This window comes from Agelaius phoeniceus, chromosome 5, assembly GCF_051311805.1.
Source record: "Agelaius phoeniceus isolate bAgePho1 chromosome 5, bAgePho1.hap1, whole genome shotgun sequence".
Classification (NCBI taxonomy): Eukaryota; Metazoa; Chordata; class Aves; order Passeriformes; family Icteridae; genus Agelaius; species Agelaius phoeniceus.
In genome coordinates, this window is record NC_135269.1 from 34631017 (window position 1) to 34752912 (window position 121896).

Here is a 121896-nt window from a genome sequence, read left to right on the forward strand (position 1 = left end):
AGCCTGGGTTCCACATTTCTGGCACCATGCCTTCATCTTTCTGAGAGCTTTCCCAATACTTTCATTTATGTCTGTACTTCCTCCCAAACCATACACTAAATCATTTTGTAACAGCAGATGTCACATTAAGAACTTTCATGTCCCAAATACAAGGAACAGGAAGTATTTTACAAGAATCACCTTACTCTATCTATCCTGGACAGACCTCACTAAGCTCAACACTCAACATTTCAGACCTGCATCAAAACTGAGAAAACCAACCCCAGACTTCGATATCCGTAGTGACAAGTGCGTAGACTGAGGTCTGAAATCTGGTAATGCAGCACCACCTGCAGGCAAAATAATATCCCAGGGAAACACACACACACACACAATTAAAAAAAGTAGTTACAGGTTAAGTGTACACTATGGGGTTTTTCCTCCCCAGCTATGGCCTTCTAAATATTTTCAGTATTTCTAAATTGTAAGAAACAATGATTCTTCATCTAATTGCTAATAACTATATGAGAAAATAACCAATGTACTGTTTAGCAATTTTTATTCCAAAGGATTGACTCCTCTATCTCAAAATTCTCCTGCTGCCATACCTGTAATAACAAAGATAATAAAATATACTGACCTTTAAGTCATTAAGGCCTGTCCATAACATGATTATTCGACTAATTTTCTGGAGATATGACAACACAAACCCATGTTCTTCTTCACTCCCTATGTCAAGAAGATGTGCCCCTTGTGAGGAGGTTTCACAGGTTTGTTGTGCCACCTTCCATGGCTTGCTCTCCTTACCCATTTGGTAGCAGCTGCTCTGGAATGCCACCCACCCTTGGGAACAGGTGCCTACAGGTGAACAAGGACAGGATTTTAAAGATATGCTGTATTACTCATGGAAGCGGGGCTGAGTTCTTGTAATTACACCAACAATTTGAGAACAATAGCCTTTAATTAAGTCATTATTTCATTATTTCAACCCCCAAAACATTCAGTGATTATAGTCCAACACTCCTTCAAAATCCTGAGCATTTTAAAAAATCTGATCAACTGAATTAAACGCTACAACTGCAACCCAATGAAGAAAAAAAAATAGAAGATTCATTAATAATCGTCATACTCTAGAAAATTAATTTTTAAGTTTATTTTCTGATTACTCAATTTTGTTAATTATACAAATGAATTTAAAAAATAATTTGCTTTTAATATCTTCTTGTATCTAGGAAAATAATTATTTCCTTGAATTTGATTGTATATAATTCCTTCTTTTGTGTATCTAATTGTAAAGATTCTAAGTTGCATTATGAGAGTAGCACATTTAAAGGAATGAGGATACACAACCAAGATATAACATCCTCAGAATCTTGTCTCCCTCATAGCACTTCTAACACAACTGCACAGCTAAACTTGCCAGTCAATAATAAAAATCCCATCATTTTGAATGCTTCAGAAAGTGTTCCAAATTCTTACCAAACTCAGGATTTTCTTTGCCTTTTCATTGAAACTAACCAAATTCAACCCATACACTCCAATAATTACAAGGCTTAACTTCAACATTGACTTCACCCTATTTGAGACTGCAAAGATATAGTTAAAATATTTGCACATGCAAATTTGAATTATTGCTGTTAAAATACTAAGTATTGACTAGAAATAACCTTGCTATGTCATTAACATTCAATTTATTTCTTCTTTCTAGAAATTACATGCATATCTACTAAAATACCTTACATTCAATACAGGATTTTACAATTTACTCTTAACCCTTCTAGAAAATATGCAGTACTAACTTGCATTCACTGTGACTACAGGAAACTCTAATATATACCTGTTTCAGCTTGAATATCCAGTGATTGAGACACCTTTACAAATTCAGGATTTAATTGCTCAAATATAAACTTAAATGTATAAATGGTAGCAGGTGTCAAATTTCTCCATACAAAGAATCCACTGGGTCTTCTTATAATCTGAGAAGTACCATTCAGGAAAAGAGAAACTGAAAATTCTTTGATCATCCTACTCCAATTAAAAGACACTGTAGTAGTTGTCACAAATATTTTGATGTCGTTTTCTGAAATTCCACCTGGTAGACAATGAAAAAATAAATACTGTGTTTGCCACAAAGAAAAAATTAACTCAAAGTTTTATTTCATCATTATTACTTTTTTCTTTTGAGAAGGGATGAGGGATAGCCTCAATAGATAAGGAATGTAGCATCATTTAAGAAAGTCTCTTGTTTTCCTTTATTTTCATGGTACGTTAACTTATGTCTGAAGCACACAGAGATAAAAGTGCACACTTTCAGGAGTGTATTAACTGTAAAACTACATATTTAGATAGACTATCAGTTAAGTAATAGATGCTAAGTGCAGTAACACATTAGCAGCATAACCACGTCTTGTAGCTTGCTGAATGTTCTTTCATCCATTGATGGCTCCTGCAGTGCTTTTACTATTTTTTTTCCCAACTATGTTGTTTGAATTCAGATACAAGTCTGTATTCCAAAGATATGCAATAGTACAAGCTTGCAATGTGTACAAAGGTAATGTTATAAACGATTCTCACTGACCAAGTTAAGATTGGAAAGCCCCTTCATTCTAGAAAGCAGTGGGACTTGTGGTCCTGAACAGACTTACAGCTATAAATGATATTTTTACAAATTCAGTGGCTAAACTCATACAATCTAGTACTGAAAGTCTGCTCCCAGTTAGTCACAATGCTAAGATCTTGAAGATACTTATTAACCCTTTTTAAGGAGGGACTCTTATAAAGTTGAAACAAAATTTGTTTTTTTTTAAATTTATATGAGACAATGGCCCTATGTTATTATGAAATTGCCAGGCTTTAAGTAACTTTTTCCATGGCCCTCTTTTATAGATTTCTTCTTCTAGAATTACTGTAGTATAGCAAAACCTGTAATATTTAAAAATCTCACAAACTTTTATGTGAGTCTCATAATTTAGAATTGTTACATGAACCAAACATATTATATAAAATTATGCCTTCAACAATTCATGGCTAAAAAAATACATCAATGAACAGTTTCTGAATACATTCATTACCTTGGGATCTGAACCCCTATTTTTAATCTTCAGTGTTAGACTAACTATAAAGATACCAAAAATTTTTGGTGCTATTTGACTTACGTGTTTTAAATGATTTGACACTTAAGATTTGGCCATTCTTCAGGGATTCTATTGTAATATCATACTTCCTATTCTCCTCAAGCAGAACTGCAGTACTGACAGGTTTCCGTTCAACTTTGGAAATGTTTCTTACATTCTGCAAGTTAAAAGAATTTCTGAATATAGTGAGAGTAATAAAAATACAGTTTATAAGTGACCTAAGAAGCTTTTTGAAGGAGAGCTTATATTGTTGCATGTCAAACTTGAGGCTGCAGTTACACTGCAAAATATTCAAGGTACTTGAAACAAAGCCTTTTAGAAATCACAGTAATAACAAACACCTTCATATTAAAATCCCCATATTTTCCTTAAATTCCAGGACATCCTGCACTGAAAATAAGAATAATGCCTTCCTGCTGAGATCTAGGGATAGCATCTGTGCATCTCCTGGAGAAGTTAAACTCCTCCTTCAAACCACAGTACCTTGAAGAATTTGCATATCCTTAACTTTGAGCATATAACTATCCAACAGGATACTCAAGGGTCATTTGAGTCCCACTGGCTCCAGCAGGACTCTCTAAGAGTACACATAAATGACATGAATTAAATCATCCAATACATTTTTTCCAAACTTTTGCTCTATTTGCTATTTTACTTTTTTTTTTTTAATTAGAAAAAACCAATAAACCAAACAAACCCACTATTAATTACTGCTACCTCCAACTTAAATAACATGGAACAACTTATTGCTTAGATTGATAAAATGTACTTTTTGACTGAAAGCATCTGCTCGCTGGTATGTCAGAATATAATAGTCTGGATCCTCTCCTTCGGGCAGTTCAGTCCACTCCATCAAAACTGTTCTAGGAGGCTTTTTCGCTAGGTCACAGTCCACGCACTGTGCACCCTGGAACACAAACATACATGAATGCAACTTAGTAGAAACTGCAGCAAACATACCTCCAACTAAATAATTCAACTCTGTCAATTTTAATTAATTTTACATAGAACTTGTCAGCTAGCAACAGTTTTACATGGATCAGTATCACCAGCTCTACTCTGTGACACACAGAGATTTCCTAATATTTTACATGTTCTGCAGATACAGGTTCTAGTTTTCTTTCTCTCTCCAGAGGTGGAAAAATCATGTCAGCTGACCCAAATATGACAGAAACCTGTCATCATTTTATATTAGAAACAATGTCAGAGATTTCACTTGCAATGTTCATACTGCAACCACAGTTACAGGCAGATAGGAGTCAGAGATCTCAGACCTAATCTTACATAACATGTAAAAAAAACTTTAGTGGCATCACTTTCAAAATTTTCAACTATTTCAGAATAATAAACAACTGCTTTCAAGAGGTAAAGAAAGAATTTATTAAACACCTCCCTAGCAATCTAATTTAGCCATAGCAATGCAAATTTCATTCAGTGCTTCAGCTGACTTCTGCTTTTTTTACACTATTTTTTCACAATTTTGCCTGCCTTTGAAGGACTTTGGCTCAACACTTCAGAGAAGCAGCTTCCTTCTCTAAATTTCATTTTGAACCAGAAACTTACGGGCTACCTTGATCTAATTTAAGATAAACCTGAATCACATGTAACATTCAAAGGAATCGGTGTGTGTGATGTCCATCCCTATCAGAAAATATTTATAAAATGCTGCAGTTCTATCTTTTGTGGTCCATTTTTGATTTCTTAATGAATTGAGATGACAAACAAATGCCATCTTGGTAATGAACCTAAAGTCTAGTTTAAAAAAGTAAACCAAAATAAAAAATCAAATACAAACCCCTAGGACACTAAAATAAAAGTTAGGAGTTTTATTTTATTATTATATTACTTTGTGTTGTCCTGTAAAGCAATCTATCATGCAAAACAAAAATCAACAAAAAACGAAAACAAAAACAAAAACAAAAACAAACAAACAAAAAAAACAAAAACCACACAAAAAACCCCAAATGCAAACCATAAAAACCAAAAAACTCCATTGTTTATATTTTTAAAGTATAACTTACTCTGGAATTCAGTTTGCCTTAACATAACTTCCTTTAACTAATGAATAACTAACATAACTATATCAATATCTCAGTGTTCAGAGTTTAGATTATACATTGTGAAGTATAAACTTTGAAAAGCTTATAAAGCCATTAAAGGCTATAAATCCTTTACAAGAGAGTATATACCCCACGTCTGGAATAAACTGACACAATGGACTTATAATACGGATGGCATACACAAAAGTGTTTAAGGAATTTTTTTCCAGGGAAATTTAAGATTTTTAATTCAGTGTCTTGGGTGTATAGCTGATTGCATTCTCTGAAAACACAATCTGTCTAGCCCAGACAATTCAAAGGGTAGGAAAATCTGATTTTGAAGATAAAAAAATATATATTTGGCAATAATTGAATTGACCATTTTTGATAATTTTCCACCAGCAGCAATTGTATGTCATTCTACTATACATAAATACATCCTACTTAGACCTAAAAACCAAGAAATTCATTTTCAATTGTGCACAAAAATTGTTCCATACTTATACCTAATAAGAGGGATTTAGAATGTTCCTTTTGGTTGCCAGCACCTTGTCATCACATTTTAGGCCCTTATCTAAAGACTGAAACAATTTTAATAAAAACAAAATTATTAGATTGTCCAAAAATACCTAAGGTTCAAATCTATCCTCAGGCTAGCTACACAGGAACCAGGAGACCTAAACAGCAAACAACAACTTATTGACTTCTGCTATCAACTGTGTCTCAACATAAGACTCAAGGAGGCTTCTCAGTCTGAAAAAGAGGCATGTGAGGGGAAATACAGCAGAGATCAATAAAATCTTAAGTAGCCAAAAGTGTGCAGAAATTGATTTTCATTTTCTCTTCAAGTACAAGCACTGTGATAGATGAAACACGGCTGGTATGCTCCAGATTTAAAGAAAAGGGGAAAAAAAGACAGTTATTAACAAAATAAGTAGTTTATCTGACAGGAGTACTAAAATGAGTACTAAAAGTTTTAAGGGGTGTCAGAGGAGGCCCATTCATGTTGGTAGAAGTTCAAGTTCATAGAAAAAACCACAGTGAAGCTCACAAATGGCACTACAAATACACCCATCTCAAGAAGCCCTTAAGCTGCAAATGGTGGAAAACTGACACAGTATAGGTAATTTTCTTATGCTATTCTTACAGTCCTCCCCAAGGGTCTACTTTTTACACTGTCAGAGGTATGATAATTAACTCATTAAAACTTTTAATTCACACCATACCTGTCTAAGAGGTGACTTAAAGATGCTGGGATCTCTTAACTTCTTCTGAGGAACAACATTAAACCCAAAGCAGCAGGGAACAAAGCAGATTAAAGATCTCAAAAGAGCTTCCAACTACTTAAGTAGAAACAAGACTGGGAATGTTCAGTGGCACTAAATGAGAGTTCCCTGTGAACAGAGAGCTAGAACACTAGGGAAAAGAACAGTTCAAATCACAAACCATCAACTGTGACTAGTTATCCACCCCCAAAAAACAGAGTATTTTCCTTACCTTAAATAAATATATTAATAAAAGCAGAAGAAGAATTGGTTGATCCATACAGAAAGAAATGTTATAGTCCCAGTATCTCTTAAGTGCTTGTATCTCCACAGCTTCAAAGCAAAGTCATGTCAGAATATCCTAAGAAGGGAAAAACTAATACATACATTTATACTTCACATAGATACAGAGGCAGCCAATGGTGCAGCTGAGATGTGTGTCTTTGCTTTGGCCCTGCCTCTTCCCAAGGCTCATCCCAAGTTTCCTGAGATCCTTGCATTTCAGTGACCTGTGGATGTTGTTCACTCATCATTTAAAAATCCCTCAGTATAAAAAATTATTTTTAGTTTCTATGCAATTACCAGATCAAAGTTTATTGCAATCAGTGCTACCCCTCACTTATTTCCCTTTAGACTCTGGTTGTTTTCTACACTACACCTTTCTATCCAGATGTCCTGTGCTAAGTGTACAAAATAAGCCTGAAAACACTTTTCTGCAGGAATACTAAGCACAGCTGCAGAACCATTAGTATGTCTTATGACCTTAGAGAGGTCCCACACAAAGTCACCAGTATAAGCAACTATAAATACAGAATAGACAAGAATTCATAGCAGTAAGACCACTGAACTATTTCCCAAAGGCTGCTGAACAAGAACTTGGCTCAGAAAAAATGTACTGGGTGACATTCATCTTTGGCCAGATCTCAAGCAACAATTTCAGAGCTGAACTTACCTCAATATAATTCCCCATGCCTTAATCTTCCCTTAAATAACATTTTAATAAAAAATTTATTTTCCACTGTGATCTTTGAAATTAAATCAGTTTACTAAGCTGATAAAAATTGTTTACTGATTATAAAATAAATTTTATTTTATAAAAAATAAAATATATATTTTAATATATATTTAATATATAAAAATAAAAATTGTTACTGATTATAAAATAAATTTTTTACTGATTATAAAATAAATTAAAAATCAATGTCATGGTATACATGTACCATAAAAACGTATACCATGGTATACGTGTACCATAAAAAAGAGCAACAATCATATTATATACTTTATATTTTCTTAGGTGCTCTCATCACATCATACTTCTTTCTTGAGATACTATCTTGTTTTTCAGTGGGCTGTTCCTAATTTTTAAGTAAAAATTGTGAATTGTGAAATAAGGAATAAAATTTTCAACTAAAGCTTTCTTTAGAAATTGTAGTAAACAAGGCAGGCTTACTCTCACCAAAAAATACAATTTTGGAGCTTTTGTGTTATCCAGACTCAAAGACACACATAGTAAAACAAAAGCTGCTGCAATGAAACCCCTGATCTCAAAACACTGAGTCAATCCCTGTCAGAGCAGCAGAGCACATGGGTCTAATCAACTGAATGCTATTTTAGCTATCAATGACAAAAGTCAGCTACTGCCTATTCAGCTGTTTTGCAAAGCAGACATGCTCATTTTTTTTTTTCCAGAGCAATTTGTAATCATCAGGCACACAGGGAGACTTTATTAACAAAGTGATTTTCAAAACACCAGCAGGAGCCCTCTCTGTGTTAACCCCGATAAATTAAGTGTGCATGGCACATTCCACCTTAATCAAAATAACACTCCCCAAAACATAGATACATTCCTTTTATTCAGCATTTCTAGTGATAAGTCATGACACCATTCACTACTGGTCTTCTCCAGAGCGTGAGTACATCAGTACAGAAGCAGCTCTTCAAGCTCCCCCACAAAAAAAGTACTCTTAAAATTAGAAACTACACATAGAAAACGTTTTTTTCAGACTATCTCCTTGAAGCAGGACTCTCAAACCTCTGAACTTAGGGAATAATTTACCACTGATTCCAGCTAATATAGGACCACCTAATTGGTCTGTATGTAGAATTTTTTTTTCCAAATAGACAAAAATGGCAGTTCCTAAATGATCAGTACATTGCTGCCAAGATCTAGTCAATGTATCTTATTTGCTACAGTCCATTGTCCTTCAGCTCTGAATATGTCTTTCCTTCCTAAAATCTGGTGACCTGTTAATGGAGAGATAATTTTTAAAGTTTTCTTATTCTATAGACAGGTTGCACCTTCCACTTGGCATTTAAAGAAAGTTTGACAAAATTTAGTACACACTGTTTTGCAGAAACCATCTCCACCATAACCTTTTCTAAATAAAACCCTTTTCTTCTCTTGCATTAATGTGCTGAAGTCCACCCTTCAAAAGATTTTTAACTACATTTTGTGAATTTTTTTTGAAAATATATTCCAGACAATAGTTGGGAGTGTGTAACTGTACAAATTTTCTGCTAATGTTCTGGCCTTCATGCTTTGTCCTCCATGATGACTGCATTTCTATGGTCACATGTGACAACTCATTTATGTTTTGTCCCGTACAACACATTTCTGTGGGATTTTTCCTTTGGACATACACCCATACATGATTACAGCAGCAGCAGCATCTCAAGGTAACATCTGAAAAAGGTTTTGAAGAGACAGAACTTGAAAAAATTGGTTCAAGCCACTGTTTTCCATTGCCACAGTGTTCCTGAGTGGCATCTATGTGTTTATTTGGCAGTAAGTTTTTACACAAAGGTGAATCTCTGTAGTTTATGGAAATTGCATTTGTCCTTTAAATTCTTGTAAAAGGCAAGATGGAAGAAAAAGAGATGGGAAGAATTATACAGAACTAATGAATAATAATAAAATAATTATCAAAAAAATAATTACAGCTGCTATAAGCTAAGTTTCTGTAAGCTAAGTTTATCAGCAGGGTAGAAGTTCAAGAGAAAAAAAATAGTGTCAGGAAAAATGGATTGTGAAAGAAGGGGGAAAGGAGCCACATCTGAAACAGAATTTTGTCACTGCTGAAGCACTGTGAACAACACAGTGGCCATTTGTAATCCCAGAGGGGGTTGCTGTAAATGCCTCTGCCTCTCAGTAAATTGTGTGGCTTGTTACTGTGCTTGTAACTGTGTTCAAACACCAAACCTCAGGCCTGATCCTGCCCTAAAATTTCACCAATACCAGGTGCAATATACTTGGGAAGAGCTCTGTCTGCAATGTGGAAATAAATCATGCAAATGAATCATGTTTTACTGTTTATTTTTAGTATACAGATTTGGCTAGCTAAAAATGGGAATATTAGCTGCCTGTATAGCTGTACTCTCAGATTTTATTAATGAAACCACACAGTAAGTGCCTTATACCTACTATTAAAATCTGTGCTTCAAATTCTAATTGTATATTGGGGCTACAGTTGGTCTTAAAAAATTACCTGGTAAAAAAGGCAATGGAATTATAAAAGTCTCAAATAAATAACATGGCAGAGACTTACCATTTTATAGAAGAACATTCAGTTACAATCTGATTCTAAGTGTAGAGATCCTTTTATGTTAATCCCTAAAATATCTGTATAGTTTTATGGCTAAGCCTTTATACTGTATGATTTCTTTTCAAGCACAGATAGAACTGAACTGTAGGAACAAAGGGCCCCTGGAAGCAGTTACAAATGGGACAAATGACAAGACATGGTGGGACTGCAGCACAAGGCCTCCACTGCATGGTGCACAGCTCCTTGCATTTTTCAATGGTAGTGTGGGAGTTTCAGGAGCATGCCTTCCCAGCCTTCCTTTTAGGGCAATAGAAATTATGCTAGTCTTAGTTTCAGTGCAGGTACAAGGGAGGGAACTCTGTGGCTGTTAAAGCCCTTTTGGTCAATAATAAACAACTAATTAATTTTGGTATTTGACTAAATAAGATTTGAGTTGGATCCAACTCAAAAAAAAAAAGCTACTTTCCAAAGCAGCTCACAAGACAACTGTGCAAACAGAGTTACACAAAATTTGAGGGTAGGGCTTGAGGCAGGAATGCAGAGTCGAAGAGACATGAGAAAGCCAAGACAGAACCAAACTGCATATGTGGTTACATGTAGGTTTCAGACAGAGGAAATGTGGAGCAGAGCAGTCCTGCCACACTCATCCCACAGGCTCATTCAAGCCTTGTCTCTGGTGCAAGGCCTGCAAGGGCTCATTCACATTACACAAAACACATCACATTCTGCCAGTGCCACCTTCCTGGAGGCAAAAGGGCTGGGTGGCCCTCCAGGAAATGGTTCCTGGGTTTTAACAGATGTTCATTTTCTGACAAAGCCAAAGGAGCCCAAGTTTGAAATTTAACTGTAAAATGAAAGACAATCTTAGAGCCCCCCTATCCAGCTCCACTGAAGATGTAAGATTTTGCTGTAGGCTCCAGGGACAATCCTGACACAGTCCCTACTCATTGTTTTATCTAAAAAAACAAATTATCTTAGTGGGAACAAAAAAAGTTCAATAGCATTTATCTTATTTCAGGTTTTCATGAAGTTAATTTTAAACATAACTTCTTTTATAATTTCCAGGCTTTCCTAAGGTTTTGCATTAGCATTCATCTTAGTGGCAAAGCTTAATTAATTGCATCAACACTGATTTATTATTACTCTGCATAATAATGTTTATTAAATTATTTTCAATCACAAACACAGTTTCTTAATCTTAGAAAAGCAAATGGCCTTCATGGCTTATAAAATGCCAGAGCTGTTCAATGAAAATGTTTGATGATGACATTGAAAAACTATATTTTGAGAACTTTCTTTTTATTAAATACTAAATTCGTTAAGTAGATTTGGGCCAAAATCTTTTAATGCAAGTATAGGATACTTTCTTTTATCCCAAAAAAATCACAAGTATGTTTTCTTTTTAAGTTGTCCTTTAATTTGCTGTACAAGTACACCACCATTACAGCTATGACTATGATTTAACTTTTATTTCTTGCCTGCATGAAAAGTTTCTATGCACAAATTCTGACAGCAGTATCAGAGAATATTTTGGTTCTAGGCCCTGGTACATAATACAACTTGAAATATCTGCCTTACAAATATAAACCATGCAGAGGAAGCATAGGCTTCCTCAAAGTGTCAATTTGAGATTACTAGTTGGTCATTATTTGATCATTATTTCTTTGTAATGGTTAATTGTTTTGCCAATACTTTACAATGGATTGCTATTTAATTTTTAAACCAAGTCAATATTTTTAATGATAGGGATGAGTAGACAGATCTTGTTAATAACAACAGATTTCTCTGTACAAGCTATTTGTCTTTATTAGCCATCAGACCGAATGTAGCAAAATTAAAATCTGTCACACAAAGTAGAAAAATAGCCTTGGACTTTAAGGCAGTTTTAATTGCTTATATTTCACTGTAATAACCCATGTGATAATCCAACCTTTTCATCATTAAATTATGACAACTTGAAATCAAAACTGTCAGAAGATTTTCAAACTTATAGACAAGAATTTCAATTCTGACACAGTTAAAAGGAAAATTTATAAGGAAAATACTGTCATAATTAATATAATTTTCATTCTGTGAGTTTATAAAGCAAAGTAATCTTCTAAAAACAAGTTTAAACTTGTATCCTTTATTTTTAAAAGCAGGTTATGTAGTATGTTGAGTAAAAGGAAGATGATATTCACCTTTAGGTGCTGAATCATCGATATTTGTAGCTTGATTGAGCATGAATAACTCACCTAAGTCCTTTAAAACATTTATTTTATCTGAATTTTTTTCCTGGACTCAAAAATTATGAATCCTGAATTCAGGCAATAATCTAAATATCTGTATTGAAAAAAAAATTAAAAATACATTGAACACAAATCTTCAGACTGGAAAACAAAGACAAAATGCATTATGAATATTTAAAATGTGCAGTATTATGGGTTTTTTAAATAAATATATATACATATAATCTTCTATACTAGCAAACAACCAATTTCTTTTCTGTGAAAAGTGAAAAAATGGATATAAAATGGAAACCTTCACAGCAGAAATGGCTTTCAGATATTTTTAAAGCACAAAAGCTATCACTCTTCAGCCTTTGCCTAGTCATAATTAATATTTATAATATACATAAAAATTAAACACATCTAAGTTTCAAGACATTATGATTCTGCTATATACTCTGGAGGTTTCCTACAAGTACTTACAGATCACAGTCGTGTTGTATCTCAGTGGCTTACAGTGTAAGCAGAATCCAATCATTGACAATAGCTTACTGGACAAAGGATAGATTTTTGAGCAAGGTAAAAATGTTACAGTTGAACCCACTATTTTTAAAATAAATTAATTCAGTCATTTTCAAATCCTAATATGCTTCTTTCCAATTTAAACATAGGACTGGTAATGGTTTTCAGCTGGAGGCCTCCAAGTAAATGAACTACTGAGAAATTGTTTGAGAAGTTCTCTACTTTGGTAGGTATCCATGATCCAAAATTTTAAAATACTGGAAATACTAACCAGTTTTTTTCACCACCTCATCAGAAAGCCACTGAGTAGAAATAAATGATGGATAAACTACACCTTGTTCAACAGGATTTATGTTTTTCTTTCTATTCTTGCCAATATTTTCAAGGACAATTTGAAAAACAAACATCTTTCCTAAATTTGGGAAAAGTAACATTATAAAGCATAACTGATGCCTTTTCTATTTCTCTGCAGAGTACTATACCCATCCATGACCAAAAAACTGTGTCTGCTGAAAGCCAAATCATGTCCACAGCAAGGTTCAGTTCCACTGGCACGAGCAGTCTATGGGCTCTTGAATGACGTACATAATTTCGGTGCCGTTTCCTGAGCAGCGCAAGGGCACAGTCACGACTCGTGTTCCAATTTCTCGACAACATTTACAGAATCTTAGATGGCTATCAATATTGACATTGAAAATTGTTGCAGATGGGCATTTTCCATCACATGAAGCCACATTTACCTATGAGTAAAATAGAAGAAAATAAGAATGAGAATTAAAACTAGAAGTCTGAAATTTTATTATAAAAATATTACATTTCAAACTTCATTGTGATTAAAACCCATTTTTACATTTGAAAAGGACTCTGGTCTTAAAAATTATTTTATCTTCTAAAATTCATTCATTCTAAGTTTAGCCACATTTAAAATATTTTTAATTAAACTTTTCTTTATTGTTTAATCATGTGTTTTGTTTCAGTCTTGTGCTATGGATACCAAAATTGAATCATCATTGATAACTTTGGAACAGCACAGCTGAATCCATGTCCTTTTCATGTTCATAGATAAAAAGTTAAATTATTCTAAGTAAAATGAAGGGAAGTTTATCTTTTTCCTTGAAAGAGAAAAAGCATATCAGCGCAAAAGCTTTTCCCTTTCTTATTTGTACTGTTTGTGACTGAGGGCTGTGTTATCACTCAAAGAAAAATATCCAAAAAGTACATGCAGTAACAAACCAGCTCAGGCTATCTAGAAAATTATTCGTGCTCTAGACTTCAGCAGAGCAAAGCTTTCTCTCACTGTTACATTATGTGAGGAATTTTCTTAGCTGATATGTTGACAGGAAAAAAATACTTTTTAATTAAACTTAAGCAGAGTTCAAATGCTGGGAAATCAAGGATGGCTATACAAGGTCTAGTTCTCTTTGTGACAGACTTAAATCTGATTTCTTCTGTGGGCGGGGCATATGAAAGATGCTTTGATCTACTCCTAAGCCTGTGATGAAACCTCCCATACAAATTAGACTAAAAGATTACTCTTATAACTGTGAAATTTCCTGAGATTTGGCAGGAGTAAAAAAAGACTTTTTCCTAAGCACTAGCAATCCCAGTTATTAATTATAAAACATAATCATGCTCAGCCCTATCCAAAGTTTGACAGCAGTAGCCTGGCCAAGAACATGTATGCAGCTTCCAGCCAGTCACATCAGATACCACCATTTGATAGGGCAAAATCACATGATGGAAAAAGAGTGCCAGTGGGGGAGCTAGAGAGGAGAGGAAGGGGAGTTTAGGGTCTGAGGACATCTGGAGGTACTTCTGTGGGAAGGGTAAGGGAACCTGGACTGTATGAAGGATATTCAGCCACCAAGGAAATTGGGAACAAGGAGATACTGGGAAAAGGGGGCTCTAATAAAGGTGGGATGGTGGCAGCTGTTTTTGGAAGGTAGAGAGGGAGGAAAAGATAAAGAGTTTACAACAGAAAGATGAAAAGGAAGGCTTCACTTGATGTACCATTCAAGACATGACCTGGCCAACATTCTTGTTGCTCCTCTCTGAACATTTTAGTTCTGCAGCAAGGTAGAGGGACCACAGCTGAACAGAGCCCTCTCTCATACTGCGGAACTTATTCATAAAAGACACTAGAATGAGCTTGTTTCCACTGCCTATCCATTTGCCTAAATGCCATAGCTTTTAGCCTTTTTGTCTGCAGGACAGCAGAGCTTGTCATAGAACTGGATAAAAGGGCAAGGATCTTTTCACCTAGCTTAAAAAACCTATGAGGCTTGACTAAATCTTCCATTTTAATATTCTCTATTTAGTCAATACCATGTCTTTATTTTGTTGTATTACTGTCTTTTACCCTAGGTTGTTGAAGTAACACTGAAACTCCCCAGACTCATCTCTTAACTATGGCAAATTACTCTAATTTCATCTATTTATACTTCCTCAATATCAATCCTTCTAAAACTAAATAAATACACCTACAATGCATCCCTACAAGTCAAATCTGACCATGTCACCACTGACCTTCTATCAGGATGGCTTTTAACATGTGATGACATTTTGCCTCTTCCCTAATGACTACTTAGATTCTCCAACAGAATCTTGCCAGAAGACTTTTGGAAGTCTTGAGATACTTTGTCAATTGCTTCCCTTCCAAGTGCTACATGAGAAGCACATTTGCTGCTCAGAAATTTCCTGGGGTCTGTAGATGGGGCGACACCAAAGCTGAGAAATAAGGTGTCTTAAGCAGACTCATAAATAAATGGCATTATGAATTTATGATATGGAAACCTATGCAATGTGAGGTAAGACAGGGAGCATAAAGGTCTTCAAAGAGGAATGCAGCAGTTTCATCCCATTTTAAGTTGGAACATTTCTGCTCCTCTTTTAGAGCAGGATATTATTTCACACTAAACAGCTCAGTGCCTCCATTAGTTAAAGTAATTATAGTCGGTATGTTTAATATGAAGCCAGGTGTTCCTCCAGGTGGGAGGGCTCAGTAATAGAAATAGCTAGTTTTACTCCATTTATGGTAGGATAACATTCCTAGAATCAAGGCTTTGCTTTTGATGAGAAAGCTGCACATTTTGTTGCTTGTTGTTAGTTATAACCAACTTTCTAATGCTTGGCTTGTCATGCCATAGGCCCAGCATTGAAATTTTATGCTTACCGGGCTTTGACTTATACAGTCATTTTTTCTTATGGTTGTCCTGATTGTCATTTTCTGGCAAATCCTTTCTTCCTTTTTGCCTGATAAAATACAAAAAATGCATACTGAATCAATATATCTTCTGTAATGTATTTGATTCTTAAAAAAATTAAAGATATTAACACAATTTAAATAGTTACACTTTGTTTTCAATAATGAACACACAGAAATTATTACTTCCATAATTTTCTTTTTAAATATAATATAATAATACATAGGTGCTGTGCAGTATAACCTATTTTTCAGTGGTGCATGTGAGCATCAAATGCCCCAAATAAGCTATACAAATTTTTTAAACATTAAACTATGAATATGCCTCATAGTTTATAAAACTATAAGCTATAAACTATTAAATTATGAATATGTTTTTAGATTGAACATATGGCAAGAGAAATATACGCAATTAGAAAAAATGTATTGAGTCATTTTTAATAGTATTAGAATTAATTCTGTTTTATTGGGAATGTTGAATGCAAAGAGGATTTTGGTCATGCCTTTTAAAAAATTATCAAAACAACATCTAAGAAGGCAAAAGTGTGAACATGCTTACAATCTTCATGCTATTTTTCATGACTAAAAATTAAATGTAATTATATTATTTTGATATATTTTGAGAAATATGTCCTTTTATGAAGCTTTGAAAGAAAAGCATGCATTTATTTGCTAAATATGGTGCACTTTTTATCACCAGAGCTGAAGCATGTAGCATATTAGGTCAGCATACAGGTCTAGGATGAGGGAAATACTGAATTTTTATATTCAGTCTTGGAGATATTGATAGGAGGGTTTTAGGGTTTTTTTATTTTGAAAAATAAAATTGTACAGTGAAAAGCCATTTTTTAACATATTCAAAGTCATAATACAATACCGAAACAATTAAACATATAATTTTTCATGCTTCACTCTCTATCAGACCATTATTACTATCTGTATAACAGCAGTTATTTAGATCTCCTTATCCACTCCCCATCAAAATGATCTGCTAGTTTTGCTGTGTAACCATTCTGGACATACAGCATATAAAATAACAAGCACTATTCAGCAGTTTCTTGACCTTCCTTCAAGGTTGGGTGTACAGAAAAACAACTCTTCTGTTCCCCAGAAGCTTGAGAGCACTTTTATAAGATACATGATCTCTGAGCAACCAAAATATTCTGCAACCACTAGTATTGAAAATTAAGTTGGCTGCAGAGTACAGCTAGATTTTAACAGGTGCCTTAAAGAATCAAACTAAATTCTCTTACTGAACTAGCAGATCACTGTAGGAGAGAAGTTGTTAGACTATAACATCTCACTTTTCCTTTCTCAGAAACACTTCAAAAATTTTCTGTGATGTTTCAATCTGAAAGTGTTTGCCAGCTTATGTGTAGACAGTGCAATCCTTGTACTGCTACAAGTCATATAGAGATGTGTATCTAACATTTCAGCATACAAAGTACTGATGTCTTACAAAAGCTCTGCTGCTATACTTTCCTCTCTCCAGCCTTGATCTGTAAAGATCTGCATTTCAGTATCAGATGTGCTTTGTTTACCCACTCCTTATTTGAGGAAGGAGGTTTTGTGACTCATCTATCCTAAAAAGCACAGAATTATGAGTGTACTGCAACAGTTCTGTAACATTCTGTAATATCTGGTATAAAAAGTATGTATTGCCATGGGGTTGTAATTGTATGTGTTGTGTCCCCCTCCCCACCCCTGCCCTCAGTATTTTTGTAACTCTGTAAAATATATTATTTGTGACAAAGAAGAAATACAGCATGAATCCATATCTGCAAAGTGACACCAGACAATAACACACATTCTTGCTCTTTTAAGGCAAAAAGATTTCCATCATTAAATTTAGAGACCTGAGATCAGATTTAGAATCTCTTGGTAAGAGAATTCAGAATTATGATTTTTTTTAAGGTAACATTTCTTATTAAAACTATCCTGTACAGTAAGTTCATGTGATAAAACCAGTTTCAACAATGAGCAGCAGGAATAACCATCAACAGCATATAGCAGAAATGGATGAACCTAATTCTGACAGGCGCTGAGCAGTGAATCTTAACCAGGTTTTAGAAAATCACTGATTTGGGAAGGCAGCAGAGGATCAGCATCTCTCAGAATCAGGCCCAGAACCATTAACTGCATGGTAATATCCAGTAATGATGACAGCTATGACACATATATCAAGCAGTTCTTATATTATTAAAAAAAAAAAAAAAAGGAAAGAAAATACATTATTAAAAATAATACCTGGTTCACAATTAATACTATCAGTAGGCACTACTGGACTAATGGCAAAGGGTAATAGACCCAATCCAGAACCTGGCAGAATCATTAGGAATAGAAGATTCTCATGAAATAAAAACATTTCTGTATAAATGATACTTCATTAATTCTTACACTGCCAACTGCAATTTTTCTTTTAGCAAAAGATGATGAGCTTTCCTGTTAGTCTTCTACAATTTTTAAACTCTGCAGCTGCTTCAAGTTTCACTAAAGATGGCCTGTACTTTATTATTATCCTGGTTAACACAAAACTGGAATGCTTACTTTTAAACCAAACTTTTGGAATTAGTCTGTCTATGGCAAGGTAAGAATTAAATATATGCACTCACTTTGCATGCATTAAATCAAGCTCTTTCAGAAAAGTTATTTGCTCCCATTAAAATCCCAATGTGTTGCAAGCTCTATTCATAAGTACTCTTAACTGCTTCCCCACAGGGCACATGCTTTTAGTTAAAAATAAAAATAAATAAAAATAAAATAGCATATAATTGTATGGATGATATCTGGCAGTTTTAGCAGCCACCTCAGCAAGTATTTCTGAAGTATAACAATGCCTTTGTTATAGGCCACAGAATATGGCCAAAATTATAAATCTTCTTGGTCAGCAGAGAACCAGCAGTCAATAATTTTAATAATTTTTAAGACTAATTTTCTAAATAATGACAACCAATTTTTTGGGGGGCAAGGGGGGCAGATTTTTTTTTTCCACACAGTTTATCTGATGAAAGATTATTGATTAGTAAGATTTTAGTAAAATTCTGCTATGTTACTTCTCTATGGTGATTCTCGATAATAAAACATATTCTGTTGCATTAAAATAGCTTTAATTTTCCATGTTTTGGTTACAATGGAACAACAATGTTTGCAGTTTCCTTTCTAAGAATCACATAGCTTGGAAGTTTGGCATTGTTCTGTGTTCTATAAATATCACTACTTCCCCTTATTTCTCCAAATTATATTAAATATATTGCACTTCAGCTTTACATAATAACAGTGCAATATATGGTTATAAGTCTGCAACTTGCTATTCAATAATATTAAGTAAAAGTTTGTATACAAAAATTCCAAAGACTAATTTGCTTTTACTCTACTGTTGAACATAAAAAAGGCCAAAACAGAGGGTTAAGATTTTCTGTAATGCTGAACATGTCCTTGCTCTACAGAATTAGTTTTAAAAAACATAAACATATATATACACACACACATGAATAATTATATAAGTAGATAATAAAAATTAATTCTAGTCAAAACTGCAGAGAAAACCAGTTTGTTCTCAATCTATTTTTAAAATTGCATAAATTGTGAAAGCTTTGTCATTTTGAGTCACATTTAATCATATTTTAAAGTTACACACAGAAAATGTGAATGTATTACCAGATATTAAAAGGTTGATTTTATATAAGCATTGCTATCATCAATATTTCTCTAATTTTTCCTCATTTTGGATTTAAGAAAAACATTCCAGTATTTTGGACCTAGAAAATATGTATTAGGCATACAGAATAAATTGCTAAGTTTGAAGATGCATCGCAAAATATCATTGAATCAAGAATCACTTTTAAGAGGAAAATTCTTGTCTTTTAAGGTGAAGATCATATAGGAACTATTTGAGAGCCAACTTAAGAGAATGTTTTAATTGTTTTAATTGAGACAATTTTAATCTTCCATGAGTTATATTTGGAGAGATTTGATTATACTCCAGAACAATAATGTTAAAAATCACCAAGTCAGCAGCCAAATTAAGCAAGATCTCTTAAGAGTTGTTAGGTAACTACAACAATTTTATGAGATTTGCAGGGGGAACTGCATGCTTTTTCCCTCTTCATGTCCCAGCAACAGAGGTTAAAAAATAAGCCCTCCAAAACCAAAGCTAAACTAGCACATATTGCAGCCTTCATCACTTACAGGTCTTGCAGCAGCCGTCATTATACGTCTGCACAATTCCTCCATTCTAGGAAAATAAAAGAAGAATATAGCAAAAACGTCTGGACCTAATACAAAGGGAAATTTTATCTCAAGATATTCCACGTTTTAAAGACATCAAACTAATACAAAGTAGTGACACTGAAATCAACAGAATTACACAGATATGTGTCACCTGAAGGGTTGTTTCATTAATTATTTAGAGCCTTTGACACTGAAAATGAGCTCATTATGATGACAATTTCAATTGTGTTCAGTTGACATCTGATTTAGTTTCCTTTGAAGAAATCATTTCGTTTCTATAAGCATGTTTTTATATAATCTACTATCATCCATTTCCCCACCATGGAGATTTATAAGGACAGTTTCAAAAATACATGTGAGTAGCCCAGATCTGCACATCAAGCAGACTACAGAAGATGAATAGATGCTATCTATTGCTGATGTTATCTTAGGATAACAACAGACAAAAGACAGGCATTTTTCAGCTTCTATCTTTTCATGCAAGCATATATTTTTTACCTCCTTACATTAAATAAGTTGTTCAAGAACTTCTTAAAAGAGCACTTAAACTCAGATATTCCTGAATTATCCTGAACTGCCTGTGAGAAAAACTTTCTTCTCAGCTAATGGCTCAAGCCTATGCTCAGCATCTCAAAAACAGGTCAGACTGATTCAGAAAGTTAATTTTAGGACTCTGTTCTTTACAATCTTAACCTAATAGATCTGAATGGTGTCAGAATGGTTCCAAGGAAGAAATTCAAGCATTAACTCGTAGTACAGGCATTATTTTTAAATAGAATACTTTCCTCAAGACTGGAAGAAATGAATGGAAGGGATAAGTAGGACTAGTACTAAATGCATAATCTGTAGCCAAGACAACAATGGTACTTACCCTTTCTACATATATATTTACTATTATTTGTAGCTCATATTAAATATAAAATGTACTGCAAGTGAAAAATTTGACAGGTATTATAAATTTAGAGAATTATTAAATTAGAAATTAAACCGTAAACAAATATGCAACCTTTGTGAAGAATACATGTCCTTCAAAGCAGTTTATATGGATATGCCACCTTTATATTTTTAAATATATGATGTAGGTAGATACCCTGGATATTTTTTCTTAGGTTACACAAATTTTAGTTTAAGAGCTACTAAAGTTTATATATACTCAGTCATTTCCCTAATTATTACAACTTAAGGGCTTTTAAATATAGCTGACATTTATATGGACCATTTTTTTGATTTATAGATCTGATTTATTTATTGTGTGTGTTCTCTGAACTTGGCAAAGTATTATTCCAAAATAAGGCAAGACATAGCGATTACCACTCTTTATAGTGGTATGTCAAGCATGATTCCAGTTCTAAAAGCAGTCATCAACAATACCCAAGCCGAACTTTTACACTCCTCACAGATAATTTGTCAGTTGGAAAGAAAACAGGAGTACAGGAAATGACTGCAAATTGCTCATTTACATGTTTTTACTTACCACTTTTTTAATTTAAAGAAAGTGCATGAAGTTTGCCTGCATTTTGGAGTGTAAGCCAAACTCCAGAGCAATTATTGTCACTTACCTTACTCAAAGTACAAACCTTTGTACACTCAGTGTCATTAAATGGGGGGCAGACAACACTTGATCCCAGTACAATAGCCCCTGCAGCAGTCTTAACACATTTGTAGTTGGTGCAGTTGGAGGTCCACGTGCTTCCTTCCTGAATATATAAAACAAAGCTGTTGTTAGGAAAGCCAAAACACTTCAGCTTTATTTCCAACCCAAAATATCTATAAAAGCAGTGCCCTCATGCTGTAGCATCTACTGGAGTGGAAAGTCTGCTGCAGACCACGAGTAGGTGGCAAAAAGGAAAGACCATCCTCTAATTACCAGAGGCTACTCCTCCCTGCAGCCATGGCTCTACTCTCCATGCTGAGCATGCTGCTAAGCATGGGTGCCCTACTGCAGAATGAAAGGACTTTGTGCCAGTTCAGTCATTTCTTTTGCTCTGAAAACAATTGGAATTATGAACCAAGTCATGGCCACATCTAAATTTCTGTGCATGTGGACGCTGGAGCACACCATCAAGACTCTGAACCCCAGAGCCTCAATTTGCACTTATCCTTTCTGTAGTAACCAGCAGGAAGAGAAAAGTGGCCCTCAGAAGAGAGGGACATAGAAGTCCTGATGTAGACTTAGAAGCTCTCAACACCTGTAAATCACAGTACCTAATATAGAGTCACAATTCTGCAGTTAGAGCATATCCAGCCTTAAGTAAATGATCTGCAGATCGTTGCAGGAAATATTACAAGCTATGAGATATTTACATGTGTGAAATGGCAGGTTCCAATCATACATCATAAATAGTCTCTTAGCATGTAACCAGCAGTAAGGAGAAGATGAAGCAAGAATGACTGCATCAGTTAACTTAGAAATGCCTGTCAGACTCCTGTCTATTATCATTACAGTTACTTCTTATCTCTGTTCAAAGGCACTTACCTCATACAAAATCAGTGTTCCATTCTCTGTATGAAAAGAGCAGGACACATTTTGACACGTACCACAACAAGTATGGTGACTGAAGGAAGGAATATATACTTGATGCTGGAAAGAAAGGAAAGGAAATAGACAAGCTAGTACTTTTTAAACATACATTATATGAAAATTCTTTGATTTCTGAAATTAAAAACACCGAGGAAAACAATGGATGGATGGATGGATGGATGGATGGATGGATGGATGGATGGATGGACGGACAGTTAGACAGATTTGTTTACATAGGCTGCTAGAAACTGCCTCTCAAAATAATTGTGCAGACACATGATACACATCATCACTGCTAAATTCTCAAGTTCTTGCTGAGTAAACAGGACTAGCAAAAGTCTTCACTAAAACTTTTATCCTAGCTGCGCAGTTGTGTTCACAAATTGCATAATCCTGTATTTTAAGAATACTCACAGCTTCACATTGCTGGGAACAGTTCATCATTGTGAAATGCATGGCATTGTAGCCTGTGTTCTGATCTTTTTCTTGTAAACACTGTACAGTGTAACAAAGGTCTCCATCCAAGTACTGAATCACTGACTGTCCAGGATTCAGTACTGTGACCTCTTGGAAGATGCACACATCATCCTTCTCTAAAACCAAAAGAAATAGATGTTACCAGAGGGGAAAAAAGAATCATTAAACAAATTAACAGAAGCACTGGTAAGACAGAAGTAGGGCAAATTCCTACTCACTGCAAAAGTATTCTATCTTTTAGACTTGATTGGTTTGTGGTTTTAGTTACCAAACAAGATGGGGAGGAATGATAATTCAGTTTTAGAAAATGCTGCAAAATGCAAAACTGCCTAAAACTGATAGTGTTCCTACTACGGAAGTAAAAAAAGTCTGTTGTTCTTATTTTAAAAGTATTCTAATATTTAACATTCATCTAGTCTGCACATCACAAAATGTGGCCTTTCTGCCAATTAAACTACTCTGCAAATACCTGTGGTCCAGTAATCTGTTCAAGCTGTACTGTAAATATGTGCTTGGAGGCTGTTCAGCCTGGGCTGCTGCCAGGACTGCAGCTTGCCCCTGCACCCCCATGCACAGTGCAGCTGAAATCTACATGGGTAGCTCAGTGAGGGAAGGGAGCAGATCTCTGATCTTGATCTGGCCACCTCCTCTTGTGCTGGCTGAGCAAGTCTGTTGCTCTGGGCAAGATTTTGTCTCATTTGTGTTGAAAGACTAGGAGCAGCTGCCCTGCTCACACTCAGCTACTGTTCACAGCCTGTTTCCTACTTGTCTCTCACCAGAGAGGCTGTACCTGACTCTGAAAGCATGGGCAGTTCTACAACACTCCCACACTCTGCCAGAGCAGACACAAAATGGATGGCACAGCAGGCAAAGCAACATATTCAGAAAATAAACTATCATTGCATAGTTACATAGACACACATCAAATTAAGATAAAAGAGCTTTTACATTTGAAAAGGTGACAATGACCTTAGTTCTGCTTTCTTTGCACACCCTTTTAGCTAAAAAATAAAGCACAACAATGAGGAATATAAAAAGTTACCACAAATGTAGTGAGTGCATCCACAAGCACTGGAAATACTGCTATCTATTTTTTTAACTTCTCCCTGAGTACAGAAAGATAAAAGTTTGCAAAGTCATGCACAATTAAATGTAGTGCTACACAGACAATTTTTCTCTAAAAATGTAAAATATTACTTTCATCACTTCCACCCCTGGTTTCATAAAAGAGGAAAATTGCCATGTATTCAAGGCAGAGTAGCATATTCAGAGTTATTCAGTGTATTTATCTCTTAAAGTAGAAAACAACACTTCATTTTCTGTAGGAGTGCATAGAATAGCAGAGTGAATAAACAGCATTTTTTTCCTGAGACACAAAGTTATTTCTATAATAAATATATTAGCAAAAGATTGACTCCTAAGGATTTTCTTTCAAAAGATAGGTGAAAGCTATTTAAATCTAAAATTCCTTAATAGACTTTACATTAGGCTGTCTTCACGTAAGGAAAAAAATTTCAGGCATTGGATAAGGAAAATATGGTCACTATAGCATTAATGGGAGTTTGAACATACAGTCATATTTTTTTTCCAGATCACATCCCTATTATGAAAAACTACATGAGGAGCAAAATATTCATGACTGCTCATATCAGCAAAATTCAACAATGTTAAATCATTTAAATCAAAAGCATATATTATTAACAAAATGACACATTTCTTCAGATTATACATATAATCATATAGCTCATACCTCATTAATTATTTTTAAATGTGAATTATTTATGTAGAAAGCCTTACTAGCATATTGTTTCATGTCAACACTGAACAGGATAAAATTACAGTTGCTTTTTTTCTTTTTCCACCTTACAACACACAAAGTGAAATTTCTCCAAGGAATTGGTTGACAACACTGTGCAGACACTTGGAATTACATGCTTGAGCTGGGACTGCAGGGCAATCCCACCCTGTCCCTGTTACTCTTTACAACTGAAACAAGGAGTGTAAAAGAGAGGAGTAAGACAGCTCAACACCATTACTAACAGTATTTAAAAGACATCACTTACCAATTTACAGCTCAGCATGGTAGCATTTTCACAACTACATTCTAAGGAGATAAAGATATCTGTGTTAATCAATTAGCTAACTGTTAGTTTTGGTTAAGAGTTGTGACTAAAGAATAAAGCAATAATTACCACAGTGCCATTCCGGACAACATTGCCCAAGTATTTTTTCCTTCACAGGTGTCATGTCATCTGTGCAAATCATAGGAGGCTCAGAACAAAGATTTTCATCGCAAACTAAACGAGGGGGAAAGACATATAAGAACTTATTCAACTTTCCTTCATATTTGCCAGCTTACATTACTTTTGATAAACTATTTTAAAAATAATTTTATTTTATATAAATGTTATTGTGTTTCTTAAGTATCTGAACTATACTTGGAATGAAAAACAAAACAAAAATTTTCAAAAGTGATTTTAGTTGTCTTAGAACATGTTTAAATTTTCAGAGAACATCAAACAGGAATCATTTAATATTCTTCCTACTTCAGACTTACTCAAGAAAATAACCACTACCAAAGACATCTAAAACCATAATCTTTGGGAAACATAAACTTGATATGTACTGTAAAGTGCACTTCTGTAAGATAACAGGGAGCAACTGCCCTCCAGGTATGAAGCTATTAAGAAAATATTGCCTCCCTTATCAGAAGCAGCTTACTAGGGCTATGAAAGAAGATCAAGCACTAAGATCTAACTTTCTCCCTGCCAGAAGTGGGAAAAAAATGCCAAAAGGTCTTTGAAGAAAATTTCACCTGGGTAAAACTGCTAGGAAAAGGAAAGGACCAAAATACAAAAACAACCAAAGTAAAAATTGCTAAACTCCAAACTTAGTGGAAGTCAATTTTATTATGTGAAATTAGCCTGAAAACTGCAATAGGATGAAAGTTAATCTAAATTAAGCAGTTGTACTTTTAGATGTTACTTAAAAATGTATAGCACAATTTATGTGTTTTATGAGACTAGGAAAAGGACTAAGTTACGTTGCAAATATTTTTCTTGTGCCCGCTCATTGTTTGAAGAGTAGTCAACCCAGCAGTATTTGAAATCCTTGGTCTACTCCTTCCCCTAGGAGCTAAAAGTGCAAAGAAACTGCCTAAACATCAGTGACTTGTACAACAGAGGAAAACCAGCATGGAAGCTGTTTTATTAAATAGGTTATAATATATGAAAAAGTGTATATTTGTACTCCAAGGATGGGATTCAGGGCCACATTAATATATAGGTATTTAAATCACTGTGAAGATAACCATATTTCTGTCTAGTGAACAGAATAACCTCTCCAGAATCCACTGATGAGGTTTGTTAGACCACCACTGGGCATACCAAGAACTTTGAATCTGTGTGAAATTTGGTACCTCTACACTCTCATTTCGACCTCTCAGTCTATACCTGAAGCCCACTTTAATTGCCAAACCTAAACAAGTTCCTGCACAGCCAGGCACTGTCATTTTTACTGAATTTGGTGACGTATCAAACTCTCAGCAGTTACACTCACCACAGTAGTAATGAGGACAGCAGTAGTGTATGGTATTAAGGTCTACAGTAAGAATTTCCCCTTCACTACACAAGGGAACAGGTTCAATACAGGATTCACAAACTAAATAAAAGAAACAAAAAACAGACATGAACAAAGTTTAAAAACGTAAGTTAGCACATGTGAATTCCATCTAATTGACTATATAAAAAGTAATACTGCATTTGTTACTCTGATAATAGAAATTTTAAGGATTTTATGGATATTAAAGCTAAACAAAGTTCAAATATGATGTTCAAAATTGTGTTGGAAAAAAAAGATCCCCAAACCCAAGAATAATAATCCTCCCGTCCACCAGATCTGTGTGAAGTCTCACTCCAAGGATTCCTGCCTTGGGTTATTTTAGAATTATAGTCTGGTTTTGTAAATATTTGACTATTCCTTAGCTCTCCATAAAAATATTAGAGGCATCTTACCACAGAGGTGAGAGAAACAACAGGGATCTTCCTGTTTTGCCTCAACAATAAACTGATCTTCTCTGCAGTCAGGCTGGGAGGCATTGAAACAAACTGAAGGATCACATTCTGTAGGACATGAAACAAACATTGTTTTAAAAGGAGTCACTGAAACAATATGAAAAAGATTTAAAAAAATATTCTTCATATGCTAAGTAAAATAAAATACCCCAAATTTACTGTAAATCAGAAGTAACACAAAACACAAAGACAAAAAAAATACTAGAGAATGTTTAAAAAAACATACATCATTGCCCGGTGCTATTTACAGTGTCCCATTCTGTTAACAATCAAGACAACTTGTAATGCAAATTTTCTTCCAACATATAATACAAGTATGGAAAACTTTCCACTAACTGTGGTTTTGTATTTCCCTTACCACATCGGTACTGTGGGCAGCAGGACAGGGGGTGGTAGCCTACCACTAATTTTTCATTGGGTTTGCATGTTGGAATTATGGCATCACACAATGACATGTTACATTCTGTGGGATAAAAAACAATTTTGATGTCTTTAAAGAAATACTAGTGCAAGTCCTATAGTTCAGGCTATTTATACCATCTAATACAGAGATCCACAAAACAAGAGCAGCCCAAGTCAGCTTAAAGTTCACTCCATACCATCATGTAGACTTTTATGTTCAACCCAAGCAAGCAGTAATATCCTTCTTCAAACTGGTATTTACTTGCTCTGCTCCCTGTGCATGAAGCCAGCTATAATGTCCCACTGATATTCCTTGAGCAAATTGACAATACAGCATTGGTTACAGGTATCTAATAAGCAAAAGCACCACATCAGATGGACCATATGTTCTCATTTCCCTTGAATATGTTGTGGAGAAATTAGTATATTTTGCTTAGTGTTTTAGGAGCAATAAGCTTATTCTTTTTCTAAACAAACATGGCTAGGCAGAATATTAGTATTCAGTCATCAGCTCCCAGAAAAAAGCTTCTGGGAAACAGCAATAGATCAGAGGACACTTCTCATCACACCAAAGTACTAGAAAGAAAAGCAAGCAATCTCTGACCACGTCCCCAAATACCAAGATACTTCTATCACTGAATATAAATCAATTTATTATTAAATTCTATGCAAGAGCTTTAAAAATATTTTTAACAGAAGTTTTGTTGAACTGGTGGACTTCTAAGAAAAAAGTTATTTCAGTGAATAATTCTTATAATGAATAGAAGCCTCAGTTTCTGGCCCAACCAGCCACAAGTACTTGAAAATTAATTCTAAAAAATGTTACCTTGAATCTAAAGTTTGTCATCTGCCTGTGAATGTGAAGCAGTTATTTTATACTTCTGTTACAGAAAACAAGTTTGGTACATACCACAAACTTTCTTGGGACAGCAAGCTCTCTCTTCAATGACATGGAGTAGAACTTCCCCTTCTCTTTCACAGACTGGTGGTGGATCCTCACTGCACTCAGGTTCTACAGCAATAATGCTCCCATTTTCTAAACAGCTGTACATGCAGCACCCTCTCATGGACCCATTCCAGATCTCCCCAGCAGAGTGGGGTTGTCCTTTATTATCTGTACATGCTGGAAGAGAAAAAGAACCCTTTCTTTCCCTTCAACAAGCAGACAGCTCCCATTTCCTGCAAGCAGCTGTGACTTGCATAAAATTATTGCATAAAAAACTATGGCTGTGGAGCATTATGATAAAAGAATCCAAGAAAGGATGATGACCTTAAAAGCCCCAAAGGAACAAATGCTTTTCTATGGGTGAAAATGGGTGAGGGCAAGGGACAGAACCTGCCCATGTTATTCCTTCCTAAGTTCCCAAGGGAGGAAAGCCTGGGAGCTATAGAAGAATGGCCATCACTTTTCCCCCAGCAGAGGTACATCAGCACTGGCCCTTAAAGCCAAGTTAACTGAAAGCACAAACTGCTCTAGCTTGAGAAATGTTAGGCTCTGTTGAAGAGTTCTTTACCAGATTCACATTTACTGAGGATTGACACAGAACTTAAGCTTCTCTCTTACCATGAACTGTTAATATAACTATGGTTAATATGATCATAAGTGCAAAACTACTCTGTCCTACTGTACTTACTACATTTTTCTTCTGGTATACAGAGGTCTGAGTCTGTTCTATGCAGAATGGTGCCGTTTTTACACACACAGTCTTCCCTTAAATAGGAACAGGGGGAATCTTCATAGAACCATTTATTCAAGCATGTCTTGGCTTCACAGGGTTGCACACAAGGCTGGTATTCCTTGCCCTCAGGGCAGCTCAGTGCTGCAAGGAATTAAAAAAGGATATTGAGTGTTTCTGTATCCTTTCAGCATTTCATTGGTTAAACAGGTAGTAATAACAAGTGAGCACAGAAAGCACACATTTGTACTTTAAACAGTACTTTAGGTAAGCAATGAATTCAATAGAGATTAAAATTCATTCATGACTAAATGATGTATTCTCATCTTAAGAACTTGTACCCTGATTTACCAGCATTGTGATAAAATGAGATGTTACTTACAAGAATAATAGAAAGAAATATAATTTTAACTTATCACTAGAAGACGTCATCACTAAAGCCACATAAGGGTACAGAACATTGCTATCTGCTTACAACAGTAATTAGGTGTCCTCCATTTAATGCAGATGTTGTGCTTGTTGCATAAAGCCACATATGCAGAAAGTGCATCACACTCATAGTTCAAAAAATTAGTACTGTTTATCCACATCTTCTCACAAAATTCCTGCGGTGACACCTAGGAACATATTGAAATTGGGAATTAACAAGTATAGGGACTTCCTGTAACTAAAATAAATCAGCAATTAAAATAAGTAATACAGCCCCAAGGGGAAAAAATCACTAACAGTGTCTAAATTTAAAAATATCTTTTTTGTCAGAATACTCATTCTGCAAAACTTAAACTGTCAGATGTAGTGAGATTTTCATGTGACAATCTCATTAGGACTGCATTCTCTGTCTACTGATCAGCATAAAAAAGTACTGATCAGTACTTTGAAGAACTTTTCAGCATAGCCTGTCAACTAAAATTGAACAATCTCAGCTAAACATTGCTGCTATACCTTCAATACAATCCAGCTGTGAATGAATTACCTCTTACTCTGTTTCTGTGCCTGTAGGACCTGATAACCTATTTTACACATCTATCTCTCAGAAAGAAAGGACCCCTTGAGAAATTAATCATTTTTACTTTAATTAATTTGGAAAAGTCAGTTATACCTCAGAGATTTGGGGCTTCCTCATTTGCTGTTCTGGAAAGCAGCCGTGCTGCACTACTCACCTCTAGTGACCTATAGAGGTCTACCCACCTCTAGAGCTGCATGTTACAGCTAGATCCCCATTAGAAAATACAATTTATAGAAGGAAATTACAATGATTTATGTAAGAAATGCTACAAACTTTTCAACATAATATTGGCTATGTCAAAATATTTTAACTGGAAATTTCTTTAGTCCAATAAGTCTGCAACTGCATGAATTGCTGTTGTGCAGAGCAGAAGCATGAGGCTTTCTGTTTTAGTGATCCTCATCAAGCATTTAATAAAAATAACATCTCTGGAACATGTTTATCTTGACATGATAATCCAGTGTGTTCCCTTTGAGAAATGCCCATTAAATTATTTCAAAAAACAGCATAATAGCACAGGGATCAATATAGATGTGTGTTTTCAATGGACAACGTGGCAGGTGTGTTAAAGACACCCATTCCACTGTCAAATCATAAAAATAAGCAAAACATTAAAAATGTGCATGTATCAGTCACTCTTTTCTTAATTATACAGCTATTACATGAGTTGGTCCTGCAATTTTTCTGATCCTCATACTCACTTTCTTATGACAAGGGATGAAAATACTTCTGTTTAACAGTTCCATACAGTATGTGCAGTTATCTTCGGTACAGTTTCTTACTGGCCTCCTGGTTGTTACATCAAGTGATTTCTCAATTTCCCAGCTCTTAATGAACATTTCAATTTCCTCCATATTTGTAATTATGGTCATGTTTTGCATTTTCAGGTCATCACTAGGATCTCCATTACACACCCCTGGGGACAGAGCATCGTATTCAAAAACACACAAACATTCCTTCATTTAGGAAAGAAAAACTACCTGATCAATTATGATCAACACTGCATCAGGTGACCTGTGAAACTCACCTGAGTAAATAAATTAAAGCATTTTTACGTCCCACTGTAGTTCCAACCTCCTGCTTGTGATTTTAGTTCTCAGCTCAATGGCTTGCTAAAACACGTAGAACTCATTTTACCTTTCATAACAATTAACTTTTGAGAAAAACTGCTACCAAAATGTGCTCTTGAGTGTATCAAATTCACTGACATGGTGCTAGATTCCGATCTCATTCTACAGAATGGCAGTCAGCTCCTTGGGAATAATAGTAGATGGTTTTGAGATTAATTGCTCATCACCAATGATTTCACACTGTATTGAGATTTAATTGAACATTCTAAGTGCAAGAAGTTATTAAAAGAATCTTTTGATGAACAATTTGCTTTATCTAGAGAAAATATTGTTCTTACTGAAGTTATTAATACAAAGCCACTGTAAAAAACTACCTTTCCAGACCCCTGGCATTCATTGTCTACCTGAATTCATTATTCTATTGATACATAAATTAAAATACATGATCTCTTTAAGCATATTACAAGTGAGTAATGCCAAAACTTTAATCTTCATACTAGTTTTACATCTCAGGAACTGATCAGGCAAAGTTCCTGTCTTGTTTCCACTTTCCTTCTGCACTGTTAAACATACCCTAAGACCTTGCCCTCCTGTTTTCAGCCCTGCAGTCTGATGCTCTCCAGGGTTCTCTGTTAGAACTGGACTAGCTTGGTGTGGCAGGCTCTTATTCTTTCAGACAGCATGGAGAAATACAGAAGATGGCATTTAAATAACAAGTGCTTTACAGTAGTACCACCTTCCTGTATTCTTAGCTCTTCTGCTTCTTGCTGCAAATCACAAACTGCTGGCAGTAGAATTTGTAAAGCCATGCTGCAGAACTGCAGAATCAATATAGCTTTAAAAATAAAGCTAATTTACCACTCCGTCCCACAACTTTTTCTGGTATGAGAGGAAGAGGATTGCAGAATCCCAGACAGGAACAAAGAGTAGAGGACAGGAAAGAAGCACTAAAGAAAACTTCCAACTTTACTGCAAAATATCAGGTAGTACAATATTTTAAGCGAAGTTTGGATTTGTCTGCATAGCCTTCCTCTTTTGTCTTCTCATGACACAAAGAGGAACTATTCTATAATTCTTTCTACGTTTGCCCTCATCTTGTCCCATTCGTTTAGCATGCATAGAGAAGATGGCATGATACTGGAAAAAGATGCAGGGCCAGCCTTCACCTTCTCTCAGTAGATTTAGGAGAAGTTTCCTTTTGTTCAAGCAGAAGACAGCAATTGATTTCAAGGTTTTGATTTGTTTATGCTTACACTTAAAGCATATCTGAATTGCTTTGCTTGCTTTTAAAACTAAAAGCAGTTTAAAAGATTATAAGAAGTTGATTTTCCTTTACAATATGGAGTATATTATGTAAAATTACAAACCACTAGAAAACGAAAATTTATTGTAAAATTAATTTTTAATCACCTGCTTATACTTTTCCATATTATTCCTTCTGTCAAAGTTATAAAAAAGGCTTCAGGGAAGCTTGAAACATGCTACATTTGCTATGATTGTAATTCAAGACTGAGACACCCCAGCACAGTTTTGGACCTTAGACTCAGCCTCAAGAGGTCCAAAATAAGATTCTTAATTTACTGTCCTCACAAGACTTGTACCCTTCCCAAGATACAACTTTTGTCAGTATTTTCATAGCAATAAGCTGCAACTGCTAACATCAGACTTGTCTCCATATTCACTGAAATATACTATCACTACCTGAATTTCTTTAGCATCCACTTCACTAAAAGTTGTCTTTTTATTTATTCGGCTTCAGCAAAACTCTTGAAACAGGCAAAAATAAGTAAAAGAAACCAGTAATTTTTTTTAAGTTATTTGGATACAATGTGCTGATCACTTCTTGTTCTGGAAAGTACTTTATTAGCACACAGTTCTTTCAAGCAGAAGATTAATTTATTATTAATTAATTAATAGTATTTCACAGGCTCTCACATAGGATTGTCAGCAGAGTTAATGAGGGTCACAATGAGAGCTATAGGGACACCTGGTCACAGACACAAAAGGGAGTTGCAAATTTCAATTGGGAAGTTATTGAATAAGAAAAAATTGCCACCATGGCCTCACCACAAAGTCCTTCTGTCTTCCTCGTTGTGTTAGAGTGTAATCCATACTGTATATCCATGATGCCTGTAATGTGAGCCCACTTGATGCTAATCCCACCTGGGGTATTAACCACATACATTGCACCAGTATCCTGAACACTCAGTCCTTCTCTTGAAAATGGTAATGGTTGAATTTCAGAATCTACAACTACCTTAAAGAAACCAAACATATTTTAGAGATAAAGCCAGACTGCAATGATGTATTTTATATGTATTTCCATTTTATAACAAAATACTATTTTCAAAGCCTCTGCCACATATAACAGTCACAGTGCTTAGAGAGCTTACCACTCGTGCCACTTCCAAAAACTGCAAATGAAGTAGGCATGAGGAAAAAAAAATCTTTTGTAATTAGGGAAAGAATAAAGCTTATTTATCACAATCATATGATGAAAGAAAACCTCATTCCAATTATTGAAAGTCATCTGTTGTGACTTGTTACTGACTAGCAAGGAAAGTAGCTTAAGTCTTTATCACTTCTAGAGTTCTAGGGTTTCTGGAAATATAGTCTCAGGCATAACCGCTTTTGTAGCTTCATTAAAATCTCTAAAGAACTTTAAAGTGACATGGAAAAATGACATTTAAGTAAAGCATAGTACCAGAAATGTAAATTGTTTGTTTTGCCTCTAGTACACCATGAATTATCGGGAACCTCATCTACAAAAGTAATCCTAATCCTGTAGTGTTTTATTTTAAATCTGATTTATCACATTCTACAAAAGAACAGTTTTCCAGCTATTTTTTAAGTGTACACACGCTGTTGATAGATACTTACTTTTCTTGCTAAACGATTGATAAGTATTTGACAAGTGTGTGTTGTGACATTTAATTTCTTAAAACAGAGCCCTGAAGTGTTTGCAGGTGGCACCTTGAAAGAAAAGTGACAAGGAAATTTAGTTACTATTATTTTTCAAATTCTGTACCAGTGCTATTGGAATTTTCAATATTAATTAAATATATTTTTATATTAATGCATTTTAAAATCTGCTAAATAAGCAAGTACTTACTAGTTTTCTTATTGAATTTGCACTCTGGAAAACATTAAAAATAAATTAGAAGTTCAATAATAATCAGCAGCATTTTTATTTAGCAAAAATAAATTACTTTTTTCTTTGTCTTCAATGTTCTTCTAAATCAGATAATAATTAAACTAATATATTTTATTATAAATAAGAAAAAATACACACTTTTCAGCTAATTTAGTGCATATGCTGAAAAGTCCTTTCAAATTACATTTCTTATAAAACTAAAGTTAGAACTAAAACTGCAGACTTCTAAAGCTCATCTGCATATGTGTTCTGCATTCCCACCTCTAGACTGCAACCAGGAAATGAGAGGAATTTAATAGAAAACATCTAAAACAATCAAAGACTGTTGCTTTTAACAGTTTCCTCCTGAAAGGAGACATGCATTGAGAAGTTATGTCACCTCTGATAATTTAAAAGAAATCTACATTTAAATTTCCTTACACAAAAATTACTATTTAACTCAAGATAAAATTCTTTTATCTAGACAGAATTATTAAGCATGTTTCTCAAAAATTAAATAACCTGGTATTTAACTGAGTGTGGCTTTTATTTATAAGTTTTAATTGACATATTTTTGCATAATTTCAAACCTCTAACACAAAAAAATTCAAGGAACAATTATAATTATTGCATGAATGCAAGATCCTTACCTGATTAGCAGGACATTTTTCAATATGAGCAACAATAATTTCTCCTGGTAACTTGACTAAAACATAGGAAGCCATATTACAGAGGGCTATGTTGTTTCCATCAAATGTAATAACACTCAGTTCAGACAGTACAGAACACTGACCTAAAAGAGAACTGTCATTTAATGAGGTTACCATAAAACTGAATAAAGAGTATTTCTAAAAACTTTCAGTTCTAGCATTATTTGCTTTTGTACATATATTCATAGATAGATAGATAGATGACCTTGTTCTGCAAACAACACACTGAGCCATAAGCCTAATTAAGTGTTTAGGTTACTCAGTGGAAATACCTTAACCTGCTTCTGTGTGCCCAGGGTAGGGAAAAATTTTTAAATTGGTGACAATTTTTACTTAAATCAATGTTTTACAGGCAAGGTTAATGAATCTGCACAATGTGAGATAAAATGTATGCATAAATATATATATTTTTTTGAGATACTGACAAGGAACTTATCTATCTTATCTTGAAAAAATTATAAAGGGCAATATTGGTTTCATTGATGCTGCAAGGTTTTAAATATGACTTCTCTTGAGACTTTTTGTTCCCTTGGCACACTCATCCCCAGTTTCTGCAGTGTCTAAGCATGAATAAAAACTGCAATTAGAGCTAAATGAAATATGGGGTTCTGTCTTTCAGAAAAGCTTGTATTTAATTTATTTTTCTTCATAAAATGTTGAAATCTTAATATTTCTACTGATAAAAATTCTGAAAAGTCTCAGCTGAAAAATACTAGTGTTCATGCTGGAGATGTCATTTCACTGTTTTCATTAAAAAAGAAAAATATTTTCATTCTCCAGGACACCAATTCAAAGGTACCAAAATGTTCAGCGTATTTCATTCTGCCTTGCTGATGAATAGCTCTTTTTAATTAATTCCAATATTTAACCTCATATTCCCATTGTAATAACCCTTTAACTTATTACTTGACATTTACAGATCAAGGCTCCATATTTTATTTAAACGTAAAAGAGAGACTTACAGGGACATTGCCATTCTGGACAACAGCTGTCAGTGTTAACTTGAACAGGCATTCCTCGAAAACCACAATCTGGCTTCTGCACATCCTTAGGGCAGTTCCTTGAAAGATTGTATAACATCCAAGCCGTATTCACACATACATACTGGCTACATTTGTCAACAGGTTCAAGGTATCTTGGCTGTCATATAAGGAAAAAACAACCAGAGTCAACTTTAACTTCATTGGCCTTATGAAGTCCAAGCCATGACTTGTCCACCCCCCAGCTCTGAGAGAGAATCAGCATGTCCACCTGCCCCTCATCAGTTATTTTGGAATGACTTGCATTTGTGTGGTTGTAAGCAGTGACAATGGTGCATGTCCATTCACCCACACCCACACTGTTCCATCCCGCTTTGGTGGAATACCCTATGTAAAGCATTATGCATTGAGGGTACATGTTATAATCAGTTATAATCTGAAGTATTTTAAGAAACATAAAATCATGCATTCCCATCATTTTAAACCCTATGACAAAGAAACGAGTGGAAGAAGGAAAAACAGGGTAAGCTTACTCAGAAACATCCAAATTCCAAGGATTGTGGCTTTTTCAGCACCTCAGAAATATATTTAGCTATCTAGAAAACTCATATATCTTCAAAGAATTTTTTTCAGAGCAATATATCCAACATACAGAATGTACCAAGGCAGTGTAAGAGCAGCAACAAAACTATCCTCTAAGAATAACTGAGAATTTTAAAACAAGTAAATTAAATAGAAAATATGAATTGATTTAAATCTTGGGTATTACATATGTAGAATAACAGAATGGACTGAAAAGAAATATATATGTTAACATACAGGGCAAAGTAAGAGTGATCATACCACACACTCAGAAGATGTAGATATCAGTGTGTGCATCATCGTGCCAAAGTAAGCCTTGTCATCTACAGCCATTGTTTCTGATGAGGAAGGCAGAGCCATTCCACCACTAGAAAGAGACAAATCTAGTATAGCTCTGGTTTGCTGCTCTGTGGCCTCTGTTACACTAAAATAAGGCGTAATGGGCTTCTGCGTTGGGATTTTGGACCTATCTGATGTCATTACATCCAGGACTCCAGAAATAGAGATATTTTTGACTGAGGTTGTATTTCTTGAAAAAAGCAGACTCTGAAGTGCAGTTACTGGCAAATAAGGTGGGGAAGATTTGTCAGTTGTGGTTGTCTTTGTCTTGGTAGCATTTTTTTGCTCATGTGACGTCTGACCATCTTCTGAAATACCCACAGTGTTTTCAAATGAAGTTGTGTATTTAATTTCTGATGCTATGTATGAGGTACTCTTCATCTGTGATAATGGATTTGTAGTACCAGTTGTTTTCATTATATTAATCTTTGGAGTTTCTCTAGTGCTCTGTGAAGCTTGAGTTACTGCAGTTGTAAATAAAGATTTGTGTGTTTCTATGGTGGTAGGAACTGAAGCTGAAGCCATATAAAAATCCAAATTGACAACAAAAGAATCAGCAGTTTTTGTAGTAATCCTTGAGGCTAGGGTGGTGGTGGCTGAAGTAACTAATAAACTGGCTGAAGAACTAGGTAGCATTTTTGCATAAATATAAGGTGATTTTGAGGATGTAGCATTCGCTGTTGTGTTCCTGATCATTGGCGTAGTGGACTGAGTGATGATTCCAGCTGGTATGGCTGATATTGTTCCTTCTTCTCCTGAAGAACTTACTGAAGAACTCTGTTTTCCTAGAGAAACATTAGACATATGAGTGGTCTTAGGAGGAGGCGAAGGCATAGAGGGCTGGCTTTCTAAACTTATTTCAGAGGTGTTAGGTGTTAGTAAAGAGGGCATTACAATGGATGTTTTTAGTGCTACTGAAAAGTTGCTAGAGAGACTTATTTTTAAAGTGAATTTAGAAAAATCCACAGAAGTTGCAACGTCTATATTTGGAATTTTTGACGTTCCCTGTGTATCTAGAGATGAAACTGATGCTTGGGTAGCACTTATATTTTTTGTTAGTGGGGATGTGCTACTGACTATGGGAATCAATGAAGAACTTGTAATCTGAGATGTCACATAAGATGGTTCTGATGTTGATAACAAGGCTGTAAGTAAAGATAATGACCTTGTAAAAGAAGGATTTTTGGAAATGGAAGTACCTGAACTTTGAGCCACAGGGTCAGTTTTCAATTCTGTATCTGAACTTTTTGGGTACTCTGTAAGTTCTGAAGTGACTGTAGAATTTAGAGGTAATACCAATGTCCTGAGAGGGAAGGCTGAAGACGTAACAGATTTCTTTGGCTTTTTAGAAATGAATGATAATGAAAAGAAATCAGTGTACATTATTTGCTTATTTTCTGTTGAAGCTTTACTTACTGCAGACCTATCAAAGATTGTTGAATTGATTAGAGGAGTGGAGGCACTAGAAGGTACTTTATAAAAACTTTTGGAGGCAACAGTGGCACCTGCCATAGCTTTGGGCTTCAGGGAGGTATACATAGAATGGACTGGTGTAGATACTGTGCATGTTGCAGCACTTGAAGTGTTTTTAGGGATTTGAGAAACAACTTGAGGTGAAGATACAGTCATTATTGGCAGAGCAGCAGAAATACTGCCCTTTTTTAATGGAGATGTCTGCTCGAGAACAGTTGTTGAAGTTTGCGCTAAAGATGAAAGTGGCTTTGGAAGAAAACTGGTTGAAGAGCTAACATTTAATGATATCAGAGAAGTTTTAGACAAAGGTTTTGCTGTTTTGAAGTATGAAACTGTGATTAATTGAGGAACACTTGTCTCAGAGCTAGAAAATCTAGTAGTCATAGGAATTTGAGGAGCAGCTGAAGTCAGTGCAGAACTGGGTGTTGGGTACACTGCAGTTTGACTAATGCCAGACCTAGTTCTAACAGGCAAAGTAGCTATAGGAGAAGTAGATGTTCTTAGTGTCAATCGTGGATGTAGAAGAAATACAGGTCTTGTGAAAGTTTCTCTGTCAGCCCCCAAGGCAGACAAAGACACTTCAGAGTGTGTTTCTGCTCCCTTAGAATGACTTACTGAAGGACTCCTACTCTTCCCAATCCCTGCAGGCAGCTCAGAAGTGACCAAAGATATCTTGGAGGCTAGAGTTGTTAGTGCTGAGGAAGGTCGAACTGTTCCTAGCTGAGTGGTTGAAGTTTCGAGTGAAAATGGAACTACCACTAGGGAAGTGGGTGTTAATAATGCAGAATGTGCTGGAATAGAACTTGCACTGAGCAGGGTTGTTGGAGTTGTTATTGTAATGGGTAAAGTTATAGATACATTAGAGCAGGCAGTACATGATGTGACTGCTGAGGCTTGAAAAAGAATTGGAAAATCTGTTGAAGGGATGGGTTTGGAAAGGACAGTAGGGCTGGCTGTGCTGTGAAGTACATCAGAAGGCTCCACTGTACTTGGTAATGAAAATGTTGAATAGGTGGCTGCATTAGAAGCTTCCAATGAATAAAAGTCTGTAATGGACTGTGCCGACATATTCATTCCCCTTGAAGCTGTATTTGCATTTATGGTTATTTTGTCTGTCACACCGATGAGAGTTGATTTATTCCTTGAAGTAACAAATACAGGGAGTGTCTGAGGAAATCTCTCTGTGGTAGAACCCATGTGAGAGATTATCAGTGAAGGCTTCAGTCCAATGTCTGATTCTGTAGGTGTCATAGGTATGCCTAAAAGGAAAAATGTGTGTTTAAATGTCCTTTATGGATTATTAGTAAAGAAAAATAGCAAATCTATCTCTACTCAAGTTCCATTTAAATATTAGCAAATCAGATCTTGCCAATGGTTCCAGGTCATCTGATGACTTTGAGGAACTCAGCTGATGTTTTCTAAATGTTTTCTAATTTTCTCTGCAAATGAAGTAGTTAATTTTTTATATTGGTGAAAATCTTTATTTTGCAGAGCAATTTTGAAGCAACAAGGCAATTCCAGAGAAAATCAGTAAATCCAAAATAGTAAAATATTTGAAATAAGTACGTTACATCCTTAGAAGGTATACAAGACAACTTTGTACCAACGAATATCAAGCATAACATATTTAATTCAAAATTTGTACAATCAGATACAGTATTAAAACTAAATTTTAATGTTAAAATAATACTTTATCCCACGGAATAAGGAAATAATATGGTATCTTTACACACCAAAAATTACGAAATAGGTGAGCTGAATTTGTTAGTGGTGTGTCACCCTCTGAAAAGACTGAACTTTTGCTACAGCCGTATGTCTTTCATTTGCAATCTCTCCCTTATACATGTGTAATATACTAGCACTATATAGCCAAATATAGTTGCTCTAAGTATAACATAATCACAAAAGATTATATATAACCCACTATTTGAGAAATATGAGAATTCAATGTAAAATATATCTTTTTGAATGCAGAAGTTGTAATTTGGATGACTGGGAATGGAGTCTATGTCCAAGAGAAACAATCTTCAACAGAAATATGTTCTGAGAAAGCATTTAACTTTAAAAAAATTACATTTGATTAATCCTTTCCTAGGATCTTGGAGTAATTTATAACAGTAGATCAACATAATAAAGTATACTCACAGTCTTCTGGATAAACACATCTAAGCGTGATCTCATCAAGGATCATGTTTTTGGGACAGTATGGCATGCATCCTTCAACCCTTCAAAATATTGTATAGTCAATTCTAGAGCCACAGTAGAAGTATAAGTTAATTTTAAATTGTTTTACTTTGTCTAAACAAACCATTAGAATGTCTTATCAGAGTTCTGAGGACTTTCCAATGAAATTATGAACATAGAATTTTAAGGCATTTCAAGTTCACAAAGTTATTTGGCAGCATAATTCTATTTCTAAACTGTTAATAATTATTTGCATAGGCTGATGAATATGATAACTTTGGACCATTTTTCTTCCCCAACCAGGTGTAAGTTTAGATCCTTAAACAGAAAGGTTTTTCACAGAATTATGAACTTGTCTACAAGACTTTTGTTTTATCCAAATATGTTCATTTGAGATATTAAAATATTTAGATTGACTCCATAAAGTCTTTCTCTTGTGTCTTTTCAACATAGGAGAATGCAGACAAATCACTATACTTCCATGTCTTTTTCATTCTGGGGGACTTTGCAATAAGAAAATCATGACATTAACAACCGGTGTTCCCATAAGGAAAAAGCTAAGAATACCAACAGAGAAAATTAGTCATGTTAGTAGTATTACTAATCATAAATTGCATATACCTAGGGAGTCTGGAATCTAAAATATCCTTTCTTTTCCACCACATTGTGCCTTGAGCTTTTAGGCATTTTTCCTTTTAGTTTGCTGTGGTTTCATAGAGGCCAGGGGAGAACCACTGAGACAGGAAATCTGTTTACTAAATCCCAAGCTACCATCACCCCTCTGAAATCCCTCCCTTCATGCCAGTGGGCAGCTCCCCGAATAAAAGTTCCCTCTTTCTACAGGAGAGGGCGTATTCCTCCCTTACTATTCCTACAATTTTCGATCTGCGTCGTATAAACACCAGAAAGATCTAGTCGTTTTAACATCATGGTGTGCTGGTTTAGGATGCAGCTATAAATCCACAGAAGGAAATAGCCTTCATTTAATTTAACAGCTTTCTACTTGACTACTACCAAAAGCTAATCCTCTGGGCTAAATACAAACCCTCTTTTGTGTTGGAAGGTGCATCTAAATGGGAATACACACTGTGGGAAATGAGAGGCTTGGTACAAATGATTTCATATGACTTGTGAGAGTTTCTCATAAGAATCACATTGAAATCTGGATAGTAAAACTAGATGGATATTGCAGCAGCAGTGATTTTCAGAAAGCATATGGTATGCTTATTACAAAAAACAATACAGTAGTAATATGAGAATAATTTTACTTACAGAGGAAGAAATTTACATGCTGTTCCTTCAGGATCACTGCATGTCTTAAAACAAGGATTAGCACAAGATTCATATCGCCATTCACACATCCTTCTGTAAGGCACAGAAGCACTGAGTTCTGAGAAGGAAAGAAAGGTGTTTTTTAGTGACTCAATAGTCAATAAACAATTTAAAATTACACCCTTTTCTATAACACACACTGGGATCTTCAGATAAATGAAAAAAATGAAAACCAAATAGACAAAATTTTCAGAACTTTCCAATAGGTGAGATTTTGTTTCGTTTCGAGCATTCTAAATTTGTTCAAGCCAAAAGACATTTCAAGTTTTGACAATAAAAGCAGCTATTAATTTTTACAATATACTCTGTTTCAAAACCTAAAAGATCAGTTAAACATATTGAAAAAACTGTTGGTTGCAGATGCAACACAATTACCGAATTCATTTAAAATAATAGAGATCTATAGATTACTAATGAGATATTAACATACATTGTTTTGTGATATGCCACTTTCATTTTGAGAGAGCAAGCCAATGAAAACATAGTTCAACGATAAAGTGACGATCATATCTGCAGAAGTTAGAAAATAATAGTATTTTGAGATGGAATGGAAGACAGAGAAAAATTAAAAATAGGATAAAATATTTGTTACTTTTGCTGATAGTAACAAATAGAAATACAAGAAAGAAAATGCTCTGAAGGGAAGCAGAAAAAGAATGTTTATCCCTGCAGATTTTGCAAAATTTACCTTCAATACTAAAGCTACTGAAATGTTTGAATTCTTCTGAACCATCATACTTTTCCACTTTAACACTGGATGAGGTGAGAATGATGAAAAAGCCTTTTTTACTGTGCAGCTCGAAGGCACTGAGCCCTGGACTCCAGAGACCCTGGTGGTGGAAGAAGGTGGCTCGTCTCTGAAAGGAGGCATTTGCCTGCCACTGCTCCAACCCGATGGTTTCATTGTCATGTACATACAGAAAGTAGTTTGGTCTTTCAGCAGATTCAAGGGAAACAAGAGACAGAGCTTCCACAGAAGAAAAAAAAAAATAATAAAAATGGTAAGATTTTCACAGAAAACAACTTGTAATTGAGATTAAATCCTATATATTGGCTGCTAAGTGGTTTCTTTTTAAAACTGTCTTTTCACAAAAAAAAAAAAAAAATCAGCTTTGTGTTGCACAAAAGAGAGTTAGAAACACAATGCAGGGTCTAAAAGAGACTCCAAAGGATCATATAATCCAGAACCACCAGGGAACTTATCAGTTAGACCAAAATTGCATTCAGCCAACTGCTACTAACCTTCAAAACTGATTCCTAAGCAGTCTCAGAGTGGAACTTGCATATCTTGGGAGTTTTTCTCAAGTTTGGACAAAAGTCTGACAGTTTAGCAGGAGCAAAATTTCATTAGTAAATAATATCACACTGTAAGAACATTAAGGTCAGGCTTTTTTTTATATGCAGTCATATCCAGAAATACTGTAAGAAAATCTATGGCCAAATAAGAGACCTGACCTCTATTTGCTCTACCCATGCCACAAATCAAAAAAATTCTCTGAAAATTTCTCTGAAAAAATTCTCTGAAAATTTCAAGCTTTATAAGAAGACTGACTTCATACTTGATTTTCAACCTGCATACAGTCTTGAAGTTCTTTAATCTAGAGGAATATTATCTCATCCCTCATTTCCATATGAAAGTCATCTGCGTACTGCACAGATATAATGAATTATTTACTTCCACTTTACATAGAGATTTGATAAGAATGAATTAATTCTTCTGTTTTATGTATTTTTCATTTCAAAGTCACATCTAAAAACCTAATTTTCCCACAGCAATAAGCATTCAAATGTCTGTAAACTTAGTTTGAAATTTTTCTGTGGAGAGAGCCCTTCTTTATGTTGATTTTTGAGGGTTTGTGATTTTTTCAACACATTAAATTATTTGAGAAAGCAATGACAAAATCTTTATTCATTTAATTGGCACAATCTTCACATATGTGAAGAAAGAAAAATATATAGAGAAGGAAAAATATTTAAACAGGTTTATTTTTGTTGTATAATTTGGGTAAGTCTCTAATAAGTAAAACATAGAGTTTAAGACTAACTGTTCACCTAAGAAACTACCTTCTATGTTGCACAGAGATGCTGCTTGTTAACAATGCAGAAATAGGTCGATCATTCCGAGTTGCACATTTTCTAGGTCAGGAAAAGTAACAAATAAGGTGGAAATACAAGGTAGAACCAATTTTACTGGAGACAAAAATATCCTGCATTGACCTTCAGTGTTGATATTTGCTATACACTTGTGAAAAATTCACCAGTTTCCAGTTATACAAACTAACTGGATTTTTTCACAAAGTTACTCTATTTACTTGTATTTTGCAATACTTCTAAAATAATTTTTGAAAATTCAACTTTAAAACTGGAAGTGAGGTTTTCTAATATTAAAAAAATTATAATTTAAATCCCTCCTTCATTTTGAAATTGGCCACTTATTCCAAAAACTAAAAATATCTCGACTACTTTAGGACATTTAGAAGATGCAGCAAAAATCATTCATATAGTTTGACATATATATCTCACCATTAGCAAAACTGCTGAGAACACTTACATAAATCTTTATCTTTGAAAAGACCTGGAGTTATCATGAAACTGAAAATTATATTTCCATGTGCTCCAGTTCTAGGCAAGGGAAATATCCTTCTGCTGGATACATTAGCCCCTATAATTGTGTCATTCACTCCAAAACTTGCCAAAATATAGGGTCCTTCACCAAGACCTATGGGAAAAAAATTTTCATCACATAATATACAAAACTTAAGTCTTAATTTTCCACTTGGTTCCACTTGGTAGTGGAAACATGCATAACTCTGTGCTTTACTTTAACCCTGACAGGCAGCTAAGCAGCACACACCTGGTCACTCACCACACACGTCACAAAAGAATCAGAGGGGAAGAACTGAAAAAAAATAATGGGTGAAGATAAAGACATTTGAATCATGGTTTGGTTTGAGTTTTATTTACAGAGAAACAAGGAAAAAGAAAAGGAAACCAAAGAAAACAATTGCAAAAAGAAAACAAAGAATACAAAGCAAAGTGATGAAAAAGCCAAAATTCTTCACCATCAGCTGACCAATAGATGAACCATAAGCAATGCCAGTCCCAGAAAACTTCCCCTCCAATTTCTATTGCTGAACTCAACATCATGTGTTCTGAAACATCTCTCTTGTCAGCTGGGGTCAGTTGTCCCAACTCTGCCCCCTCTAACCTCCTGTGCAGCCCCAGCTTGCCTACTGGTGAGAACAGGGAAAACCTTAATCTATGTAAGCAGTAGCTACAACACCACTGTCATCACAAATACAAAATATATTATTAACTTCATGTTAACTATATGAAGAAAATTAGCCAAAACCAGTACTCCTTTCTACTTTTTTCATAGAGTCATAGAATAATTAAGGCCAGAAAGGACCTTTAAGACCACTGCCATGATGTTCGCCATTAAAGCCATGTCCTCAAACCTTTCTGAGTAAGATAAAATTCCCTATTAAAAAGTAATTGGGAAGTCAGCTATACCTAGCAAGAAGTTCATGCTACTACTGTAGTAGGCCAGACTGGAGGAGGAAAATATAATCTGTATAATGATCCTCATTATGAGATGCAAGTCATCCTAGTCATCAAAAAGACACATTAAAATTCAGGTTCATTCATTCATTGCAATTAGTCAACTTTCCCTTTTCAATACCTATTGCTCCCTATAAAGTATGTGCACAGTATTCAAATACTAGAGGGAATGACACAGGAATTAATTCTATGACATGAATACCACTCTCATTCTAAGGCACTGTTCTTTTTACAGTACAGTATTGTGAGACATGTGCACAAAATCCCATAGCCCATCTATGTCCAAATATTGTAGGTCCCAGCTCTGAAATGTACAGTACAAACACAAGGAAATGTCCTTCTAGAGCTTCTTCCTGACTGCTACCATATGTTGTAGGATGATGGATCAATCCACCCCCCCAGCTGAACATTATGAACTTATTAATGGAGGCATTAGGGATTGCTAGGATCATTCAACACAGCTGGGCCACTAACCTTCACTCATTAAAAATAAAAATAATGTTAAAACTGCATACGCCAAGTCAAAGAAAAAGCCCATAAATTAATTGAGTTTTTTAAACAAGAATATCAAATAGTACATACCTTGGTTGTAATATTCACAGTCATAAGCTAAAAGAAAAAGAAAACAAGCATGTTATTGTTATTATTATTACTGTCACAATTATTATTGTTAGTAACAAGAGAATCCATGTATTTCTGCATCCAAAAAATGTAAAGCTCACTTTCAGGAGAGGAAGTTTCATGTCCCATAAGATATTTCAGTCAGTGATTTTATTTTCTTAGACCTTCATCCAGTGACATCAGACCTGAAGCAGGAATTATTTTACAGCTAAGAACCCTTCTTGCTGTTGAAGAAAAGAGCAGACTGGGTCTCTTTGGAGCCCTACACAGGAAAATGGACATCCAGCCTTTCCCACAGTCTCTGCACTAACACATCCTAAGCACAGCCAGCCCTTTTCAGCAAGACAGTGAATTTGGGTGTGTAAGGATGACACAGCTAACACAGAGACAGTTTGAGAGATGTGAACTATGTTTATTATCCACATATGCTGTCATATTTGTATAACTGGGCAGGAAAAAGTCAGGGATGCCTGTGAGATGAGCTCTGGAGCATGGCCAGCCCAGGTACATACCACAGAGCAGAGGAGATCGCCAGTGAATCGCTGCTCCTTGCTGGCAGCACTTGTGGGCATAAGCTGCAATACTGGTACACAGACACTCACAGTCCCCACCAAGATTGCAGTTGCATGTGTCTGTGTGACAATTTTTGATAAAAGAGGTCACATCAATCTGGGAGGGGAAAAAAGAAAAACAGCTGACTTAATTGCATGAGCTGTACATATTCCAGTTGCAGCAGGAGTTTTACTTCTGGACTGACTGAAAGCATTAAACACAACAATAAGGTATTTTCCAAAGTTTGGGCATATTCCTACACAAAATGCACACTTCAAATGATCAGCTTATACCTAAGTTAAAGGTTGAAAGAAAAATTGAAACAGCGATTACTAACAAACATGCTTGTCCACACATTTGCTGTTCATCAATTTTAAAGAACTATTGAAGCTGGCAGTTCTGCTTTTATAAGGCAAATACTGCCATCTGTAGCCATCCTGTCAGTTTTGCATGAACAACAACAAGATCGGAGCTGTGACTCTGATTACCAAGTTATTAAAGTAATAATTTATAGAGGGGAGATTTCCCAGGGGAAGACAGCTTGGGACCACTGGTGACATTGCGCAGAAAAAAAATAATATTTCTGCACTTATCAAGATTTTAATATAATTTGCCCACAAAACTTCATTAGATCAGAAATCCACGTTCTCTAAAATCCTATCACAATATTTAATGATTTTACATGATACACTATTTCTTGAATTTAAATCATCTTTTTTGTAATGTTCAGCAACATTTCCAAAACAGTGTTCTTACTCAACACATGGACTGTTTAAAGCAATGCTTTTCTTCAGCTTAGTGTCTGGTCTAGCTCAGCTGTCAAGCACTCAAATGGCACACGTCAGATTACAGAAATACCACCACAGTAACAAAGCACTACTTATCTAACATGAAGACAGCTTCTCAGCTGGCAGTAGCTAGAAGCTGGCAGGGACTGGATCAAGGGCAGAGAGATGTTATTGTGCTTTCATTCTTTTTCTTGTTTTGAAAACAGGGATACCACTGGGGATGTGGGGGACACACATGAGAACTAGCTCCATTCAAAGTTGACAGTAGTAGCTTTGTAGAAATCACCTAACAGCAAACTGGCTCCAAATATCTCAATCTGTCTCTCATGCCTGCAGAACAGCATTTCTCCGTGGGTCAGCAATTTCCTGCTGTTGTGACAAACTGGGAGCCTTGGGCCAAAGATCCTGCTGTTTCAGGAATTAGGAGGAAGACCCTTTTTTCTCCATGGTCAGGTTCTTCAGACCATGCTGAATTCAGTGCTTATTTGGGCAACTGCAATCCATCAGTTGCTGCCAGGCAGAGATGCAAGATTTTGTCTCCCTGCAAACTGGTGTTGCAGCCTGAGTTGAGCTGTAAGGCCCCTGTCACACAGACAGGAGCTTGCCTGCATGCACTGCAGGATCTTCCACCCACAGATCAGGAGCAACAACAAGCACGTTGGAAACCCCCATCTTTGTTTTCTGTTCTTTTCCTGCCCCCAGTGTCAGTCTCTGCTTGGGCTTTTTTCTTGGCACCCTGTTCCCCACCCAGCAGTCAGTTGCACATGCCCTTGATAGGAGGTCACTCTACATTACATTTGCAGGAGCTGTACTTTCACATGCTGATTAATGGGTTCTAAAAACACATGAAAGATGTTTGTTTTATAGACTCTCCCATACAAGATAGATGCACTTGACTACTAATTAAATCACATGTTTTGCACCTGGCATAGATTTTTTTTACATAATTATGCTAAATTTCTGGCATAATATTTGCTAATTCTAATCACAACATGGATAAGATATAGAAAATGAACGTTCAAGAGAAAAGAACTTTCTAAGTTGTTATAATAATACAGTTTCTTAAAGACTCTCAAAAGTTCCATTTTTATTTATTATTTGCCACTTTGAAAATACGCTCATCACTATGTTCTCAGGCACATGCTCAAAAAATTCTTTACATAGTAACTTAAGTCAACATTAATAAATCTCTTGGGTTAAGCTACTGCAACCTCCTTCACAGGCAAATTCCTAACCATGTTGATATTCAGCTTCAGTCCTGAAAGTCAGGAGGTTCAGCTGAGACAGCTAATGATCTCACTTAGTATTAATAGTCATGAAGAAATTAAAGACTGAGATGAAATGTCATAGTGGTTCTTGCTTGTTCAGGTGCAAAGAAGCACCTAAATACCATTGGGAGGCTAAAATTAGAAATAGGGAAAAATGTATAAAGCATGTCTTGCATTGATAATGGGTGGATTAAGATGGAATAAAAGATTACGACACAAAATAGTGTTGTCCCCATCTTGTCTAGACTGAACTGAAGGACATTGTTGTAACTCTTTTAACTTGTACTTAGCCAGGTATTGGGAAAACAAGGATACCAAACCTCAGAGTTTTGATAAAACCAGATGATAAGCTGCCAAACAATTAAAAAGCTCGAAAGCAGAAATTTTGTTCTCTCATATTTCTTTCTATATAAAGCAGGAAACAACAAAATAAAACCATTTGAAGTAAGCTGTAGGTACATGACACATATACTTACTTTAGAATCCCTCAATTTATACAAATTTACAATTTGTAAAACTTGGCTACCTTTATAGATAAAAGGTGTAAATCAACCTAAAGAGGCTAGAACCTTGATTATTCAGTAGACTAACTCACAACTCTGTTACCACTTTTATGTTTAGATTACAGTCTTGAAAGGAACAAGGAGCTCTGCACAAATATAGCCCACCCACACAGAGATACTTGCAGGACTTTACTCTGTATCCTCACATTCAGACTGAGGGTACTGGCAAGAAAAAATTCATTACTGGAATTTTATTATTTTCATGAGAGCAATCTTGGATATTTAATAGACTTACCACATTGCGACAAGGTGCAAAAAGATCACTGTATAAAATTGAGCATTCCTTTTTTGCATAAGGGAACTTGCTCTGATGTACTTCACATGGTCTCAGTGTTTCATTTGGGCTCTTACACTTAAAAACAAGCACAAAACCCACAAATATTTTATAGGTAGCTGTGTTTATCACAGACTCAGGTACATCATAGTAGCATTTAATTCAATACTTTCATAATCAGAAAATAAAAAAATTCAATTCTATCTTCTTCATCTTCTTTCCTTGATTTGTTTTTATAATTGAAAACATTTGCTCCAAAAAAAATCTTTTTGTTTTTTTCTAAAGCACTAAAATGTTCCTGCTGTCTGCTCAGTGCATAAAGACAAAATGTTTTCTTTGTGACACATTATAATCATTACCAGAGCAACCAACTGTAACATCACAAACAAATACGTGGTCCAAATCCATCCTGGGTGGTTTTCACTGACTTTAAATGGAGTCATACTACAGATGGCTTTAGCTCTGTAAGTTCAAATAAAGAAGCAGTGGTAGGAAGGGAACAACTCATTAAAATATAGTGTCAAAGAGCATCATGATTACTCAAAAAATGGGTGAGATACAACTGCATCACTTCTAGGATCTCTTAAAAAAAAAAAAAAAGAACAGAAAAAATATAGGAAAGGGACACTCAGCTTGGAGAACATGAGTTCATCTGAAACCGTGCTGTGTTGGTGCAGCAGGCAAGGTGGGTGTAATGCACCAGGAGGGTGTGACAATGAATGCACAGGAATCACTGGGGTGTCCCACAGCAGCCTCAGCTGCAGTGCAGTCACCCACATATGCTGCCCTCCTGTGCAGGTGCTCAGACACTGCTGTGAGGATATGTGCTGCCACTCCCAGGAAGGAGGAGCCCTGGAAGCATCTCCTGCTTCACAGTGCTAATACAAGCACATTTCCCAGTAGCAGAGCTGGATTCTAGGCCTCCAGCTATCAAATATCCCTTTAAAGTATATTGATTTTTCAGAAATGGTGACCAGGATACATCTTTACAATAGGCCAAAGGTCCTTTTTGAAAAAATCCTGAAGGCCTACTGCAGGGGCAGATGAAGTGCCAAGTCGTGTGAGCACAGCCAACCAGCAAGACCAAAGCTGAACTTAGATCCTGATCACTCTGGCAGACATAGAGATCAGGAGATTACATGAGATTTTACAGATATGTATCTCCACCAAAAAGTAAGGTGCAAGTCTTAACATCCTACAAGTTAATATGCTATGCTAACACTATACACCTTTTTAAGGAAGCCGCTAAATTGATACATTGAAAAAGCAAAATTCATGAACTTAATATCAAATATTCACACATTTGTTTATGTAGGACCTTCTAGATGAGCAGTATAACTCTACACATTTGCCTTGCTTGCTTATGAAATTTAAACATTTAATGTAGAATAAAATATATCCAAAGGGAGATATTGAGGCAGAGAAGCCTCAAAATCTTTATTCCAAAGCATTCTTCCATGAGGTGAGAGATATTTGGTCAATTTCCTGTTGTGTCAAGGAGAGAACAGATTAAAAACTGGTCCTGACAGTCACACAAAGGGAATGCGTTACAAATAAAGATTTTTCAGGAGGCCCACAAGGCTATAAAGCTTTACATCTTCTCAGCACAAATTAATGAAATACCTATTCTCCTGTGTTATAAACCAGAGTTGGACCATAAATGTGTGTTACCATTCATTCTCTACAGCATCCTCCTACCTTCTCCTCAGAAACCAAGTTTCTATACTGGGTTGTGCCTGTTGCTGTTCTGAGCCTTTTCTGCCCATCCTTTCACCACCTCTGCTTTGTCAATTTACTCTGTTTACAAAGTGCCACTAAAATAAATCTTCATTTTATTGTCAGTGTTTAGAAAGAAACTCTTCCAGGCCTCTTTTTTTCCAGCATTCAGATTCTGTTTACTTTCAGTATCCTGATGCCTTCCAACCCAGAGAAATTACAATTGTTTTTAAAATTGGGATGAACCAAAAATACCAGAAGCAGTGTACCCCACTTTGTAGAACACTGAAATGCAGACAGCTATAATTGTCTTTCACAGGGGAAAACATATCCTTCCCTAAAGAGATTGTTTAGTATCATTTAAATTCTGCATCTGTTTGCTATGACATACGATATTATTAACACATTTCATATCTACATACACAAAAATTAAAATATCCTCTTATACAATGACCATAATTTTAGAAAATATCTTTACATCATGTGCTTATAATGTGCTCTTTTACAAATTAAAATGATTTTTTTTTCTCTATATTCTTGTTGGACATGGGACTTACCTGTCCTAATACCCAGCTGTCTCCAAACACCTGTGCATTTCTCACCTCCATGTTGTTTGATGTAGTCAGATCATTTGAAGTATATTTGTCAAAATTTCCACACAAGCCTGCCAGTTTTCCCTGAAAGAGAAAAGAATTTTTTTCATAAACTTACAGTCAATAATTGGCACAAATTACACACATGGAATATATAATTTTTTACATAAAAAGGGTGAATGTAAATCTGACTTATCCTTTGAAAATATCTGACACTCTGCTATGCCTGTAGTTCCATATTGCAAATACCTTTTAACAGAAATCAGTGTTTTCCTTCCTTTTTTCCAGAACTTCTCCTAACTGCCTGCCTGTGAAAACAGACTGGAATCTAGTAATATTTTTTTCTGAAAGCTCAGTAGTGATTCCAGTCCAAAAGTCAAAAGTTTAAGTGAATTACATCATGATTGTGAAGCCTGACTAGTTGTTGTCATTAAAACTTGCCGTCTCTAATTTTAGTTCACAATAGCTAGAACATTTGTAATAGCAATTATAAAAGAGACAGCTGCAACTTTCTTTTCTTGGGCATATGCTGCTGATGGAAAAACTATGTATACATACATACATATATAAACATATAGGAAAATAGACATTCCTGCACAACAATAAAAAGTAGAGCTGGACTTTTAGGGTGTTGTGGATCACACTAATGAGTTTTTTTCTTAAGGTCTGCTGCAGAGATCTTACTGAAGAGAAGCCTCTGGAAGAAACAGTCATTGGAAACAGAAAGAACTGGAAGTATTTGTGCTCCTAAATGCAACCTGTAGAACTCAGCTCCCAGCTAGCTTACTCAAAAACTGAAGACCTTTTTTTTTTTCTCTATGTGTATTGATGGCTAATAAATCAACTTGTTGGTGAATTAAGTATTTAATGGCTATTTGGACAGAAGCCTATAATAATTTTACTCTAAAACCACATTAGATGGTCATTATAGCTTTGACTTACACTTCAAAAAATCTGATACTGTATTCTAGCCCAGCATGCTTTTTTTTCTTTTGCTGAATAAGCTCCATCTTCATACACGTGTTCATGTTTGAAACAAAGAGTAATGTAATTCTGAATTGCACTGATAGAGTTACTCTGCCTGCACCCAATAACTGAGTTGCAGAGACACAAAGTTAGATGATATAGCAATAGAAAAGAGAAAAGCAACTGGGAAAAAAAGGAGCCTTGAATCCCTCCTCGCATCGTGACTGAATCCTGTCACGATATATCCATTAGGTTTAAATGTAAGGTTTTTTCTAAATCTTTTCTGTATTTTTTCTTTTTTGATTAAAGCCAACATGTGACTCCATCTGTTCATCTCAGAAGCCTCTACTACATCCCAGGTTGCTGTTCCAACATCAGTCTAATGCAATCTGTGCTACAAACTTGCCATCCTCCATGTCACTGGCCACAGAAGCTTTTTTTACATTGGCTCTAGCCAATGAAAACATGCAGTAAACTGGGTAACTCAAAAACTACCCCTCACTTCCAGAACCCAAAGTTATCTTTGAGTCAGAGCTGAATCACTGCATATCTCCAAAGCTACAGTGAATCAAACAGAGTGAGTGTAGCTGTAGAAACCACTCCTTCTCTTCAGAAGTTGCTTTCTCCATCTCTTCTTACCTGGGAAATACTAGCAGCTGAACAAGCTATATCACTGGGAAAGCTAGTCTTGAAGAAAAGACTGTCACAGTTATTCAATAAAAGATGACATTAGGAATATAGAGAATCTACACAAAATCTCAGGTTTATATTTTGGCTCACCTTCCATCGAGGTCCAACTTTTACATGCATCATTGTCTTCTTATCCCACAGAATTGTAATGTCCTGTTCTGGAAAGTGTATCACAGTATAATATCCAGCCTTCCAGAGCTGATAGTTAGATTTGTTTTCTTGTGCCCCTAGGGTCTTCTGACACAAATGAATATTAATTAAGATCTACTAAAGTAAAGCGACCAGATAACAGTAGAGTATATATTGAAGAATATTTTAGCATATAGCTGAATCAATAATATTAGTAGAACTGTTGTTTAATACTTTGATATTTTATCTTTTCAGTCATTCAATTTGCTTCATACTTTGGTTTCTCTTTCTAAACCAACTGGAAAGAAACTCATAAATCCCAGTATGTTTCAACTCCTTGAGACTTTTGGGCAATCTTCTTTGCATGACAAATAGAACTTGAAAAAAAACAATGGGAAAAAAAAAGTGTGTCCTGGGACCTGCTGCTTTATCCAGGCCTAAACACTTGTACTACATTAACTTAGACTGAGAGATGCTTTCCAAAAACATGCTCCTTTAGAGCTGTAAATTTGCAGTGCTTATCTTAAAGGGCAAACAAAAAAGGAAAGAAAATAACTAACCTGCTTCTCAGAAGGTTCACTAAAATAAATCTCAGTGTCTCCAACAGTGATGAAAACATTCTTTGAGCAAACAATATCATTGTCAAAGCACTTTTTGTTCTGAGCAATTATAGATATATTTGAGTTATCTGTGCTCTGCAACATTAAGAAGAAATTATTTTACTGATATATTCAATTGCATTTCACTCCTGCAGATTTATTCTATGCTTATCATCATAAAAAAAATATATATATATATACTTAAGAATTTACACACATTTGAAATTAAATTTAAGCAAGTTACCAAATCAGGAAATGCCTTTTTAAATTCAAAACTGAACCCACAAACTTTGGAGTTAAGCACAAGGAGCTATTATATTCAGCTGTGACTCCTCTTGCTGAAGACTTCACAAACTCAGAGGATCAGGCTACCCCTAAACTAAGAGTCTGGTTTAGGCTTTTAAAATATGCTTTTACTTGGAAGTGAATATTTACGGCACAGTGTGGTTGTCGAAATTGAGACATGCTATAAAAAGAGCTTTATTTTTAAACCAAGGTACATGAGATCAAGCTGTTTTCATGTTTTTAAAACCAATAAACCTTCCATCTGTCAGTAATAGAGAGGACAGTTTCTGTGTCACCACACATCAAAATTCACAAAACCATGAGTCATACTTAATGTTATTGGAGGGGGTAAATGTTTCTGCCAATATTTTTGTTTATAGGGTGGGATTATTTTAACTTTTAGAAGATTTGAATATTTTGTTGTCCTGATTTACTGGTGTTTTAGCACTTCAAATTCAAATGTACTGCCTCCCCAGTGCCACACCTTTTGGCTCTACAGCCCATTCATTACTTTTGCGTACTAGGCACAAAAAAATCACCTTTGCACCTTGGCTCGACACATCAGTTTATTCACCTACAGCTTCTGTGGTTCTGTATCCTGAGGGAAACACACATGCACCTTGTAATTCCACATGCTAAGATTTTACCTGAACAAAGGAGATGAACTGTCTTTTCAGTTGCTAACACTACCACCAAAAAAAATGAAGCTGAGCTATTCCTATTTCCTATTTTAATTTACTTCCCTATTCTTTTCTGTACCAATCCTTTCAAATCAACAATAACTATAGAAATTACTTGAGAAAGTTAACTTCATAACATTAATATGAGCCACTGTTAATATTGAGACACTGTTTCTGAATCTAGTCCAATTTTTGAGTAAATTCAGTCCTACAGTCATCAGACACCTGAGACAGACATGAAATAAAAATCTTGGAAGTGGCAAGTAGCACCCACTGACTAATCCAGTCTTATATGGGACACTTGGGTAGTGCTGGGAACAAAAAGATTCTCTTGTTAAAACTCTTCTGGCTCCCACCCTCTTTTGAACATACTCTCTGAGACTGTGATTAGATGAAATTAATTGGAGGTGCTAATGGGCATGGTGTACAAGATGGAATGGTGGCTCTCAGCATCTCCTCAGTCCTGGGAATACTCTTGGCTCCCAGCAATGCTCTTGAAGAGCTCTACTTGGCCTCAACAGGAGGCACCCCACACCTTGGTGTCTGCCCACAGCATCTCCCCCAGAGCTTTGCTCCCTCCTGTGGTCAATGTACCACTGCTTTGCCCAGTGTACCCCCAGGAGTTGCTGGCTACTTACTCCTAACTATTTCTTGCCTGTCTCACATTTGTACCCTTATTTATTCTGTGCTCATCAGAATTCAAGAATTAAAAAAAAAAAGTCAGTAATTTTTCCTCATCAGTGAGAAATATTGCATGCGCTTGTAGGAAGAAGTTTGTGTATTTTTTCTTAATAAAAGTCATAGTGACCAAACTCTTTAAAAAACTCTTTCAATCTAAATTCAAAACCAAACCCAAAACCCCAGATGATGGAAAGCATAGAGGTATTTTTTTGCCACACAGAGGAGGTACTACTGTTTTGCTACCCTTAATCTAGCATGGCCCACAAGCCAGAGGATGCTGCTACCTGGCATAGAAAACATTCTACAGCAAGTGAGTGCTTGTGAATGTGATGAGCACGAGTTGTGGGAGACTGCCTGCAAGCTCTATGTTACCCTAATGCCAGGGCTTAGGAAACAGATGGCACTTGCCAGCAGTTAGCTTGGAAGGCAACAGCTACAGTGGGTAAAGTTATTCACTAACTGCTTAGTGGTAAGGGGGTGTGGGAAATCAAATCTCCGTGATTTAGCAAGGGAACTCAGTTTAAAAGTATCAAAAGCTTCAAGGTAAAGTAAAGTTCATCTGTTCCATTCTGTTGTAAAGTTGTGTTAGTTTGCTCTCAAAATAAAATTGGTCACTACCTTACTGGGAAATACACTATGTTTTAATTAAACCAGGCCTGCTGCTGGAGTGAGTACCAATTATTCCCCTCCAAATCAGATAACAGCCCAGAGCATTTTTTGATTTATTGGATGCGATGTGGTAAATTAAAAAGGAGACAATCTCATTAGTTTGATAGATAGGATGCAAGCTGATACATTCTGTGCTGGGCAACTGAAAAGTGAGAAAAGGAGTTACTCCCCACCGTGGCTCAGTGCAAAGAAGGACTTTGCTTGCAGTCTATTTGATGCCTAGGACATTGTGGGCTCTTTTCATTGCACAGGTCACTCCTCTTCAGTTACCTTAGTCTCAGCAAAAAGGGACACTCTGAGTTAATAGGGAAGCAATGTCTTCCCTGTAAGAAAAGAAATTAGGAGCTTGATTTTAAATTAGGATAGTCAAATCAGGCTAATTACCCCACAGTAAAAATACACCTTTTTTGGCAATGAAGACAAGTCCTTGAGGCAGCAGCGGGTAGCTATATTAGCTATGCTAACTGAAACTGCTGCCTGTGCCTTCTGACAGTCCAGACCAATCCCTTCAGCTGAACAGCATCAACACACTCAAGTCAGAAGTTTTTGTATATGGTTGGGATTTGAGCCAAGAGCACAAACTGAGTTATATTTCAAGTTAACTCTGCAGTACAGAGAAGCCTGGAGCCAGGAAGTGTTTTGCTGACCAAAGCCAGAACAGGGAGTCCTGAAGACATGTGAAGTACTGCCTTACTTGTAGGACTGCATGATGGTATTAAATTACTAGGAATTATGCAGGACAGATATGCAGAGAGACTGTGCTAGTAGTTCAATAGAGTTATGAGTAAATCAGACATTTCACAAAAAAGGGCTTTGTATTAAATCCTGAATCTTCTGTGCTTTCTCTTTTTCTAATTAAATCTTAGACCTAAACCCATACATAAAAATATCATTATGGATTACATGTCTCTTATGGCTCTAAACTTTCACAAAATTATTTGCTTTATATATATTTACAAAATTATTTGCTTGCTGTTCTCTCCATATAACTCAATAGACACCTTTCCAAGCCATACAATATTAGACAAATTCAAATTTGAATGACAGTTTCTATCACAGTCTTCAAATTATTCTGTAGCTGCTGCACATGCAGTGTCTTCTTTCAACAAGGAAGAAATAAAGCGCAGTTGAAACTTAGCACCTAACTATTACCAGTGCAAAAGAAAAGACTATTCAGCTAAAGTGAGGGTCATCTTCTAATGTTTATATAAGACAGGGAGGTCTTAAGCAAATCTCAAGAGTTCTTAGGGAATGTGATGGTATAAATGATAATGAGTTCCATCTCTCTAATCTGCACTAAATCCACACAAATATGAAAACAAGCTTTTGTCACTAGCACTAGAAGAAATGTCTGAGTAGACACTAGGAGCAGGTCTAATGAATAACAAGGTGGGGGATTTTTTGGTTTTGTTTTTTTCTGCACAGCCTCTTTCCAAGGCAGAGTCACTCTTTACCTTTTTAGGTAAAATGCACCCAGCAGGGGATGTACTCCAGTTCATCATGTGAAACCTACTTATGCTGACAGAAACTAGAAATAAAATGGTTTTCCCACTGCAAGAGTATCTTCCCACGTAAATTACCATATCCAGCCTGTTCCAACTTAATATCAGTTTCTTTGTGATAACATGGAGTTGCCAAGCAACAGAAAAGACAGAGTCACAGCTCTGGGCAGTCAGTCAAAAGCTCATTGTCAGTCCCACTTCTCAGGACATTCTTTTTCTAGACTTCACTGCACTTTTTTTCCATATTTCTTCCTAGTCAAAAAAGCAAAGCACTGCTTTCCTTTTTCTGGTTTGGTGTTGTTTTTGGGGTTTTTTTTTAGCAGTGCTTGGGAATGCTAGAGTTTATTTTTGTTAGAGACTTTCTATTTCAATATCCTGTTAGAAATTTTCTGTCTCTTTTAACCAATAAGAATTCTGTGTAGTGTGCTTACATCGTCAAAATGCAGCCTGGGAAAAGACAATTTAATTGGCTGTATTCATTTCTTTGAAAATTTCATTAAAATCTCTCTAACTGTTCCATGTAAGACTCATTTTTTTTCTCAATACCCATTTACCTGATTTACCCATTACTTTTGACTTATTCCCTACAAAACTGCAAACTAGGGTGGCCATAAAGGCATATAAGGACATCCTGGGAGTGGGATAGAGACAGATTAGGCCTATCTTCCTTTTGCTTTAATGATATTTTAGGTGTTTTCATATAGAGCCACAAAAGAGAACAGTAAAAAGCTCTAAAAATATTGAAAAAATATAAAGTAGTTTAAAAAGTAGAAATTGCTTTCTCCTTCCTACATATGTTCAGAGAGATTCCATAGCTGTGTTCAGATTTAATATTTCAGGAGATTTTATGGAAAGTCAGAATTAGCTTGGTCATGGTTTATTGGCTCCTTTCTTATGAAGGAGCTTAATATTTGAAACTATTACTTCTAGGGAGCTTGATCTGGGAGAAGTAAAACATCTTAGCCCAGATTTAGTGAGCATTTGGGCATAAATATAGAAGCTATTTTGGGGAGCAGACAAATGCCTTGGCGTCTAACTTGTTCTTGCTCTATTAGCTTCCTGTGCCATTTTTCTATGGACTTGAGCTCCAGATAATCAGTGAAAATGCATTAATTATGCAAAACTCATTTTAATTTACACTAAGAAGCATCTCTTATTGAAAAGCTTCCTTTGTTTTGCTGCTGCACCTAATTTCTTCTGCACCTTGCCAGAATTAAATATACAGTCCACGTAACTTTATTTGATCCGTGGTTTTGTATCCTGTACTAATTTGTATCAGCAAATGTTCTTCCCCACAGCTATTAAAACAATGGAGCAATGTTGCTTGGAGTCAACAGATGGCACTGAAACACACTGTCTCACTTTGGGAAGAAATCCACATGAAAGTTGGGAAAAAAATATTATGGGAAAGATAGTGGATGATCCTCTTACACAAGAGAGAACAGAGAGGAAAGGAATTGTAATAGCACTTTTTTTCCAACCCATGTTATGTAGTTTTATACAGCTATTCAAAATAAAAACAAAAATTAAAAAAAAACAACATTTAGGAACCAACAACCTGAAAGCCAAATTGCTTATGCAAATGCACATTAATTTTTCCTTTACATCTTTTACATGGCTGCAGAGTATTTTCACTCAAAATATGGCAAAGAAGCCTGCAGTACACATGTAAGATATGAGATATTTCTAGCTTTGAAGCACAGTTGAGTAGAAAAGGAGAGAAACATGACTGAGTAGATTCACTCATGAAAATTCAAGAGGAGTGAGATTATTCCAGCTACTGACTTATCCTCAAACAATTTCCAGATGTTTGCTAGTCCATCCATGATAACTCTTGCCTATTTCTTTAAAAGTGACTTCTGAAAAGGATACATCTCAGGTAGAACAAACTCTCAAAAACTCCAAAAAGATCTATGACAAGTATGTATTTATGTATGTATGTATATATACAAGCAACAGGAAAAACATCATTATATAATATTTTCTTATACATTGAGTTTTCTTCTAGTAGATTTTACTGCAATATAGAGCTGTTGGGTGTTCTGAAGGTTTGTCAACAATAAAATCCTTTTTTTTTTAATCTAATAATAATGAAAATACATTACAGTAAATACTTTATCTACTTAAAATAGAACCTTGTTCTAACTCCATGTTTCTTAATTTTGAAAACACTACAGAAAGATCACTGAAAAAGTTTTGATTTTCTTTTTTGTATTTTAAGAGAACTATATTAAAAGGTTTGAGAAAAAAGAATTTAAAGCAGATTTCCTTTTGTTTCATTTACTTAACTTTGCCTGCTTGTGTACCAGATTTAGCTTTTGCACAGGTCATATTACTCCAATCCCTTTCTAATTAAAAATGAGAGCTTCTGAAGACTGAAGATTTTGAAACATTTGAGTATTTGTTTCCAAGTGACAGAGTCTGTAATCTGAACTATTCTGAATTACAAATCAGCAGCACAGTTCATGGTATTAGTTCTAATATCTAAGCATGTATTTACATGAGACCTGTTAGTGTTGTTTTATTAATAAGTGCATGATAAATGTTAATATTTTGTTGTTGGTTGTAATGATAAAGTGCAAAAGGAAAATAAAGGACAAGAGCTCCAGCAAATGATTGCAGAAGCTAGAAAGCTGAAACTTTCACAAAGATTTTATGGTTTTCAGTATAAAAAAAAGTTAAGTGTGTTCATTTACACTACTGAAGTTTAGTTTTTATATATTCAGAAAAAACAAACCTCATAGCCTAATCTTAATCAGAATAAATTGAATTCACAGTTCTCATATTTCACCAACACCCAGAGTCAGAGGCCATGAACTAAGCAGCACCTGCAGGTGACTGACCCAAGCATCCCACCCCTCCAAACACAGAGAAGGGCTGGGTGCTACGGCTGCACACACAGCTCTGAAACAGCAGCACATCATTCCTGCCTTTGCTCATCTTTTACTGTGCTGCATCATCAACGGTTCACAAAGCTGAACCCACCAGAGGCCCTCAAACTCAGGCAGCCATGCTGTGAACTGCCTTTTCAGGCAACCATAAGCATCAAATATTCTGGAGTCAGTATAGCCAAAGGGCTTTTGGATGATGAAGATTAACCCAAAATCAGAAATTCAAGGCAAAAGGTCACTAAACAGCAAAGTCCTTAGTAAGGGAATCCAGCTTCTGAATCACACTATGCACACACCACCTCCAAATTGCCATTCTCATGGTAAGAAAATTTTCCCCAAGCCTTTCCTGGAAGCCCTCCATGCTAATCTGCACAAACTGAAAGAAATCTTTCCTTTGTTGGAAAATAAAAGTGATTCATTCATTGCATAATTTAATGGTCTGGAGAATCAGGTGGTGGAGGCAGAAAGGCATGTAGAGGTAATTGAGTCTGAAATCATTGATCTGAAGAAAATGGAACAGAGCACAAATCCATTGCTAACTGTAATCAGATCTTTTGCTCACAGAAGGAATGGAACAAATAGAAAAACAGGTACAGCTGAAGACAGGATAGAAATGGATGTCTCCCAGAGGGAGCTTGCTATTGACCCTTACAGGACTTCCAGAGACCCAGAAAAAGAGTGCATCCAGAAAGGTTTCCTCTGAAATCATGGGACTAATGAAAAGCAAACTGTTGGTATTATTTGTGACAAGAGCAGGGCAAAGTATTCACAGTAAACAGTTTTTTTCACTGAAATGTAGTCTCTTTCTTTCTTGGGCACAAATTTTCACACAACACATCATTATTTCTACGCAGTTAGTACTGCTATAAATTATTTGACAAGTGTTTTAGGTCGAAATATTTTGGTACATCATTTACTCATAAAACTACAAATGGGAATATGACTTGCGGATTAGATATGTTAATTAAAGAATTAAAGGCACTCTGATTGAAACAGCATGTACAGTTTTATTTCCTGAAAAGATGAAAATTACTTTTAGAGTCTGATGTCCAATTTTAAACATTTGTAATTTCAAATTCAACATTATTTACTTTCCCATTAAAATCTCCATAATCTATTAAAAGAAACTATTTGTCTTAACTGAATAGTCAGCTTGGCAATGTTGATTAACCATGACCCTGCAGCTTTAATTCTCTATAAGGTGACTGAAAGCAAGAAGAATGTATTTATTTTGCAAATAGGCTATGAGAGAGACCATGCCAAATATTTAATTCTACAGCTTTGCCAATTTCATGGATCTAGAGTCTGGCTACCTCGTATAAATGATGTTGAAAAAGAGCTGCACAAAAAATTACAGATATTCAATAAGGGATCATAGGATAAATCCTAGTTCTGACTCCTCAGATGTCAAATGAGTAATTGAAAAATTGTTGCTTTTTGTGTGATTGCTCCAGCTTATGCCCAGTCATCATCTGAAAAATTTACCATTCAAGATAAATATATCAGCAAATAATGGATAAAAGATTATCAGTACATCAAACAACCTCTGTATTAAGCACTCTAATAAAAGTATAATTTAGTAAGAGCTTTGAACTTGCTTCAAGTTACAAAAGAAGGGGAATGCAAGAGAAGAGTTCCCTGGCTGTATTCCCCAGAGCAGTCCAGGTATCTAGTTCTGGGGTGTGCTCAGCATGGGAGAATCACTTGGGAAGTGATAGTGGTGATTCATGAGCTGATGTATGTGTTGTTAAATGAACTTAACAAATGACCTCTTATTTAATGTCTGCTGACCCAGAAGAGTTACATCCGCACTTCTAATTGGCATAGTGGTTTGATTATTTGATCAAATGGCTCAAAAATGATTGTTGTTTTCATAATCCTCCAACTTTGGCTTCAAAAGAGTTTTCATGATTGCATCAAAAAAGCTTAAGAAGGTGACTTTAAAATGCTCAAAGCCCCAGTGGCAGCTGAAAAGTGAAAATATTTTTACCGCATACTTTGAATTTAAGACTCATCTATTAAATAGGAATACTTGAGGATGAGGCCTTAGTTACACTGACCTTCATCTTTCAGGATATAGGAACAAAACAGTCCATCCCTTTCTGTGCTTTAGGATCTTCCTGACAATGTAAGGTTAGTGGAAACCAAAGGTTAGTGCATATATTTCAGTGGGGAATTTTGGGGTGTTTTTTAAAAGACAGATGAGCATTGCAACAGAGCACCCTCTCGTTTGAGAATATTCTGATGGGTGGCTTACCCTTTGAACTACTGCTTGAAATCTGCCCCAGAGCAGAGAAAATATTTTTTTCTGAGAAATGCTAATAATTTTGGGGGGAATATTTTTTCTGAGAAAAAATTTTCTTCTGTTTCACAGAAGAGAACATGTCTGAGGGGCTCCAAGCGCACTGAACCTCCAAGCCTTAATAAAAATGCTGAGCTGCAGGACTGAAAACGACCACAGAAATAAAAAAGGCCAACATTTGTCATAGAAAGACACTAATTTTATCATAAGAGCAGAAGTCTATGAAACAAGTAAATGGAAGAAACAGACAGTAACTAGTAAAAAGTTTGCCAGAAAAATAATCCCATTTTTTGGAGGAAATAATGTAGCACCATGAAAGACAGTAAAGACAATAAGCAAGAAAATGGAAGAAAAAAGATATTTAAATATTTTCAAGTAAGAAACTGTTTGACTTTAATTTTATCATTCATATTTAGATTAGCAAAATGAAGTGTTTACATGACCAACTGATAAACAAGTTTGTCTTCTAAGATTTTTTTTTTAACCTTCGAAACAACCGAGATTTTAAAACATTTTAAAAAATATTGATATCTTCTCTGTGAATGTCATTCATCTATACAGGGACTTTACATCTCAGTGTATAATGTAACTCTTAATTCCTTTATAAAAGTGAATTTATCTTTTCATGAGACCTAACTGCCCCAATATTCTTAATTGCTGATCTAAATATTTTCTGTCATTTTCTGCCCAATGGACAAATCTGTTGAACTCGTTATAAAGGGGTTTTTCATACACTTGCAGTCACCTTAAACAAAAAGGCCTGACAGGAGACAATGATGTTGAAAACAAGTAAGTTTCATAATTGGCTGAAAGTTTATACTTGATTTTTCTCCCACAGGAGCACAAGGGGTCCTTATTAAAAACATAATAAAGGTAAGGATGAGTTCTTTGTTTGGTACAGTGGAATATGATGACAAATTAAAGAGTTGTTCAAACAGATCAGATTTAGGAAGGCCAACAGCCAAATCAAACATTGAGGGCTGGTAACATGGATGGGAACTGCACATTATCATGCCTCTGGGGATGATGGATTCAGATTATAATTCTTGCACTCAGTTCTGTATCTGGGAAGACCTTCTATGCCAACAAACTGATTGTAGCTATAACTTTCCTTATTGCCCCGCTACAACACCTTTAGGTATTACTTCTGTTAGTAGAAACAAAGCAGTCCACTGCTTACAGGAAAAATATTAAAGGATAAAGATAAAAGGAAAAGGACAAACTTATTACAATTTTGTATATACAACACTACAGCTACTTTAGCTGCTTCAGTTTCAGGAGACTGGTGAGAATTTCATGTTATCCATAAAAATCAGCCTCCCAACAGCTCTGCAAATTAGCATTAAATCAATGGGATGTGTATTAGCAGCAGTGATATCTATGATCTGCAATACCTTACAGGCAGGAAATGAAGTGCACAGCACACACCCTGACGGCAGGGGGTTTGGACTAGAAGACCTTTAAACTCCCCTTCCAACCCAAATCATTCTGTGATTCTGTAATTGTGTTAAAAAAAAAATTAGTTTGTAGAACAGGTAGCACAGTTAGGCGCTAATGCCTTGCATAGCTGTGCCTCCCACGGTGTTAGGCAAGGAATTTAAATTCTGCAGTTGTATATATATTTTTCCACCTTTCATCTGGCTTCTCTATTTGGATAACAGGCTAAAAGAGACAAGGCTCTCTTATGTACCTTCTCAATACATAGTTGTTCAAGGTAGATTCATCTTACTTGGATACTACTATTTAAAATGTCACAATATATGGGAAGAGGATTATACAGAGAGACATGGAAACTCTTGCTCTAGGAACAAAAAAGAGTACTTCAAACAAGAGCAGCCTCATCATGCTATCATGCCTGCATATATCTAAACCTCATCAGGATGTGGTACAAGTGTAGTGTAACTGTGTATATACAAATAAAAGCAAATGTGATTATCACTCAGGCTTCAGACTTCATCATATGAAGATGTCCATTACATGTGTTTCATTTCTTTTCTTCACATAAAATTCCATTCCTACATAATAGTAGCTAATTTAGGGCCTAACTTCACGGTAATGTAGTTACAGGGGTTTTTTCTGTTCATTGGTTTGCATTTGCTTGTTGTTGAATTTCCTCTTTTATTTTATTATGCAGTATTTTCTGCCTTAAGATCTCCTGAAGCTTTTGTTTCAGCTTTTCAGACTGAATTTTTATTATAAGAATACTCTACCTCAATCCTCACATCACCTTTTCAAAATTGTTTCTGCTGCTGAGTGCAGGTGTCAGCATGGATCCCTATGGGATTTCACCAGGATTTCTCCCATTAAAAATAAAAAAAAAATTTTAAAAGGCCTATTATTCTTGATTCTTGTGTTTTAACCTCTGACTTGTAATTTGTTCAGCAGAGGGAAAGAAAGATGATGAAGGGACTGGAGCATATATCTTACAAGGAAAGGATGAGGAAGCTGGGCCTGTTCAGCTTCCAGAAGAGATGACTGAGAAGGGATGTCATCAAAGCTTACAAAAGTCTAAGGGAAGGTGCCCAGGAGGATGGAACCAGGCTCTTCTCAGCCAAGGAGCAGGACAAGAGGCAATGGGCAGAGAGAGATGCACAGCAAGTTCTGCTTAATATAAGGAAGAACTTCTTTACTGTGCAGGTGACTGAGCACTGGAACAGATTGCCCAGGGAGGGTGTGGAGATAATGAAGAACTGTCTGAACACAATCCTGTTCCATGTGGTCTAGGATGACCCTGCCTGAGCAGAGAGGTGGGACCAGATGACCCATTGCGGTCCCTTGCAACCTGACCCATTCTGTGATTTTGTGAATTTGTGTCTCAAAGAATATTCGTTCTCATCTTATCTGAGAGTAGCTCCAAAAACTATTTCTTGAAATCTTTGTCCAAAAGGTCTTTGAGCTAAAATACACACATATTAACTTGATTATCCTTATCCATATATTACTTAGACAGAATAATTCAGAAGTCTCATCATGCATGAATTTCTTCTATTAAAACAAACAAACAAAAAAAAGGGGTGGTTCAACACTTCCCCCATTGCAATTTCTCTTTATTAAATTTTCTATTAAGTTCCTTCATATATAGATCAGACATATTGCTCTGTTCCTGTCAAATTCAGCCATTAATTTCTTTTAAAATATTTAGTTATCCTGCCATCTTCCATTCCTCTGATTCCAAGGTTGGATATCACATAGTTCATCAGTTGTGTGTTTTAGTTCCCTCAAAACTCTGGAGCATCTGCCATAAAATCCCATCCTTTATTTCTTTTTCTTTTTTTTTCCCCTTAAAAATTCTCTAAACATTTCCCAGTCAAAAATCAGCCCACAGATACATCTCCTGTTCCAGGCACAATTATGCAGTGCCTAATATGTACTAAAGAATCCTTCAATATAGGTCATGAAAGCTTTCCATATACTAAAGAAAGAAAAATTGTGGACAAATTAGACTATTTTCTCACATTAGCTGAGTTTGGGGAAAAAATTAAGCTTGAAAAGCTGAAAAAGTCTGAGAAGTCTGAAAAGCAGATCTGTGTAGGCAGCATTTTCATCATTTATGTCATGTTCACCTGAAGAATGGCCCACTGGCAGTGTGCCACATGCCTTAATGATCTGGCTGCCAACTTTATTCTTGGATACCAAATGCTCTCCATGGTTTGTTTCCAGATAGGTTCTTTCTTACACAGTAGAATGACAGGTGATATTTGATTGTAAAAGCCAAACATTCCAGTATCATACTAAAATTTGAAAAAGGAGCACATATTTGTCTTACAAACCTCTTTGAATGAATGGCACAAGAATTAAGAAATTATAACCTACCTTTCCACCTCATCATACAGGCAAGATGATTTTACAGGTAAGGTAACCCCTATTTTTTGCATCTTAAAGGAGGAAGGCTTGTACAAAGGTTCATATATCTCTAAGAGTAAGAGCTCTTTGATCATATATGATACATGATAAGAATTTGCTGTGAGATATTATTCTTTTTCAAATCTCTCCTTTTTCTTTTTAAGCAAACACAAAAAATCTGGAACCAATATATTTAGTTTCACAGCTGTGAATACTCTACTAAAACATACTTGAAATAAACTATTTGCAGTAGTCTTTGTTGAGAAATTATGCTTTATTCTTAAGCTTAGACAATCAGGAAAATGAGTATTCTTCTAAACATATTACTGTAACTGAGAACACAGACAATCTTAAAATAGCAACAATATAATAAACAATAGTGGTTTTAGTAATAGACTATATTTTTAAATGTCAGTAATGGTATTTTTAAATAAAAAGCTAGCAATGTACTCTAAATGTGTGCTATGAGGAACATAAGCATATAGCTGCCAGACAATCTCAATGACTGATTTCACTGTTGAGTTATGAAATCATTGTGTTTGATATTATTATACACATGCAATCCAGATCTGATACAGATCATGTTCAAGAAGAATTCCAAGCAACCTGAGCTCATCACGAACCCTAGGCAAAGCAGGGCTTATAGATAATTATTAAATAAATCTATGGATTATACCTAGTTTTTACAGTTTCTATAGTGTTATTCTTTGGTCATTGTGACAAAAGTGTGGTTAAGGTAGAACAGAAAACATTGGTTTTTTTCTTTTTCTCTAAACCATAGAGATATGCAAGAACGCACCCACATACCATTTTCAAACGGATGAGAACAAAATGTCATGTACAGGTTCTTCTTTCACATCTGTTCTACAATTGTTTTCTTAATGTTTGTTTCTATAGATCAACTCCTGATGTTCAAAATACTTGTTTTCTCGAGGACACAAGAAAACATATGACCAATCCTCCTACCTTTAGCAGGTAAGTTTGGCAGTCACTGACATAATCATACTCCAGCCCATCGAAGGTGTAATAGTGTCGGTCTCCATAAATGGTGCACACAGCAGGGCAGGGGTAACTGGTGCAGTTGAAGACACCTCTCCGACAAACACTGCAAGAAAAACCAACAGTCAGTATCTCCTCATAATGGCAGTCTTCTGCTGGATATTTTAAAGAAAATACTTTCTTGTGTTCTTTATTTCAAATCATACAGAAATTCAGGAATGGAATAAAATTCTCAGACCTTGACACAGAGAGCTATACTGTGAATTGCTTCAGAAGATACTGGTGATGCCATGGCAAGTACTGAACATTTTGCCATTAGCCCATCTGTACAATAAAAATGCATTAAAAATAAATGCAAAATCTCAAAGTTTGCAGGGTTTATGCAAATATTTCCATCACTGCCTCCGGTGTAGATAAGGCACAATGCCACAACATGCTCATTCATAAGACATCAGTAGTTTATTTTTTCTAAATTTTGATAAAGGTCTGCAAAATTTCAAAGAAAAATACCTCCAGTTGCTACCTGTAAGATTTCAGGATATCAGACAAATATGGAATGAGTTTGAGAAATTAATGCTGATATTTTGCAAGATTACTTTTCCTGTCAGCTACATTCAGTGGCTTACACAAATTTATATGAAAGTACTACTGGCATTCTCTATTTTTGCTTGTGTAAGTGTAAATCCTCAGTTGATTTGCAGTGTGGTATTAAACTGATTAAAAGTTGCCATGCCAATTTTTTCCCATTATTAAATATACACTTAACTGATTATAGATATTTTGGCTAGAAAATAAGCATCTCTCTCTCTTTTTCTCCTTGGTTGTCTTTCATTATATTCTATTCTGCAAAATGCCATGTCTTCATTTCAGAGACTAACAAATATGTGTGGAATTAAGCATTTGTTCTTGACTGTTTTTTAATTTGGATATCTTCAGCTTCCTTTTCAGATCTGAAAAGACATTCAGCCAAAGCCTTCCTACTTATCCAAGCCTATCAGTAAGCCTAATAAAAGATATATCCTCTAACTATCTATAAACAAGAATATATATTTTTGATTTTCAGAGTATACAACACATTTTCTGTATCAGTTTCACTTTGGGTCTAGATCCATTTGATTTTAAAGTATGCAGAATGAACTCACCAGGTGTAACAAGGAGTAGCTATCACTTCTCCTGACAGAAATTCTCTGTCTTTCCAGGTGCATGGACAACTGTCAGGAATATAACATTTCCCTCTGTGCTCAGCCATCCTTCAAAATAAAAAAAATTATTAAGATGAAAGAGTAAATCCAAAAGATCAATGTAACTGAATGTGTAGTGTATCGTTGAAACTCCACCAAGAGCAACAAGTTTTCCACCCAGCTAAGGAAAATTGTTTCATCAGCAAAAGCTGTCCAAATCAAATGATTTCCACTGTGCACAGCTGGGGACCTGGCCAAGCCCACAGCTGCAGCTCTCTCTCTATCTAGAAAGGGGTATGTTGGTGTGGGCTGCAGCTCCCATGCAGGAGTGTCAGTAGTACAGGTATTCCTCTCTGAAAACTGCGGAGCATCTGGGTATCATGTGAGCTGCTGAGGCTGCCGCCAGACTGCCCTTCCCTCTCTGCTGCTCTCTTGTCCTGCTGTGCCGGGAAAGCAACTGGACTGGAGTGCCTGCTCCTCTGCACAGACAGCACCTGTCCTGCTCTGAGTGCACAACAGGGAGCTGGCTGATGGCACCTGCCACACAGTTTATGAAGAGCAGTGGTGGAGGCTGCCTGCCTACACAAAGGAAGCTGAAACAACTAACTAGGTTGAGGCAAAACAGGCATTTAATGCAAAAAGTGTCAAATCTAATTAGATCAATAAGCGACCCAGATATATGGTTATGACACATTTGCTATCTCAATTCCACCTATTTAGCAATTTTAACTTTTGTAACAAAAACGTTACTGATATTCCTAGCGCTGTTCTTTAGGAGAGCAGTTCCTGGAGATGTCATGCAACACATGGCTCAAAGTACAACCTAGAGATTTTTTCACTGGAAGTTGAAAGGAATACACAGTTTTGTTTTCTTCATACCATTACTAGTTCATTAAACAGTAATCAGCTCTAAGAGTCAAGTGTTCAGAAAATTTCTCAAGGATAGGAAAATACCAGAACAGATGGCTTGGGAAGGCACTTAGTCTCTGTCAATAGAAGCTAAATGTCTCCCAAGAATAACATCGGTATTGCTGGTGCTGCCCAAAGGCAGGAGATTAATGTAGCCCCATGAAGTCCCTTTCCACACTACTCTTTGCATCTGCAACTCAGTTTAGACCCATATCTCCAACTCAGTGTGAGGTTGACTTTCAGTCTATCTTTGGTATCTTTGAATTTACTGTCATCCTCACCTCATTTCCTCATGAAAATTTGGGCTGTTATATTATTCAGCTTCTAAAGTATATCAGAGACTTCCAGTGTTTCTAATTCTTGGTCACCTCTTCAACTACTGACTAAAATAACAACAAACTGTTGTGCAAGAGCTTTAACAATATAAAATGTAAACCGTTTTTTACTTTAGGGAGACCATTCTTTTGCATACTAGAGCCCATCATATCATGGTTTCCCAAAGGAAAGGGTTTCAATACCACACACAAGCACTTTACTTTACAAGCACCATAAATGCCTAGAGTGCTAGAACAAGGTGTCAGTCTCCAGGGGAATTCAGGATTCCACTCCAAAAGCTTAGGTCATTCAGTCAAACAGTGGGTAGTAGTAGAAATAAGGTGGGAAAGGAGAACCAAGGAGAAGAAATGCAACTTAAGAAAATTAAAGAAACTACACTACAGTACAATGTCTCACATCAAGTTTTTAATGACTTATCCACTTAGATTTAATAGCAGGAGATAGATATATGTTCAACATTTTCCTGCATAAAAAAGAGACCTTTTGAAACTAATTTTTAAGATAATACAGCTGTCCCCTTCCAAGTTAAAAGCCATACTCACTTTTTGGAACCATGAGGCTGAAAGTCATAATTAAGTGCAATTTAACAATGAGGACATTATTAAATGGACTCTGTTATACACTTACTTTTCAACCTCATGGCAAAAAGACTGCTTATTCTCTTATGTAATAAAAATAATTCATGTGTTTTACTCTATTATTTGATAGAAAATTAGGATTTTGCTTGTCTGTACTCCTGTTATATCTCAGAAAATAATCAAGTAATACTCAATTTGAAACGGTATGACTGTGAAAACAAGGCTATAGCTGTTTTTTAAACTTCTATTTTAGAAAATTTCTTCAAATTTTCAAATGAACTTTCAAGTCAATACTGTTAGTTTAATTTCATGTAAATATCACAGTGATGTTTCAGTTTGTTACCAGTTTACTACTTTTACAGATTCATGCACTTTTTGTGCTAAAATAAAAACACTAATGGTCCTGGAAGCTAAGTTCTCAGTTGAGGCAGAGGTTTTAGAGGACTACAGAACACCACATAAGAGCTAGTGAAATCTTAAATAGCTCTGCCTGATATCTCTACCTTCACCAGTGCTCAGCCATTTGTGAACATCACAAGGTGCTGGAAGGGGAATCATGACAGTCTCATTTATACTCTGATCTGTGCACAACTGATACACTGTCAGGAGACCACCTGGCTACACACACAGTGAAACAAAATGGAAAGTTGAGAGAGAAAAAAGGGAGCACTCCACCTGAGATGAGAAGCAATTACAGCAATTTGCACAGTATATTTGACTCCTCCATCTGAAAATGAACACAGGAGGAGGAAATGGAAATGAATGGAACAAGTGGTGATTGATCCTGACACAAATAGAAGTTTTTAGAATTTATACTTGGATTTGACCCCGGCCAAGCTCAGCTGACTCTTTCTGGGCACCAAATCCAAACACACAAGCTGAGAAAACAAGAAAAAGACAGAGGGAATGAATGGAAATTGGGCAGAAACCAGTCCATACACCTGCCCTCCCTGCGTCTGACTGGGCATCAGCAATGTAAGCCTGAGTAGAAATTTAGGTGAGACAAAGACTTAGGCAGCAATAAGCAGGAGCACAAATGGTTTCCATCAAAATATTTTGTCATGTTTGCTTTTACATTCAAATAAACTAATTGTGCAAATGGTGGAAGTCATCTCCTGTCCCAAATATCAGCCAATTGGAATAGTAGCAAGCTGGATATCTGATGGCCTTTTAGCTGTTACTGTGTGTCTGTGACAATTTATAGAACAATAGTTTCAAAATTAGAAGTGTGATACCACTGGAATTTAACAAGAAAAAGAGTTGAATTGTGGAAAATATGCATTTGGCTTGTGCTTCAGGTTGGTCCATTAAAGCTTACCCAGGGGGGCAAATGCAGCCACTTGCACAGGGTGGTGAGGGGACACAGGAGAAGTTCATGGCAAGGTTCGCACAAGAGATCCCACAGTTCACACCCGCTGCTGGTAACCCAGGCACAGGAGATCTGCAGTCATAGTAGATTTTTCCTTCAGGGCATATGTGCACTTCAAATGCAAAATGAAGGTTAAATAAGATCAACTGCTCTTTTACACTGAAGGTTTTCTGTTTGGTTTTGTTCAAAATCTATTTATTGGGATACAAAAGGAGGTTACATTGTAGTTCATATAAGAATGCAATAGGAATAACAGTCGATGACGTAATCTATATTACAGACACATAAAATTAATATGGGTACTAATGTAAAAAAACCAATAATATTAAGCATCTGGATGTATGTGTCCAGGATCTCACACATAGTCCATTCTTAATGACAGAATCATTACACCTTAGGCATAAAAAACCCTTAGAAGTGCAACAATTTTCAAGGTACTTCTAAATACATTAGAAAAGCATTAAAAATTTGCTTTCTAGAAATCGAGATCTTAAAGCTTCCTAAACATAGACAGTGAGCCTAATTATAGGTATTCCCATGAGAACGCATTGACCTAGATGGCACATGCAATTATTTATTTCTTTTTAATTTTCAAAGTGACTGAGTAGCAGAATTTGCTACAGAAAAAGAGGGAAAGCCCCCCATGACTATTTGTGCTCCTAACCTCCTATTTTAAATATTTTGTGATATAAAGCATCTCATCATTTAAACACATATGAAGAGAAAACCAAATTAATACTCAATATCAAATTCTCTATTTGTGCAACTTTTATATGGAATAAAAGTGTAAATTACCTATGTTTTCTGTAGTGGCTTCAATACATTTCACTGTTCCATTCAAACATTGACTAGAAAAAAAAAGGAAACCCATGTTTATTCAAGGAAAAATGCTTTGTACTCACCCTGTTAAAAAATATTATACAATTCAACCTTATTTAAACAAAGAAATTAGGAAGAGAAAGAGGATTAAAATCCAAAAGCTTGAGTTCTGCCCAGTATTGTCTTGGTAGTTTCTAATTCCTGATCTGTAAAGAGGGCCTAAATTCATTGTTTATGTACTGTGTAATTTCCTAACTTCCACTGAAAGAAAAAAAAAGCTGAGTATGTCAACCCCTGTGAGAATGGAAGTCCAGGTGATTTAAGATACAGGCAGTATAACACAAAACCTTATCCACCATAGCTTAAAGAATTTTCCAGGTATTTTGTTAAAATAATCAGGTACATAATCCAATTTATTCTAGGCTCTCTTATTACTAAGTATGCAAAAAAAAAAAAAATCTTGATACAATAAACTTTCAATCTACATGAGAAAAATTCTCAAACCACTTCAAGATGTGTCCAAACTGTGATACAACAAAGATAAAACTCTTTCAGTCAAACCTACCAGGAGCCTGTTGGTGTAGGAAGGATTTCTCCAGGCTGCAGTGCTTTGCCTTTGTAATGACAATGACAGCCAGATCTGTTAAAAGAATATTCATGCATTTAGGTAAAAAAGCAAGATGAAATGGGATTTAAGGGCTCTCTATCAAGCTGTTATGATATGCAGGTCTCATCATAACATTAACTTAAATCATTAGCTCAATCCTTATATGTACAATATTCTTTGAAAGACAAAAAATTTAAAGATGATACTCAGACTGCATTGAAGTCAGTGGCAAAACTCATGTCATCTTCAGCAAAGCCAGGATTTTCCTCTATCTCTGTACTCTTTTTTTTTTTTTTCTTTTTTGCCGTTTATGTGCATTATTCTAATAGAAAGGACTTTTCCTTTTCAGTCATGGGAGTAGAATGAAAACATTCATTTCCCATTGAAAGTATTCTTAATATCATGAGGTAGATCATATTATCATAGCATGTTGTAGTGCGTTTTTATATTTTGTAATACTTTGAAGTAGTTTTGTTTTGTATTCCCATATTTTTCCAAAATGGTTTATCCCAAACCCCCCTCTCTTTACCTGTGTTATCCCTCTCCCAGGATGAGATCATCCCCAATCCCCCACCCTGGCTCTCTGTCAATCACTCAGCATCCCATCCCCTCCATCCAGAAGTTTTGGTCCAGGTCGTCGAGTGATCAGCCAGAGGCCAGGGGTCAGCCCCCCAAGCCTTGCCCCATATGCTGTCCTAGATGTCTGTCCCCCAGCACCCATCCCTTAGAGTTACTTATTGGTTGGTAAAATGTTATCTACTATCGGTTTCCACCTCCCTTTAAATGTGACCTTGGCACATCTCCCGGGGCTCTCTCGGCAGGAGGCCCCTGAGGTGCAGGAGCTCTTTTGGGACTCCTAAAAAAACCTTGGATTAACCCTTGCTAAGAGTCGGCCCTTTCTCTTCTACCGATGTCTCTGGTGTCTCTTGTGCTGCAAAGGCGCCCAGCCCAGGTGCCCTCAGCACCCTCGGGGCACACACAGACAGTGTCTCCCTGCTGTCAGCCCAGGTGCCCTCAGCACCCTCGGGGCACACACAGACAGTGTCTCCCTGCCAGCCCAGGTGCCCTCAGCACCCTCGGGGCACACACAGACAGTGTCTGCCTGCCAGCCCAGGTGCCCTCAGCACCCTCGGGGCACAGTGAGTGTCTCCCTGCTGTCAGCCCAGGTGCCCTCAGCACCCTCGGGGCACACACAGACAGTGTCTCCCTGCCAGCCCAGGTGCCCTCAGCACCCTCGGGGCACACACAGACAGTGTCTCCCTGCTGTCAGCCCAGGTGCCCTCAGCATCCTCGGGGCACACACAGACAGTGTCTCCCTGCTGTCAGCCCAGGTGCCCTCAGCATCCTCGGGGCACACACAGAGAGTGTCTCCCTGCCAGCCCAGTGCCCTCAGTACCCTCGGGGCACACACAGAGAGTGTCTCCCTGCCAGCCCAGGTGCCCTCAGTACCCTCGGGGCACACACAGACAGTGTCTCCCTGCCAGCCCAGGTGCCCTCAGTACCCTCGGGGCACACACAGACAGTGTCTCCCTGCTGCCAGCCCAGGTGCCCTCAGCACCCTCGGGGCACACACAGACAGTGTCTCCCTGCTGTCAGCCCAGGTGCCCTCAGTACCCTCGGGGCACACACAGACAGTGTCTCCCTGCCAGCCCAGGTGCCCTCAGTACCCTCGGGGCACACACAGAGAGTGTCTCCCTGCTGTCAGCCCAGGTGCCCTCAGCACCCTCGGGGCACACACAGACAGTGTCTCCCTGCCAGCCCAGGTGCCCTCAGTACCCTCGGGGCACACACAGACAGTGTCTCCCTGCTGTCAGCCCAGGTGCCCTCAGCACCCTCGGGGCACACACAGACAGTGTCTCCCCGCTGTCGGCCGTGTCGGGGCTGCCCTCCCCAGTGTCTGCCGACTCGAGACTGGCCCAGGGTACTTGAGAGGCTCGCAGAGGGACCGAGACAATAGCAAAATCCATTAACTCCATGATAAGAGCCAGACAGGTTAGAAGTAGCAATAAAATTATCTAGAAATCATGAAACTTTTTCCTCTCACTGACTATTTCCTCCCATTTAACTGAAGAGCTTTGCATTGTGACACAGAAAAAAAACACTTCTAGCCACTCTTCCCATACCATTCCTTTCTTTATGGATTGTTGCTCTATAGATTCCTTCTCACTTTTTTTTTTAGTGCTAAAAACAAGGTTTTGATATGAAAATGCTATCCCATGAATTAAAAAGTTTCACTACCCTTCTCTAAACATTTTAAACAGATTAAATCTTTAATTAAACATAATTAAATATAATTAACATAATTAAATTTAATATTCTAAACAGAATATTAAATCTTTACATATTGTTTGTTACACAATTGTCAATATTTTTTGTTCTTTTCTAGGCAGTCTGCATCTTGAGGGAAACAGCAGAAAAGCTACTTTAAATCTTGCTGGAAAGAGGAAATTGTGTCCATACATATATTCTATTTTTTTACTACTTACATTGATACACAAAAGTTGACTGACTCTTCAAAATACTTCCCATCAGGACAATTACATCCTTCTGCACAGTCATCAGCACAGATACTTGCCATAGAAAGTGAAGCACAGGAATGTTTACAAAAAGAAGAACACTGATGATAAAGCATACCACTGTGACACATCACAGCTGGAGGAAAGAGAGGGAGAAATAAGGGAGAACAGCATACTGTTAAAATGTGAAAAATGGAAAACAAAGTATTGTATCATGGAAGTTCAAGAAAATCAAAGCAAAGTGGTCTCTTGTGGCACTGGGTTTAGTTGAAAAGCATGAGAAAAATATGCCATGTTACCAATTTCTGTAGTTAGATATATTAAGATTAAGGTGGGTTTTTGTTAAAACAATTTTTGACTGGAATCATCTGTTTTGTAAACAGTAGCTTTCTGTCCTTTCTATGTATCAAATTGGGCATCTATCTAGTAATTCAGGCTTCCAAACGGTCTAGCTAAAGCTGAGGCATTGCTATATGGCTTAGAAACAGAAATACAGCAGCTGGACTTCAATAACCCTTGTGGGTCCCTTCCAACTCACGATACTTTAAGATTCTGCGAAATGCTTTGTTTTAAATCATTACTGTATCAAACACCCTGTCCTGCCCAGGCTAGGGAGACCCTGCCAACCCCCCTTAGGGAATGGCTCCACTCCGGCCACTCCCTGACTCCTTTATCCTAATAGGGGCTTCCATATGACTTAGGGCTTCAAAGAAAGAATTCCATTTCTCTCTGTGAGCAATAGAAAGGGCAGACATTCCTATGAGGCAGCTCAGAGGCACCGACTCAGATACCTAATGTAAAGGCTGTTACCATTCTCCCCTAGTACATCATTACACCATGGCACAACTCTAGTTTCCAGGAAAAAGAAGCCAACCCTTATATTTTGTGGAGTGATTGAAATTTGCAGAGTTTTACACATTTCTAAAAGATATTCCATTATGGAAATGTTACTCACCACAGTAAGACACATGAGATCTGAAGTCAATGATGACACCATGCTTGCCACAGACATAAGCATAGTGTGCCAAAGCATTGCACAGGCAGCTGCTCCCACATTTGCACGCGTCGAAGCGGCAGAGCTGGTAGTACAGCCCTGGACTGATGTAGGCATGGCAGGGAGCAAACACCTCTTGGTTGATGATATCACAGTGAGATGCATACCCAGCTAAGAGAAGGTGACATTGTTTTAGCCAGGTCCATTTTAATATAACAGTCAGTCAAATCCATAGCGCGGAATATTAAAATCAAACATAGCCAGGTGTGCAATATAAACACTTGCATACAATCCTACAGTTTAAAATTGATATTGCAAGCAGCTCCCTCAATAGAGAACTCTATTTAAGATAAAAATAACTGTACTAAAACTCAATACTAAGTTATGCCTTCCTCTTATAACACAGGAAATTTAAATGGCAAAATAATATATTTCAAAAGAATACTTAGAGTCCCCCAAAGCTTGGAGTATGGTTTTCCTACTTGACATTCATTTAGCTTTAACATCAACAATGGCCATGTACTTCCTGGCATGTGGTCTCAGGAAGTATTACAAAGCAGAGCTTGAGGGCATGCAAATCCCAAACTGACCATACACCTTCTAGCAGCAACAAACTCTCCTCCTGCCCCCTGGCCACTGAAGCAGACTACCACCACAAGTGGTGGAATAGCTAAGGAACTCTGTGATGTGGATTATATTTAAGCCACTTTTGCTGCTAAAAGAATGCACCTCTCCTTCAAACTCCATGTCCATTTCCAAATACACATATTGACAGAATTTCAGATTTTTTGGACTCTCTTAGTAAACTAGATTCAAGGACTGAACTTAACAACTTAACTCAGTTGAAAATTAACCTGACAAAATAAGTAACCAAACAAACAATCTTTTTTTTTTTTCCTTTGTTGATCAGGTCACTATTATCTTAGACCTGGAAAAGATGCCTGTGCTTGTTGTATGGTGTGGATCACTTCACTCTCCACTGCTTTTTCACATTGAGTCTTAGAGGATCATAGTGAAATTCAGGCTGGAAAGGACCCTCAGAAAGTCATGCAGTCCACCCTCCTGCTCTAAGCAGCACACATTTATGTCAAACTCCACCTTCACTGAGCTAGCACAGAACTGAGGGTAAGGCATGAAGGCTCTGAGCTGATCTGGCTGAGAGATCTGGCTGTCTTGAGAAGACAGACACCAAGGAGGGTATAAAAACTCCTAGGATTCCCCACATTGTTTGAGATTTACTGTTATTCTAGCCTTGCTTCAACAGGCTTTAAATATAGATAAATCCCACATCCCTAGTGAGATCTGATGTCTGAAATGTTAAAAATATTAGACTACATTCTGTCAGAATTGGCAACTACAGTCTACCCATTGTCTTCATTAATTGAAAAGAACAGCAATGCAAAAAGGAGACAGTGAAAGTTCAACATAAACCATAGGCATGCCAACCAGCCAAAACTAAATCTTTCCCCAGGAATTTGAACAAATTCAAGGCTCTCAGATTGTCTGCAACAGTTTTTGTCAGAGAACATAGATGGAGGATAAAGAAATTTTTAGTGCAATAATCATGCAGAAGCCAGAGACAGGACGTTTGATCTCAACACTGTCTCCTGTACTTCCTTTAACAATCATGCATCAATCTTTCCTCTCAACTGGCATAATTTACAGGATCATAAATAGCTAAAAAACTGCATGTATAGTAATCAGCAGAATTTAGTGCCTATAGCCAGTACACCCAGCACTAAATTACCAACTAGCTTTTATTTATCAAGTACTAACTTCATTTTACATACAAAATGTATGGGAAAATGATCTTTGCTGATGCCAAAAAAAAAAAAAAAAAAGTGCACATCTAAACCTGAAGCTGAAATACATGTATGTGCAACTTTTTCACAGAGAAAAGAAAAACTGTCCCATAATAATAAGATACAGCTAAGTCCAGACTCCCCTGTGAAAATGTACCATTTTGCTGATTCACATTGCAGGGATCAACCACAGGAATATTGATAGGCATGGAGCAAGCTGAGGAAACCTTCCATGCATTGGCATGAAGTTGTGGGGTCCCTTCTATCATCCCTGCTGGAGATCTGAAAAAGAAAACATCAACACTGCAAGCATCCTGCTGACCTTAGGGTGTACATGGGTGGGGATGCAAGTTCAATAAAGAGGCTTAGATGTACAGACACATTGAAGAGTCAATGTGCCAAAAGAATTTCCATCTCTGAGGTATAAAAGAAGAGAGGGCATGTGAAACTTTTTCCTCAACATTTTATTCCTGTGAAAATGTCCCTACATTCTAGGTCTGCTGTGCAGACAAGTTTTGTGACATTATAGCTTGAGGAAATTTGGAGGAAATAAGGTTAAAAATAAGGAAATTATGCCCTTCTAATTAAAATATTCCTGTGGTTCAGAATTACATTTTTTTACATTAAAACTTGATGTGGGGAGGAAAATCAAGCAGTAGTAAGTGTCAGCCATGTGAGGATGATACAAGTATTATCACCCCCACTTTTTCTCAGTGCTCATATATTTGCTCTGAAGATAAGGGAGCAACAAGAAAGGGAAAAGTGCATTCAAATAAGATCATAATCCAGAAATTTCTACAAATAATGTGGTAGCTTTCCATAATTACTTTAAAAAACACCTTAAAATGCATAAGTTTTTGACTTTCATATTTATAAAAGTGACTACCATTTTAATTAGGACATTTTATATTGGTTAGTTTAATAAAGTTTGAGCATGTTAATGAAATTAAATTATCAGATGATTATGTTCTACAAAACTTTTCACTTGTTATTAAACACAATATAAATGCACAACATGAAACTTACAGAAAATCATCTCTTAAATTTCCATTGTAAGTTCCACATAGTCCTAATGTTCTTCTCTTCCATCTGACATCAACTTGAACATAGATCCTCTCTCCATCTTTAGCAAACAGTATCTTCAAACCAAAACTAGTTTTCAGTTGAACAAAGAAAGAAGATATATTCTGAATTTCAATAGCCCCTGAACATAGCAAAAGAAGAAGAAAAACAAAGTCACTGAAACCTAGCTTCCAGGTTTACCCATTAAGCAAAAAAAAAAAATTTGAAAATTCAGACATAAAATGAAAAACTATGCACAACCTCACCATCGGCCAAATATCCTTTCCCATTCTCTATCTTAGCTTATTTCCAGTAACAACACAAATCAGGAATTCCAGCTACTGTTGACATTTTAAAAATGTCACAGCTTTCTGCACCTGCTTCTGTTATCTAGAAACCATGCTTGCACCTCTCTTTGCTTGTTTGGTTGGTTTTTTTTTTCTATTTTAGAAGAAATCAAAGCAACTGCAAGCCTCTGGAAATGTGAAAGCAAGACAAGAAACCCCTTTTTTCTTAGTCTCCAGTGATATTACAAGAGTAAGTAACAGATTTCTGTAAAGTACATTGAATCTTTAGATAGCAGGTTCTCTCTTACCACTATTGACCTGACATCAGTATAGCTCCTTCCTTGGACTGTATGTGAACTGAGTCCCTATCAAATTCCCAGCCTTCCTTCCCAGCAAATCCATTATGTGAGGAAATGGAAATTTCACAGTCACAGCATTCATTTGCTACACATTGTTGGGCTACTTGCAGCTGAAGGCCTAAAGTGTATCTACCTTCATAAGCAGCCTCTACCATGCACACACATCCACAGATTCAAGAGAGGAAAACAAAATCCTTAAGGATGTCCTTAGGGAATCAGACTTACTAGATACACACAATTATCAAGAATGTGACACCAAAATACTTTTCATAGATTATATTTGTTGCAGACTGTGGAAAGAGACAAGAAAGTGAGTAGGGACTAATTCAAAAGAAATAAAACGAAGTTACCAATCAAATTATGAAGCAGAACTGTCAAGATAGAGCATAACTGAGCTATGAAGCTCATTGCCATAGGAAACTGTGAATGCCAAAAGCAGTACTGGGACTGGACAAATTCAATGAAGAAAAGACATAACTGCAATCACCAGCACAGGACTCCCTAAAATCTGTTTTGCAGAAGTCTGGGTAAGAACTTTACTCTCACTTAACTCTTTTAGAAAGAGACTAAAATTCCACTAACTGGTCACTGTGAATTTCAAAATTTAGCAATATCATTTCTACCTTCGGTGCTTAATTTTATAACATGCTTTTAAGGCTGGTTTATTTTACTATCCTTTCCAAAATGATGAAGTAACCTGTCTGAAATCACAACATAAGTTAGCAGTGAAATCAATATAAATCCCATGGAGCACATGGATTCTTTTCCATTCTAATTAGTCTAAAAAGCTTTAAACAAGCTAGACCTTAGCATCAAGATCTCTTCACTTCCTTTCTTTTTCTTACCTCTCTCCCCCTAAACACAAACAAAATGAGTGGAATTTCTAGGTACTCTGTAAGATAAGAAATGCAAAGAAATGAGGGCATAATGAAGAATTGTTTTATAGATGATAAAAGTAGATTTCTATAATTACTACTAATGTTCTAAGAAGTAAGAAATTCCATAAGAAATTATGTTTGAAGAAATTCCTTTTTCAAAGACTGATACTATTAAAAAGTTTTGGAGCATTTAAGAGACAGAATGTGAACTCTGGTAATATTTTTCTTCATGCACTTCTTACCATTGAGGTTAAAAACTTGGTTAGGGACAGCTTGGATTTGACCATGTCTTGTGAGAGTTACTTGTTTCCTCACGTCATCTTCAAGAACCAGTGTTATAGACTCAATGCAGGCATGGTCAAAGTTCTAAGGAGAAACAAGTTTCACCCGCAGAAACAGACAATGACATTAATATTACCATGGAAAACAGAACCAAACAAACAGGTGGGAAAAAAGCATGTAGAAAGGAAATATCAGAACTGTCATCAGGTAAATCAGTTGTAAACTATCACTCAAAGCATATAAACAAGGCACTCAAAATTGTATGTACAACATCATATAACATTGCTTATGCATAATCTTCATATGCTAGGAGAATGCATGTTAGGTATTATGGCAGTATTATAGAAAGTGGACAGAGGCCCCCCAGGTACTGATTCTGGGTTGAAAATTCCATACTTGCATGGCCACTTTGGGTACTGCTTATTGATGGGTTAACCATTGGTAGGGCAAGAGTCTGACCTGATCTAAATCAAGCTGCTGCAACCAGAGCACAAATGCAGCAACACAGGAGAAAGAAACTTTGGCACACATAAAATGTAGTGATGATCTCTGATTGCAGATAAAAAGGACATAAATTCTCCAGTATTATATTACAATAATTTATAAATATCTGACTATTGAAAAATTGTGACCTATAAACCATGTCACATGCATCATTTTAGTGTGCAATCCAGGCAGAATTTATGAACCTAAATACAGGACAAAAACCAACACCAAATTAGCCAAAACCAAGCATCTTTTGCTCCCCAGGGACACCTCTGTTTTCATCCAGAAACTTTTCAAGGTGCCTAGAGCTCTACAAAAGGTTATCACCAGTGGCAACCTTATTTTTCAGCGGCTACCTAACTAACCGTTTCATGCTTGAGGCCACCTGAAATGCCTCAAGCATGAAATGGTTGGTTAGGTAGCACCTGAAAAATAATAAAAATAACACCTATGCAGGAGAAGGAGGTGCTTACAAGAAAGGTAGAGAGGCACCAGATCATAATCAAGCTTTTGAAAGAAGGACATGAGAGACTGTCCCAAAGAAGGGCATTGCTCCCTGCTGAGGTGTTCAGACATCCCTGTCCTCAGCACATGGTCAGCTGTGAGTCACAGTCTCAAGGCCCCTTCTCCTGAGTCTAACAGCACCATTAAATCCACTCTCAAAGGTAAGGACTCTTTATAAGCACCTTTATTCCTAAAGTCTGTTGTTGAATGTCTGCCAAAATATTTTCAAACAAGTATGTGTGGGGCCTAGTCTCATAAAAGACATTGTTCCAACAAATTAAATATGTTATAACAAATCAAATAAAATCTAAAGCTACCAAAAAAAAATATTCTTGCCTAAATAGTGATGTATTAAACCTACAGTTCTGCCAACAGCAGCTTTTCCAAAGCCTGACATCTGTTGGCACTATAACTAAAGGTGTTTATACAACTTTGATAAGCATAAATGAGTAACTCTTTAGACTTGATCCCTCTAAAGTTGCTATAGCTTTTACAAAGGGCAGTATAACATGTAGCAACACAAACAATAACAAAAAAAAAGCTGTAAGATGATTTCAGTTTATATTTTCTATGTAACATTACCAAGTAGTTTACAGTAGAATTTATAGAAGATTGCCTGAAATATGGACAGACCTGATTGTTTCAACATTTCAAAAAAAAATGTATCTTACCTGTCCACAAGGTGCTTTTTGTAAAGTGATTGTGAATTTGTTTTTTCCAGTGCCTTTTACCAAAATGTACTGGCAAATCCCAAGAAAGGTAAAATGGCGTCCATCAAATGTTGTGAAATGAGAGCTGCCTGTGATGGAGCACTCAGCTTGAGAGAAAAAGTATAAAGAATGTTCTCTTACATAAGAATGCATCATTATTCTGCAAATCATGTAAGAGAGGAGAAAAAAAGAAACTTTCTCACGATTTCTAAGTATACAACCCAGGCTAACTTTAATCTACCCAATAATAATGACATTTAGAAACAAATTACGCTAGAGACATCTATTTCCAACAGATACCATCTCATAAAGAATACATCCATGGGCAGCACCTTTTGGTTCTAACTAGGTGACGTGCCTGTGACTAAAATACAAAAGACTTTCCTCTTTACTACAATTCAGAAGTATCCTAGAATATTTTGTCTTTTTTTTCCAATGACTCAGTATAAAATAGGACCTCTTCTCCATCCTTCTAGGTATTATGGAACTGCTTGCTACCACAGGTATGAAGGGGATGCAGGTGTCATCAGGGCACACATTTTGGGGTTTTTTTCCAGTTCAAACCAGGAATGCACTGCTGAAGCAAATCTCCAGTTCATCCCCACTTACCACACTTTCATTCACACCATGGGATAACATCAGAGCATACAAACTAGATCCATTTTGGCTGCAGGAGGTGCTCTGTTGGAGCACATCTAACCTGCTCCCATTACTAACAGCAGCTCTGTCCCTAGGACCAGGCCAAAGTAGTTGTAATAAACCCCTCATGTGCATACACAACACACACAAGACATAGGGAGTGCTTCTCATGGCAATTGTTTCACATTACAGATCCACACTGTCAAGCCTTGCTTAGCAACTGTTAAGCCTTATTACCTCATTCAAAGAGGGCTCCCTAATTTGTAAAAAAAAAATCTTTCACAACCTTCATAATATAACCTTGTCTGAGGTACAGAACTATCAAGGGAGTTTCACCATCTGCCTGCTGCATGTTCCTCTGTGTGACTCATTACAGAGACATGCTATCTTTAAAGATAAGGATGATTATTCAAACATGAACTGCTATTACAAGAGACAAAATCCCAGCCCACAGCATCAGAATGATGTTTCTCCTATTACTTACGATAAAGTTGCACCTGAAAGTGAGGAGATACTTATACATGGCCTAGGTACTGCACAGGCAATAAAAATACACCATCTGTGGCAAATAACACTAAGCATAAACAAGAGATAGAAAACAAGAAGTGGATGTAGCACAGAGGTAGGGGAAGTACATGGGAAAAGGCAGGATGAGTATGATCAGGCAAATAACAGTTTCATTCCAGCTGGCCCACAGCTACTGTCAATATCCACCTGCTTAATCTTTTTTCCTAAACTGGCAGCCAAAAGCCTTGGATCATATACGGTTCTGGTGTCTTCAAAAAAGTGTATCATTTTTGTTATGAAATGAGAAAAGAGGAATGAAATACAAATACCTGGACAATCATGATCAGTGCAGTTCCAAATGCCACCAACACAAATACTAAAAAGGAAAATCACAAAACAGAGTAATAGTGTTCAGATTGTTAGCAAAATAAGTAGTTTTGAGTTAATTAATGTGCCTTGAATTCACACAGAATAGCCTGTATGTTTTAGTGATACACAGGCCTCAGACTGTAAAACATAAACAGTAACTATTGTTTAAAATTTGTGTGACTGTGTTAAACTAACTATGGACAGTAGTCCTTGAGAGATGAAACACACAGGCTTTCACATACCAGTCGCTACATTCTTGTTCAATTTTTGAGCCTACAGGGAAAGCAGTTCCATGATAAATACAAGGACAATTCGACAAAGAGATACAAGTTCCATTTTCCATAATGAGACCTGTTGGGAAAGAAGTTAATTAATGAGATATAAAACAAATTAACCAACCCCAGATCACTGCTCTTCTCCCATCTGACTCAAACTTTCCAATCTCCCAGGAGATGATGTTATCAGTCCTAAACAAGGACCAGCAAAATCATTTGCCAAGTGAGTGCAGAGAGCTCAGAGCACCGTTCTCTAATAAGAATTGCCACTCTGTATTATTGCTTTATGAAAAATGTCTGCCTTAAGCATGTAAAACTGTACAGACTCAAAAATGAAAATATTCTGAAATCTCACTATCTTTAGTCTGTCTAGAACTAGGATGGTTCATAGTCCAGTCAATAATTTTTGTCCCATACCGGTCTCAGAAACTTTGGTTTCTTGTACAGAGCATGACACATTCTGTTTAAGGAAAATTTCTATAAATTTTTGAATAATTCAAATAAAGTGGACTAAATCCTATTGTAGGAAGCACTAGTAACATCTCCAGATTTTAACTGATATTGCATGCTGAGACACCTTTGTATTCTAGATAAATGTTGATCACACAATAAAGGGAAGAATCACAGTAACAATAACAACATCTAAGGCAGAATTTACAATATTCATAATTTCCAGGCGTTAACTTTAACCACAGTCTATTTAGACATCATTGTGGTGTTGGATAGTAGTTCTACACGTATTTTTTGAAATAACATTCAATATTTACCATCTGGACAGTAACAGCCATCTAAACAGTGCAGATTGCTGCCAAGACAATCCTTTTCAAATGTGCAAGTTGGTGGACAACAACTGATACAGTCACGGTGAACAAAGGTGTCTTCACACTTCTCAGCTAAAAAAAACCCCATGGTACACTGAACATTAGTGCAATTTCTCTTTCCATGCTAGAAAATCCATTTCTGTCAAATAAACATTGTGCAGCTCCTCTGGTATAGATAGGTAATCAGATCAAGTAAAACGGATCTTTTGCAGGAGTTTTAACTGATGAACTATGGTGAAGCTCTTGTCAATATTTAAGTCTCTCTTTAGCAAACCCTTATATCATCTCTCCAAAATAAGTTATAGCTTCTGTGACATTCAGTGGATGTTTTCATTTCTCAGCTAGTTCTAAGCCTTGTGCATGAGGATGAGCTGCAATTGATGGGTGGTAGTGATAACAAGGAGGAGCTGGATTAACTACGTTAATTCTGTTATAGGGCCAAGAGAGGCTGAGAGGTCTTCTGGGACAAAGAGCAATAGCAAATCTCCACAGATGTTTGCTCTTTGTCCTAGAATATGATCAGCACACATGATTTTTCAAGAAATCCACAGGAACATGAATTTTGTATGGATCTAAATCATAGTACAATGGAATTAAAATATTCCTCGAGCAAGTCAATGACTTCATTGTTTGCCAGAAAGAGTGAAACTGGCTGATCAGCTTGAGTATCAGGTTTGAGTTCTACAAGGAAAAATGTTGTCAAGATGGAATATTTGAACTGAATACATGGGATATCTCAAAGGTTCATGCTTTATTGAAGAGTCTTACTACAGGCAGGAAAGTCATCCCTCCAGTCCCGCACCGGGGACCCAGCGTGAGAACATGCTCTAGCGTACTCTGTCACTGCCCTGCAGTATGTTTCATCATCATCCACTCTGAAATGATACAATAAGAGAATAATCAAGGAACACAAATCCCATCTAAAAATTTCTGCCATGTGTCATGGCACAGGATATTTCACGCATAGCTGACACCACTCAGTCATAAAGGCACACAGGGAAAATATAAAAAGGAATGAGCTATACTGAATACACCATTGTGGTTTTATCATTTGATCTCACTAAAAGTTATTTCATTTTAATATTACAACAATGAACAAAACCACTAATCTATTATTTTTAAAAAGAGCTACTTGAAGTGAAAGAGAAGCAGGACCTTTTCTTGAAGACAATGGACAACTCAACAGTCTCAAGATCCCCATCTCAGGCTTCTCTATCCTGCATGACATAGAAACTCTGACCTACACTTAAAAAGGGCATTCTGGTTCAAGTGAGAACTTCAAGTCTCCAATTGCCTTGAACTTAGATGAGAAGAAACCTATTATGGACTCCTGATCTTGTGCTGAACTTCTCAGAGGCAGAAGTATTATCCACTAAATACTGTGGACAGGCTCAGGGCAGCACAGCCTTGGGCAAAGACAAGATTTCTGCCTAGTCTATACAGAAGAAGCTGTACAGTGCATTTTTACCAGAATCAAATAAAAAGACATTCACTAATATGTAGGCAAGTTCAAATTTGATTCAGATTTAAGTCATATACGGTGAAATACCACTAAACTTCTGTTACTGTGAAAGTCGAACAACTCACAACATTCACTGTGGAAGATCTGATGCCAAAATCAACTAGTCATAACATGACATTTCTATTATAAGCATGTTTATGACAGATCAGCTGAGTTTGTCCCTTAGCACACCAGATCATGCTTCCAAAATTAATCGTCTTAAGAATATGTTGTATTGTGTTTGTATTCTGCTTTCAACACATCTATTATCAAATCAAACACCACTACACTCTTTGTTACAGTGATCAGAGTCTCTCCAACTCTCCTCATCTAATCCAATTAAATGGGTCTTAATAGAAAGAATACTTGGACTATACTATGGCCACACACAAAACCTTCATAAACTGACACTAAGCCACAAGAAGAGAGGTCTCTTTATAAACAAAATAAGCCTAAATTAATGAATTTCTGAGACATAGAAACTTCAAGGTTTTTAACATTCACAAAATTCACAGCAACATGCATCAGATTGTTCACAAAAAATCCAACCCTCCTTAACACCACAGCAGTGATTCAGTATCCTACTTGAAAAAAAAATGGCTTTCATTATTCTTCACAGTAAATTCCTGAGTTACACTGAGACCATACAGAGGCAACTCATCTCTTTTCTGAGCAACACCAGTGTTTTCCTACAAACACAAATTCTTCTATCTTGACTGTATGGTAAATCAGAAAACTAAACATTCATCAAAAATTGAACTAATAAGTTGTAATGGATTGTACTGAGGGATCCTTATGTTTAGTCTTGTGATCCTTTTTGTGTCCTTTTGATTAAACTGGTGATACTCTGAGAATTATATACTCTGGAAAAAATCCTGCTATTTCTGACTATTTGAAAACCTTACGAAAAAGAAAGTGGTACATTGCCCAATTATCTCTTCAATTACCAGAGTATAATTGTAACTTGAATGACTAGAATTAATTAGGATACCAGGTTGCCTACCATGCCAGCAGCTGAGGGGGTGTGACTCCCATCAAAGCAAACAAGTTAAATTTCTTTTGGCAGCTCTGAATTTAAGTAAATGGCACTTTTGTAAAAATTCTACTCATTTGAATGATAGTGGTTACTCATAAAAACCAGTCCAGCTGTGTCTGACAAATGGCCCAACTCCTCCCGTATTGCTGATATTTCTTCCTAGTATCATCTCCACATAGTTCTGTTTCTGGGCCTCCAGATAAAAGTTTCTTGGGTTTTTTGTGATTAGCAACTCATTTTTGTCATGAGTGATTCTCCATGAATTTACCTTGCACTTACTCGTCTAGTGTTTCCTTGAATCTATGTAAGCCCTTAGCAATCAAAATATCCTTTGTCAGGCTGGTTCTGTGCCCTGTGTTCCCACACAAATCAAAAACACTGAGAAACCCCGTCTCTTTCATTTTGAACTTGTTCTTCCCAACTTCCCACAATGTGCTTTCATTCTGGTCCCATACAAAAGACTGAGCATTCATTTCATGTGTCAAGATTAAATACACAAGAATTCAAGTACTTACCTGCAAAGATCATTCATACAACTTGAAATATAAGAATACGGATCTATACTTTCATGACAGCTGAGAAAAGGAAACTGTAGGAATATTTGGCACTTGAAGAATATGTCCTGTGCATTAAGGAGAATCAGTAAATGGAAGTTAGCCAATACTCTCTGAACAGGCATCATTCTCTTTAGCATTGTTTCCCTAGTCTAAGGTCCTTTATGTCCCCATTAAAATTTGAGCATGGTGCTGTCTCAATTTACTATTATATCTCTTTCATTATTCTTCCTAAATTTTTTCCTCTGTGCCTAAGCCTTCTTGACTGCATGCTGGTCCTAAACCACCTGTGGTGAAAAAGTGTGAAATGACAAAGAAAAGCATTTTGTGTCAATGCAGTAGCTGACCTGCAACTATTTCTGCAGTATTTCACAATCTCTAAAATAATGAGGTGCAAGATGCCAGAACTGGAAACTGAACCCAAGTTTGATGCAGTAATGAAGAGCTCTGCCAGCAGACTGGTGCCATTTGGCACATCCAATTTGAGCCTTTGTACTTTTAGGCTAAACGTATGAAGAATTTCAGGCACTCCCTAGCAACAGTCCTGATCTGAATCTTTCCCAAAGCTTCAATGCATCTAAGGCTTTTTCAACATTGTGTATATTGTTAGATTCTTGTACCATCAGTAGGCAGTGAAGATTAAGAAAATACATGTATACATTTGCATGTATCGATGTATATACATAAAATATAATTAATTTACCTCAGTGGATTCTGCATTGGCTGAGCAAGGACTGGAAAAATCTGAGGCAGTAGGGACACAAGCTATATCATCTGAGGCTTGCACAGCCCAGCTATTTGCAAATTCAGCAATGTCTTCTGTATATTCACCTACTGCATAAAAACATTGGGAGAACAACAATAAAAAATTGTCAACACAAACACATAAGACAGCTTTGAAAATTTTAGTAACTTTTCAATGTGTTCATTACCTCAATTACAGATGATTTCTGAGTACAAGTCATAAAGAAAAGAAATATTTTTCTTTTTTTATTTCAGGTTGCATTTTATACTACATTTAAATAAAAATATTGAAAAAATTCATGACAAGGTGTCAGCTTGGGTTATTTTAAGCACAATCACTGATAATCTCATAGCAAATATACAAATAATGACAAGTGGAAGGCATTGAATACTTAAGAAAAATACATTTCTTTGTAGCAATTTAAGTCTTTCATCACGTTTCACAAAGGTCAGTTAGTGCTATTATGTCCCTCCTTTTCCCTTATTGCAGAAAAGCCCTACAACACACAGGCACAAGATGCCTGGCTCTCCTCACAGCATGAGCACAGGAGAATTAATGAACAAGAGGCATGACTGGAAGTCATGGCAACAGGCTTAGATACAGGAACATACAAGAAGGTTGGCAGCAAAAAAACAGACACAAAATTCCCATATACTTGCAGCAAGAACTAAATATTGTATTTTCTCTACATGCTTTATTAGGTTAAAACCAGTATATTGCCTCTACTTTGAAGAACCTGACAGTAATTGTCTATGCTATGGTTATCTATATCCACACATGGCTAGGAGACAAGATATTGAAATGAAATCAGCTAGAGTGTTTTTTTTTTTCACAGAGCTGCACTATAGAAAACTTAATCTAACTTCTAGAACAAGAGATACAAAGTTGGATACTGAAATGTGGAAAGCCACAAAGCACACTAATGAGATACATATACTTGGATCTCCACAAATAAATGACTATAATATCCTAACCATCAGTCTGTTTTGCTTATGAGTGAGAGAGACTTAAAATATTTCTTCCTCTCTGACAGAGTAGTTCTTTATGCAGAAAACCTTTCCCAAACACAAAAGGCTGGGGTTTAATCTAGAGATGAACCTGTTGTTATAACTCTGATTCTACAAGAACATTAAAAATACTTTATGTACATTTTTACATGGCTTGAAAAAAACTTCTAAGTCTTAAAAAAATACCACATAATAAAATCATTGTCCCTGAAACAGTTCTGTACACAGATACAGCCCTTCATATTAAAGCAACAGAAAGATGCTACTAAAGGTGAAGATAAGGAAACAAAAAATGAGTTTGTTTTTAAACTGTATTTAGAAATGGAGTATTATATGCCTCTCAGCAGCTTATTTATTTAAGCATAACAAATAATGAGCATTTGGACTCTGGAAGACTCAGGATAGATGTAAGAGCTACCTTTACACTACTCAGGGAAGTACTTTAGCTGGAAGAGAGAAATCATTAGATCATTTGATATAGATTTAGAAATTCTTAGAAAAATGTTGCAGCTTGGAAGGGATCTGAATTAACAGTCTATTCTTGTGAAGATCTCTGCTTTGTGTTTGCAGAGTCAAGGCACCATGTTGTACAACTGGTTCAAGATTAAATTCATTTGGCTCTCAGTTGTTCACTGCAATAATGTTACCATTTGTGATAAAGAAAAATGCTAGATGAAATGAACATGGTGAAAAAAATTTAGTTTCAAAAATGAAGACAAGTATGAGCCGGAAATCTTTTATAACAGATAATACATCTAAAGATACTGAAATTATTGAATTTTAGCGATCACATGAATTCATTATTTCCTCCAAATATTATTTTTATCTATTATTACACATCAGCAAACTAAATTGGTTATTAAACATACTGTACTTGGGTGAGCAGAAGTTACTGCACAAAACTTACTGCTTTCACGGCAGAAAAGCTAAGAAAAATGTATACTCGGGTAGATTTTTAAAGACTCTGCAAAGATACGTAGAGTGAGCATTCCTTCCTTAAGGAAATTTTAAAGCTCCACTACCAACCATTAAAAAAAGGGAAAAAAGTTACTGTGGGATACCTTTTGTGACTTAAGAACATGCAGAGTCATGGGACTAGATTCTCTCAGCAGTTAATGATAACAGTAAGACAATCTTATTTTGTTTGTATAAGAGAGTGAGAAAAATCCTCACATTTTCAAGCCCGTTCTTGTTCCTTTTTTTTTCCACATTAGTTGCAAGTAAGACAAAAGTTCCTGTGGAGTATTCCCTATCTAGGCTACAGAATAAAAGTTTAAAAAGTCATCTCTGCCTCAGACACAGCACAAAGCAGCTCCTCATTCTAGAGTGTAGTCCAAGGCCCTTAGTCCACTATACCAACAAGGGGATACAAGAACTCCCAGGAAACACCCTAGAAATTTACTTATTGCAACTAGGATTTTATGATGTTGCTTTAAGAGAATGACTCGAGATGGTGCTCTTCCCCTCCATCTTTAAACAGAGAAAACCATAAATATTTGTTTATGTATTTATTGTTTAAAGGCAATAGGATAAAGATACCCAAAGTGCTTTGCTGAGCAAGAGGTTTAAATGCACATACAAGTACTTTCCTGAACTAGGACCTTTTCCCTTTGCATCTTTAATGATGAGGAGAAGTAAAAGTAGAGCAGATATACTATTTTACTGAAATAACTGAAACAGGACTGACTTTTTACAGCATTCTATTTATACAGCATTGTTTTTAAAGTGAACATGGAAACTGTTCACACAAAGTAAGGGTAAGCTATTTACTTACTGTTTTGAAGTATCAGGTCATCATATTTATTGCCATTAAAATTTCCACAAAGGCCACAAGGTTTTCCCTTATGATCTTCTGTCAGCTTAATATAAATACCAGAGTTTCCATCCCAAGCAAGAGAAAAACCAAAGGTAGTCTTCACAAGAATATAGTCAGCCAGTCTCTCAATGAAAGCATTTCCAACTGTCTGAGGCAATATTAATCTGGAAAAATATAGTGTGCATCAAAGATCTCAGATGAGATGAGGTTCATGCTAGAAAAATACCACATAAAACATCACCTCTAATTCAACAAGCACTTTTTCCTGGGTGTGCACAGTCACTCCATTCAATTCTTCATCATGTTTTTACTATCTTATGTTTACTTCTCTATGTCAGCCATCAAGAATGAGTGCTTTCTACTGTATACACCTATCAGTTGTACCAATTATAGGCTTGAAAGAATAATGCATCTTTGCTTTCAAAGCCTGGCACACCACATTGAGGAATACTTGAGTTCACGAGCATGCTGCTTTGGGCAAGAAACCACCAGCAGCCCTTCTGGGCACTGAGTCATCACTGGGTTAGACATCTGCAAAAGGAGGAGCTTGCAGTACAGAAAACACCGCTGACAAAAAAGTTGCACCTCTTCCTCCTTTGTTGAAAGACCACTGGACAATAATAAGCACAGATCTAATCCTAGTCTTCCAAAGTTGCTTCTGTTGGGTCGAACATATCACCAGAGGTACCATTCTCAGATAGTAAAGGCATTACAAAGGGGATGGCAAAAGCACTTCAACAACTTTCTTAAAATTTCTGTACTTTATCATTTAGTAAAATATACTTATTTTGTATAAAAGATGACTTAGACACATCTTTTTACTTACAAAAAGAAAGGTAAATTTGGAGGTTTGATGTACCTCAGAGATATTTTGTGGAGTTTTTTTCCCCAAAGGGGCTTAAGATTTTTTTTTAACCAATTCAGACTCATCTAGAAGACGATCATGTCTTATATTAGCCATAGCTACCAAGAATAAATAATGATTGACTTGTTCAAAATGCTATCAGAATGCACCAGGGATTAGCTGGGACTGCCTGACACAGACTTTGTCTGGAAGGAATAAATAATTGTTAGGTTACAGCTGAGAAGCTGAACACAGTCAATACAGTGTATTCTATCCTCACTCGTGTATTACATCAGTACTGTCACAGCTGCTCACACTAGAGCACTATCAGCCCAAATACAGAACAGCAAGGGATCAGTAAAGGTACAGATCAAATTATTTTATCTGGATTGTGTAAGAGTCATCAGTTTCCCAAACTCCACTTTATCTTTCTCCCAATAAAATATTAAAACTCACCATTAGAACACTTACCTGATTCCATTTTTTCTTACTTCATGTCCTGAAATCATTACTTCTTCTTGGTTTGAAAAAAATAAGCTGATAGACCTATGACAAGTATATACTGAACCATAACAGTGAGGACTGTTATGAACCTTTGAGGGAAAAAATAGACACACAATAAGAGTCAATGCTTGTCTTCAATAATTTTGTACCATTTTTAATAAATTCATATATGATATTTTACATTTTTATGCTCTAATTAATGAAAGAGCTTTAAAAATAAATACCTAGAATATTGCAAAGTCACAATTACAAAGATATGCAAAACTCAAAGTTCACACTACAGAATACTACTGAGAAATACAGCAACTGTTTAATAGTGCATATCATCACAGGCCAGTGGTCTAAATACTGGATAGAGTCAGGCATTTTACACTGACAAACTTCAGAGACACTGTAGTGAGCTAACTTACAGAGGCCAAAGGTGGAACTTGCTGCTGGCACTGAAGAAATACCCCTACTTCTCTGTGTCTAGAGATCTGATATATAAAACAGGATTACAAACCATACAGAACCTCAGTGTAATAGCAGCACTCTCCCTGCCAGCTGAGACTGGTACAAGCTGAACTACAGCATGCCCTCCTAAACCACTCAGGATTTCTAGAGGTTTTGAAGTGCTCCCACAGATTACAGCAGCCATCTAAGTTACATGGACCTGTTAAAATCCATTTTGCACTGGCTTTCCAGCCCTGCTAATGAAGAAAGGTAGACTTTTCTGAAGTGTGCTTTTCTCCATTATACATATGAGCCAGGGGATTGGCTTAGTCACATACCAACTTATCTTGCTCAAATACAGTACTCTCAGGACTTGAAAACTGTGGGTTTGTGCTTGAGCAAAACTTACACAGTTTTCATTAATCTCAGGGAGAATGAGCCACCCAAACCTGTAGGATGTCCTAACGTGCTTCAAAAGCCCATGAGCTTATTTTAGCACCACTGAAGGGAGAGAGAAATGTGTTTTACATCTCAGATGCCTATCATTTCCCAGATTAAAATATACACAGAGTTTAGATTGCTCAGATATGATTTATGTTACTTTGTGTGTCATCATTCTCTGAGAAGGATGGGAATTTCATTACCAATTTACTTGACAGTGCTGTTAAGCTAAATAAACTTGTAATTGGGAACATTTTACCAACATAGTGATGGAGGCTGTAAATGTAACTGTTCTGAAGAAAATATCTGTGAGTAAACACATACAGTGCTCATGAATACTTGAATAAATCTTCCTTGACTGACACTAAATCTGGAAGTAAAAACCAGTAACTGTTTCTCTGGCTGAAATAAGCTAGGTCAGGAAAAGCATTCGGAGCATTTACATGTATAAAGATAATCGTAATTAAAGACAACATAAAAGTTATTTGACCTGGCAAATGGCTTCTATGTAAGCCCATCCCAAGACAGAAACACAATAAAGGAAAATCAAAATAATCCTTATGTTTTCTTCTCCTCTTGAGGGGTTGATTATTAAAGCCAGAAGGACCATAATGTTAGGATTTGGCAAGGTTTTTGTCTCTCCATTGCCCAGTCTGTCTACAGTCTCACATTACTTATGACTTTGCTGAGTAAACATTTTCAGTTTTTAGTAAAACATGACATTTTTTCCAGCAATCGAATAGAACCTTCTCTCTTTCCAGAGCCACTGGAATCCACTGATATATTGATTCCAGATTTTAATATAATCCTGGACTTTGCTACAGCACTTTCTGAAAACCTTTAAGAGGTCACAGCTGCATATAGAATCCAAATAATTAAAATGAAATTGTGAAAGGCAGGTGTAACAGTGTCTCTCTGTAACTTGAGTAGGAAGAAATGGCAGTTTTACTGGTAGATTTATCTTCACTAAGTGCTGTTATCTGAGGGAAGAAGAAGTCATCTGTTTATAAATGAAAAACAGTCCTCAGAGCAGAAATCAGCATCTAGATCTGCCCTCATGCCTACGACCACTGTACACACACAGGCTCAAAATGAGGACCCCTCTTGTCGTTTCTTCCCTGCCCAATCAGCACCAAATCCCAACCATTGTGAATAAGGTAATAGAATGATCTTGTATCCCCTCCCCACAGTAACCACCAGCCTGACAAATAGGGCATCTCTCTTCAAAGAGGGTATAGGTTTGAACTCTCCATGACCCACAGTCATTAACCATGGATACTCAGCAATTTGAAGAAATTACTAAAAAGAGTGCCTTCCATACATAGGTCAAGTTGAAAGCTTTTGAGCAGTTAATCTTCTCTGCATGACGTAGAGGTAATCCAAAATTAGAATGCAAATCCACAGAGGGGACAAGATGGGGAGCAAATCCCATAGGCCAGGGAAACAGATCCTCATAGCATACCAATAGCTGTGAATTAGAGCCTAGCACATTCATGTTCCTCACTATTAGGCAAGTGATAGCTGTTTGCACTTACTCAGCAACTCAGCAACTCAATATTTTTTTACAGCCTGGTAGCTGAAGTTTATTAAAGTTTCTGGGGTCTTGTTTAAGACCCACTTTAGCTCCCAGAAGGGAGAGAGCAGATATCCCATTAAGGATTGAAGGAGAAAGAAATACTATTTTTAATATACCGACTCCTTTGATTATAATTACATTAGTATTTTGAGTTACTGCATGTAAGTTTAGGCTTTTCCAGAAGTTTCCCATATTTCCACAGTTTTATATTTAAGCAATTAATGCTCAGTTTGGTACATTTACTGTCTCTCTACTTATTTTACTTACTTATTTACTTTTATGTTTACTTACATACTTACTTCTAATGTATGTTTACATACTTACCCAAACAGTGTATTGGGGCTCCAGAGTACTGCAGTCTTTTGCAAATATATAGGAGCAATTCCCTGGGAAATAGTAGTAGATGCCATCAAATGTTTCAAAATGATACTGTCCCCATGATTTGCAAATCCCATCTCGGTCCTTGCCAGTGTTAGGTACTGGAGAGAACACACTGAGTTTACAAGAAGCATGGTCATCAAAAACTAGCAAGTGCAAAAGATCAACTTACACCTTCAACTTTAAAGTCAGCACTCTTTTTTAGTCTTAAGTCTGCAGTTTTAGCCATGTGCAATCATAATTAAATTTTTATTTGCTTCAGTGGAGACATTTTAATTACAAGTAGAAGCAAGGGAGTTAGATATTCTGCACATCCTGGAAGACAATTCTTGTTGATCCCTACACACAGCAGATTCCAAAAACTAGTATTTAAATAATAGGTGATTTAATTTGCAATAAATCACTGCTTATTAAAAGAAATGCAGTGGTTTTTGGTTATTCAGCTAACTTAAAAAAAAAAAAAAAGCTGTCTGGCTACTAGACAATACTAGACAACAGTCTATCTGTTATGGTATCTATATATCATTACAGCCCAAGTGCAAAATGCAGGCATTTCTGATGTTGTTTTCTATATGTCCCTAATAATGCATATAATTTTAATCCTCCTAGCTACTGGCCAAATTAGAGGCCTGCTACAGAATAATCACAAATATGCTGGTAACAGTAGTTTTTCAAAATCTGCATCCTAAATCTTCCTGAAAGCTGATACTAAACTATTTTGGCCCAAAAATCTTACCAATTTGGCACCTGCTTCCTTGAGCCTGAAATAACTGACAGTCACAGTCACCTCCCTCTGTGCAGGCTGCTCCATTAAGGCACTCCTGAGGACATGAACCTGCAAGGAAGCATTCCAGCCTTTTAGTAGATACAGTATTTTTCAAAGAGGTTGAGAGATCCCAGCCAAATTTTTTTATTGTTAAATCATGAGCTGCTATATTAGCTGAGAAAATTAACCAACCACTATCTCCATTTTTTAACGTATGCTTAATTTAATCCTTCATGTTCCTTAGTTAAAAGAGAAGCAAGGTTCTCATTTGGTTAGAGACTTATAAACTAACAAAGGAGCAAAAGGTCAACCTCCTCCAAGCAAACAAAAGGTCAAGTTCCCATGTAAAGAAATCAAATCCCAGTCCTGCTGATCTCAAAATATACAGGACACAGATCATTCTAATTCCCTAAATTCAGCATAATTTATACATATATCCAGCTTCTCCCTCCTAAACCTTACTGCAAAGGGTACATTCAGTTTATGAACAGGACAGAATATATATTTTAGAGTCAAAATCAGTCCTAAACAACCTTCCCCACATTCTAAAAAAATAGTCAGCTAAAAGGTTATTTCTGCTTCAGAGGTGACTGGAGTCAGAGACTTTAGATTCCATGGGAATGGCTTGTTTTATGTTATAATTAGTAATTTTTTCCAAAAGCATTAAATGGTTTTATAGTCTCTGAAAGCTATGAACTCCTTGTCATTTACTAATCATTCATTGAGTTGGATTTAAATCATCATTCCCCAAAACTGGAGAAGAAAGCTAGTCCCAAAGCAAAACTTCACCAGCTTTTTGCAGAGAGTTGCTTGCCTTCTTGGAGTAGGATTAAAACTCTACATACATATAAAATTTCCAATGTTGCTGATGGGGATTAAAAAAGCATTGTACAAGGCAGGAAGTAAATGAAATTAACAGGTCCTTCCACTCCCAATGAGGCACAGCAAAGCTGCTAGTGACATTAAGTGGGAAAAAAAATGGGACCTTTACAGTAAAGGGACAAAGAAGCTACCAGTGGTTAGGAATATCATCCGTCATTGTGAAAATTCCTTTCCATGCTTAGCTTTGAATTTTTTCCATTTAAGAACTGCTTTGCAAATATATATAGATACTCTGAAAATACCAACAAAGTAAAAACCATTGTTTCTATAACAGCCCTAATGGGGAAACCTTTTGCTGTTTTTAGAATTTTGAGTTGTAAAATTGCATCTATTCATTTACACAGAAAAATGCAAAAGAAGGCACCTGCCTGGGCATTTTCCAAGAAGGATACCAAAATTCCAATGCAAGTTGCCTACAGTGAACTCTTCTGTAAAAATTTCTGTAACTTAAACCTGCTTTACATGTTTGTCCAATGCTTAAATCTGTACAGGAGCAGCTTCATGCTCATTTCCTGAGTGATCATTTCCCTTTGCACAACCAGTTATAAGACTCTCTGATACACCTACATACTCTGACAAGGCCAGAAAAAAAGTAGCAGAAATTAAAAATCGTAATAAAACTAAACTTTAAAAAAACCCCACAAAATCTCAAAAGATTGACTTCCTTAGCTGTCCAGATTTGGTTTTAAGGCCCTATTTTGAAAGTACCATTTTAACAGATTTTTTTTTTTTAATATTTAACATGGAGAAAATGAGAAAATGAGACAGGAGAGAATTTTGTAGTGGCACGAAGAAGAGGGCTTCCACAGCCCATGGTAACACAGAGGAGGAAGGCAGCATTTTCAGGGTTCTCTCCTCCTGCAGATGAGGGGCACAGCACTGACCTCCTGGTGGACTCCGCATCAGGGTCCCATGATGGTGCAACCGAGAGGCAGATTGAACCTGTCAGAAAAATATAAAAGCAAAATCAGGGTGTTTGTGGTTTAAAAATTAATTGATCAAACCTGAGGCCTTGCACTCAAACACTGGGTTGGAACTTTAAATACAGAAGAGTAATTTGCATCTCAGCCAGTGCATGGCACAGTTATGGGTGCTACTGGAGGGATTGGCAGCCTGGGAAGAAGAAACACAATGTCTTTTGAGGAGATTGGGGAAAGATAGAGCTGCTATGTGAGATCACTACTGGCTTCTCATCCATGGCCTCCAGTTCCAGTGAATCACCAAGGTTCCACATGGGAAGTTTTGCATTTATGTTTGGAAGGAAAAGAAAAGGAGAGAGTGCAATCTCCCTTTTTCACTTCACTCAAATGCCCATTGTTGAAGGGCTCCCTCTATTGCTTCCACTCCCCTGACTCGTACTCCATGCTGCACTCAGATCATCCCATTATGGCCAGTCTAGCTGCAATGGATTTTGTGTTCTCCTTGACATCCTTCAGAATTGCATTTTGGTTCATCCCAAACAAAAGAGAAAGCAGATCTGCCTGATCTGCCTCCTGTTTAGAAACAGGGAGCCTCACACTATGAGGAAGCCCTGCATCTGGCCCAGCACTCTGATATTGCAGCTTGTCACATCACATTTTCCCTTCCAATGATCCTATTCCAGACTGCAAGTACTCTGGGGCTTCTGCCCCCACTAGACTGACTGGAAAGTTTACCAGGATTGAAGTGCTGAGCACTTAAATGTTTCCCACTTACGTTTATCCATGGCCAGTTTAAGTATCTTTCTTTATAAATGTGGTCCTTTTTGCTTAAATAGCTCTTCTTTCCTCTGTTTGTTATTTATTTCTTATCTGATGTTCTAAAAAAAAACAGTTACCTTTCTGCAGTTCCCACAGACTTAAGTGCCAGCCTTCAGCTGTACAACTAAGTAAAGAAATTTTTTTAGTCTTTGCTTGTAAACTAATTTCTTTCTTCTCTCCTGACTCCACTCATTCTCCACATCTCGAGTTTGAACTGATGGATCTCAAGTTAACAACAATGTGCAAGGAACATTTTAGAGTTAGTCTTGCCAAGGCCTCTCACAGCTCCCTTTTCCAAATGGAAATATGTTGTGGGATGCTTCCAAGTAGTAGAATCTGTTTAAAATCAAACTGAAACAGATTTCATTGAATCACCACCTGTAAGGCCCCCCGCACCAAAATGATCCCTGGTGCCCATGGTCCATTGCTAGGTGCATCCCTCCCTGCACAACAAGGCCCATTCCCATTTTTTCTGATAGAGACTCCAAGCTGCCCGCCTCACAAAAGCTGCTTTTGGCCTTTGCACCATTTTGCAGAGTGTCCTTGGTGCAACAGCTCTTCCCTGCTGAGGGCCCTCCGAGGACCCCTCCAGCCCTGCTTCTCCCAGAGGCTCAGTTACCCTCAGGGCAGTGTTTCACAGCTGCCTTTGACTCCCTAGCAGCACACACATCTCAAAGGGTCTTGGAGAAAATCACCCTGGTTCAGCCTGCAGGCTCCCTGGGACACCCTGAGGCAGGACCGCCTCTGGCTTCCTGCCTACTCCCTTCAAAGAGGTTATAACCCCTGGCTGGGCTCCATAGCCCAAGTGTGGGGGAACAAGATTCCTCCATTTAGGATTGAATTTCAGCACAACATTGCTGGGGTGCAGCACTGAGGCAGCGTGGGGCCAGGGTGATGGGAACCAGGGCTAGGCCGGAGCCACCGGGGGCACCATGTCCAGGAGGGAGCCTTGCCAGTGGTGCAGCCATTGTGCCTCTCACAAACACAAACATCTTTCCAGGTCCTGCTCACCCCCACAAAACACAGAGACGGCCTGGGTTTATTTCCCATGGTGTGTGTCAGTCAGCTTGGCAGGGTAGGTCCCTACTGGGTGCTTTGCTGAGGGAGAATGAAGGCATTAGGTCACGGCTCAGGTGGGGTGAGCAGGTGGGGAGTAACTGCTCCTCCTCCTCACTGTCCTCCTGTTACCACAGCCCATCTCCCCACAAAGGGTCATTTGTAAGGATGGCAAAGGCCCAGAGCAGAAAGGGAGGAGGGTTTCCCCACCCTCCTGCTTTTGGAGGTATAACCTACCTCGGCTGTTACTAGATCTCTTTTCTGTTGAGTTGCATTAGACTCAGTTCTGGAAGAAAACAAAAAGGATCTTGTATTATCAAAGGTCCCTGGAGCAACCTGAATAAGCAAGTCCCCAGACAGAAGTGTTTCTCTCTGATTACCATCACTTTATCAAAGAGGTCTTTCTTGGGTTAACATTTAAAAAGGTGATTCTTTTTTTTTTTTTGTTTTGACAGTGTCTCATTTTACAGAATTGGGCGGCACTCCAATCTCTGCTTGGACAGGGAGGTACCTGGGGCTTTGGGGAGACATAAATAGGCAAAACAGACTTACACAACAGGATACAAAATTGTAAACCAGCTTCATATTTGCTTCATGCTGCATGTCAGTGGCTACAAGTTCCCCAGAGTGTTGCTTGAATATACTCTGATGGTACTTTTGATAGCAAGAGTTGACTCTCCAGCTGGAGCCGACTTTAATTTGTGATTAAGTTTAGAAACTTAATCAAGCTATAAAACACACTTAGTTCTATCAACACTTCATGATGGCATATCATTTGACATGCCTGTGTGTCCGCTAGATGTATTAGAAGTCATAAGACACACAAAGCTATGTCCAACTTGATGCCTCCATTGAAAATGATGGCATAGATCCCATTTAATTCAATGGGATCAGGAACATTGCCTTGTTTGGGTTTTGTTTGGATTTCAGCTTCTATGTGAAAATTAGTATTGAAAATGTTTATTTTAAGGCTGTATAACACTTACTTTTCTGTGTTTCAAATAGCAGCTAGGATTTTATCATGCAGTTAAAACTGTAGATGGATACTCATTTAATGTATTTTTCCAGTCATGAAATCATGATCTCATGCTGTTTTCATTCCATTATTCCTCCTAGCTTTCTCAAGACCATAGAAGTATCATTTTTCATAAGTACCTCCATTTTTCAAATAGAGGACCCATGCCCATTATGTAAATACTTGGGAAAGAGTTGTAAACATTCTGAAAGTGTGTTCTACATCCAATCTACATGTAGATGACATTTTACACATTGAATTCAGGGTTATATTTTACTTTCTAACTTTCACTGCATTGCATTTGCTCATTCTTGTTCTGTTCGTAGGACTTGACAAATAAGGAATAAAAACTTACCTCAAAGATCTTCTCAAAAGAGGAAGCTTGCAATAAGATCCTGTAGATTAAAAAATCACAAAGTTAAACTTTTTTTTTACAGCATCACTCTGCCCTTGGCAAGCAATGTCAAGTTTAAAACAACATTATTGAATTTTAGGGTTTAAGAATCCTGAGTTTTCCAGGGCACTTTTGTAGAAACTCTATATCCAAGGAATGTAGGACTATATGCACTCCTTCCTAAGAATTTGATTCTCTCACAGTCTTTACCTGCAGGTTTCATGGTTGTAGTTCCGGTACCTGCTACCATGAAGAAGTAAAAAGAGCTCATAGCTCTTTAGAGGCTCAGAACAAAAGAATAGAAGAGGTAAACAGGTAAAATAGAACAGGTATCCAGAGCTTTACAGAATCAAACCTCCAGGGTTATAATACTTTTCTGACTGGTGCTAGTAAGACTGAATTGTAAATAATTTCAAATGAGCCCATGCTTAAAACAAGCCAGCAAATAAACAAAACCAAACAAAACCACAAAAAACTTTTTTATATTATATTAGAAATATTTGTAATTGTAGCAAGGAAACTATATATAAGATCCAGTTGCATTATATAGAAAGTAAGATAATTTCTGTAACTAGAAGAGCAATTATTTACCCTAGCGGTCTAAAAACGTTTAAACAAACTTCAGGTGCAGTCTGTTCAAATAAAATCTTACCTTATTGAAAACCATTAAATACTACTCGTCTGACAATAATAGCAAGAAAGGCAAGAAAGTTAGACTTTGTTCATAAATAATTGTTTTCTAACAAATTCAGATGTAAAAAATGGCTCTTAAAAATAATTTATATTTTAGTTTCTGCACCTGTGAGAGAGAATGATGATATATACTTGTTTAAATTGCATTTACAAATTCCAGCATGGTCAAAAAAAAAGATGGAAAAAATAACTAGTAATATTAAAATATTTAGAAAAATATTTGTAAAAATTAGGATTACCACAAAAAAAATAGAATAAAATTCTTACCTTGCAAAGTGGACAGCAGTGAATGAAGCAAGAATATACTCCACGGTATCATTAAACTGAGCTTTCCTACAATGTTCATTTCAGCATAAGTTGGAAAAAGGGAATTTATACAAATTAATGGCTTTGATTACAGGGCATCTTACAACTGTGTATTTCTACAGTGTGTTTAAATCCTTTAGAGGTTAGATAATTGGACTCATTACTTAAAATAATGCAATGTAGAAGAGGAAAAGAGCAGGAGACATCAAGCTTGGTAGCTACATACAGCTTCAGGAGCCTTGTGAGTGTTGCGTACAACTTCCTGGCTGCATGTCTCTCATTAGCAATGCATGGTAGCTCCTCAGCACAGTCTGTATTAGTTACACTTGCACCAGACCTGCGAGTATTACTCCCCTGTTGAGTTGAATTGGCCCTTTATAACACAGCAGACAATGACAGAAATGTTGCCATGTCATGGTGGTTTGAGATATCCTTCTGTCGTCACACACCTTTGTGTGCATTGAGGCTTGAGCTGAGGGCTATTCTCTACTCCTCAGTACAGCAACATTTTTTTGCAAGACCCTGAAATAATACCACTGTATAATTATAACTACATGGTTTTACATATTAACATAGTAATGTTTTTTCTCTCTCCTGAAAGGAGAGAGATGAACTTCTATTAAATAATACATCCAGCTTTTTAAGAATATTCTGGATGCCTTTTGGGTATAGTTTGCTTATAGCACAAAAGAAGGCTTCTCAGAGGATAATTATATTTTGGTCTTAATAAATCATTTTATGAACACTTCGCATTAGGAAAAAGGAGAAAGAAGTCAACAGGGCCAAAGGGTTTAATTTCTAATTTTTATTAAAATATGAAATCATAATTTTACCAAAATTAAAAGTTATCATGTTTTAAAATAAAAGTATCTTACCTGCTTTACCATAATGTAAACAGAATCATCAGAAAGCACAGATTTAAAGACACTTATAATGCTATTTGAAATTGTTGCTGATACTTTCATTTTGCAAAACCTATCTTTTGCCTACCCTCCATTTTTCCTAGGAGGTGCTTTGTGAGACCTGAGCATGCTACAGAAGGTGTGGTTAGACCCAAAAAAATTTTAGAAGTTGATGACCTCTCTTGAGTAAAATGTTCTCCCATCCATCCTTCTAGCCCTTTCTCTTTCCTGCTCCCCAGATGGACACACAAATGAAAGCAAATGAAAACTCAGCCTCTCCAAGCATGGACAAAAACAAAACCTTGGGTCCACACAGCAGCCAACAGCACTGGTGAAGGTTTGGGATCACTGATGGCACAAGGGTACTTATTGGAAACTGATGTGTAACACTTTGCCCTGTGTGGAGTATTTAAGAACTATTTTATTTTTAAGAACTATGTTGGATCTGAGTTGACATTCCCGTCGTTGCACTTCAAGAGTTTTTTGCTTTGTTTTTACCTCTATGGGAGTAGCTATGGTCTATTCCCATGGATTGGCAGTTTGGCTGCAGCTGGACTGCATCTCTCAGCTCAGTTGGACCTGCAGTACGTGATCCAAAACCACTCCACACCACAAACAGAAGCAAAAAAAGTAAATTCCTAGGCCATATGGAAACATTGATATAGTCACTCACAGACTTTTCACTCTTATGTGAGAACTTATAGGAAATAGACTTTCCCCATCCCATAAATCTACGCTCAAGACTGCTGTCAAGATGACATGAAACCAAGCATTACATCTTCCAAATTCCACTACCAGTCTCTCTTACTGACAGTTATCTTACTGTCAAGCTAAGTCTGGTTTAGAAACTCTTGGAAACTCAAGCTCCTTTGAGAAATCTGATCTGGGATTCCTCACTTTCTCAAGAGTGTATTTCTCATTATGCTTCATATGCAGTTTCACAACTAAATTATTGTAATATTAATAGAAATCAACTCTCTTGCTTTAACAGGAAAAAAAAGCTATCCAAAATAGCATCTATGTGAGTTTTGTTTGGTTTTGGGATTTCTTTTAACAATTTTTCTATAGCAAAGTTGTTATATGTAGTATTTCACAGTTGTTTAACTTTTAATATTTAAAAATAGGCCAAGCCTTATTATCTGCAAAGGAAATTTGTAAGAGTTAAAGCAATAGGCTTCATAAAGTTTAGACATCTCAGCCCAAGGCAAGGTAGGAAACAGCAAAGTCCCAAGCACATTAAGGATGTCAGCTAAGGAAAAAGAATTATTCAACCAAGTACTCTAAACTATAACTCAGAGGACTATATTAAGAAAGAGATTAAAAAATCAAACCAATGTATATCAAGTCAACAACACTTAATATCTACACAAGTATTAAAATACTAACTGACTGGCACTTCTGAAAAACTTGAAAAAAATGCAGAAAATAATTGCTTTTGTAAGAAAACAAGCACAATACAGAACACACTTGTCCCACACTCTAAAAATGCCAGTGTTACATTTTTAAGTTACAGATTTTTTCTTCAAAAATAAAATTTAAACATTTAAGCGGTAATATATTTGTACATTGAAGCCAAAATAAATTTTCTCCACATTTTCCAACATAATGTTTCAGAGGGCTTAAATTTATATACAGATCACAATGTCCATCAGGATTATAAACAATGGATAAGGAAATAACTGCCTTCTGTGCCATGGGCTGGCAAGCTTACCCTGGTTTGAAAGGAGGTCCACTGTCATTGTTAAGAAAACATGGTATTTGCAATGAAGAATTCAATTTCGTTGTTAATTCAATTTTGTTGTGCACAGATGATCTTCCTAAGGATTAGCATTGGTGAAACTAATGAAAGAGCCAGATGATACGAGGTGAGGGGCATTTCCTCTTTTCTGAGAACCACCTCCCCAGCTGCTCAAGAACCTTCCTAATGGTTTGAAGATCAAACTCTTACAATTTCTCCGGGGATGTGTTTCTCTGGCCAGACTGAATGCTCAATGACAAGTGCTTGATTACCATCCCTGAAGAATCAGGACAGGAGGAGACATTTTTCAAACACCTTCAAACTTTACAATGGTTACAGTTTCCCAATGAAGTTAAGCCCTCTAGTGGGTGGTCAGTAACCTCTCAGAATAAAAATCTTCAGCCATCCAGGCAGACAGTCCAGCTCTACAAACATTTCTCATTTAGAAAGCGTGTGGGAATGACATCACTCTGCAGGATTAATGGGGAATTTTTATAGGATCAGAGTTCTGTTCAGAAAGCATTTTTCTTATGTTAAGAGTCTTCTGGTTGAAGAAACGGCATGCATCATTTCTGAATATATTAGTAGCAATGCAAGTTTTATTTTCACTCTTTCCACAAAAGACCAGCAAAACAATAATCCCCAATTGTTACAAGCTGTTCTGTTTGCAGAAAAAGGTTCATCAGGCTTCCTCATAACTGTGAAATCCACCCCTTAGGTTACTGTCATCAGGTATTCCATCTCCCCCTGCCTCATTAGGTTTCACACCACCACAACTTTGCTTCATGTCTTTTCCCCTCCATCCCACAGATCTAACAGCCAGACAAGAATCAGTTTTGGACAAGCCACAGCATAGGGTATGTATGTGCCAACTGGCAGGCCAGGAAGCAGCTCCTAAGCAATGAGTGAGCCATTGCTTTTCAGTCACACAGCCAAACAACTAGAGACTTTATTTTCCCTCAGCTGAAGCTAATTAACATCAAGACACAAGTTTTCACAAAACTCATAGGAATTCAAGCGATCAAACTCAAAGTTCGCTCTGCATAGCATCTTTTCTTTGGAAAACCAAGCCAGGAGGCTGAGCATGGCAGTTTTCAGCAGCCCAAGAGCTTAGAGTGCAGGAAAGGGAGCCTGAGGAAAGCAGACCATGCATCTTGCCAGACAGGAGTCTGGGATGGAGTGTCCCATTTGCTTCGTGTAAAACCAAATAGTCCTGGTATGTAAATTGGTGATAGAACATACAAGTCTCCTCCGCTTCAACAGGAGCATGAGAGGTTTGAATACAAGCATTGCATTTCTATTCTAATCATGGAATGCAGTTACTTAGTGGCAGAAACTGACAGCTAAAATGGGGAGATGGATGCAGAATTCCTTTTTTAGAAGGATTTTTTTTGCTACACATTTAACTCTTCAGTAACTGTGAGGATACCTTTAATACTCTTCTACTGAAAAAGCAGAGAGCTCATGACAAGTGCTTAACATTAATAAAAAGCTGTAACCATCTGTTAATACTAAACTAGAGCAAAAGGGTGGATTTTACTATTCATTCCAATTCCCCAACACACAGGGGAAGCTGGTTTATGTTGACTGAGTACACTGAAAAAACATTTCCCATTAAGCGAATTAGAATAACATGCTAAGAGAAAAGCCCAACATTTAAAAATCTCAAGCCAAGGTGCTCCTATGACAATTCCAGTAATGCCACACAAGCATACATAGACATTAAAATAGCAGGCTTGGAGAGTAATGCAGCAGTAGCTGGGCTCTCAAAAGCGTCTTAATCTCCAGTATTTCTTCCAGCTCCACTCCAAACTGCTTTACAGACACATGAAACAACAGCTCAGGGCTGTACTCACTGGTTGGGTCAGTTTGTACCCACAGCCTCATTCCATTACTTGCATCTCTTCCAAAGGACAGAATGAGTCTTTGTAAGACTCCTGTTGGCCCATCCCACACTTACTCAGAATTTACTTTTTGTCCTTGGGTAAAAGGACAGGATCTGAAACTTCTACACTTGATATGCACATTCTGTAGCCAAATTTTGGAAAATTACTTTCCAACTCACTTTTTTCACCCTTTCTTCCTCCAAGGCTTTCAAACTGCCTCACCTAGCTCATAATATTAGGAGTTACTCCTCTCGGCTTGTACTGCGCAAACATATGGTTGAAGGACTAATCACTCAGACCTAATCTTAAAACATAAAATCCTTGATCTATATTTACAAAACACTCTAAGTATTTTAAGATTCCTACATTTAGATGTACTAGTCCAGAACTACTCAGTCTCTGCATTATCTGGTAATGCAAGAGCTCAACACACCTCCATCCCCTGCCCCCATAATTATCTTGGTTTTGACAACGTTAACTACCAGAAGGGTAAAGACTGACATGGTCCATGAACCACTGTGTTGTTCCATGTGCCTGCAGAATCCAGGATGTGAGCCTCCTTTATGTTTTAATAACCACACATTCCTCAACAGAAGAAAGATCTTCTTTACTCCTAAAACCCTACCTATCAGAATTACTATGAAAGGATTAAAAAAAGAACTGCCATCGACCCTCTGATACTACTGTAACACAAATCCCTTTGTGTATCAATCTTAACACACAGTGAAAAAATCTATTTACCCACCCAAGAAAAGGCAATTTAGAAACATGAAAATTATCAAATTCTTTCTGTTTATTGACTGCCATATGACTAGAGACCAATTTTAACGGTAAGACTTCTGGTAGCGTGCACGAGCACCAGGTCCTCCAAATTTCTTGGATTCACAACGGCGAGGATCTGCAACAAGCAGAGTCCTATCATACTGGATTAGAATATCCTTGATCTCTTTCTTGGAAGCTTCATCAACATCTGTTCAAAAAAGAAAAAAAAAATCTTTAGTTTAAGCAGTTTCACATGGAACAAATTCTTTTTGCAACAAAACAACCAAAAGCCATATATTTCCACTTAAAGCTAACAAAACAATCAAAGTTACTTACATTTTTGATAGTAAGCCACCAAAGCTTTGGAAATAGCTTGACGGATAGCTGTTAAACAAAAATAAAAGATCAGTAACGATTGCAAATCTATTTAAAATCTAAAGTGCCAGTTATCTGAGAAATGTGCTATTTTGTTCACTGCCAAATTGTCCTTTCTCTCCTTAATATCCCCTCCCACGTAGTCCACGTGACCCTTACTTTGGCAAATCTTAAGAAATCTGTGCCAGGAGGCCACCCACAGTTCATTTGTCGATTTGACAGCTGCCAGCTAGCCAAGAAATTGCACAAAGGCTGTCAGATCACCTTCTCTCCTGAGTACTAATGTAGGTTCATCTTCTATCTACAAGCAGTCAATTTCAAAATCTTAGAAATACAGTTCTCTGAAATGTCTATATTTTTCAACAAAAACAAAATTGATTGTGTGTTGGAAGACTAAGGATGCAAAAGGGCCAAGAGGATGGTCTGAGTGCTAGAACATGGCAATACAAACTAGCTCAGTAACAGTAATCAGAACTCAAACCAGGAGAATGGGAGAGAAACTGTCAGGATGCTGTTACACTTATCTGTGAAAATATTAACACCAGGATTTTGATGAAAACATGAGTGTTCTGAAAAACACATGGTATCAAGTTTAGGCCTGAAAGTCGCCTGTTTTTTATGCAGCCTCAGCTCCACTTCACTAACTACATTCAAATTAAGAGCAGAACAAATTTATCTTTTGTAAAGATGAACTCTAAGAACAGCTAATGTAAATATATTCCCAGCCTTCCCTGCAAGGAGAAAACTGCCTAGCTTTGCTCATACTGTAAAGACAGTTCTGAGCAACATGGAAATATATAACTAAGGATATCATTTCTAATGCTAAACCCCTCCTAAAATCCTTGTGCTCAGCTGCCTTTAAATTATCCTGTCAATTCACAATGTAAAAGTAGCTCCCGTGCATTTCATCAAAACTTCATTTTGCTTCACTCAGCTCATTCTGTTGCAGCTTTGCACATAAAAATATAATCAACTACATTTGCACAGTGGAGAAAGAAAAGTTTAGCAAGTCACTGTTCCAAACTTAAGCCTCTTAAATATGTTGCATTGGGCTGCATTGGGTCTGGCTGAGATGATTTTCCTGTGACAGCTCTCATCTGGTTTGTGTTCTGGCTACAGCCAAGCAGTGCTTGCACAGCATCAAGGCTGTGCCTACAAGATATCTTCATCACCATTGGGCTAGGAGTGGGCAACATCTTGAGGTAACATAGCCAGGACCACTGATATCCAAACTGACCAGAAGGGATATTCCATACCAGAGGATCTCTGCTCAGGAGTAAAACCAAAGGAAGAGCAACTACTACCGGTATTGAGGCCCCACTTCCTGGGAAGTGGTTGAACATTGCCTGCTGATGGAAGCCCTTAGTTTTCCCTTGCTTCAGTGCACAGCCTTTACTTTTACTTTATTAATCTGCATTCATGTTGACCCACAAGGTTTTTCCATCTTACTTTCTCCCCTCTCCTCATCAAGATAAGGAGAGGAGTGATAGAGCAGCTTGGTGGGCACTGGGCATCCAGCCAGTGTCAACTCATCACAGTGGCTTTACCCACTCCAGCCCATCCCAGAGATCCCACCCAAAACCTTACCATAGATCTGTGCTACGTGGCCACCACCCTTCACACGGACTCTGATGTCAACACCAGCAAACCGTTCCTTCCCCAGGAGGAGGACAGGTTCAAGCAGCTGGGAAACAAAGCACAAAGAAAATTCATTTGTAACGAGGATCAGAGCTTGTAGTAGCTCTAACAAATGTGGTGTAATTTAATCTTCTGAAAAATGGAGCCTTGATTTTAAAAGCACACACCCAGGTCAAGTACACCTCCTGCAGAGTTCTCTGACATCTACTAGTACTGTCATAAGACATATTTACTGAAGTCTTTGGTTTATTTAAGTTTCGAATATCTTAGCAGCAAAGCACATGTAAATAAGAATTATAGCTAAAATGCCATAACTACATACAAAAAGTAAGTCAAGTTCATTAAAACTGAAGACCTGAAGTAGTCTGCAGGTAGTTTTCTTCACAATTTACTATACTTTACAGTTATCTAGACAGTTTCAGATTCTGTTATGTTGTTCAGCAGCTACTGTATAAAGTTCTAAATAACCTTTTTAAAATGAGGGCTTTAAGTCACCCATTTTAGTTCAGAAAGTAGACAGAAGTGCAAAAAATACTTCACATTAAGTGAAACCTGATAAGCAAAACTCTGCTATCACAGAAGTGCAGTTTACTGAATTTTCCTAACAGCATTTGTATTTTAGGTAAGCAACCAAAAATTTGGTACTTTCAGTAGGACAAGGCACTTGTCTCCAGTGTGAAGCAACTAAATATATAAAAAGGGATGCAGAGCAGAGGCTGGGTGGATGCTTACTTTATACTGCAGAGTTCTGGGCTCGATCATTTCCAGAGGTCTTCCATTAACTTTAATGAGGCCATTCCCTCTCTTGCAGTGGGCAACAGCCGTTGCAGTTTTCTAAAAAATCCGAAGGTGTATTAGCACAGCGTTTTATTTTTGCACAAGCAGCAGGAATTTCAATTTCATTTTAACAATCGAGCAGTCCTAGTCTTATGCCCCAGACTAACATTATGCACTAAACTAAACAGCATCTCTCCCTACACCTCCAGGTATTATCACAGTGTTAAAACAGAATCTTAATAAAAGTTTCAGTGTTTGATTTATAGTTACAAGACTTAATTGTACACGAAGGTAAGAGCCTTCCGTTCGACAACACTGTAGTTTTGTGGCTCGTTTTCTCTCAAGAGATTGGTACCGTGAATTATTCGAGACGCTGCATTCCATCCAACCGGGCGAACTTTACCTTCCCGTCACAAGTGCCCCTCAGATACCGGCAATGGTGAGCCAGGCCGCTGTGGATCGGGGCGACAGAGGCGGCCACCCCGTTAGACTCCGGTGAGAGGCCGCCCAGACACACCCGCCAGGGGAGCAAAGCCTTCCCCACAGGGCCACGGCGCGCTGCCACGGCCCCGGAGCGGGACACGTGGGCTGCGCGGCGGGACTCCCCCCGCCCGCCGGCCCTCCCGCGGCCGAGCCCCGCCGCACGGCCCCGGCGAGGAGCTGCGGCCCAGACCCCAGAGCGCGAACGGCCCAAAGGCGCGGGCCAGCCCGGCAGCGAGGAGCAGATGGTGCAGGCCGCCACCCCGCGCCTCACCTTTCGTCCGAAGACCTGGACGCTCTGCAGGGGACCCTTGGCCGGCATGGCTGTTCCTGCAAGAGAGAGGGAGCGGCGTGAGCGCGGGCGGGCGGGGACGCGGGCGAGCGCGGCCGGAGCGCCCCAACACTCACCCGTCCTCGGCGGCGGCTCCACGGAAAGGCCGTACGGGGCTTCCGGGCCTCAGATCAGGGGCGCCGCGCCGCAAAGCACAACGCCATCGCTTCCGGCAGCGCGACAGAGAGCACGGCCGGCTCCGCCCCGGCTGGCGCGCTTTGCGGCCCCGCGGCGGGCAGGCCCCGCCCGGGCTCGGCATGGCCGCGGCAGGCGCGGCGGGAGCTGGACACGGAGAGAGAGCCTGGGCACGGAGAGCCTGGCACAGAGAGACGGGCGCGGAGAGCCCGGGCACCTGCCAGGGGCCCGCTCCGCTGCTGACACCGCAGGGCGCTGTGCTGGGCCCCTGTCACAAAGCAGAACCCAGGTGGGCTTCTGATATAAGGAGAACAAAATGCTGCCATGCCCGAAAGGCTCACAGTCACTCTTTGAACTTCCTAGAGATGCAACAATACAAACTCCATGGCCTTTATAATTTTGAGCTCTGGTAAGCTGGAGAAGATGAAGCAGTAAGCCCTGTACTCGCGTCTAGCACTGCACACTGACCCATATTCAGAAACTGCCTCATGCCCACTTAAATACTCAGTGATGGTTATATTTAAAATCTACTCAGAGTTCTCTAGATTTAGTGCACTCAGGGAACCCCATCAAATTTATCTTCCGTCTCCGTTTATTTCTTTTTAATATCTGTCATAAAGCATGGAGTTTAAGTCACTTTCAGACTGAAAATATTTTACTTCTAATGCAGTAGTATATAGTATGCAAAATTGTCTAGAAGGACAAAAGGAGACTCTGTTGATGAAGCGAGGTCACACTTCTTAGACATTTTTAATGATAGAGATTTAAATTACTATGATGATTAGAAAGTTGACTGCTCAAATTAAACAATCAGTTCCTTTGTCTTTGGACAGGATTTTAAATACTGAGCATTAGTCATCAGTCATGTGAGGATTTAAACAAGCACTTAGCTTTATGCAATTGGAGTGATTAGTTCTGTTCAAGTGAATAGGACTGTGCAGAACGTGTAAGATTTAGCACATCTCAAACCCTCAGTTGACAAAGCTTTAACATGTGATCCAAACAGTGATTTATTTCTTTAAGGCTGTTTCCTAAGGAACAGTGTTTATGCAGTTCATCCAGCCTTTTCCTATCATGGGAGGAAGGGGAATGGCCAGTTTCAGTTAGTTCTTGAGGAGAAGTGGACATTTCAGAGCCAAGACAGGTTTTACATGTTTGCTGAAAACAGGTGGCTGGGCACCAGAGAGATCTTTAACTTGCGCAATGAAAGCAGCTGCAGGAGCTGGAATATTAAGGCATTATAAAACCTTTATTTAGGTGAAAAAGAGAAAACATAATACCTAATTAACCCAGTTTAAAAAGGTTCAGCTAATACTTATGATCAACCCAAAGGTGAGCCATTAGTAATTCAGTTTTGCTGGGTGTCCAGGGAACATCTAAAGAAAAAGAAAGCAACTCTAAACCTATTTCCTGCGTGGGTATTATATAAGGTCTGCTACTGAAAACCTGTGTTTTAATATGAAGTATACCATTAAATAGGTAATTTTAACATGTATAAAACTTACATTTTGGGAGCATGCTTTCTTAGGTCCTTTAAAATTCATCCTCATTTGAGTGTTCATCTGCTGCATGCTCTTCCTGAAACTGAAAACAATCATCCTATAGGAGCCTGTGTGAAAGCCAGGGATATGCCTACATACATCTATCTTTCTGCCTTCTATTAGCAAAAGAAGACAATAACCAACATATAGTGATAAGTTGGCCTGGAAAATAAGGTTAAAGGGTTTGTGCTGCTTGCTCCCTTTGCTTTCTAGCATAAAAACAGGAATAAGAGCTAAGAGGTTGTAGGCTGGGTAACCTTGTAAGTGTTAATTGGAACATGAATAGCACAAAACAAGGAAAAAAAAAGATACCAGAATGGAAAATAAACCCCTCAGGTAAGACACTAGATGTCTACAAAACGTCCCAGCACCAACAATATCCCTATTTAGTTTTACTGAGCACAGAGTACTTCAAAATGTTAATGTATCTCAGATTTTAAAATGAATACATGGTAAGAATCTGCAAGCACCACCTACAAAATGTTGTGTTCACTTCCTTTTTATTTGTGAAATAATTGCACCTGTGGAATGTAAGGCTTTTTTTTTTTTTGAAATTAAGGCATGTTTGCTGGTAAACCACTCTTAGCAGAAAGAGCATCTCAGAGAAAGCTGGCAGGATTGTACTCATCTATATATAGGGCATTTTATTGTTTCCTAATAGAAGGAAAACTATTTGGATTTTACATAAATCTAAGTACTTTATTTCACAGTCATTCTACTAATTGTACACAGATGATGTGTTGTGTATCTTTGTAGCAACAAGATTCTTACAACTACTAAATCTTTTATGTGGGTATTTAGTGAGGCTTTGAGGGATTGAGAGTCTCACTAGCTGCCCTCCTCCTGGGGCTGCTTTGACCTCATTGCAGGCTATGCTGTGACCTGCTCATCTCCCACAGACCAGCCACATGCAGTGATGCTCTCTCTCAGTGTTCTGGGAACAGTGAGGGTATGGCAGCAGGATGTAGCACTGTAAGGAATGTCCCTGACAGCATCTCCAGTTGTTTTTTCACTTTGTGACAGGAGCACAAACCTTGTGTATATAACATGGCTCCACAGGGAGGAGGGCTGGAAGGGAATGGCAGGAGGTGGACAGAGGTGAGCTGAGCAGAGTCAGTGAGCTGGGCTGAGAGGAGCAGCAATGAATCTTTCTTTGGAAATTTGCCAGTGTGGAGCATAGTACCACACTGCAGTCCAAAACCTGCAGTACAAAACCTGTGTCAGTCCACTGCCCACCAACACTGTCAGGCTGATGAAGTGCCACCCATGAATTTTAAATTTGAACATATTTGTTATTTGAATGCTCACACTTTATTTGGCAACACAGGAGTCAAATATATTGAAGATTTTTGTGACTTATGTGCTTGCGTGGGGTTTATTTTTTCTGGGATTTTATGTAGTTTGGAATTCAAAACAGCAAGTGACTGGACTTCCACATGAAATCATGATGTTCTCTGCTCAGATCTTGAGCTGTTTAAAATGAAATTCGCATGTGAGTTCAGAAGGTAAACATTCAGAGGACGGCATTTTAGCTTCCACTTAGCACGGAATTCTGTAGCTGCCAAGAGTGTAAGGCAACAAAGAGTCAAGGTCAATATGTTAACAAGGCCAGCTGTAATGTGCCTCTAAATTTCCTCCTGTTTAAAAAGGAGAGAAAATGCTCTCAGTGGAAAAATAATGGGAGAAATAGTGAGATTGTCTTCCTCATGTATTATCTAAAACATTAATAGAAAGGTAAGAGCTATGGCAAAATACAATCAGTTACTTCTATATATATTGTCATATGAAATAAAATTACTGTGAAAGTAAAAGAACATTTAGGGGAAATACAAAGAAACATTCTTCTACATAGTCCATAATCACATTTCAAAATATCCACACCTTCTACTAAAATGTCCAAATTTGCAATTGATTGTAGGATTTTGTGTGTTTTTTTAGCAGAGTGGATAATTTTAACTAGGGAACAGATTTGTTCAGATTTTGTGCATGATAAAGCAAATTCTCTGAAGTTTTTACTTCAGACAGCAAAATCATCTCTTCAGAAGGCAGTGTTGGTCTTGTACAGCTTTGTATCTTTTGAAAATTAGTGGATTCCTTCACTATAAAGTATGAAGTATTTCAGGAAAGAAGATACTGACATCCCTTTTTGATGGCAGATCTTATAATCTGAGAGGTCTGGGATAGCAGAATATAGTTCTCATATTACAGTTTGCAACTGATGCATGTTTGATGATAAAGTGTAATTAGCTAATGGATCCCATTATTTCTGAGGCTTGCTTTTCACAGATTGTATTAATCCAGGCAGCAGCTAAAGAGTTTTCTAAACTCAATTAGTGCAAGAATGCTGTGGCCAATGGAAAAATGTTTGATGCATGCCAGAAAACAAATCTTCCCAGCTCTTGGAAATATGTTCTGAAAACAAATATGGATCACACAAGATTTTCATAGCAATAAATATTTTTTTCTTAAAAATATATTTAAAATCTAAAGCAAAAAATTTGGTTAATTATCCTCCTCAAATGAAGCTCTGTAGCATAAGCTCTGGAACATAAGGATGTGAGTTATCCTGATTGGTGTGAATATTGTCTCCCATTTGCAGGTTAAAAATGTTAATGTTGCATTGAGATTGAGAACATGAGATGGTTTGTAATGTAGAAATTGACACAGTGATAGGCTCATTCACACTGAAATTCAATGCATGTAAATAATTAGCTATACAATAGTTTACTTAGGACCAGGCTTAGCATTGCTCCTTGGGAAAAATCACAATTAATGATTGTCTTGACTTTCATTTTGAATGAATAGGCTAGGTCTTTCAGTACAATAAACAATAGAAATACAAAGCCCATCTTGTATCTGAACATACAAAGATTAAGGCTCATTGTTTTAGTTCTGTTACCTGAGTGGTTGCTGAAATCTGAAAAAAGTTGTGACTTAAATTTGCAACAGAATCCTATTTACAATGGCTGGAAATCTGTATAATCAGTTAACACACTAACTTTCCAGATGGAAAGTTATGGCTCATTTTAGAATCTGTCTATATGATAGAGACTAAAATTGAATGATCTAGGATTTAGACTTGGAATATATGGTGGATCTCTCTTGCAGCATACAAGGCTTTAGTGAAATCTATGACAGCAAATTAGAATTAAAACTCTTCTCCTCTGCACTCACAGAAGCTGCTTTTAAGTATGTGTGCGTGAGCTCACACACTCACACTTTTGTATGTCAACAGGAATCAAAGCTGCAAGAAGCTGCTCTGGCAAGAGCCCAGTACCCCCAAGCTACACTAACAAGCAAAGAAGTAAATAGAATCACGTACATGAAACAATTTATTTTTTTAGAACAGAACGGCATCTCCAAGCTTCCTGCTGTATTTTGCTGCCCCTGGAGGCTGCTTCTCAGTTTAGTTCCCATTTTTAGAAACTAAACACAGCAGGGTCCAGTGGGATCCAGCTGCCCTCTCTCAACTCTTCTGCAGAAAGAGAAGTCCTGGGTCTTAACTTCTGCAGAGTAGTTGGATCCTTTCTACGTTCTTATATTAAAGAAATATGAGGAAGAGTCACTGTAGAAATAGACACCTATTTCACACTTAAAATACAAGCTTTTTGCTCCAGTTGGCTTAATTATGTTCAGATTGCAAATACAGTACTGCGCTCCATGATCCATAGGTCTGTACTTCTCTTTAAATCACACATTTGACGTAATATATGCAGAAAGTTGCTGACTTCTAATAGACAAAGAGTTGCAATCATTGTTATTGACTACAGAAAAAGCCTTAAATATGCACGCATTTACTTTGCTGAAACATCAGTCATAGTTTAGAGCAGAAAGAGATAGGCTTCTGTGAAGTTATATTAATATCTACTGAGGTAATTTCTATTTCTGATTTTGAATGTTTGTTGTTTCAAGTGAAACATTTTCCATTGCCTGTGGTAAGAGAGCAGATTAGGCAGAAGTATCAGAGCTCGTGAACTGTTGTGTACTTATTGACCTACCAGAGAACTGAGACATTTTCTTCAGAAACTGGAGCAGCTGAACTCTAAAGGAGAATGAACCCTTTTGGCAAGGCTTTCTAAGGGCTCTGGGTGGAAAATCTTGTGTTTATGAAACAGAGAGAGCAGGCAGAAACATAGTGACTGTTCAGCTTGTAGAATTAAGGGAAAATAATAACACATTTTATTCACACAGAGCTGAACACAGTTAGCTTATCTGGATGCTGCATGCTGCCAGGAATCATGGAATTGTCAAACACAGCTGAATACCTGTCTGGTGTAGGATTGACAAAGTGGTTGTTACCAATTAGCAGCTGTAGCTCTTGAACTGAAACAATTCTCAATGCCTTGTTACATGTTAACAGTTAATGCATTTTAAAGTAATCTATCCATCCTCACCTAGCCTTTGTTCAGAGACCCCAGAGAAGAAGTCGTAGAGTCTGATATCTCCAAATGATTCTTCTGTAATTCATTCCTCCACTGTTCCCAAGAGAATGTAGCCCATAATATCTACACACTAGGAGATCTGCACAGTTCACAGAAACACAAACACATGCAGTATTACAACACACGTATTAAAGTGACATTTTTTTACAAGATCAAAAACAGATAGAAAAAATGAGGGGCTTGGGAAAGCTTTTACTGAATAAAAATGTCTGTGGAGGCTTGCTCATATGTGGGCCTGTGAATAACACTCAGGAGACTATAAACTTTAGACAAGCCAGATGGTTAGACAGCAAACCAGATGCTTTTATTTATGAAGACAAAGTTCACATTTTGTAAGGTACTTTGTTCTTCTAGAGAAGGTTTCACACACAAAGTAAAATAATTATATATGTGTCCTATGATGATTGACTGGAACATTCATACACATAGTATGAACATTCATCCAGTGGTCCATTGTTCTTTCAGTACCTGAAGGAATGACCTGAAGTTGTGCCAGGGGAGGTTTAGGTTGGATATAAGAAGGTTTTTCACCCAGAGGGTGGTTGGACACTGGAAGAGGCTGCCCAGGGAGGTGGCAGAGTCACTATCCCTGGAGGTGTTTAGAAGAGGTATAGATGTGGTACTTGGGAAATGTTTTAGTGTTGGGTTTGGCAGTACTGGGTTTATAGTTGGACTTGATGATCTTAAAAGTCCTTTCTGACACAGATGTTTCTGTGATTTTATGGTTGGTGCATCTAGTTTTACACATGAAAGACACAGTTGATGCTGGCTTGCAAAGTCTTGTCAAATGAAGGAGTTTGGAGTAAGGTAAGTACAGAAATACAAATTCTGGTGATTTTATACCACACAAAAATCAGCGGTTAGATTGGAAATGAATGCCAGATTTTAAAAATGTTTAAAATATATATGAGATGTAGATGCCTAAATCTCAAGGGAATACAAAACCTCTGCCTTTAGGAAACTTAGGATCCAGAATTCTGTTTGCAGAATGACATAGACTCATACTTTATGTCTAATTGAAAGTTAAGCTTTTTAAAGTACCTCTACCTTTTGTAATTGTGACTTCTGTTGATTATCATTGGAAATCTTTGGAACATTTATTTTCCATCTAGCATGCTGCCTGTATCAAGGGGAGCAAACCTTTCTGTTTTGCCAATTCCATTATTTTGAGGGGTTTGAAAGGAAACAGGTCAAGTATCTCACAGACACACCAGGGTTGTGCTTGGGACAAATACATCAGGATATTAAAGGTTTAAAAAATGTATTCCATTTGATTTAAAGAGGCTCTGAACTGTTATTCTTAGTTGTTCTTAAATAAGCACTTTTCCTTTTTTTTTTTAAGATTGGGGTTAAAAGCTCTTCAATTCTGTTTATTATGCACTCTGGACTCAGTTGCTAGTTGTTTATTTTAAGAGTTAAAGTATTTTGAAAAGAAGGTCCCATATAATCTCTACCATGTAATTCCATTCCATGGTCAGCAGCATTTTAGATAAGTAAACCAAAACCATCATTTTTCACAATCTTCTGTCATCCCAAATGATCTTTAATGATAATTATATGGTTTTGCCTCCTCATATTGAGCTGATAGAAATACTTTTTTATCCATAGACAGCATTCAGTTTCAGATTTGTTGATGTTCAATTTGACTGTACTTAGTGTTTATACCTTTTTCACTAAAATTGTAGTAAACTTGAAATTTTCTGTATTGTATTATTTTTTGAAATTTTATTCATATAGTTCATATGTAACAGAAATAATATTAATAGTGCTTTAATAAAATACTAAAATGTGATACAGAAATTTATAATTTGAACAAAATACGCTGCAGTTAGTTTTATGTCATGATCTTGACACATATTTACCTTTCAACAGCTCGAAAGTCAAACCATCTTTTGTGCAAAAAGAAAAAGCGATCATCTCTGTGTGATCTCAGGCTGTGCATGCATGAATTTGCTCTATGCAGTGATCAAATCCTCTGAATACAAAGACTTAAACAAACTAACCTGTAGTTGTGACTGAACATGCACAGAGTCCTTGCCTTCAGCATCAGGAGCTGCAGTTTTAATTTAACAATTTCATTCAGTGCCTTTATTGATTGCTCACAATGAGGCCATTTGGAAACCGTAGCAACAGAAATCTTGCTTTATATAGAGCAATGTCAGTGCAGGCTTGCCTGCTTAGAGGTTGAAATGCATATTTTATCTAAATTCTTCATGTTCCTGTTAATGTTTGCGAGTTTAGATTTCAAATTTGTTGGCATGTGTCCCTGAGCTATGATGTGACAACTGTTCAATAGGTAGCTCTGGTCCAAACAACATAACACTACTCTAAAGAATGTATGCAGTTATTCTTTCCCAAATGTCCAAAAGAAACAACTACTTTATGGGATGTTCTGAGAATGAAAATTGAATATCAAAAAATGCATTTTCTTTCAGCTATTCCTGCATTAACTCTCCAGAGGAAAGGCTGGGCAGAGGGTTTCATTCGAGCTACACTATAAGGAGCAATTAATGATTTCACATGTGACTCATGCATAACCATCTAGTGATCAGACCTCCAGTTGTTCTAATCTGATCTAGGTTTGAAATCAGTTCTCTTAAAGTGACCTTTGCAACTTCTGTCATCTGTTTGGAGTCCTGTAGAATGCTTGATACTGAAGGC

The 121896-nt window shown here is 36.9% G+C and overlaps 2 protein-coding genes and 1 long non-coding RNA gene across 3 annotated transcripts; all 3 read right to left on the reverse strand.

Moving 5' to 3' along the window:
* Positions 1-11367: 11367 nt before the first annotated feature.
* Positions 11368-104268, reverse strand: OTOGL (otogelin like). The gene is made up of 57 exons (XM_077178025.1): positions 104190-104268; positions 103191-103230; positions 102058-102106; positions 99910-99967; positions 98114-98212; positions 97324-97478; positions 94518-94639; positions 93161-93366; positions 90338-90465; positions 89596-89702; positions 87312-87418; positions 86490-86615; positions 85690-85798; positions 85408-85454; positions 83894-84039; positions 82193-82316; positions 80391-80568; positions 79522-79646; positions 77524-77733; positions 76539-76704; positions 74011-74085; positions 73422-73474; positions 72576-72738; positions 69396-69503; positions 68221-68359; positions 54363-54497; positions 53764-53910; positions 51982-52101; positions 49670-49786; positions 46776-46932; positions 46225-46251; positions 44633-44800; positions 42770-43048; positions 42022-42139; positions 40711-40790; positions 37015-39824; positions 36154-36331; positions 35132-35274; positions 34461-34484; positions 34229-34321; positions 33416-33605; positions 30980-31194; positions 29748-29889; positions 29231-29416; positions 28507-28719; positions 27553-27657; positions 27135-27242; positions 26680-26781; positions 25314-25418; positions 25185-25225; positions 24164-24227; positions 23059-23237; positions 22600-22704; positions 21701-21820; positions 20082-20127; positions 15864-15943; positions 11368-13431 (listed from the first exon to the last, which is right to left on the reverse strand). The coding sequence occupies exons 1-57, from the start codon at positions 104266-104268 to the stop codon at positions 13231-13233; spliced, it is 9717 nt and encodes a 3238-aa protein (XP_077034140.1). The 3' UTR covers positions 11368-13230.
* Positions 104269-109525: 5257 nt separating this feature from the next.
* RPS16 (ribosomal protein S16) lies at positions 109526-113296 on the reverse strand. Its single transcript, XM_054632039.2, has 6 exons — positions 113195-113296; positions 113061-113116; positions 112262-112363; positions 111479-111575; positions 109853-109900; positions 109526-109724 (listed from the first exon to the last, which is right to left on the reverse strand). Exons 2-6 carry the CDS (start codon positions 113106-113108, stop codon positions 109579-109581), a joined length of 441 nt encoding a protein of 146 aa, XP_054488014.1. The 5' UTR covers positions 113109-113116; positions 113195-113296; the 3' UTR covers positions 109526-109578.
* A 1488-nt stretch (positions 113297-114784) lies between these two features.
* LOC143694050 (uncharacterized) lies at positions 114785-121285 on the reverse strand. Its single transcript, XR_013182225.1, has 3 exons — positions 121239-121285; positions 119188-119314; positions 114785-114836 (listed from the first exon to the last, which is right to left on the reverse strand). It is a non-coding gene; the product is annotated as an uncharacterized LOC143694050 (long non-coding RNA).
* Positions 121286-121896: the final 611 nt, after the last annotated feature.

What these genes read in the sequence shown, in the direction of transcription:
- RPS16 (XM_054632039.2), bottom strand. Translation starts at nt 113,108, where the DNA reads ATGCCGGCCAAGGGTCCCCTGCAGAGCGTCCAGGTCTTCGGACGAAAG. An exon ending in CCACGTAGCACAGATCTATG is followed by an intron (nt 109,901 to 111,478) that starts GTAAGGTTTTGG and finishes TTTGTTTAACAG; the next exon opens with CTATCCGTCAAGCTATTTCC. An exon ending in GGTGGCTTACTATCAAAAAT is followed by an intron (nt 109,725 to 109,852) that starts GTAAGTAACTTT and finishes TTTTTTGAACAG; the next exon opens with ATGTTGATGAAGCTTCCAAG.
- OTOGL (XM_077178025.1), bottom strand. Translation starts at nt 104,268, where the DNA reads ATGAACATTGTAGGAAAGCTCAGTTTAATGATACCGTGGAGTATATTC. An exon ending in AAAAATGTCCTGCTAATCAG is followed by an intron (nt 34,485 to 35,131) that starts GTAAGGATCTTG and finishes AATGTTTTCCAG; the next exon opens with AGTGCAAATTCAATAAGAAA. An exon ending in TTGTCCGGAATGGCACTGTG is followed by an intron (nt 25,226 to 25,313) that starts GTAATTATTGCT and finishes TTATCTCCTTAG; the next exon opens with AATGTAGTTGTGAAAATGCT.